The sequence below is a fragment of the Phaenicophaeus curvirostris genome, chromosome 6 (assembly GCF_032191515.1).
Source record: "Phaenicophaeus curvirostris isolate KB17595 chromosome 6, BPBGC_Pcur_1.0, whole genome shotgun sequence".
Classification (NCBI taxonomy): Eukaryota; Metazoa; Chordata; class Aves; order Cuculiformes; family Cuculidae; genus Phaenicophaeus; species Phaenicophaeus curvirostris.
Window position 1 is genome coordinate 51,363,973 of NC_091397.1, and position 144,179 is coordinate 51,508,151.

General features: G+C 39.2%; 4 protein-coding genes across 8 annotated transcripts; 2 read left to right on the forward strand and 2 right to left on the reverse strand.

Moving 5' to 3' along the window:
* The first annotated feature begins 9,290 nt into the window (after window positions 1–9,290).
* Window positions 9,291–13,600, forward strand: SGO1 (shugoshin 1). The gene is made up of 8 exons (XM_069860172.1): window positions 9,291–9,427; window positions 9,509–9,705; window positions 10,031–10,135; window positions 10,580–10,644; window positions 10,805–10,956; window positions 11,520–12,356; window positions 12,827–12,998; window positions 13,246–13,600. Exons 1-8 carry the CDS (start codon window positions 9,292–9,294, stop codon window positions 13,385–13,387), a joined length of 1,806 nt encoding a protein of 601 aa, XP_069716273.1. The 5' UTR covers window position 9,291; the 3' UTR covers window positions 13,388–13,600.
* Window positions 13,601–15,383: 1,783 nt separating this feature from the next.
* Window positions 15,384–56,520, reverse strand: KAT2B (lysine acetyltransferase 2B). 3 transcript variants are annotated; one of them, XM_069860168.1, is made up of 18 exons: window positions 56,305–56,520; window positions 48,120–48,246; window positions 44,063–44,208; window positions 43,445–43,534; window positions 41,109–41,290; window positions 38,893–39,084; window positions 36,248–36,354; window positions 34,404–34,529; window positions 32,721–32,857; window positions 31,121–31,329; window positions 28,324–28,450; window positions 24,964–25,074; window positions 23,201–23,344; window positions 21,700–21,814; window positions 20,934–20,970; window positions 20,549–20,612; window positions 20,367–20,451; window positions 15,384–17,363 (listed from the first exon to the last, which is right to left on the reverse strand). In XM_069860168.1, the coding sequence occupies exons 1-18, from the start codon at window positions 56,509–56,511 to the stop codon at window positions 17,170–17,172; spliced, it is 2,400 nt and encodes a 799-aa protein (XP_069716269.1). In that variant the 5' UTR covers window positions 56,512–56,520; the 3' UTR covers window positions 15,384–17,169. The 3 variants fall into 3 exon arrangements, with proteins under 3 accessions (XP_069716269.1, XP_069716270.1, XP_069716272.1); XM_069860169.1 differs by lacking the exon at window positions 20,367–20,451 and having other exon boundaries at window positions 17,201–17,363; XM_069860171.1 differs by lacking the exons at window positions 15,384–17,363; window positions 20,367–20,451; window positions 20,549–20,612 and having other exon boundaries at window positions 20,934–21,004.
* An 8,859-nt stretch (window positions 56,521–65,379) lies between these two features.
* PP2D1 (protein phosphatase 2C like domain containing 1) lies at window positions 65,380–70,762 on the forward strand. The gene is made up of 2 exons (XM_069860398.1): window positions 65,380–66,413; window positions 69,543–70,762. Exons 1-2 carry the CDS (start codon window positions 65,396–65,398, stop codon window positions 70,760–70,762), a joined length of 2,238 nt encoding a protein of 745 aa, XP_069716499.1. The 5' UTR covers window positions 65,380–65,395.
* A 403-nt stretch (window positions 70,763–71,165) lies between these two features.
* RAB5A (RAB5A, member RAS oncogene family) lies at window positions 71,166–89,131 on the reverse strand. 3 transcript variants are annotated; one of them, XM_069860163.1, is made up of 6 exons: window positions 89,061–89,131; window positions 82,343–82,593; window positions 78,825–78,976; window positions 77,719–77,841; window positions 75,213–75,306; window positions 71,166–72,433 (listed from the first exon to the last, which is right to left on the reverse strand). In XM_069860163.1, the coding sequence occupies exons 2-6, from the start codon at window positions 82,503–82,505 to the stop codon at window positions 72,318–72,320; spliced, it is 648 nt and encodes a 215-aa protein (XP_069716264.1). In that variant the 5' UTR covers window positions 82,506–82,593; window positions 89,061–89,131; the 3' UTR covers window positions 71,166–72,317. The 3 variants fall into 3 exon arrangements, with proteins under 3 accessions (XP_069716264.1, XP_069716263.1, XP_069716265.1); XM_069860162.1 differs by lacking the exon at window positions 89,061–89,131 and adding an exon at window positions 88,879–88,966; XM_069860164.1 differs by lacking the exons at window positions 71,166–72,433; window positions 89,061–89,131 and adding exons at window positions 74,982–75,059; window positions 88,879–88,966.
* Between the last annotated feature and the right edge of the window lie 55,048 nt (window positions 89,132–144,179).

Genomic DNA, 144,179 nt, shown 5'->3' on the forward strand with positions numbered 1-144,179 from the left:
ATGGACTGCTACTGAGTAATGATGTTTGCTTCTTTTTATATCCTTGGTTATAAATTATACCCAATCTTCTCTCCATTGTTCTCTGTTGTGGACTGAAGTCATTAAAAAGTGCTTGTGCAGGACCTATTGTGAGAGAACAAAGTGCCAATCTATATCTATGTCTTCTACCTATGAACAATGATTAGCTCTTTGAAAGTCATTCACCCATGACCCAAACCTCTGAGAGCTGACTGCAGCAATACAACCCCAGGAGAAAGGAAAATTGCTTTTTCACACTTCATAAAAATCCTCCTTAACTGAATATTCTGACCTAGAAGCAGAGCTGGTTGTCTAGGCATTTTTTCCCTGATCTATGCCAGTGTGCTCTAGCCAATGTGCATCTAGGATGCTGCTGTCCCGCCCCAGACCCATGACCCACATGCTTGCATCCAGGCTTGACTGCGGGTGGGGAGTCCATTTATCCTTGCAGCGATCCAGAGGCTGAAAAGGTCACTCTCAGGGTGAAAATCAAAAGCAATATTTATTCTGGCTCCAGCAAACATAAACAGATCAAAATACTCGGGTACACAGCCAAGACATGGGGGTGCAACTTCTCAAAGTTACAGGAACAAATCCCAACCTGTTTGGGTCACAATCTGATCCCTGAATGCAACCAAAGTCATGTGGATCTGATTCAACATACACAGTGTAAGGTAATGGGAGAGAGACAGAAAGAGAGAGAAGAGAAAAGGAAAGAAATCACCACATCGATGGGCAGCGGCAGTTCCTTGGGAACACATGGTCGCTGCAGCAGCTTCTTCCACACCGCGTGCTCCAGGCTGGTCTGATCGAAGATCATTTCACAAGAGTGAAGGTCACGAGAGAGAGAGCACAGGAGAGGGGAGCAGTGCCCGCCACTGCATCACCTTCCCCTGTAGCAGCCAGCTCTGGACTTCGGGGTGGTCTGCTACTGCACCACCTCCACTATTCGTTGCCGAGGCCACAAAACAAACACACAAATAGCCAGCCTTCAGACAAAATGTTTAAGGCAAAGAAAGAAGCAAAGTCGGGCTTTACAGCTGCCATAAATTCCGTCTTATGTCCTCCATTGTGTTTTACCAGTGTCTTCAGTAGTCCGTAAGGATTGTACAGCACCTGCTGCTATACAGCCTCAAATAAATCCTTATATTTAATGTGTACATATATAGAGTAGTCACTTTCAGGGAGAAAGGCAGAAAAAAAGAGATTAGTTCTAATCCTAGGGTTTCCCATATAAACCAACACCCGTTGACATCACAGTACCTATGGAGAGAAGGCATTTAACAGCTGAAAGCTGGTGGCACTCTGCTCCATCAGGATCCAGGTTTTCTGCACATATCATCATATGGTTAATATTCACTGCTCCATCTATGCCAGGTGTATTAGTACTAAAAAAAGAATCATAGAATCATAGAATCATAGAATCATAGAATTACCAGGTTGGAAGAGACCCACTGGATCATCAAGTCCAACCGTTCCTATCAAACACTAAACCATGCCCCTTAGCACCTCGTCCACCCGTCCCTTAAACACCTCCAGAGAAGGTGAATCAACCACCTCCCTGGGCAGCCTGTTCCAGTGCCCAATGACCCTTTCTGTGAAGAATTTTTTCCTAATGTAAGATACCCTAAGATATGCCGTTGTACCCATTTCTTTCCATTGGGTCAGATAGTGTCATCATCATCATCATCAAGATCTACTATGCAGATAAGAGGGTACATTTTTGCCTTTGTCTCTTTATGCTGCTTTTCTAGTATTGGGTCTCTGAGCTATTTATTAATCAGGAAAAAATGGGTAATAGTAAGTAGAAAGCCACATACTTATATAAACTGTCTCAAAAACAGGCAAGTAGTTTTCAGGGAAATTAAGTTACTTACAGCAACTGAGTTAGTCGCAAAACTGACTCTAATTTACCTCAAACTACAGCAGTTATGGATAAGTTAGAGTAGAGAATACACTGCTACTAATATATTCCAAAGTAGAAGCAGCCTGAACTTCAGTAGTTTATGGGTCTAATCTGATAAATCTTTCTGAAATGTGAAAAAAATAGCATATATGGACATACATAAAAAATAACGACACTGAGATGATGCAAACCCTGCTGAAGGACAAATATCAGTCCTGTGGTTGTCAAAATCTTTTCAGCTCATTATTTCTACAGGATTTCCAGCCAAACTTGGTCAAGTTAGTACAAGACCTTTTTGTTCAGGTGTGTGCCAGCTTCTCAAAAACTGTTTGCTGCTTTTCTGTTTTCAGGGAAGCAGTGGGTACATCAACACCTTACAATCTCCACACTTCTCACGTAACAAATACTCTTAAGACTCCTGACATGACACTTCCAAGCTGATGATAGCCATGCATCCTACTCAAAACTGAGTAGAACTCTTTAAAGACAGTTCACAAATGAGCCGTCTGATGGTCAAGGAGAAAAGCACTGAGAGGAAGCATGAGTCTGCAAATCACAAGAAATGGGAATAAAGCTTACTCAGAAAGCCATAGGAGCATAAATGATCTTCCCTGGCTCCAAAGGAAACAGAAAGCACAACAGTCCTGTGTGCCACTAACCAGTTTCACTCTCCCACTAAAGAAAGAAAACACTGGTCATGCATAACAACATTTTCTAAGAATGTCCTCTAGCAGAGAACACTTTTCAGTCTTAATTCATTTGATACTACACATAATAGTATATTGTATGTACTTTTCTTTTGTCCTCACAGTATCCACTCCATCGCATACATCGTAGTTTCCACCTCTGTATCTTGTTCTGATAAAGATGTCATATTTACTACCCTAATCTAACCAAGCTACTCTGATGGTTAAAACCAGATGGTATAAGCATTATCACTGCGGTTGTCTGATGCAGGGCTAGACACAGGGCAGCTGAAAAGATGGGTAGGCTATTTTAGTTGGTTGTTTGGAGGTTATTCAGTTGCCTGCAACAACAAAGGCTTGCCATTAGTAAACATATCATGGCTGCTCTTCTGTCCCCTTGGTGATCACCAAAAATGAGTGAAAAATTGATCAAGCAAGTCTAATCATCTATCTTACAATTTTATGCTGTCGTTGAAACCAACAGGAGTTTTAAAAATATTTCCCTTCAAGGACTGGATTATCAATACATTTCATAAGCCTCCACTAAAAACGTTTAAATTCCAATTTAAAGACTTCGATATTGGTAGTAATAAAAGTGACTAATAAACATTCTATAGAATATTCCATATCCGATTGCTTGCTTAGTTTGGAAAAACAACAACTTTCTAACTTTGAGCCCTTAGACCATTGACAGAATGCACTGGACATCAGCATGGACCACCACGCTCAGACTTGAGCTGTGATGAGAGCTGTCTAGAATGCTCCCAGAATCACAGCTCCAATTCTTGTAATTTGCTCTAATTATATGAAGCAGCTCTTTCCTTTTAATATAAGTCAGTAAATCTAAGATGAGAGCAAATCTTTTAATATTTCAACTCCAGTCACAGTAGCAGCTATTTTGCCACATGAGTACACTCGCTAGAAATAAACTAATAATCCAGAGCACCTCTGGCATCAATCACATCATCAATCTTCATAGATGAAAATGTGAAATTGCTTACAGTAGTCAGCCATGCTAGAAAAAAATCACTACATGGAATCCAATACCATAAATAAATAAAATAATACAGAGGGTGTAACCTGCAAATAACCTAATAAAAATACAAGTGTCTCAAGATGAGAATAATGCAGAAATGAGCGCACCTTGGTAACAGTGAAAATATGATTATCAGTATATAGAAACTCAACATTAAGAAACAAGATTACCTGCAGAAAGATGCCAAAGTGTTTCTGAAGGAAACAAAACAAAATTGATGTGTAACATTAAAAACAACAGGAAAAAAAAAAAGGTGAAGAGAATTTTTTAATCTTGATACAGGTATAGTCAGGGAAAAAAGGTAATTAAGTGTAGCACTTAGATAGCAATGAGGAAAGCATTCCTTTTCACTCAAAGCATGGTTCGTATAACCACAATCAGTGTATTCATGTCATGCAAACGAATGACTAATGACTAAAAGACCCTACCAGCATTGCTGGAGGCTACCAATTGCTTCTTGGCCAAATGCAAAACACCTACTAGGTTTACATGAGAGAACGTTTCTAGGGAAAGGTATAACTTTTGGTTAGATTAGCTGGTGCTTAGCTAAAAAAAAATAAACAAAAAAACAAGCCAAAGCAACAACCCCCCCAGGCCTGTAGAAGTTGAGTTCAATGAGGTAATTTAATTTAATGTTTAGAGAGAGCTGCTTGCAAGGGTCCAGATGAGGCTGTTAGCTGCTGTTGAGTGGAAAAGTGTACCCGATTAATGCTTGTAAAACAGTGAGAAGCCTGTAGGAAGCAGATGCCAGGTTAATTGTACGGTATCAAAAAAAAATGGCATTTCTACTCGGTATATGTTTTTTAATATCTAGTACTGATTTCTTTTTCTCCTTCTCTTCTCTTCTCTTCTCTTCTCTTCTCTTCTCTTCTCTTCTCTTCTCTTCTCTTCTCTTCTCTTCTCTTCTCTTCTCTTCTCTTCTCTTCTCTTCTCTTCTCTTCTCTTCTCTTCTCTTCTCTTCTCTTCTCTTCTCTTCTCTTCTCTTCTCTTCTCTTCTCTTCTCTTCTCTTCTCTTCTCCCTTCTCTTCCCTCCTCTTCCCTCCTCTTCCCTCCTCTTCCCTCCTCTTCCCTTCTCCTCTATAAGTTAATTAATATTCATTTACACTACTGTATAAAACTACAGAGATGAGGCCAGCTATTCTGACTTGGAGAAAAAAAAATACATGATCTTACAAGGAGCAGGAAAGCATAAATGTACACAGATCATAGACTATGGATTCTGTCATGATCTGTGAGAATTTTTCAAGTTTGAAATCAGCTTGCCATACCACACCCAAGCTTTGAGGAATAAAATTAAGTAGGCAGGAATAGCTGTTAGAAATGAAAAAAATGTAGTAGTTTCAAAATGCTAACTTTTCAGATACAAGAATACCATTTATTCTATTGTTAACAGTGCTTGGCTGATATCTTCCTTCTCCAGTCACAAAGCAGTGATTAATCAAAAGTCAGCGCTCCATGTTCAATGTGCATGGATATTAGCATACAGTAACCAGTCACAGTTTTTTAAAAAATGATATAATCATAGAAAATACTGGTAGGGTAGCATGAAGGTTAACAGCAGCCGCAAGCCTGGCAACCCCAGGGGGGCTTTCCTCACGACCAGGCATGAGCCAAACCTCTGCCCCGCTTGTCCAATGTTTTACGGCCTGGCTACCCATAAACCTCACAAAGCAGCAGTTGCCGTTATCTTGTTCATGAGACTTTTTTTTAGAAGGTAGGTTGAACTCTGAAACTTTTATACTATTTTCATTCCAAGCTGCAACAGCAAGAGTTAGGAGCACTCCACAAGCAGCATGGTCCAGGAAGTGTTGGAAAGGCTCATCTCGCCACTGCTGCAACAAGCAATTGCTATAAGTAAAATATCTAAGACTAATGATTTTTGTTTGCTTAATAACCATATCCTGCGTTGCATCAAAAGAAGTGTGACCAGCAGGTTAAGGAAGGTAATTCTTCCTCTATATTCTGCTCTTGTGTGACCTCACCTAGAGTACTGCATTCAGTTCTGGAGTCCTCAGCACCAAAAGGACATGAATCTATTGGGAGCAAGCCCATATAAGGGCTATAAAGATGATCAGAGGGCTGGAGCACCTCCCATGCAAGGACAGGCTGAGAGAGTTGGGATTGTTAAACCTAGAGAAGACTTTAGGAGGATCTTATGGGAGCCTTCTAGTAATTAAAAGGGGCCTGCCATAGAGCTGGACAGGGACTATTTATCAGGGAGTGCAGCAATAGGACAAGGACTAACTGTTCTCTGCTGAAAGAGAGTTGATTTAGATTATATATTAGGAAGATTGGAGGGACAGGTTGCCCAGGAAAATCAGGGATGCCCCATCCCTGGACGTGTTCACGGCCAGGTTGGGCGAGGCTTTGAGCAAAGTGATCTAGTGGAAGGTGTCCCTGCCCATCGCAGGAGGGGTTGGAACTGCATGACCTTTAAGGTCCCTTCATACCACAACCATTCTGTGATTTTATGAATAAACAGCTGTTGTTCTGCCTCTGGTCCTTTCACTATGGCAGCTGAAGGAGTGCAGGTGAACTCCAGTACCTGAAGGGGGTGTACAAGACAGCTGAGGAAGGACTTTGTACAAAGGCATGTAGTGATAGGATGAGGGGAGCGGCTTTAAATTGGAGAGGGGCAGATTTAGATGAGACATTAGGAAGAAATTCTTCACGCTTCTGTCTAGACCTCTGAAGTCTGAAGTCTGTCTAGAAAGCTGCCTGGAGGAGAGGGACCTGGGGGTGTTGGTTGACAGCGACTGAACATGAGCCAGCAGTGGCCCAGGTGGCCAAGAAGGCCAATGGCATCTTGGCTTGTATCAGAAACGGCGTGAACAGCAGGTCCAGGGAGGTTATTCTCCCTCTGTACTCGGCACTGGTGAGACCGCTCCTTGAATCCTGTGTTCAGTTCTGGGCCCCTCACCATAAGAAGGATGTTGAGGCTCTGGAGCGAGTCCAGAGAAGAGCAACAAAGCTGGTGAAGGGGCTGGAGAACAGGCCTTATGAGGAGCGGCTGAGAGAGCTGTGGGTGTTTAGCCTGGAGGAGGCTGAGGGGAGACCTCATTGCTCTCTATAACTACGTCCCGGAGCGGAGCGGGGCGCGAGTATCGGCGGTTGCTGCCGTTGGGGCCGGGGCGGCGCCTTCCCGTGTGTCGCGGGGGGGCCGGCAGCGCCGCTCGGAGGAGGTATGGCGGGTCGGGGGAAGGGGGAAGCGCCGGGAGGGCTCCCCTTGGGCCCCGGAGGACAAACGCGCCGCTCCCCGCCGCCCCGCCCCCGTGAGGGTGTCGAAAGGCCTCGGGCCTCGCCGCGGGCACCGCGCGTTTTGCGGTTTGGGTAGAATCGGAGAATGGTTCCGGTTGGAAGGACTTCAAAGATCATCGAGTTCCACCTCCCCTGTCATGCGCTGGGACACCTCCCAGTAGATCAGGCTGCTCAAAGCCCCATCCAACCTGGCCTTGAACACCTCCAGGGATGGGGCAGCCACAACTTCCCTGAGCAACCTGTGCCAGGGCCTCACCACCCTCATCATGAAGAGATCTTTCTTAATGCCTTGTCTAAATCTTTCCCCCTCCAATTTAAAGCCATGGCCCCTCATGGTGAAGGGGATGAGAGAGCTGGGGTTGTTTAGCTTGGAGGAGGCTGAGGGGAGACCTCATTGCTCTCTACAACTACCTGAAAGGGGGTTGTGGAGAGGAGGGCGCTGGCCTCTTCTCCCATGTGACGGGGGACAGGACAAGAGGGAATGGCCTCAAGCTCCACCAGGGGAGGTTTAGGCTGGACATTAGGAAAAAATTTTTCACAGAAAGGGTCATTGGGCACTGGCAGAGGCTGCCCAGGGAGGTGGTTGATTCACCTTCCCTGGAGGTGTTTAAGGGACGGGTGGACGAGGTGCTAAGTGGAATGGTTTACTGTTTGATAGGAATGGTTGGACTCGATGATCCGGTGGGTCTCTTCCAACCTGGTCATTCTATGATTCTAGGTGAGGCACTGGCACAGGTTCCCCAGGGAAGCTGCGGCTGCCCCATCCCTGGGGGCGTTCAAGGCCAAGTTGGATGGGGCTTTGGGCAGCCCGGCCTGGTGGGAGGTGTCTGTGCCCGCGGCTGGGGGGTTGGAGCTGGATGGGCGCTGCCGGGGGGGCGGGGCCTCGGGCGGGGGCGGGGCCGGGAGCCAACGGCGTCGCCCGCGCACTGACGTCACGCGGCGCTTCCCACCAATGCGAGCGCGCGGCGGCTGTTTTCGAACGTCCCGGAGCGGAGCGGGGCGCGAGTATCGGCGGTTGCTGCCGTTGGGGCCCGGGCGGCGCCTTCCCGTGTGTCGCGGGGGGGCCGGCAGCGCCGCTCGGAGGAGGTATGGCGGGTCGGGGGAAGGGGGAAGCGCCGGGAGGGCTCCCCTTGGGCCCCGGAGGACAAACGCGCCGCTCCCCGCCGCCCCGCCCCCGTGAGGGTGTCGAAAGGCCTCGGGCCTCGCCGCGGGCACCGCGCGTTTTGCGGTTTGGGTAGAATCGGAGAATGGTTCTGGTTGGAAGGACTTCAAAGATCATCGAGTTCCACCTCCCCTGTCATGCGCTGGGACACCTCCCAGTAGATCAGGCTGCTCAAAGCCCCATCCAACCTGGCCTTGAACACCTCCAGGGATGGGGCAGCCACAACTTCCCTGAGCAACCTGTGCCAGGGTCTCACCACCCTCATCATGAAGAGTTCTTTCTTAATGCCTTGTCTAAATCTTTCCCCCTCCAATTTAAAGCCATGGCCCCTCATGGTGAAGGGGATGAGAGAGCTGGGGTTGTTTAGCTTGGAGAAGAGGAGGCTGAGGGGAGACCTTATTGCTCTCTACAACTACCTGAAAGGAGGTTGTGGAGAGGAGGGCGCTGGCCTCTTCTCCCAAGTGACAGGGGACAGGACAAGAGGGAATGGCCTCAAGCTCCACCAGGGGAGGTTTAGGCTGGACATTAGGAAAAAATTCTTCACAGAAAGGGTCATTGAGCCCTGGAACAGGCTGCCCAGGGAGGTGGTTGATTCACCTTCCCTGGAGGTGTTTAAGGGACGGGTGGGTGAGGTGCTAAGGGGAATGGTTTAGTGTTTGATAGGAATGGCTGGACTCGATGATCTGATGGGTCTCTTCCAACCTGGTTATTCTATGATTCGCCCTATCACTATATGCTTTTGTAAACAGTCCCTCCCCAGCTTTCCTGTAGGCCCCCTTCAGGTACTGGAAAGCTGCTATAAGGTTTCCCTGGAGTCTTCTCAAGGCTGAACAACCCCAGCCTGATCTCATAGCAGAGATGCTCCTGCCCTCGGATTATCTTCATGGCCCTCCTCTGGACCTGTTCCCACAGTTCCATATCCGTCATATGTTGGGAATTCCAGAACTGGACACAGTTCTCCAGGAAGGGTCTCATGAGAGCAGAGTGGAGGGGAAGAATCACCTAATATAATAGTCAGCAGTAGCGGTAGTAGGTATGCTGCAAGGATTGTTTTGAAAACAGTCATCTCTCTGTTTATTTTTGTGGGTCCCTTCTGTGTATATGCAACTTGAAAATACCATGAGCTTTACTCTTCTCTCAGTGTTCCTTTTCATTTGGCGTTGGGGACTATTGTGCCGCAGCAGCTTAATGCATTGTTCACCCTTTATATTTTTAAAGGTAGAAAATGGCTGAAAACTTGAAAAAGCCCTTCAAAGAGAGTCTACAGGATATTAAAGAGCGAATGAAAGAGAAAAGAAGTCAGAAATTGATAAAGTTCAGTAAAACGAGCCAGTTCTCTGCTGTGAAGTGCAAAACAATAAGTAAGATGCTTAAATATCTTAATAGTTTTAATATTTTTTTTTCCTTTATACTAAGTTGAAATACTTGCTGTTCTGTTGCAGCCAACAGCTCCAAGCAAAGAACAAACATCCAAGCCAACAACAGAGCTCTAGCTCAGGCTTTGCAAGAATCAAAACTCAAGCTGAAGGATGCTGAGGATACCATCCTCCAGTTAAGGAAAGACTACCACGATCTGAAGGTTCAGATGTTTCTTTTGCAAAGAAATCTTAGGTTCATGCAAACACAAGGACTTGTTGAGGTATTGAATGACTTCATGAAGCTGAATATCACAGTCTACAAAAATTCACTAATATGTTCAACTGTTTCATAAAATAATAATATATAGATTTTTTTTCATGTTTTCTTCTAATCTGGTCGCTAACCAAATATATTTTCCCGTCTACTCTTTCTTCTTTCATTAAAATCTATCTTGCGATTTTCATTTCTTTTGCCACAGTTGGAGATACTTGACATGGGTACCTTCAGGGTTTAGTCATATCATAATAGTAGTGAGAGTTATTAGTCTGGCAGTTAATATGAGAGTTTAACATTAAGTGTGTAGTTTTCCTTCTTTTGTCAATTAGAATCGACTATCTGCCTTGAAGGAGATAATTTCAAAAGTTTCTCAGAATTTACTGAACTCGATTGATCTCCTTGGCCCAGCAAAGGACTTGTGTTCCACAGATGTAGTAAGTATCTTTTCCTCTTGGGAAGCAGGATTTTTATTAAACCCCCCCTTACTCCTTCCACTGTCAATGCACACAGTTTTTGAAATTTGAGGCTTAGTTTAGAGGTATGACATGAGGTCCCACTGTGGGGGAACATTTAGTGGAATTGAGGCTCTGTTACGTGGTGATAGGGGCAGCCTGATTTTATATGGTTCGGTGTCGTTCCCTGTACGTTCTCACAGTTCCTTCTCCTTTTCACTATCTGTATGACTGGGCTGGTGATAAAAGTACTGACTTGCAGAAGCCCATTATGTGAGATCCCACTGCTCCTTGTGTTAGCCAGACAGAAAGAAAGAGTCAAGGCCTTTGGCCCTTCTGGGGGTATCTTGACTGATGTCTAAAATTTATATGTGGTGCAAGCTTATTTCTGCTGTTTAGTCACAGTAAAATTTATTTTGTTGACAGAGTCAGAATGGGCTTTCTTCAGTTCTTGAAAACAGTTTCAGTGTCACAGGACTAATAGCTTCAGTGTAAGTATCTTTTATTAATACCTATTTATATTTGAAAATTCTGTTACAGTAAGCTTAATTTTCTGACTGGAAAAAGGGAAGAAATGCAATGTAGGGAAGTAGTTCATTGTCATAATATATATTGCTATTGAGTAATTACTACCTTTTGTATTTTCTCTAGGGGACCTCTACACCGTACCAATGGAGGTCATCAAGTAATTCCAAGTGGGATGGAGGTTGATAGCAAAAGAAATGGGCTGTCTTATTTTGTTTCAGAGAATGGGGAGGAATCTGACAGTGCCATTTCATTTATCAAAATAGTTCCAGATAAAGGTAACTAAATCAAAGTATCAGACATTGCTGTATTCTGATTCAGAAAAAAAATGTATGAGTTTAAAATGTAATTACTTCTTTTGAAGCAACTGTGAATTAATTTTCCACTTATCATCATAAAGGTTAGATGCTAATGTTGGCGACTGGTAAACTTTTTGAATGAAGATGCCTAGCAAAATGGGGGAGGAATTTGCAAATGCTTTTGCATACCTGCAATCTAGTTTCATTGTCTACCAAACTGTTCAACAGAGTGAAGTCCATCTTTAGTCATACATCATCATTTATGAAATCAACAGTTGTTAACAAAGCAAAATACTCAGAGAAGTAAATGACCTCTAGATAACTATTCCAAACAGAACTGTTTAGAGGAAAATCTTTATGTAATATACTTAACCGCTTTCTGTCTGGAAGCTGTTTTAAGAGAGGTTATCTTGACTGACAATTACTAGTTTATTCAAATCTTTGGAGAAGATTCTAAGAATAGTATTGATGTTTGACAGGTTGATACCTTAACAGGTTATACGTATTTAGCTTTAATATGACTTCTTCTCTTCTGTTACAAGGACAAACATCTGATTTTCCAGTTCTGACCCTGTCTTGTCCAGATGGAAATATTTCTTCACGTAGCAAGGATGCATTTGGTAATGTGTTACCAAAAGGTGTGTCCTCCAGGCCTCGCTATTCAGAGATGAGAAATTGCCATGAACTTTGCACTGGTATCTTGGACCATAAAGAAGTGTGTGATGTAATAGAAGAGCTTTCTCAAGACGATGATGAAATTAGACTTGAGGAAAGTCTAGAGAAGTGTACTATGCAAAACATAAATTCAGATATTTCTCCATTGAATAAAACCAAAGTAGGTTCAGAGCTGGTGTTGAGACAGATAGACTCTGAATGTGCACAGTCCAACTTAGACAATAATTCTGATCTTGGAAAACATGAGTGTAAAAGCAGAGGAGTCTCTCAAGTAAGGAAAGAGAAACAACAGAAAGGAAAACTGGAATGTCCTAAAAATACTTCCAGACAGAGACCAAAAAAAAGACGGAATAGAGAGTTGGATTTGTTCGGTGGTTCCAGTGATGCTTATGACTTCAATTTTGAAGAGCGTGTCCATGTTACACCTTTTCGACAAAAAAAGGAGAATGACACAGATATTGGTGTGGATGACAAAGACGACTTATCTGAAGCTAGTACAAGTGAGTCAAGCTATACTGAAGAAGATTCAGATGATAGTCTCTATAAGCCTTACCAGAGCAAATCAAAAAAGAAGAAAAGTTCAGTGGACAAAGAAGATATGTTGCCACTCCATCCAAGGCCAAGGTCCAAAAGATGTTTGGTGCAGCATGAGCAGAAACTCCACAAAGAGACTGAGAGCAGTGAATCAAGTGACAAGTCTATTAGTAAGTGTAGAAAGTGTTCTGTAATTGATTTTGTTTTATTCGGAGATAATGCTGTTTAAGGAACTTAGACTCTTTTATTTTAGCTTTCTTGTAAATACTGAGCAACATCATAAAAATCATTATATTCATTCTTCTGTCTGCCTTTTTATTTTTTCCTCAGCAGAAATTGGAATTAAAGATATATTTTGTTTAAGAAATTAGTAAACAATGAATTAATACTATATTTTAGATGAGGAAAAAGAGGAGAACAAGAGTGTAAACTGAGAAAGAAGTGGAGTAACAAGTCACACTTTGCCTGGCACTGTTTAGTGTCAGTTTTTCCAAATTAAAAAGCTGAATATTTGTTGATCCTCTTAAGTAGGAAGATGAGTAGTAATAGCTCAGAGGTTTTTTTACGTCTAGTATGTTCACTGATATTCTCTTTTAAAGTAGCTTGCCTGAATTGTGTTGCTTGCCAAATTTTTTCACAGGGCAGCCTTCTGAGCCATCTCGTGGTCATCTTTGTGATGTTACCAATACTGCTTCACTGCTCCCAAGCACTGGGAATGCAACTGTTGTCCCAGAAGATGAAGGGCTACGATCTCCAAAACGCAAGCGCAGCTGTACTATTACTGTGAACTATAAAGAACCAAGTATTGCAGGGTACGTGTCTGTCTTATTTTCTGGTTTGATATAAAGTTTGTGGTAGTCCATCAAATGGAAGATTTGAGGGGATTATTTAAATATCAGAAATAAGTTCTTGCCAAAACTTTCAAAGAAAGGTCTGATGTTAGTAATACAAAATAGTTCATGTGAAATTGAAAGTACTAGTTGAAAGTTAGTGTTTTAAGTGATGTGGGCAGCAAGACTCAGTTTTCCCTGTTTGTGGATTTTTTTTTTTTTTCCACAGGAAACTCAGGAGAGGAGATCCATTCACAGATATAAATTTTCTGAATTCTCCAATTTTCAAGCAGAAAAAAGATGCTAAACGTCGTTCTATCAAGAAAGAAGCTCTGCCAAAATACAATGAGAAATTTGTTGTTTCTCTTTGAGATTTCCAGTCATGGTGGAAAACTGTGCTTACTCCATGAAGAAAGGAAGTCTTTCATCCAGGAAATTATTGTTGTACAATATCTTACACAAATATGCAATTATTTCTGTGTTTAACATTAAGGACATTAGAACTAAGGGGAGTTGTTTATAATCCAGTGACTTGTTTTTAAAGAAGTAGTTTCTCCATCATTAACTAAGATGATTCCATTCAAACTCTTTTGGTAGGAATATATTGAAAATAACTCGTTTAAAAGAGGCTGAACATAATTTCATGACTTGCACCCTATGTGATCTCACAGCGGTTGGCAAAGGTGAATTGCAGGCACTTAAGATCAAATTTATTATAAGCATGTTTGTACAGGGTTTTTTTGTTCTTTATGTAATGGTTGTAGTTTCATATTGAAGCTTATAATAAATATCTTAGTTTTCAGAAATAGCTCAGAGTTTGTTAGTGGTTTTGCACGGTTTCTCTATTTTCTTCAAGGGTAGCAATGCAAGCTAGTGTACTCCTTCCCCACCTTATATGGCATAAGCATTGGTTGGAAGCAAGATTACCAGCTGTGATTTGATTATGTATCTGGAGCTCTTAAAAGCAGCAGTTCAGGGTGGGTTGGTACTGTTATGAACACAGGGTCTAGTAAACCTAATTTTTTTTTGCTTTGTTCCTATCTGGTTATCTGTGAAGGCGAGTGAAGAGGGCTCTGCATTGGTGGAATGTAAACTGCTCTTATGGAATTTTGGCCCTGCTTTGCCACATACATTTACCTGAAGATGATCTGCCACATCTAAGCTAGTACCATTTGGTACCACAATAGGCAGTAGGCTAGAAGACCACCACTATTACAAAATATCTGGCAAGACTTCAAGGCTACAGAGCACTCAAACTAGCTTTCCTTTGCTTGAGAAGCATTTATGGATAAAGAAAGCTACGTTCAAAATAAATCATGGGAAAATACAAAAATACAGGTTCTCGTCTTTCAAGATTACCTGTCTCATCTGTCCTACTTCAATAGGTGCAAGATCTCTCCCTTTCTGTAATAAAAATGTAGAGTGTTGATTACTGCTTTACTGGTAACTTGTTACATGACTTTGAATAGTAATAATACAGGCTACAGCTACCGAATGTTTGAAAATATTTGCTCATGACATAGCCTTTGGATGCTAAACTGAAACTCAACCTTAAAATTCCTGTAGTACTGAAGAGAATGATTTAACTTCAAGTGCTCTTTTCTTTCAGCAAACTCACCCTGTAACAGCTGTTTATCAGGGACAACAGAGCAGCCCAAGGCACAGGTGCTAGATTTGAGGATTTTTTGGACTGAGTAAGCTTGAGGAATTCTGCAGTTGCATCACAACTGCAGGAAGGTGTCCGAGTCAACTGATATTCCTAGAAGTGTCCAGGAAAATGACTAAGCCTCTTGACCACTGTTTGCTGCCTTCTGAACAGCACATTTGATGTGACACAGGAGGGGGGGAAATCTTTTCATACTCTCTAAGGGCCTGTCAGGTATTAAGACTGGTGCAGGGTTTGTTTATAGTATGCAAAATAAGTTTACCATCTGTATAACAACATGGTGAGAGCAGGTAAGGACAAGCTAAACGTGAAATGTAATCTGCTCCTATTTATAGTGCTTTGTGAACAGAGGACTATAGTAGCCAAAACTGAGAAAAGGTCAAGCTGTGAGGTAAAAATCAAATTTTTCAAACGAAATTGTTTGAGATAATGAGAGGGGAGTAACAGCACTGCAGCTCAATTAGTAGGAAGCTGGGCGTGCTACTTGGAATGGTCAGAGCTTTCCACATTGAATTCTCAACTCATTTTAGCACTCCATCCAGTTAAATGCTCCCAAGGAACTTTGGGGGATGTTGTGTATTTTCTGGTGCACCTGGAGGATGCACTGACTGCACTCATAGATTCACTATGTTCAGTTTTGAAATTGCTTCAGAGTGTAGAGTTGTAGTGCAAGAACTAATTAATGAAGAGACAAAAACAAGTCGGGTTTTGTACATATATAATTTAAAACTATTCTGTACCAGTACAATATATTAATTTTACAAATGTAAAGTTCATCAGCTGTTAAAGCATTTGCAAAACCACATATCCTACCATAACTTTATTGCACAGTATCTATGAAAATATTAATTCTTAAATTAGAAAACAAATGTTTCAATATAGAAGAGACAATCTGATTGAAAGACAATAAGAAAATCTACTCTGAAAATAAGAAAATTTCACAGGATACCAAGCTTAACAGATGCATCTGTAGGCCCAATCTACAAAACAGGATTATAGCATCCAGTACTGGCTATTTAAAAAAAAAATACTCACTGTACCTTTGTTATAGATCCAAATGTAGGTCAGACTAATCTCATACAAAACACTACAGCAAGTCTAGTGTTAACATTTTGAATACCTCGTGTACCACATTTACTACTTCCAGGTAATTCCTGACATCTACTTGCTGAATCAACTTGTGATTTAACATTGCACAGGCATTTTGCAGGAATATTTTCTTTGACACAGTGCAGGATTGAGTTTTTTTCAGTCTTATAACTACTGAATTTTACCAGTGTTAATATCCGTAAATATAAAACACCAAGAATGAAAGTTAAATCTGTTTTTCACAAAAGCATTTATAACAAACTAATTAGAAAATGTCAAGAGACAACTTTTTGGCCTGTACTGATCTCCACTAGGAAGTTAGTTGTACCTCTTAAATGTAGTGTAAGCAGCAATATATATATAATATATATAAATATATATATATATAAGCGCTCAATTTGAAGATATACTCACATGAGTTGTAAAATGCTAACGTGTTCCTGGGTCTAGATAATCACAGTTAATAAGCATTTACAATAAAGCTTGGTAGAAAATCCAGTTTACCACAGAGCTAAGTATATAAGCTAGAAGCTGTCACATGTTGACTTCCTTTGTGTACAATTGTCTTATCTCTGCTAGTAATCTAGAGAATTTATCAGTGAAGAGCAGTAAATAGGGTGGATCAAGAAGTGCATCAAAACCTTAACTCTTACTAAGCCAGTTGAAATTGTCTAGTATATGCGAATCACATTATCTGAAGTTATTTTGGGTACTTATGTCCTGCATAAGCCAAGTCACTATGACATTACACATCTAGCCAGATTTTTTTTTTTTTAAGTAGTGGTTATGAGATTACAATTTGCAGGTAAAATATTTATCAAACCCCAAAACAAATAGAAAAACTTGCATCTATCAAAGATTACAGGCAGTCTTTTTTCAGAACTGGCTGCTCTTCTCTCACAGCTTCTCAACCAGCTGAGTTTTTCTTTTAAAAAATAATATCTTATAAAAAGATTCTACACCTGTTTCAGAATCCCCCAACTGCTGTTTTCCCTTACTGTTTTCTTTTTTACTGGAAAAAAATAGTAAGACTTTCATCAAATAGGAACTGCATTAGGTAAGCTATAACATCTGTTGTCTAGGAATTTTCTTCATATTCCCAAACGTGCAGTTTCCCACACGTTTTGTGGGGTTTCGGAGGTTGTAGCTAATAAACTTGTTATGAACATACGGGCACACAAAAAAAATTTTTCTGTAATTAAATACATTATAAAGCATTTTAATAAAATAATTTTTGTAACTTCAGTATAATACATGTTTGCAAAACTAAAATAGTTTTTAAAAGTGCTAAGTATTAAACAGATGTTTCTTGAAATCTTAAAGTCCCACAATTCAGACATATAATGGCTTCCTCTGCCCATAAAGTAGGCACACTGTTTGGTTGTAAAAAACACAGTGTCACTTGTCAATTAATCCAGCTTCCTTAATTTTTGTGTAGAAGAATTTCTCCAGTATATTGGCACATTTGTAGTATTCACTCTCAGGGGGGTTGTACTCTCTGCAATTTGTAAAGACTCGCTGCAAGTCTGCCATGAATAATTTCTTAGACACGTAGTACCTATTCTTGAGTCGCTCGCTCATTGTTTTGAGATCTGTACAGGAGAAAAATAGATTAACAGCGTTTGATTCAAATACTTTTTGTGTGCAATATCCCTTTAGACTGATTTATCATTTAACATGAACTGGCAAAGCTGGGGTTTGGAATTCCTATTGTCTTCATCTAAGGCACAGTCCCTTTGTAGCTGCAACAGCATTGAACCCCTGGAACTAAGCAATATTTCACTGTAAGAATGATTTTTGGTAGAGTTTTTTTTTTTTTCTTCTTTGAAAAACTAAAGCATCGTTATTTTCTGTTCTGTGGGTATTAGGTATCCCTAACTCTCTACTAACTGCTCTGTGAGGCAAAGCTGTTGTCAGCTCCATTGGAGGAGGCCTTAGGAGTGTAGAAGCAAAGAATTCAAACATCACAAAACATGTATGTTGACCTAAAATCCTCCCCTCTGTGCAAACGCAGCAGAGAAGAGACATCTGCCTATACTACAAGCAGTACTTGCAGATTTGGAAAAACATTAGATTTGTTCCACTCTTTACATGCATTTTAATTACATCTTCAAAGTTTATAGTTTTGTCCCTTTTTTGAGTCGTGTGAGAACAGATCACCCCTGCTTTCAATGCATCAAACAAAACCTTTACTTACAGAACATTCTTTAAGAAGTGTTTTCCCTTATTCTAAAATCAGTCATCCATAAAATAAGCAAATCATCTCAGTGTTCTCCACACAGCTGCTTTGCCAGTAATTCCTATCACACATTGAGAAGTTCTGTCTATATTGCAAGTGTTCTAGGAATGAGTACAGGAGTAGAAGCAGTGGGAGGTGTGCAGGCTGCCTTGACTTTCCTCACGTCAGAGGCTCTAACAACTACTTTTTTAGCAATGTTTGAGACAGGCCTCAGCAGCACTTTTGTGAAACCATAACAGAAACATCTGGAATGGAGAAGACTTATTGCCAACAAGTACTGCAAAGAAAGCAGAGACCAAAGATCTCCAATGCAAAGGAATCAACATTTTAAAAACCTGTTGAGGATACTTTTGGTTTGGTTTTGGGGTTTGTACTGTTTTAAGGAAGATTTGACTCTGGTAAAACAAAGGAAAACACTGTCAAATTGACAAGATGGTATTCCTTAAGGAAATGGATGCTATCAAATTCCTCTTCCAACGATATATAATTTGCCATTCACTAGTGTTGTGCAATATTTTGCAAAAAGCAAAGGCTCATTCAGCTTCCATTAAGTCTGAAATTTAGGTGCCTACATCTAAACCAGATATCCATTGACTAATTATAGCATCCAACTGAGAAGACTGTTCAGCTCACCCTAAAGCAAACACCGTCTGGCTGCGAACATTTGGCTCCATCTATCACTCAGCCATACAGCTTTTGTATTGCAGATGAAAAAGAAAAAAAAAACCAAACAATATTTCTTGAAAATAACCATCTGAGAGAGCTTTTAAAATAGAGGGGAAAAAGTTTATATATGAAAACTGACCTTCAAAGGCAGTCAGAAAAATCTACATACCTCTCAAATATTGCACAATTTAGTCTGTATGCAAATGTAAAGGTAAATGTTGTAACTGGTATGTGGTAGCATAAGAAAAGATAATGCTGTTTCTTTTTAACTGAAATTATGTTTGAGCAATTTTGTACAGTATAAACATGTTGGCAGTGGGAGCAGAAAGCAAGCAGAAGTTGACCATGAATCAAAACATGGTTTAGCTGTGCTGGGTTCCTTAGCTGAAAAAACAAAGCAAAACTAATCCCAAAATGAGAGCAGCTGCCCCCACCTTCAGTGTAACGTATCTGAATAATGAAAGGGCAGACAACATTCCTACTTTGGGTTTGCCAGCCCAGGCAGCAAGTTCTTGTAGCCACTGTTCAAATTAAACAGCCAGCTATATCTAGGTTCTGCTCAGAAAAGCAGATGGAGAAGTATCTGCCACGGGAGTGTGTCAACATTTCTTTTCTCCATTACTAGAAAATACATTTGTGTCAGAGATACAGGAAACCAGCTGCTGTTTTATAAAGTATAGCTATATTTGCTATTTGGAAACAATAAGTTCAATATAAAAAAATCATTAAGCCAAACTGGCACACACAGACTAGAAGCCTACGCAAAGCAATATGAACAACCACTTTCATTCTCTGAGAAACTGATTAACAGCCTGCAATGAACTCTAATAACATTAAAAGGTACAGAAACTGCAGTCAGAAAGATGGAGGTGATCATTGCATAAACAATGATGAAGAAGCAGGATTCAGTTTTCCATCTGCTGCAATACAAATCAAAACAAGCATCTGTTTAGACAACACTGAATCATCATTGAAATTACATGACCCAGCAGTCAAAAGCAAAGAAAACATTATTAGCAGTTGTGTACTTGCCTTTGCAAGTAATCCTGTGTATAAATAATAACTGCATGATTTAAAAATAAAAATAAATAAATAAGCAAAACCATCTCAGATAACTTTGGTGGATCTAAAATACAAAGACAAAAGTTATCTTACAATCAATTGCATGAATCATTTTCCTAAACTTAAACTGGAGCAAACTGTTAAGACTTCATTAGAAAAAACTGATACTTTTGAAAAACGTTTTCTCTATGTGATTTAGAAAGCTTAAATCTGTTTTTCCAAGGCAATTAAAATGCATAGGTGTTCCTGAATGTTTGGCTTGAGATTTTTTTAACATACCAGTAGGATCTGCAATGACCAATTACCGCACAGAAGAACATATTTGTACAACTCACATAAACCAACTCAGTCCCAAAAGTTCCTAGACCTCTGCACCATCTAAGAGCTTGCTAGGGCTCTCTTGCATATACTAAGATTTCACATGTATACACTATAGATGCTTCACAAAGGTCACAAAGCAGTCATATATTTCAAATGACATCATCATACTCCTGGCAATTCAGAGCTGTAAGCTATTCAACTGCAATATTTTATATCTTTTAACATAAAACTGATTACAATTTATCTGCTGTGTCTCCAACTATAAAGATTTTTAAACTCTATACTTAAAAAATGTTAATGGCATTACCCATGGGAAACCTTATAACTTCATAATATCCAGGAGCTTCTGTTCTCTTCACAGGTTCCATGAAGGGCCAAGCGCTTTGATGGCTCTTTGGTAAAGAAAAAAGTACGGTATCTAATATGGAAACTCTATATTGGAAATAATTTAAAAATCTTTACAGAAGGTAAACTAGGACTAGCACACACCTTCACCTGCTGCAGGATGTTTTTTAATGTGCCGTAAAGTTGATCTGGATCCTTGGGCTCCTTACTTGAAAGAAAATATGAATACAAAGAGATTATTCCTTATCTTCATTCCCACAGCATGCATTTACATAAGTTTCAAGTATCCCCAAAATTCAAGCTTTTTATGGATGAAACCAAATTTAAAAACCAGCACAAAACTCACCCATCCCCCCTCCCCCCAAAAACCCACAAACCAAAACAAAACCTCACCACTTAAGAACTCATCCCTTGCAGATTGTTTATCCATTTTCCAATGGATGGAAGGAAATATCAAATTACATTATTTTAAGACTTTTCTCAAAGGAACCCCAATTTACTTCATTATTTTACTTTGTGCATCACTTACCCTCTTTCTTTTCCACTTGGTTTCCAGCCAGTCTCTCCTGTACACCAACAACATGAGAGATTACATGGGAACTACAGTAGGTCAAAACATTAACTGAGTTATTGCAACTCTAAAAAGATAAGCCATTTCAGCACTGCTGCAGTAAAATGGGTTTGTTCTAATAAAAGCTACTCCTAATAAATAACACAATCATCTAGCCTACATTCCCATTCAATTTCCTATATACCTCTTCCTCCAGACTGCTGAAAAGAATCTAAAATATTCCTACATGAAATACACACTTTTTTCAATAATTCAATATGTATTTTACTACAACATTTGTAAGGAATAATGATGTAAAAGTTATCCAATTTGATTCCCCAGGGACAGAGAATAAATTGCAGAAAAGCTCAGTTGAAAAAAAAACATCCCCCAAAAGATGATGCTTAAACATTCTAATTTTGTTTTGTCCTGTAAGTCCATGTTTAGCACAGGTCACATCCTTGTGCAGGAGTGCCAAGGTGAAATTGCTGACTACACTGTGATACAAATCAAAGAGACACCACATGTAAATAAAATTACACACAAGTACGTAAAAAAGCAGCAGCCTGGAATGCCTTGCGGAAGTCTCAAGGACAGCAATTGTAACTACAACAATCTTCACGAAAATCAAATGAACAGACCAAAACAATTACATTTTAATCAAAAAGAAATACGTGACTACATTAGTATTTCTAGTCTTGACCCATTCTGCTTCTGTTCGACATTAAAAGAGGTTGATACATACTAATTCCAGGAATGCTTTCTATAGGAATCTGCCGTACTCCATCTTTGAAGCAAGAAAGGCCAGGATAAACTTTTCTTATCTGTGCTTGTTTCCTTTCTATGAGCTTTTTAATAATCTGTAATAGAGCAGCAGAGAAAAAAAAAATATTTGCTCAAAAGTAACCCAGAGGATTAATGCAAAACTGTGATGAACAGAAACACTCTCGCTTCCTCATCTTACAGCCCTTACAGATCCCTGGAAGCTGGTAACAGGTGAGCTACCTGGCAGGACACCAGTTATGCAGATGAAGATACCGAGCCTCTCAGCTTCTTATTTAGGCACAAATCTGGAAGAAAAGGAGTCACTGTCTACTGTACCGATCACAAGCTGCACAGCTTCTGGGAGGGTGGCAGCAGAGGTAAGGAAGGAAATTTCCTGGAAACAGGTTTGGGAACTGGCTCTAATTCTAAGATCTGGTGCTTTGAACTGCTTCAGCATAGCCTTTTAGCACAGAAATTTCAAGGCACATATTGAATGCACATATCTCAATGCACACACATGTTCTTATTTCAAAATCTTAGAAATACCTGTTCACTTCAAAGTCCCTATTTAACTGTATGAGTTGCTTAGATATCAGTCAGAGATGCTCTTACTGAAGATTGTCTCTCCAGGAAGTCAAAATTACACCACTCTTTGAAGCAGATATTCTACTCTGGTTGTAAATTCCAGAACAGGCTTTCCCAATTCTAGGGTACTCTCTCTTCTGCTTTGCAATCTCATTAGCTAAATTCTAAGTGATTTGCTCTTGATACAAGCTGAGACAATTACCTAAGCTTTGTGTATCCTGAATATGTCACTTACAAAATGGCTTAATTCATAACTGGGGGTAAACAAGTGCACAGCCTCAGATCAGCAGTTTGAAAAACTATTTTCTTTGGAAATCATAAAGATGGACATATTTTTATTTTTAACACACATAGTATTTTTCTCTCAAGAAAGAGGAAAAGAAAAAATTAAGACTTCCAGCAGAGGCTACAAATGTTAAGAGAAATACAGAATAAAACACCACCATGGCCAGATTCCAGCATAACATCAAAATACTTAGAAACTAATTGCTAAATCCACCTTAAACTCTTCTTACAATTTAGGAACTAGTGGCTCTTCTTGATTGAAACAAGCCATTCAATCAGAAAGACTGATTACTCACAAGTCAGCAGGTCACAAACCTTTGCATAAAAGTATTTTTCATGCTTTTCAGAATGACAAAATTTATCTACGAAATACTCCTCAAAGTATCAGTACTTTTCAACATTTCTATTATCATAAAGTTAGTAAGGTAGAATTTAAGGCTTCAAAATTATGGTACCAGGGCTTGAATCAAAAAAATTATTCTAACTAATAAAAGTATACATTCCAATGATTTAAGCACCAAAGCAAAGAAGACAGCTAACTTGGCACTGACTGAATTGTTTCTAAACATCTGAATAGATTATGACGTTCAGTGTTTCATTTCAGACTTTACCTCTTTTTGCTTTTTAATGATGACAGAAAATTCCGTGTAGGGGATCCTTGGATTTAATTCACATCCCATTAATGTGGCACCCTCATAATCCTTGATGTAGCCAACATATTTTGCTTTTGGTACTTTAATATCTTTGGAGAAACCCTGAAGAAGAAAAAACCTCAGGTTGTCATGATGCCATTTTCCTTTTACATTTGTCTAACTAAAATGTTATGATAATTTAGAATTAAATTCATGACAACATTAGAATACAATCAACACAACGGATAGACGTACAGACCATGGTTCATAGTGTTGTCAACACCTTTTGATGAAAGTCCCTTGATACAAGAATAGTAAATTACTTAGATGTACAGGAAAAGAAGGGAGATATGGGAGATGAAGAGATGTGGGGAAGTATTTTTATTGTGGACGCATTTCCTCAATTTATTTTTAAAAATTGCTATTTTAATATTAAAGGATGCCAGTCCTGTAGCTGTTAGACAAAAAGTTGCAGTTGAAGTCAATAGGATGACAATAATCTTACAGCCAGAAAAAAAACAATTACTTTTTTTACTTTTGCACTCCAACTAAGAAGATAAAAAATCCTACTAAAACTTCCAAAATTGTAGTACAGTCTTCATATAGTTCAAAAGTTAATTGAAAAACAAACCCACAAAAGATTTAACCAAGACAATAAAGAGCAGCGTAGAACTCTCACTTTGGCTGTGATTTATTTTTCTGTTACAACAGCATCTATGAAACCTCAGTAAAAACCAGGAACCCAACCAGGACTTCTGCCTCTCAATTTACCACCAAAGGCTTCAGATTTACACAGAGACTGAGCCCCTTCAGATTGAGGAAGGGATATTTCAGATGTCAAAAGGGTCTGTTTGCACAGCTCTGATATACAGTATCACAAGCCCAGCTTTTATTCATTTTGAATGTGCGAAGAGCAAATTGTATCAGTTTTACATAAAGAATTGCAGAATAGCTGAAGCTGGAAGTGACTTAAGAAGGTCATTTAGTCCCACCCTTGCTCAGAGCCCATCTCCATCAGATCTGGTTGCTCAAGGCCATGTCCAATGCCGAAGGCTGCTAAGGACAGAGATTCTACAACTTCCCTGGGAAACACTTTCCAGTATTTCAGAACCCTTAGGACAGAAATTAAAAACAAAACAAAACAAACTCAAAAAAAAACCCCAACAACCCACAGTTTCCTTCTAAAAAGAAGTTTCTAGCTGCAATTTCAAATTATCAGACTTGTGTCCATGGCCTCTAGTCCTATTGCTGAAAACAGTCTGACTCCATCTTTGCTCTAGCACCTGATAACACAGCTGACACCTGTTTAATCTATCAAATCTAGTTGACAGATTAGACATCACAATCATTCCTGAAATTGAACCTCACAGTTCAAATCAGGAGGGGCTGTGAGCACAGGTCAGGTAAATTCTAGTCTACTGTAAGTATGTCTGGTCCTTCTTCACACTCAGTGGAGGAACTGAATGAATGAAGAAGCAGTCAACCCATATTTGACTGGTTTTTAGGCTTTACAAATTGTAGGCTATGTTGTACACTCTATTTAGATTATTCCATCAAAGTACAATGTATTATAAACCCATATCATTACACAAGATGAACACAGAGCACATTTTGTAGGTGAAACTTATAAACATAGAATTGTAGTATGCATTTTATCCAACTACTTTGTCATATCTAGTTGTTCAGTTCACCACTGCTAGATGTTAAGTTCTTGCACCAAGTTATTTCTTACATTGACTTACTTGTTTTTTGAAGTAGCCAATAGCATATTCATCTGCGTATGTGAGAAAGTTGAGAATGTTGTGTTTGATATGATACTCCTTCAGATGGTTCATTAGGTGAGTCCCATAACCCTGTGTGAAATGTATGAGGAAAAAGCCATTAAAAAGCCTATGGGGACTGCACATACTAGAAACTGTGGCCCAAGGGTTATTACAGACTGTTGTTCAAAACGCATCCCTTCCTCTAGATCCCACTTTAAAGATTTTCTCATAACTAACTTGGTGAGGCACACTCGAGATTAAACTGTTTTCAGCACTGAAAGTGCATCGCCAGCAGGGAACGCTAAATATCCCAGCCTCTAGTTTCAGATTCACTTTTCATCTAAAAGAGACCAAAACCTAGACTCTCTCAAGGGGTGAACTGTAGCTAAAGAGGTACATTGTCCTAGAAATTGAAATTCAAGGTGCACACATTATTTTTAAAGTTAGATATCAACTATTAATAGTCACATATTTCAACAATAACAAGCCTACATATATTGTAATAATAGGGCATCCTTTATTACCCAAATTACTTAAAAAATGCAAAGCAGTAGGAGTACTGAAATGACTCCTTCTGGAGAAACCTGTTCTGAGATATCAGATCTCTGTTTTATTGTTCTGTGTACCTGTAGCAGAAACAGCTTCTGCCTCAAAGGATTTATAATCTGAATTTATCACTGGGTTTAAAAGGGAATAGTGAAATAGTTATTACCATAATAAGCAGCAGAAAATGATTGAGTCCACAATCAAATAAATAGCTATGCCTTCTGACTGCACAAAGGAGTAATTTCCATTTTCATTCAACCCCAAAGTAAACAAAAGGTTTTATTTATTCACATTTCCAAGTAAGCTATACTCTTCCCCTTCTACTGTGAGACGAAGAAATGTGTAATAGACGGGAAAGCCCACAGTAATGTGTTGTTCCTGCTTATGTTCCAATTTTAACGTCACGGAGAATAACAGGACATTTACAGAAATACACACAGAATGCTTGGGTGCTCTGTTGTTGAAAACTGGGGAAATTTTTACCTATGTATATAAGGCATTAAAAATAAACTAGAATATATATAGAGATCTGACTTAATTCACAATGTAATAGCCTCAATCATGGAAATAGCCAGATAAAAGCACATTAGGTTATCGTCAAAGCTCAATAAAAAAAATTTCACAGTGACATTCTCTTTAAAAACGTACCAGTCTAGGTACAAACTTTTAGTGCATTAGTCCTTCCTTTCCAGCTAACGTTTGGATCATGTGTTATTCAGACCTCATATTCAAAATTAAGACCTCATATGTGTAAAAAGTAGTAGTTCTGAATTTGAGGAAGCTCTTAGAGCCATATGTTCACTTGTTACAGTGACACATGCACACATCATGCACGGCATCAAAGAACTGGTTTGACAACTGACAATGTTAAGTGGTGCAGCACTTCTTAGAAATCACAAGTGCACAAGAAAACGTAAAGACTTCAAATTGCAAATTTGAGTTCTCAAATTCTTTGAAGAGGACAAAAACTGTAAACCAAAATTTTTAATGGAAAATGTTCTCCTTAAATGTAAGCTCATGTCCACCAGCTAGCCAAGCTCCTCACTTCCCTTCTCATCGACAGGGTGAAAGAAACAGTATATGCAACTAACATTTTATTTACACTTGAAACATTGCAATTCATTCCAGTAATTCTATAGCATCTAATCTCTAACAGAAATTGTCCACTTCGCATCTCAAAGAGATTCCAACAATTATGAGTACAATTTCTTAAATGTCTTCTGCTGACCTATTATTTTTATAACCTTCACAGGATTTATTCATGCTCAGAAACACTTGCCAAAGTCTAACAATCCTAAAAGGAAATTAAGCCACATACTCTAAAATTTAAAATCATTTTGTAACATCAAACTATATCCAAAACAATCTGACTTTTAAATATCACATATAAGGGAAAGCAGTACCCACATTTCTTACTTCACCCTCAAACTGAATTAAAATAGGAACTGAACTTTCCCATGAGCAGGCATGTGTGAACAAATAGTTTTTGTCAGTTATCTGCTGGTATGGGTCCACTTACACAGGTAGGAATGCGGGAAGGCAAATTTTCAGAAATAATCAACTGATACAGAGAGGCACCCAGAGAGTTCACATAAGAAATTGTACATTATGTGTGCAAAAGCAGCCTAGAAGGCTCTTTGAGGGGTCAAATTCATTTGCTCTACTATATTCCATAAGGTTATTCCTAGAGAATCACAACACACCTTTGGCAGCCTAACTTGTGTAGTGCAGTTTGTTACTTTAGTAGAATGAAAACACCTTTTATTAATTAGTCAGGCTTAGAATAGATATAACTTAAGCACATTCCATTGTTGTTTGCATTTCCTAAAATACTTTGGATAATTTTATGACAGGTCACTGCTAAGTATAGGGGAATGATCCTCTCTAACACCACAGCTGGATAAAATAAAATATAACCCAAGTACTAACAGTTTTCACATGCTTTCAATCCCACTGTGTTACCCTTTCACACCCAGAGCTCTGCTCTTCACAAAAGGGAACGCAATTTCTGAACGTTCAACTGCTAGATACTCTGAACTAACCCACATCTCAGCCGCAACAGTTTTAACTGAAAAGCAAAGCTATAGCACCATCTAAAGGCAAAAATCCTGAATTAAATGGTCATAGATCTACCTGCAATCCCCTGGGAAGTGGGAGGAATGTCCCATGTTCATAATGCTCTATATTCTTTCAATATAGCTACTAATTTCCCACACTAAAGAGAATATTTTGTAAAATTAATGCAAGAAAGAGTGTGTAGAATAGATCAGGTGCTTATTTTGGGACACAAAACTATACCTATTTTTTTATATATAGCATGAAATCAAAATGAGATATCTCATTCGTGATTAAACAAAAACTACTGTCACACACAAGCAATACTTATTTCAGTGTGTTATGCTACACAGAGAGGCAATTACTGAGGACAGAGGAGTATCTAGTCCAAGAATGAAAGGCTACTGGTCATTATTGTTGTGCGGAGAAAATTTTATTTATTTCATTAATTACAAGTAATCCTAATTTTGATAGGAATGGTTGGACTCGATGATCTGGTGGGTCTCTTCCAACCTGGTTATTCTATGATTCTATGACTCTAATATAATGCTGATGATTCTGAATGTGCACTTTGTTGAAGTTTTGTATATTATATTCAGAATCACTGCATCTTTCAATTTTATTATATTTTCTGCTTGGCAACTCAGCAATATATTGAACTAACAAAACTAGAAGCATATGCAGCAGTGAATGGCATTCAAATACATTTAATAAACTCTAGTAGAGAATTACTTTTACCTTGACTTGCTCATTGGAAGTCACAGCACAGAAAACAATCTCCGTAAATCCTTGGGAGGGGAACATCCGGAAACAGATACCACCGATAACACGACCATCTTTTATTAATGCAAGTGTCTTGTGTTTCCTAAGCAGACAAAAACAACAGTCACTTTAATTCATGTGCATAGTACATAAAGTGCCATTACCTTCCTTTTTTTCAGAAACTTGATTCACTTCTTTCCATGGTGCTAATGCAATTGTATACGCTTCTGTTAAGTTATCTGCTTGTATCTACAGAAGAGTTGCTATTTTAACATCATGCTTTGGATTTTCCATAAAATTTGTCATGCATGCAGCAAAGTCCTGGCCTTGCCAAGTACTCCTAATACTAGGGCAATATCCAATAAATAAGAGTTGTATTTCGCTTTCATTTACTCTATTGCTGACAATTATGCCACTGCACAGTTCTCAGGATGATTTTACTCTGACTAAATCAGGTATTAATGGAATTACAGGACAGTAAGTCCTTTCTAAGGGATTCCTGTTTCCTTGCATGCACTCTTTATAGCTAAGCTATCAGTTTCAAATTCAGCTGATAAAGCAAGAAAAGAGATATGGTATTAAGTGGAATCAAAACCAGAATAAATATCCCTTTCTGTTGCATTCACATTGACTGCCAGGAAAGACGTAACGAGGTGCAATCTGAACTCTTCTGTCAAGGATTAAGAATTTTAGTGTCATCCTTAAGGTCTGCAAAGATTTACACTGCACTTGTTCTCTAGATTATTCAGTACATGGTGTCATACAAATTGTATATACAATAGGTCATATATACAGAAGATATCCTGGGGAGAGGAGGTTGGTGCCAAAAGGGAGCCCCTTCCAAAAAAGTGTATTCCGAAAAGTAGTTATATATTATGTGCCACTGTTAATGGAGATTTTATACATTTTATATATTCTTCTTTTTCTTGTACTTATTTTGACGTCTTATTTGTGGAATGAAAGCAGCAATGTAGTAGCTTGAACTTTTAATTTTGCTTACTCATGTTTGAGTTGTTTAAGCAATAAGATTTGGTAAGGACAGCCACTTCAGAAATAAGAATACTGAAAGCAATGACAGGTAAGGTAACAGAGAAAAATTAGGGAAGAGAATTGTTGGACTCCGGTACCTCCTGCTTGATGTAGGCTTGTGCATACCCACTGCACAGCAGAGGTCCCCAGTGTGTGTTGCCGGATCATCTAGATCTGCCATGATAATGGCAGATGCTGGGGTTTTGTGAGCTATCCAGGAAACGTGCTTCACTTCCTTTGGCTCAACTGTTTCCCCCAGGCACATAAAGGAGGGCATTTTCTTATTGTAGCAATATCCATACCTCTTCCTGAAGCATAGACCGCTTTCCAGACTGATGTCTATACTGAAGAGCACCTAAACTACCAGCAGTTCCTCTCAACCTACTAGAAGTGTCTTTCCCAATAAGGGACGACCTACAGAAATATGGGAGAAGGCCACGGCTCAACATCACTACCTCAAAATTTTGCTTTAATGTTCAGTTGTGAGGGAACCCATCTGCTTGTGATCACACCGCTGCTAAAGCTCCTAAACTCAGACAAGATCTGGGTGCTACCTCTCTCTCCTAAGAAAGAGGCACTTACTCCCACGTAGGAAAGATAAAATAGTCTGGACTGCTGCTGGCTCTCTTGAGACAAGCATTGTTTCCCTCTGAATAACCCCAGAGAAAGCCCCAGGATCAGTTTCCTGTGCCTGGAGACTGAACTGCCCAATAATTCCCAGCACTGGGCTATTTGTGCTTCAGACCCAGCAGCAGCAGTGTTTGCTGGCACTGAAAGTGCATTGCCGAGGGAACACTAGTGAGCCTAAAAGCAGAGGAAATGGGTCCAGACAGGTTTTCCCAACTGCTGCAGCTACAATACTAGGCACAAAGGCAGAGGCTGATATCACCAGTGGTAGAGCAAAGCTCTTCCACAAGCCAGGCTCGGCAGTTGGCTGCCTTCAGCTCAAAGCTTCTCAAGGTCTCTGCTGACGCGCAGCAATAACCCACAGGCACCCTCCACTGTAAAGTGCTGCAGTCAGTGTGGCAAACCCATAGGCTATCCTCGGGCATGGATTGCTTTCTAGTTGAAAGGAAGTAGGTTCTACAAGGAATACAATAGTGGAAGAGTGGATGCATCTGAGGAGAACCTTCTGTCATGTTTGAGTAGCTGAAGCACAATTCAGTCAGGACACTAGGGTGGGTGGAGGATTATGTGTAACCTGTGGACGCTTCTACAGCCATTATGTATCCTTCCAAGTGCCTGACTTGAACCCGAAGCAAGACAGAAAAGTTGCACTGACAAGAGAAAAGCAATGTGCTTGCATGAGGAGTGATTCAAAGCTTTCTCCCATGCTGACTTAAATGCTGTTTTTCATAAATCCCACAAGTTCTTCTCACTGAAAACCTTCAGTCTTTGCTGCCATTCAGTTCACAATCTCCACAGACAGAGGACAGAGCAACCTGCAAGTTAGTATGGGCCTGGAAACCACTAATAAGCACCATAATTACTTTCTGACTTTCAGTTCTAACATTCAAAAATATAAGACAGGTCAGAGCCTCCCCTGCAGGCCCACTTCCTACAAAGACAAGCCACTGGTCATTAATACAGCCATCAAGATGTTATTTGAGTACAATCCAGTTAAACTGACCAGGAGCTACAGGGGCTTTAAAAGATGGGGTAAGGGTAGCACAAGCAGAGCTGCCCCCCACACCATTACAGCTGGCCCCTTCCTACACCACTGCCTGCGAGGAGCAGTACTCACGGATCAAAGACCAAGCGTGTGATGTATTCCTTTGGCATTCGAGGCAGCTGATGGGAGAACACATTCTGCAAACCAACCAGCCACATCATGATCTTCTTGTTTGGCTTCTGGTTCAAGGAATTGCCAACCACGTGGAATTCAATCACTCCCCTGCGCTCCTCTAGCCTTGCTGCCTCATCCCGGGCAGAGTGTGCTGAGAGGAAGTTGGTCTGTGTCACATAAAAGAGGAACAAAATCACATTTTGGAGATTTCACATCCTCTGACAAAACAGCCTTAAGAAACAAACAACTGAATGCCCCTCTTTTTTCCAAGCTATCACTTTGCAAAACTAGAGTTGCCAATGATTACCATTTTTTAGCAGAAGTGACATCATCGAATAAGCTGCATGTAAGTCTACACTACGGCGTACAAAAGCTTATTCAAACTTCTTTCAGTAAAGATTAGGTAACAACAATGATGGCTACGACTCAAGAAGTTCCAAAACCTCTTGGGGAACAGCACTCAACCCGTAGAAGCCTATGCAACTAAGTCTTCACATCTTCTTTAGTCTAACCAGCCTGGACAAAAGCAGTGGATTTAACTACACATATTATAAATCACATAATTTAATGGCAGCGCAGCCAAAGTTTTTCATTAGTAGAGCTTTCCACTACATGGCACTATCATAAGAGCTGAAAAAGAATATCTTAATTCCTAATGATTTTCCTGTTACAAACCTAACAATTGCAACTATATATTTGAATGGAGATGAAATTAATACAGATAATTTATTTGACTTTTTTTTTCCCAAGGTAATTTTACAGTGCCAAAATATCTCTGCATGCACATACTGTTTACTTGTTAGAGCAAAGTTTGGCTGCTGGGTTTCTAGTCACTGCCAGCCCCAACAGCCAGCCTGGCAGATCATTTGTAATACGCAGAGCCATCAGTCACAATATATAGTTTGTGGAAGAAATGTAGGCAGTTCCAATTCTTCAGCGGGCTCTAGCTAAACCTTGGCAAACAAGAGCTGCTGGCAAAACATAGCCTTGTGAAGGGAACAGAAGGAAGAAAAGCCAGCCAAAATAAAAAAAGTGTGCAATTCTGTACATGGCACAATTCTGCAATTCTGTTTGTTTTTCTCTTCAAGCAGAAAAAAAGAGCAACTGTGGAAGACTGAGCAAATAACTGTTTTGATCAGCCTTTCAGCACTAGAAAGAGGTTTTAACTTTGTATCTATCACTCTACTGCAAGATTTAAACCTCATTTACATTGTCTTATGAGATACATTTGATAAAAAAAATAAAAAGAATACTCTGGAAAATTTCTGTAACAAAAGTATCTTGCAAAACAACTTAGGATCTGCTTTTATTTTTTTACTATCACTGGTTTCTAAGTCTCTTTGCAAGCAACACACAACACATTAAAAAGTTGTGGAACTACTCTTCAAATTAATAATGCATCCCATCAATATTTTTGGCTTACCTAATCATATTCTTTAAAGTATGGTAGGTTTTGTGGACTTTTAGCTTACCATACTCTATCCAAGTGGAACATTTATTTAGTACAGACGCTTTTTCAAACAGACCATCTGCAACATCAGGTCCATATATTTCTCACCTCTGGCCCAAGCATGGCTGCGGGATCCGTAATTGTTGACATTACTTCATTGATTAACTCAATAGGAATATCTCCTACAACTCTTGGTCTTTTTGAATCCTCCAGAGAATAGGGTTCATTATTTTTTCTCTTCTCCCCTGTAAAACAAAAGTAGGACAAATTAGAAATAATCAAACTCTCACAGTTTAGCACTTCAGTTATATTCTTTAGTTTGTATGCCAAGTTTTTGTTTGGTTGGTTGGTTTTTAATCTCTAAAGAAAGAAAGAGAAATGAATAAAACCTGAAGAACACATCACTGATGTAATTTTGTCTTTGCACTTACATTTAAGGATGAAGCAGGATGAATACACCTCTACTTCTCTTATACCTCTAAATTCACAGTGAAACTACTGGCTTTTCCTTTTTCTTTAACATCCTCTGTAATGAACCTTCTTATTTTTGAAACAGTTATTCATATGTGAACAGACCTTCCTCCTTATTTTCCAAGGGATTAATTTCTTGTTTTAAAACAGTTCTTTTTTAAGCAATTTGTCAAAAGGTTTCTGGAAATCCAGGTATACAAAACCCTTCCCAAATATTCACAATTCCCTTCACAGATACGTACAATTTATGAATTCTACAAAAGGCACACTGAATTTCCATGCATCACATTATTCACACATTTATTCATTCCATTCTTAATCAGCTTATTATTGTTTCTTCTAATTGTCTGAAATGGGATGCTTATAACTGACAGCTTCCTAAATTCATATTTTAAACTAATTTTGCATCCATGTGTTTCAATTCAGTAGTGCAGAGGGCAATTCAAAGACAGCTCAGCTGCACAATTTAATTATCAGTTTGTCAATTCCATATTTCTCTTCACAATCACCAAAAAAACCCACCAAACCTTCTTCTAGTTGCTACTTACTACTCATTTTACTGATCTGTAACAAAAACCAAATCTTTCATTCATTCCCACTTTAAGATCATTTTTCCATTTGTCACTTAAATAAAGTTGCAGCTTATGGGCCTCCTTAAGATTCTCTGTAGCAAACACCAAGGCTAAGAATCCACTTAGCTCTTCCTGCTTCCTTGAGGATGTACTTTACATGAGCTCATGATCATCCCTCTGACCTATAAACTGTCTTGACAGGCTCATTAATACTGAGGTGTTTGAAAAAGGGCTTAGTAGGAGAATTTATGCATTCAACAACTTTCTTCCCCAAAACATTATCTTTTTTAACCTGACCTCATTCAGGTTTTAAATTTAACCTGGTTGGTGCATTTGTTGTTTTCTTTATTGCTCAAATGTATGCAGTTTCAGTACCTTGAAAGATTAAAAAATAAATAAATAAATAAAAGTACAATAGCCACTTCTACAACCTCTTTAATTTAAACAGAAACTTTTTTTCATGAGTCATAATACTTGTACAAGTAAAATGTTTCCCAGTAACCTCTGACACCTGCAGACCTTTCCCCATTTTAACTGAATTTAAACAAAACTTTTTTTTTTTTCCCCAAATACATTTGCCTTTCTGCTAGTTAAACATTACCATATCTGAGAAAAAGTGTGTGTGTGTTGTGTGTCTTCTAACAAAAACCCCTCAAGGTCACTTGCAGAGTGAAGGCAATGGTCACCATATACTGTAACTATTGATAATGTCATCAGAAGCCAAAAAGCAAGTCTCTCTCTTCATTACCTAGGTTTGGGTCAAGGGCAGAAGAAACTTTGCAAGCAGGACTCATGTTCCCACTGTTGGGTTGCTCCAGAGATGAAGGACTTGCATTGTATGAAACAGATCTTGCAACAGGAGGAGGGTTGATAACTGCAATGGCATAATAGACAAACACAAAAATTCAGGACGCGGAACCCATTACACTGCTGGCTGAAGGACTTTCACAACAATGAACCCAACTTCACACCACCACCTGCCAAGTAACAGCTAACATTGTGCAACAGAGCAATGCCACTAATTTGCAAGCAGAGACATTAAAGCTTTATCTCAACATATTTTTCTAAACTTTTGCCAAAAAAAGGGAGCATATTACTGTTGGATGACAGAGATTCCAAGTACCAGGCTTTATTATTCTGCAGTGTTGAGTGCAAGCTAAGAAAACAAACTTCCTTCACATAACTGCCAAGCCTGCTGGTGTTTAGCTTCATGAAAAGGCATTTTTGTAGGGGTCTATTGAACAGCAAAATCTCTCATCATTCAGCTTCAGCTGCCCACCATAACAGTGTTCAAAGATTGGTTGGACAGATCAAATTCAAAGGGAGAAGTTGTTGCAGCAGTTAAGAGGACGAAACTATAATTTTAAAAGGCCACAGACTAACATATTTCTGATATTTAAAAAAAAAACCCAAAACACTCGTCTCAAATCATCCAGTTTTCATTTATTTCAGGACTTTTGGCAGGCGGGCAGAGGCATGAGGTGACAGCTCATAGTCTGGACACCTGCAGTCTTTTTCTTTGCATGCCTTTACCCTGGTGTCATCACCAGCAACAGCTCTTTTGTCCCATATTCATGCAAAGAATCCAGTGCTTAAGAGGTGCACATGAAAATGAAGTACTGCAGAAATACACATGATAGAATGAACTCTGAGAGCAATATGATTTTAGAGTTGCAATGAACTTGTGCCTAAGGCATAATTCACCACTTCATGGTGTAGACCAGAAATTTCTCACAAAAAAAGCCTGAATCTGTCACAGAGGAATTTCTCTGCTAGTCTAGAAAATTCACTGTTAGATAAAGTGCTGACATGATGGTTTTGTCAACTGATAAGAAAGATTCTTTTTCAAAATACTGAACTGTTACAAAATATTGAATTTAATAGCTCTAGTCTTTGCATCCTAAAATACTGAAAATCGAAGTCAACCCTTGAGCTGCATAAATGGATTTTAAATATTTCTGGGCAGAAATGGGGAGAAGGAGAAGAGGAAAGTGAAAGGAAATCATCATCAATGTCTCCCTACAATTTTAGGGATGACCTATACCTCAATATCCTAACTAAAGAAAATTGAATAAAGCTGCAGAATAGCCTATGAGGTACATGAATACAAAACAAAGCAAGGAAAAACTATGCAAAACCAAGAAAATAAAAGGCATGTGTGCAAAAGCAATATAGTATCTGATGTACACGTTCCCTACATACCTACTGATGCAGTCAGACGACTGGCATGAGTCATCATGAAAGGGAACCACTGTCCAGAAGGTGACCTGCTGCAGCCATTTACCCACTGATCACTCTCCCTTGCCCACATTTTGTGCACTTGTGCCACTTCAATACTCAGGATATTTGCCTCAGCACTCAGCATGATCCATTGGCACCTTCAATTAGCTGGATTTTATTGTCTAAATGGGATCTTTATATGAGGAAACACCAGAAAATCAGACACCTGTGCTTACTCGAGGCAGACTGATTTCAGTATAGCCTGCTATTTATAAAGCTATATATCTAAGTTGCATTCCTTAGAATTCATCACTTGTGCAGGTTTATATTCATATTCAAGTGCTCTCCAGCCCACCATTAAATGCAAATTACCTGTCTGGATTCCCAGCTGGCCAGTTTGGGAATTAGACACCATGAAATCCTGATCCCAAATGGGAGAATTCTGGCTGTACACTTCTTCTTCCAGCATTGAGAGAAACCTAGGCACAAAACCAGGTGAAATACTGACTTAACAGGATCATTCAGAACAGGTTCACTTTCAGAATAAGCATTTGCAACTTTTTTTTAATTTAAAAATACTTACTGATTCAGGAAGAAAATGCTGTTGGACAATTCTTTTATTTAAGGAAAACACACACACACAAAATCACAACCCAGAGTAGGCATTAAGTATCCTAGTTCAGTAGAGTGCTTTCACCTATGAAAATTTATCTTTGATTATAAGCAATATTTATTCAATTTTCAAATGCTGAAACAAACAGTTACAAACTACTTTTACAGAACAAAACTGTGCACTAACAAAGAAAGCTACAAGTTGACAGGTGCCAAGGTACTCATGTTATGCAATGATGAAAAAATAGGTCTATTTTGATAAACTAGTGTTTTGCAGATCCACTTGATTTCTTGCCTCGTACAGATTTATGAAATCCCAGTTTTAGTTATTAACAATGCTCTCAGGAAGATATTTTCACTCCTTTCAGTGTGCTACTGTAATATTGAATTGCATGCTTGTGCTTGTATAACAGTATTTTTAATCTTACTTTGGTACACTCGCAGAAACAGCATGATTTTAAACCTCTGTCAGTAGTATTATATGTGAGAGAAATTCCACAGATCAGACTACCCAGCACGCCTGCCTTCACAGGGCTAATACATCAATTCCCTTTCAGAAGCAACATAGCTGTTTATCCTATACTGCACAAAATGGGTTTTCAGATCAGAAGCCGACAGGGAGCATATTTACTCTCTAGTCATCTATGTGTATAGAAACTGCCCAGCAGAAACCAACAGGGCTGTTGAGCACAACTTTCTTGAACAGGATTAGAATTTTCAGGATCAAGTCATACTTGTGTATTTTATACATAGGACCTTCACATCTAGGCACTGCAATGTGCAGTGCCAGCTGTTATCTACATAGATGATAATGGCTACAAGATTTGTGAAAGCGATTTGACCATCTGTGATGGTGCAGAAGGACACCTTTAAACTTTAACATAGACTACATTTACAGGCAGCACAGAGGCTCTGTGTTCAGACCTCTTATGGACTATTTTCTGGGTACACACAGACATAACCTGTGGGTGCCCCCTTTGCCCAGGAAGGAGTGGCCAGAACAGCCAGGAGCCCCGCACTGGACCCAGACACTGGCTCCATGCTCTGAGTCACAGCTCCTTCACAGGATTCACTCTGTGTAATGCCAGCAGAGACAAATGCTTCAGACAAGTACAGCCCACAAAAGATTTAAAACACTATTCATGTTTCCCACAGATTATCAAACAGTGCTTGTCTTTCTTTTTTCCCCCAGCAGAATATTAAAAGGAACTGCAGTGAATGACAATGCTTTGCAAATTACTTTTCTAGGCTGCAAAAAGCAGTGGAAACATAGGGGTTTATATACACCTCCTTCCTCTGCAAATCTTCTCCTTGTATCAGTGTGGTGTTAAGTCTTTTTTTATACCTGTTTCAGAGCCACATTATGATCCTATTCCCAGACAAACACAAACACTTCTGTATCCATAACAGTCTACTACAGAGACACTTTAGATTCTTCAAAGTGGTAAAAGAAACTATTAACATTAGTAGGAGCAAAAAATCCTTGCTCTAAATTATTAATATTAGTAGGAACAAAACATCCTCCTGAGCACTAACCCAGCTCTAGCCTCAGACAATAGCTTGCATAGCATCAACGCCACCAGTTCTCCTGCAGGATCAGTTCCTTTGTTGTTAGGAGGGACAAACTTGAAATATGGGCTAGAGAGCCAAGCCACCTTCACAAAATAAGGATATATTTGAAGTGATACACTATTTTAAGAGGAAGCATACAACATCACCACCACCCTTAACCACCAATTAAACATTTGAAATTAAGGACTGTCAGAGTTGAGCATGTTTTGAGACAAGTTACTCTTCCACATACCACAGTATGTAATTATCGTCGTTTAATTGTGAGAAATCATCATCCACATTCCAGTACTAGCACAGATAGTCAATATGAAATTCATGATTCACTGATGAAACTTTATACTGACTACTCTCTTCTTTATCAAATGAACACATATCTTCTGGCAGTAGGGTGACTATTTGTTCCCTATGACAATATTGAATTAAACTGAAATTCTTAGGTGTATATGAAGTCCAGTAAAACATTCCCTTTTTTACTGCTCCATCACAAAAGCAGATGCAAACATATGTTTTTGGAGATCTGGACCTATGTTGCTTCCAAGAACTACAGAAAAAGAAAGCAAGTAACCAACAACACCTGCTAATAGGCAATACACACAACCCCCTAGCAAGACAAATAATCCTTTTTATAAAGGATAAAACTAGGACAAAACAAAACAAGCGGTTGTGTACGTATAATATACTAGTTCAAGCTATGGCACAAAAAGCTGCAGTTATCTTACTTGTTACTGAGTAAAAGAAGAAATTATTTTAAGCTGCAGGTAATTTTTCCATTTTCATGCCAAAGCTGCATACTACTGGCTAACCTTGAACGCAGGCACATTGCAGCCCCTTACTTTGGAAAATGGGTGAGGATTAGTGTTCGTTTCTCCTGAGGAAGCTTGTCTTTTTCTTGCCTGGCCTGCTCCAGCAGTTGCCGTCTCATTACAGTAAAAACAGAGCGAAGCAATGTCCTACCGAAAACCTGTGTGGTTTCATACCGAGGTAGACTGTCACAGAATTGAGGGACATTGCAGTAACAAAGCCACCTATAAAGGGGAAAAAAGGCAGATTATCATCATCTGAGATATGAATTAATGCAATAAAACCACTACCCACCACATTTATAATGCAGCTGAGTGCTAAATGACTATATAAATCAGTTCCACATCATGTCAAGACAGAGTTAAGCAGCATTTAGACTGCCCAGTTTTTAAAGAAATGACAGTAAAGTACTTTTAGGTCTCCATATACTCTTTTTTCTCTGCAGTCTAGTTTCCACAAAGCACTCCTGTTCCAGACAATAATCACAGATCACAGATTACTTAAAATTCATGTGGATGTCAGGGATTGTCTCCACAGCTCATTCATTCAGCCTCCCACATCTCCTGCCTGTAACTCTGAAGACCCCCAGCCTGGCCCATTTTCCCCTTTAAACGTCTACATTTCTCTGTACAGACACAAAAAGGGTGACACTTTTAACTAGCTCCATCCCAATTCGACTGCACCCCTACCCTAGTTTCCCACGAGCTGGCTTCCTCCCATCACACCCTGACTTGATGCTCTTCATTTATGAGCAATTCTTTCCACAGTGAGTTTTTCATTAAGAAGTACATTTGAAAACATAGCATGTCATGTTACTCTTCCTGGGAAAGAGATTGTGGTACTGAAGAGTTAAATCAGGAGCCCACTGACTACGTAGGTCACAATATCTGTTAATGTTATAAACAAGATTTTGGTATCTGCATGTACTTGAACAGTTAATGGTATCTGTAGCTTTAGCAGTATCAGACCACAACGATTATGAAAGCTCCAACAATGAAAAGAAAATGTCAAGAATTGGAAGCAGACAGACTATGCTGGATCCTGTGTGGGTTTTCTCATCCAGACCCAAATTACAGCCTGTCTCAAAATGTCCTCCCAAACTCTTTGTGTCTTAAAATGTGCCAAGACAAGAGTTGCAAAAGAGTTGTGAGATACAGCTGTTTGCAGATGTCTAATGCCTGTTCTTGGCTGATAAAGCATACTTCTGAAAACACAAGGGTGCATGTGAAACTCTGATATAGTTTCACTCAGATCATCAGGTTTTGGCAGCACTTTGGGTCAGAGAGAACCTTAGGGACTCCAGACAGGGAAGTTAGAGACCACAAGTGACAAAATTATTAACAACATATGTCACCAACCAGAGCCAGTGCCAGCTATTGATTCCTAATAAAAGACAACTCCAATCAACCCTGGATACCAGAAACCTGGAGGTCAAAGACCCACCAAACATGGTCCTAGGAACCTCACTGGTTATCAGTAACTGTCCTTTACGCCCGGTAGTTATCTGAGGTGACAAGTCACCTGAGAACATCCCGGTCAGACATAGACACAGCACAGTCTGCTATATCACCAGCCACAGCCTGAACTCACAGCAGTGCTTAGTTCCTTGATGGAGCTGAGGTTTGTCAGAGGAAAGGCCACCAGGAAAGCGGGCAGAAGGTGGTGCTCGTCCTCAGCCAGAAAAAGTGGCCCTGTCTGTTCCTAGGAACAGGTGTGCTGACAGAGACTTTGGCTAACTGCTGCTTGCACTCACAAACAGCACATTAACTGTTGTCTTGATAAAAGGAAGACTAAGAGAGACCCAGGTTTTTATCCTAGCTCTTCTTCCCCTAGTCATGAAGTTATTAATTTGAATTCTGACAACTTACTAAAAGGTCATAAAAAGAACTACCACTTTAAGGAACCTAACAGTTATCTATTCACCACTTAGCATTCAAGCACATACAAAATTATTCTAATTTTTCAAGTCTTTGATGATTTGTTTTCAAATTGTGATGCTCTGCAATGCCTAATGTCATCTTATTTAAAAAAAATACTTACTGAAATTTTAGTATGTGAAATAAGAACCTTCCAAGAGGCTCATGGCTTTATCAGATAAGAGTGACTTAGCAAACACAGGAGTTGAAAAAGAGTTGTCAGACACAGATGTTCACAGACCATTGCTCTGTGTTCTTGGCTGATAAAGAACACCTCTCAAAACACATGGATGCATATGAACATGACTTGTTACAAGCAAAAGCAGCGTTACCTGGTATAATTCACTTTATACCCTGCAATATCATCATTGGGTGATCGTAGTCTTCGCTGAGAGGGTGTCTCCAAATGCCAGTAATTAATGCGGTTCAGAAACATTTTAGCCAGTTCCACTATCGTTTGCCTTTCCTTTGAGGGTAAGTGGCTAAATTTGTACTGCACAAAATTATTCACACCCTTAAAACAGAAAAAAAAATATGTTTAATTATTCAGCCATAATTTTTACAGGAGTCTTCTCAAACATTCCTCACTTTATGTTTATTAACTTGGATTACATAGAAAAGAAAATAAACACCAGAGACCATGAACTCCTTGCTCAGCTACTCGTATAGCTGCCATAAGCTGGTTCCCCTGTACACAGCAGTACTTATATCCAGATGTTCTTAATCTATCCACCTCCAGAAGCTGACTCAAAGGGAAAGAAGGAAAATTCATTATTTTTCATTGCTTTGCAAAGTAAAAAACTTTGTCACAGAAAGAGATAGATCATGAGGGCTTTCTTTCTATATGCTCACATATCCCCTGTTTTGAGGATAACCATGCTGCATGATTTACTTCCTTTGTGATCAGGTATCACCAAAAAATCTCTCCAGTTACTTTTCAATAGTACACTAGGGCCTGTGGACTTCTAAGTCAAGTTTGTGTCTATATAACATATTGTTTCTTCAAGAAGTGCCAGTATTTCACAAGTATGTCACTTCATTACACTCTGTATACTTAAAAAAAAACCTATTATGGATAGTTAAAGTATGTGACTATAAGTGCTGCAATATGCAAAAAGTATAAACTAATTATAATAGTGCTGCTTCACAAATAATTTTGTGATTGAGTTGCTGAACTTCTAAAACCAGTTGAAAATATTTGTCTATTTTAAGGGAAAATTATTTCAAAATGAAGTGCAAAATAATTACTCTTATCTCTACGTTTTATTTTCTTAGGCAAATTTAGAAGTACAAAGAATGTGAAAAACAGCATAATGTAAAAAACCTTTTTAACAGCACAGTTTAAGAAATAGGAATGTATGGGGATAGCATGCATTTGTTCTTTGTTTATACTCAAACTAAAGGAGAACTTAAGGCGAAGATATCTAACAATCATAGAATCATAGAATGAGCAGGTTGGAAGAGACCCACCAGATCATCGAGTCCAACCATTCCTATCAAACACTAAACCATGCCCCTTAGCACCTCGTCCACCTGTGCCTTAAACACTTCCAGGGATGGTGAATCAACCACCTCCCTGGGCAGCCTCTGCCAGTGCCCAATGACCCTTTCTGTGAAGAATTTTTTCCTAATGTCCAGCCTAAATCTCCCCTGGTGGAGCTTGAGGCCATTCCCTCTTGTTCTGTCCCCTGTCACTTGGGAGAAGAGGCCAGCACCCTCCTCTCTACAACCTCCTTTCAGGGAGTTGTAGAGAGCAATGAGGTCTCCCCTCAGCCTCCTCTTCTCCAGGCTAAACAACCCCAGCTCTCTCAGCCGCTCATTGTAAGACTTGTTCTCCAGCCCTTTAGGAACTCATCAATAATGTGATTTGATTTTCTTAAACTGTAAGAAGTGAGAGTTGCAAGGAAATAATTACCACACATAACATCCTTCACATTTAAAATATCCTGGCTAACAATGCAACATCCTTTCATACACTGATGGGAAAACACTGAGCTCCTGTTTCAGTGAGATATGTGAGCCTCTGCACAGTCTCAGCAGAGGCAATGGGCCCAACTTGTATGCCAAAAGTGCATTCTTAGGATCTTGCTCAACCAAAATCTGATTCTGTCCTATGTTCTTTACCCATGGAGAGTTACAAAAGCCTCCAACCTTCTCTGGTTTCAGCTTTGTTTTTTGTTACGTACACTTTGAAAGAGAAGGCTATGATCTCACTGAATTGGACTATAACATTTTCATTCATTTACAGAAGACAAGTGTCATTTTATTACTGGATTTCAAAATTTCAACAGCATTTTTCATCACTTGAAACAAAGAAAGATTAGAACTGCCACACATAAAAGCAGTATTTTAAGTTCATTCTCTAAAACCACAAAAAAAAGTCAGCTTCATTAAGGCATAAGATGAATGATGACAGAAGTCAAATAATGTAACAATTGTACCAACACTAATAGAGAAGAAGCAGAAGTCTCTTACAGTTTCTTACTTCATCCTAAGTAACATACAGAAACATTCACGAACTGCCTATAACGCCGTGTTTTCAAATCAATGCCTATATTTGCACAAAAAAGGAAAAAACAAAATCTAAAACAAACAAACCCGCCCCCAAAAAACCCCGCCAAATAAAAAAAATCCAACACATCAACCAAACCCACATTTGATTGTTTACCTGTTCAATGCTAGGTTTCTCAAATGGAGGACTTTCCAAAGATCCTTCTACTACAGGTTTTCCCATCTGTAAAATGCACTTCCTCAAAAGCTGATAAAAACATAAAATAATTTAAAAATCAGCATATCTGTATACAAAGAGTGAATGGAAGTCACAGGTGCACGACACATTGCAAGCAGTGCTGAAAAATCTCCTGCCTATATATGTCTGTTTGCTTAGTCATCTAAACTTATAGCTACTTAACTTTACTGTGAATTGCTTCATGTCTTCTTTGAAATGCATACAAAAGGCTTCTCTGAGTACACGTAGACAGCTAAGTAGGTATCTGTGTCAACTGACTTTTCCCCATGTTTAAGCGAAGAGGGTAAGCCCTGAACGTGGTTGCAAGCACAGTTTACATATGGGACTCAGTGTCAGCTCCTGAACTATGGAGCTGACCATGGATGTCTTTTGGAATAAGGTATGCAAGTACCACAATGCCTAGCCCACACTAAAGCATCACATCAGAGAAAAGAAAACCTCTAATCAGATGAAGTCAATACATTCATGAGGGGCAGTGAAATTGGCTTGTGTGTGAGAGTGAAAAACCTGAGACAACAATATGTAAGTTCAGCTTACTTTGAAAAGGTAGAAATAAACTTGCTTCGTGTCTGCATCTTCTTCTTTGTGGACACAAGTGAACAGATACTCCACATCCAAGACAATCCCCAGAAGCCTATTCATTTCTTCTTCAGACACATTCTCCAGGTGAGAAACGTGAGCAGCTAAACAAAATAAAAATCCAAACCTGTAAAAAGCCTGCTGAGAGAACCAACAGCACAACTACTCCCAAGGATATCTCAAACTAAGCCATAATGGTAAAGGCACTGGTCCTATAATAAACTGTTTGAACAGAACATCTTAGCAGAAGTGACTGAAATACTCCTAGATATCACATCAGAGCAATTTGTAAAGGTAGTCCAGTGGTGGTAACTCCCAAGCAGGGGAAAGATGGCTGGTTGGAGTCATATCATCTGTTACAACTTAGAACAGACAACATAAGTCCTGTCCGTACTAATATACTGCAGTACACAAACAAACACATATATTTCTGACCAAGAGCTATGCTTTTCAGGCAAAGTTTCTTAACCAAAGAATATTAGTCCATAATTCTCATAAATCAGATAACCCAGGTGTTGGTGCAAGCAGTTCCTTATAGTGTCAGGACTGAAAACCAAAATCAGCTCCATAAATAGTTTTTTTTGTTTAAACTGGACACTATTGCCTAAGACTTTCATACCACGCAAAGTCAAACTACACTTCGTACATCCTACATTAACACAGCTTTTGGAGGTTGTACATGCTCATTTGTTCAGAAGCTTATAAAAAAGCATCTTTCAATATATCACAATTTACAACTGACAAACTCTATTTTATCATCTCCAGAGGTTATTATAGTTCCACATTTGTAATTTTCAAACGCTTGAGGCTTATACACATGAAGAGTGACATTCTTTTCAAGCTGGTTCGAACATGTGGCCCCAGGAAGAGAGGAAGCAATTTAAATTAAAAAGTCAATTCTCAGAAAGAAGATATTTGCATTACAAAAAGCAACAATCTTTGCTGACTCCAGGCCAATATACATGGTACGCATATCCTTTCCTCTGAAAGGACAAGAAAATACCCTTTAAAAAGAAAAGGAAAATTATTTAAAGTGTTGGGCTTAATAGGTTTTCTATATTTAAATAAAGTTTTATCAATATTTACTTCTTAGATAATTATTATGTTATCACATTCCAATGTGATTAGGACTGGTAAGAAATTTTCAGCATAAGAAGAGAGGAACTGCAGAGAAATAACATTTGACTTGAAAATAATCATATATGTACTGGCCACCCAACAAAGATGGTTTACTTTGGAAAGTTTGGCTTGACAACTGCCAAAACATTTCAATTCAATAAATTCGTGCAGCTTCAAATAAAAAGAACACCATGGCTTAGAACACTAAAAAGATGTCAGCAAACTTTTCCACTTAAATGAATATTTATAATACAGTCTCTGAAGTGCTGAGCGTATGCTCAGGTCATCATGGGCTTTCTTCGGTGACAAATATTCAGCATTCTAGACAGAATAAAACTATTTCATTTCTGTCCTTGAGCCAGATATCAACGAACTATAAGAGAGGTATCAGTTGGAAGGGACTTTTAAAGGTCATGTAGTACAATCCCCCCTGCAGTGAACAGGAATATCTTCAACCAGATCAGGTCACTCAGAGCCCCAGGCCACCTGACCTTGAATGTTTCCAAGGATGGCGCTTCTACCACCTCTGAGGTGCTGAGGGGCATGGTTTAGTGGTTGATAGGAATGGTTGGACTTGATGATCGTTTGGGTCTTTTCCAACCTAGTGATTCTGTGTCTGTACATTTCCTTCTTACCCTTTAGTTTGACTGGCAAGTCCTGACTTAGCCATGCCAATCTCAAGCCTTCCTTTCCTGATTTCTTACGCCTGGGGATCAAGCGCTCTTGTACTCTATGGAAAGCATCCCTCAAGATCTGCAAGCTCTGTTCTGCTCCCTTGTCCCTGAGGGCAGCTTTCCAGAGTTTTACTGACTAACTTCTTGAATAGCTGGAAGTTTGCTTTCCTAAAATTCAGGGTCCTGATTTTACTTTTTACATGACTCATATCCATAAATGCATATGAAGGTTTAATATTGCCAGCTGTCTGTTCTGATCTTGTAATAGACAGAAATAAGCTTGATAAATGAATTCAAACCACCAAACAGATTTATGTACCAAAATCTGCACTGGCTTGAAGATCGAACTATACCCCTCAAAAGAGATGTCTCAAGAAACACTAAAGTCTAGGTTTACCTTTGGAAGGAAATAATAAATAAATAAAAAGCCAGCAAAACTGAACAGCCTACATTGTACACCAGGTACGGTTTTAACCAGTACTGTAATTTCTACATCGCTACTTCAATGACTCTCTGAAGAAGAGAAAACGCAGCACAGATGATAATCTGAAGCTTGCACACATTGTGCTCAGTCTGGTTTTAAAGGCATTCAGCTGGAGCACGCTAATTTAGAGGAGATGAATAGGAAATTTATCTTGGAACACATCACTGCAAGAAATATTTTTGCTAGTAGTATGAGGAAGTGGACAGCAACTGATTTCAGTTACTTCAAATGAAACATCATTCTCATTAGCTGCAGCTGGCAGAATAATAAACTTGACCTTTTCTAAAAACAGCAATAAATAAAAATACAGTTTGTTCCATGAGGTACATTTCGCTGGTACTGGTTTTACAATACAAGTTTTTCCTAGTTCCTCAGCTAATGAGCAATATAAGACTCTTTAGTAGACCGAAAACAGTCTCAGCCTTTAGAAGAACTGACTTTTTCTACAAAATACATAGCCATATACAGATTCTGCTGAAGAACAGGGAAGTGACACACGATATCTTGTGAAATTTAGAAACAAATTAAAAAAAAACCAAAACAACTCATCTTCAAAGGCCAGGAATTAAATGGACAGGTAACACAAGCTACCCTAACTGCATAAACAAAAGCAGCATAGAGAAGGTGTATGATGAAAGGTTGAATCTAACTTGTCTAAGTGATTGAGCTTTCTGTGATTTTATGCATGTGTTAATCTTCTCATGCAAGCAAATCAAGAGATTTGGAATATCAGGAAATTATATAGCTGCTGAAAGCCCAGAAATAGATTAAATATAATAAAAGTGTAACAGGAAAAGAGAGCAGAAATAGAAATAAATCCCAATTAAAAAAAATTAAAAGAAAACGTATTCCACATTCCACATGAAGTACAATTTTTTTTTTTTTTAAAATAAAGAAATAAAGGATCCATTGTGAAGGTTTTAGACTTCCTTTTTCTTATTTCACTGTCCTAAGTTTTGGATATCAACAAAAATTAAATTCTTTTTTTACTAGTTCTTAACTTTACTTTAGCTCAACTTTTATTCAGTATTTCCTAATGCGTGCAGAAAAGGTCCTCAGCTTTTATTTTGGATGAGCCCAAATTCTCAAAAAACCCCACATTGTTTCACCATTCTTCTTCAGGCTATGTGGGTAACAAATCATTATTTATTATTGGTCTGGGATAAAAGACCAAACAAACCACAACAGTTTTTAACAGTAGGTTTTGAGCAATTGCTTCCAAGATACGCAAGTTGTCTGTGCAACAACTTAGACAATTCTAAGATGTACAACCCTAGTATTATTTTCTGTGACACGGAAAAGGCACAGTTCTTTTTGCAGGGAAGAACAACTGGCTTAGCACTGTTTAAGAATATTTTATAGCTCATTGAAAGTAGGAAAACACAATGCAGCCTGCAGAAGTGACTCATTCATGTTTTAACTAAGGTAGCTGACAGATAAAGCAATGTGAAGTTAATGCATGTGTTACACAAAGTAGAAAAAATGTAATGGGTACTTAAAAGTGGGCTTGCATCTTAACAATTTGAGATGCCTGGGTTGTTAGAAGTTGTACTTTAATTCAACCTCTTCAAAACTCATTTTAGGATATTCCCAACATTTTAATCTAAGTTAAGTGACATTTATGTCCAATCGTAACTTCCATTTCCAAGTCTTGGCATAGCACCTTGACCTCAGTGTCACAGGAGTGGAGACTTCTAAATAGAATCACATGGATTGCCGGAGAAAGGCAAAAGCTTACCCAGTGCATGGCTGCAGCTGCGACAGGGCTCGCTGAGGCTGACAACCGTCTGCTGCAGGTCTGCTCGGGGAGGTGTGGGAGGTGGGTTGGGGTTCTTCCAGCCATTGCATTTACAGGATTCCTCAGCCTGAAATCAAAGGAAAGGGATATTGATCAATAATGTAAAATCAGGAACTTGCTGGAACTGCATTATTTCAAAAGCAATAAAAAAATTACATTATCAATTGCAAGGAACTTTTTAGTTTGTTGTGATGTTTGGGGGGGATTTTCAGGGTGTTTTGTTGCTGTTGCTTTGTTTTTTAACACACGTTTAGACCTTATTTTCTAGAAATAATCAGAAATAGAATAGCACCCCAAATAAAGAGATTAACATGGTTCCAGTAAGCAAATTGTGCTGAGAAAAATACATACACAGACTCTGGCTAGTTCCTTTACAGAAAGCTCTCACTCTACCTCCTAAATGAAAGGATTCAACCATTTACTAGTATATCAACACATACAGATTCTGCCACCAAGATAGTTTTAATGATTTAAACACAAATAGTTTACCTAGCAGGCAACAGGTTTATCTCTGCCTTATCAGCTATACCAGCAACAAGGAATCATGCAACTGAAAACAAGCCCATGACAAACCGAGCAAGGTTAACTACATACTGAAATACGCGAACAATAACTGCATTATTGGAGAAAGCTGTCTAAAGCAAGGCTTGGCCAGAAAAGCAACAGATGCAAAAGACAGCGACCCTACCAATGAAACCTGCTGCTTATACTATAAAGTTTATTTACACTCAGTAACTGCAAAGCACCACAGACTACAGCTAAAAAGGGTGACCATGAAGGGAGAGGCTGCGACTTGAGTAATCATGTTTCAAATCATTCAGAAGTTCAAAGTATCAATTCTAGTTAACCAAAGAGCAGCCTTATAGGAGGGAATTTTCTTCTGCGTATTGAAAAGATCTTAAGTTATTTCAATGATGAAGTTCTTCTAACAGCATTCATATCCCTACATGAGGATCTAATCAGAAGAAAAAGTGTGGTTTTCTACTGTTCAGAGATATCTGTGCACAGGGCTGTAACAAGATACTCATGAATCTGCAGTGCCAAGACCTTTGTGAGGAAAGTATGCCAACCGCTGCATAATATTTACAACTGAAACAACCTCAGTAGGAAAAATTGTGATGTTAACATATCTTGCACTAATGCATTATTTCTCAAGCTGATTCTGAATATATTTTATGCAATCTATTTCAGGAACCTACTTAATTTGCCCTTTATGTTTCCAAATCCCATTTTACCTAAGGAAGAAGCAGCCAAGAGAGACAGAAAGGAACAAAGTTTGACAGCTCCTACGACTGACAGCTTTGTAGATTGATGGCAAATTGTTCTTCCAATCTAATTTCAATATTCAGTAACCTGAGCACCAAGAAAAGCCTGCAGTTTTCTGAGCACCACATGATGTTTGTGCCATCTCTAACACCTGAGTTTTTATCTGGGCTGAGCTTCTAGCCCCAGGTCCCATGGTATCTGACCATGCCCCGAGTGGTCTGGCAAGTCTGAAGGGGTATGAGTGGTACTTTCAACAGTCAGAGCCATCAGGATGACTCAGAAATCCACCTGCAAGTGTCCAGCAAAACCAATTCCACATACTTCCCTATGAAAGGGGACAAGCTCTGTCACCTGAATCCTCTGGTTCTCCAAATGTGCTGTGTGGGTGCAGCCTGCCTACCACCACACGTACTTATAACGTGGCATCACAGAGGTTTCAGTTTGATATGTGGGGAAGATAAAACAAATTTTTTTAAAGTCTCATAAAATGCAATCTGGATGGATTTATGGTGAACTTTACGTTATTTTTCTATCATGTTTTCTATGAGTAATATGATTGGCAGTGATACGAAGAAGGCCTGACAATTTTTTACAGCAGAAACTGTCTCTTACAGTTTCACAGGCATTGAGTCAGTTTTACTTTTGTTTGTTATCCAGACCTACATGAACCTCTTAAAATCCAATGACTAGAAAGAGAGATCGGTGATTGAGCGACATCTGCAAACCAAGGACTGCCCTGGTGTGGTGACTTTGAACATCCATGAGATGCTGTGAAACCCCACTTTCAAACAGCATCTTCAGCTAGACAAAATCAATGCCAAATAAACTATCCACATTTTCTTTGTGGGAAAGGCAATGTTAACATGATTTTGCTGTTAAGACAAAGATAGAGAAACCATCAGAGGAAAAACTGTGAGAAAATAAAATCATTGCCAAAGAAAATTCAAGAGAAAATCATAAAGAAGTTCTCAAACAAAAATCAATTTAATATTATTTTTGGGGAATCAAATTTGATCCTCCCCATGCAGCTGCCCGGACAAATGTTCAACACTGTAAATCACCGACCTAACATTATGCTTATTATTAATTGCCTTAAATCATGCCACAGTGAAACATGTGCAAAAGAAACCCCTCAAACTAGGCACAAGCATTTAGTGATTTTCTTTTCTCTGAGTGGAAGTATTTCACAGAAGCTTACCACACAATGTTTACTATCAAGCCTAAGAACTATAAACAGTGAGAAACGACACAAACTTTAGTGTCACGCTATAATTAACAGCAAAGATATAAAGAAACAGATGTAGGAATGGAGATAACAGCTTAGTTAAACTGCCAAAAATAAATATCAACCCACCCACAGGAGAATAAAAACAGCATGTTCAACGGCAGATTTTTTTCTGCCCTCTGTAGTATTTCCTTGCCAGATCTTTTTGAAGCAGATGTTAAGTATTGTTTGAATTATTCCAGACACCTTTCTCTAACAACTATTAGAGTGGGGAGTTTTCAGTAACCTCTCTATGAAATGCCAGAATCAGCATAGATGTTCTGTTAACCAAGAGGAAACGATATCTGAGAGGGTCCTCTTTAAAACTAAGCTTTCGTTGTAGATGTTGACGGTGCAAGTATTTTTTGCAGTGAATACGCAATGTGCATTTCTCAGTAGCTCAAATTGCTGAGTTGTTGTAAGTCTTGCACAGTGTTTTATTCGCTTTGACAATCTTCAGCTTTTTCCTTTCTTTCTTTTTTTTTTTTTATTTTCTAATGAAAAGCAGATGAGTGACATTAAAAGTATGACTTCACCTTCATGAAAACGTAATTTAAGACCAAAACAGTTTTATGGGGAGGAAGGAAAAGAAGCATTTGAACTTGTACATACAGTCCCTGAAGCTTTTCTGTAGAACTTTAATAAATGCACTGGACAAAGCTGGTGATTCTGCTGTACTGAAGTTTGCAAAGTAATGACTATGAACTTGGCAGGCCTAGGGGGTCACGCGCACTTCATCCTCGTTGGTGAGTTGTAATAGAACACAAAAATTACACACTTTTGCCTATCCCATGTCTTCCCATCCTCCCCACCCACCTCCACCTCCCCCACAAAAAAATCAACCCAGTGCAGAAATTATGTACATTTTTCAATGTACGATATAATTTCAATTTTTATTTTTTTTTGACCTCTTCCATGTTAGGTGGAGTGTTATGTGGAAAATTAAACTGGGGAACAGCTCAGGCCAATGAAAACAGCAACTCTGGACAAAGTAAAAATATTGTTTCCTTTAAAATATTGACAGTAGGTGAAAAAATACATAAATAATACATTGAAATAATAAACATTTTAACAAACCTTGTTAACATTCATATTTAGAAAGGAAACACCTGAAAGTTACAACATTTCACATCTTGGCCCCTTTTAAGTAAGTTTCAGGTGTCTAAATAATAATAATGAATAAATGAAGAGTGTTACAGTAACTTACAGACTAAAACATTCCTCCCCTTTTGGATAGTGAAATAGACATAGGAATGTGTCAAACTTAAGCTAACTTAACTAGTAAGTAAAAGAATCCAACAGTCTTAAAACTGCATTTTAAATCAGCTGTTGTGCTAGGCTTTCTTTCCAACTCAAAATCACACAGGTTGCCCTGTCTGGTAACCAAGATGCAAAGCAGACTCAACAGATTATATATAAACAGCATTACAGATCTTTCTATTTTCAGCAAGAATAATTACCCTAGGAAAAAACATTCCTTCTCTCAACACAAAAGCTGTGCAAAATAACCTATAAATTTTTTTCTGAAATAATCTCAAATAGTTGCTTTTAGCAAAGAACATCACACAAACCATAACAAACAGATTTATGAATTTAAAATACATATTTTTCTTACACAAATGTCCAGTACCCAGCAACAAGACACTTAGACACTGCTTGGAGAGGTACTCATACAGGAAATTAGCTGCCTCATTTGTCTTTAAGAAAACAAAATAATCAGTTCAATGTTCAGCTGTAAGGTCATGTTCTTCATTTATTGATCTAATCAAGTATTTTATTCCCTGTATTTTCCAGTTTCACTTACAGAATAGATATAGGCAGTCATACAAAGTCATACCAAATTCCCACCTTGTAAAGTTAATGGCAGATTTCCAATTTAATTTGAAGGAAGATGCTTTAATTGGGCCTATAAGACATCATAAAACAGATTCCCTCCACTATGAAAGCAATCGTAAGAAAGCTTTATATGCCTTGTATGTCTCCTATATACTTCAACAGAAATCAACTTTAATTCATTTCCAGTTGAGCTTCAAGGAGCTGTACTCACACTACACAGAGTCCAGCAGTAATATAGCCAAGTCTGCCTCATCTTAACCTACCTTAGAGAAGTCAAGGGAAAAATATTTCATTATGGAAATGGTGGTACATATACACCCAATGAACTCTTTTTTATGTGTTGGAGCAGGAAGACTCCACACAGGTCCCTCCAGGATCAGCAATGGGAAGAAGTGCCTCTACCCAAGGTCTGCAGCTGGTCTGGAGCCTGCAACCCAGATTTTACTTCAACCTCTGCCACTCGCTCACCTGCTACAGGGCCCTTGGCCAAGTCATCTCATCACAACCCTTCTCACTCTGTACATTTTGTTTATCCGAAGCACAAGATATTTCTTCTAGGAGGTATTATATTCTGCTAGTCGTGCAAATGCCTTAGGCTACTGGGCTCTAATTACATTTACAAGCATCCAGGCATTAATGTAAGATATATATAAAGAGACAACCAAATTTACAGAAAACTTAGTGTACTAAAATAGCACATATTTCAACTTGTTTATAAGAAAATGTCCCAGTAAGGCTGGAAAGAGTGTTGTATTTTCACATACTGTAAACCAAGAAGGGAAAAAAAAAAGCCAAGGAGACTTCCTCCTCCATCTTCATTAAATATATTTATGTGTGCAATTCATACAGAACTGCTTTTATATAAAAGTGCTTCAAGCCCGCATGCCTAATGCTGAGTTTCACACCGGACAAAACCAAAACGATGCATGCAGCCAGTTGTATGTGCACATATATAGCAAGTGCCAAATACAAAACCCTGCACAACACAGAGTACTACTGTGCACTTCCAAAAGTCGTGACATCTATGCCAACTCCCTACATATATCTTATTGTTCAGAACATGCTTTCTTCCTCAACACATGAACTTGGGCATTTATGAAGGTTCTGTTTTGGTTGGAGTATTTTTTTGTTAGTTCGCTTTGGTTGGTTGGTTGTTTTTTTCACACAGGAGAGCCTATTCTCTCCCTTCCACCCCAACCTTTTTCCACAGGGGAAGAAATCAAGCAGAATATCACCACAAGCTACAACTCTCCTGTCCCAATTCTTTATCAGGAAAAAAACCAACAAATCCCGTATTTCTCTAGCCTGGGCAGCAGCTCCCTTCAAATTCACTCTTGCTCTGCTCAAAACATGTCTTTGCCTGCAGCCTTTCCCCATGTTTCCCATGAAGAAAAGGGATTGCTGAAAAAGGATATGAAAAGGTCTCTCTTGGAGACTGAGAACTCTACCCCAGAGCAGCACCTTCCATCCTTTTCAGCCCAACATTTCTGCTGTCACCAGTGAGACTCCTACACGGCTACCAACCCCTCCCATCTTCTTGTGCTACTGCTCTTCATCCCTAGCAAACACACACTCCTTGACCCTGCCACTTCCCAGCATCTCTGAGGTTAAGCTCCTAATAAATCCTGTGTGATGAATTTTACATGGGAGAAAGTGATCGACGCTAAGGATGCCATTATGTATTTTCTGCACTCCAACTTGCACAGCTTTATCTAAATTTACACAAGATTCACATGTGGCCACTACTCGAATGTCCACTTCAGAGATGGTGCATTTGCCCTCTCTCTCTCTTTCACACTCACACACATAAATACAAAATAAATGAAAAAGCTTGCAACCCAAAGTAAGAAAAAGTTCAAAGTTACGCTCTGCACTGCTACAGTTTCTGGCAAACCACTAATGCTATAAACCAAGCAGTGTTGTTCTGGAGCACCTGCCAGGTGTTCAGGAAGAAAAATAACACATTCCTCCACCCTGCTCCATCCTTCCCCCTTTATCCCACAGGAGAAGCTGCTTGATTAGTTTACAAGGAGCTTCCCGTCTGCTTACTTGCTTCTGTTTTGAGACCTGAAAGAAAGCTGCCTTCCACTCAATTACTGAAGAAAGTGAAATAGCAAAGGCATGGTTTGCATTTTAATCTGAACATAGAGCAGCATTTAGTGCTGTGGCTGTGCCTAGATCCTGGCAGAAGGAAGAGGCCCTCGGACACGGGTCCCACTCCATCCATCACTGAAGAGCCAATGAGGCATGCACCCACGACTTCTCACAAACAGGGCCAGCAAGAACACCACAGCAGAGCCCGGCCAGTATGAGCTGTCACTGCCCCCCACCAACAAAGCCCTGTGAGAGGCTGGTGACAGGCTGCGGGGGTGCCCTCCTCCCCTCCTGTATGGCACTTGTCTCCCTTCCAACAAAGCACATGCAGCAGTACAATATGGGGGAAAAAGCAAACTGTTCGGGAAAAGACAAGACTGCCTGCACTTCTTCACAGCACAGCTACCTCTGTGGCTCAAAACACCTCCAGAGACGGCTTTTGTTGTCACAAAGATCATCCCCAGGTACACCAGGGGAGAAAAAAGCAATTCACACACATGCACTCCTAACTGTCTGTGAAAATCTTACTCGCCCTACGACCAGCTTCATTTAACAGCAAGTCTTGGTAACACTGAAATGAGAGAGAGCAAGAGGGACTTAGCACTCCGAACACTTCAAACTGTGCAACCCAGCCTGCAGCGAGGGCTGCAAGTTTCAAGTACACTAGCAGCTCTTTTAACTTACTGACAGTGGTGTAATCTTGCCATGTCCCACGTATGCACCAAAGCCGGAGTGGGGCTGCCTGCACATCTGTAAACAGCTAAGAAATTGAAATCTGTGTGGCTTCCTTAGTTTGACCTCACACGACAGCACTGTGCCGTGCCTTCACCCCACAGTTAAAGCTCCTCGGAACACCAGACCAAAAAGCCACACTCTGATGCTTCCCCAGGTGCATTAGCACTCAGTTTGGCATTTCACTTCACGTCTGCCCCTCTGAGGCTTCCAAAGCACGGCAACGGGGAAAACAAGGCTGGCATTTGTCACAAACAGCTATTTTCAAGGCCGAAAGCACGACCAGCGGACTTGACGTGACCGCTGCCAACCCGAACATGTCAGACCCGCTGCGCATCCAGAACGGCCCCGGCGGCAGCAGCGCGGCTCCCCTTGTCCCAGCCCTCCAGAGGTGGGAGCGACAGCCCTGACCAGGCTCACTCCCACAAACCCAGCGAGTCCCATTAAGAAGAAAATCGCAGGTGGAAGGAAAACGCTTGCGGAGGGAAAGCCGGAGCGGCTCTGCCGGGCGGGAGACGGAGAAGCGGTCCCCGCAGGGGGCGCGGGGACTGGGGGACGTGACCGGCGGGGACGCGACTCGGGGGCCCGAGCCGGGAGGCCGCGCCCCTTCGCTTCTCCGCCAAAGCACCCGGCGACGGTGCCGGCCGGGGGCAGCGGCTTTGCCGATGGCAACAGCTCCGCGCCCCGCCCCGCCCGCCGCGGGAGGACGGACAGACGGACGCCGGGGCGGCCACCTCCTCCTCCTCCGCCCGGAGAAAGGCGGCGCCGCCCCCGCGGTCCCGTCCTGGGCGCGTTCGGCGGTCGGTTCCGCGGCCCTCCCCGCAGCCCTCGCCGCAGCCGCCGGTTCCGCGGGCAGCGGCCGGGCCGCCTCTCGCCCTTCCCTCCCGTCAATCCCCACCCTCCGTGGGCGGGTGGGCGCCCGCGGCCGGGTACCTTGCAAGCGGAGTAGACGCCCAGCTTCTCCAGCTTCTTGGCCCGCGGCGCCGCGCGGAGCTGCGCCTTCTTCCCGGCGGTGCGCGCCGAGCCGGGTCCCCCGGGGCTCTCGGCGGCGGCGCGGGCCGCGCCCCCGGCGGCCGGGGAGCCCTGCTGCGCTCCCCCCGCCCCGCCGCCGCCGCCGCCGCCGCCGCCAGCCTCCGCCATGCCCGCGGCGCGGCGGCAGCCGCCCGTCCGGCCGGCGCGGTGCGCCCGGCCCTAGACCCTCCCCTTCGCCGCGGCGCCGCCGCCGGCTGCTCCCCGGGGGGCGGGGGGGGGCGCTGGAGGAGGGACCCGCGCTCCGCGGGCGGCGGCTCTGCCCCGCCGGGAAGGGGCGGGGGGGTTGGGGAGGGGTGGGGGGGGGGGAAGGCCGGCCAGGCGCCTGCTGCTGCCGCCGCCGCCACCGCGGGGGGCGCGGCCGCGTGTCCCTGCGCGGGGGCTGCGCGGAGCCGCCGCGGAGCCATCCCGGCCCTCCCTCCGCCGCGCTGCGCGGAGAGGCGCCCCGAGAGCCCCGGCTGCCCCGCTCCTGCGCCGCCGCTTCCTTCGGCTGCGCCGCGAAGCTTCCCCGCCACCTGCTTCGCAAACGCTTTTAAACGACTCGGGTTTTCACCCCAGATGATTTCTAGCTCCATATATAAACACCAACCCATTTTAAGTGCAGGAGAAATCAAAAATTCTTTCCTCGCGTCATGGTTTTGGGGCTTGCTTTTGTTTTGTCCCGGAACAGGTGTTGACAGCCGGTTAATTTATGTCTTAAAAGCGATTACCTTTTCATTACAAGCTAAAATTAAGTAAATGATCCCACACTCTGTGCTAAAAGTTATTATTCGAGCTAACCCTATGTTTTAGTTCTAAAACCACAAAAACTATACTGGATATTAAAATAGATAATAGGTTTGCTAAAAGTTATTATTCAAGCTAAGTTGTTTAGCCTGGAGAAGAGGAGGCTGAGGGGAGATCTCATTGCTCTCTACAACTACCTGAAAGGAGGTTGTGGAGAGGAGGGTGCTGGCCTCTTCTCCCAAGTGACAGGGGCAGGACGAGAGGGAATGGCCTCAGGCTCCACCAGGGGAGGTTTAGGCTGGACATTAGGAAAAAATTCTTCACAGAAAGAGTCATTGGGCACTGGCAGAGGCTGCCCAGGGAGGTGGTTGATTCACCTTCCCTGGAGGTGTTTAAGGCACGGGTGGACGAGGTGCTAAGGGGCATGGTTTAGTGTTTGATAGGAATGGTTGGACTCGATGATCTGGTGGGTCTCTTCCAACCTGGTTATTCTATGATTCTATGATTCTAATCCTGTATTTTACTCCTAAGCCCACAAAAACTATACTGAATATTCAAATATATAATAGGTTAGTAACTTATAACCTCTTCCTTCAGTCTCAAAGCGATTACCTTTTCATTGCAAGGTAGAATTAAGGTAGCGATCCCCACCACAGAGGACCACGCTCTGCACGCAGGAGCGAGCGCCTCGGTTTTGAGGCGGTTACACTCCGTTGCACGTATGTAAAAACGTGGTTGCGGGGTGAGAAACCACAAATGCCAATTTTACAGCGCAGTATCACACAGTTTAAAAGGTTGGGATTGAAGCTGGGAGGTTGTGTGGGATCTCCGGCTCTTTGGTGTCTAAGGCTGAAGCAGCACTGTTAGTTTGGAAAGCAATTACAGAATCATAGAATAGGTTGGGTTGGAAGGGACTTTAAAGAATCCCAGTGGATACAGAGCTTTGCAGATGCAGGGCCTTGCCAGCTCGCATGGGTCAAGCAAAGATGACTCCAGACTTCTGCAAAGTTAGGGGCACTATTTGGAGGGCTGGGAGAGGAGGAGTAAGAAAACACCCTCCTTGTCATCTCCTGCTTCCCTTGCTCCCGTTTTCTCAGCTGGGTATATTTTCAAGCATAAGGATAGGGAGGTGGTTGAGTCACCTTCCCTGGAAGGGTTTAAGGGGCGGGTGGACGAGGCGCTGAGGGGCATGGTTTAGTGTTTGGTAAGAATGGTTGGACTCGATGATCCGGTGGGTCTCTTCCAACCTGGTAATTCTATGATTCTATGATATACAGCGAGTTGCCTTATTCATTAAATAATAAGAAAGAAGAATGGAATAAAACACTGTAATGTTGTAATGAAAAATTGGGATTATTTCGGGGAGGTGGGGGTTTTTGTTTTTTTTTTTGCTGAGGTTTTACAATCCCTTGAAGGAGGAGGAGGGGGTGAGAACCTGCACCCTGGGGAGCCCGTGGCTGGCTTAGGGCTTCCCAGCAGCTGTGGCAGCAACCCCTAAGATGGCTGTTGTCACCCCCCCCTTGTTCTTTAAAGTGGAGGCGGCATCTGCCCCAGCTCCACAACAAATTGGGGGGGGGGGCGGGGGGGAATCCAATTTCTCTTAAATTGCAAGGAAAATTATTTTTTTTAAGTGTCTGAATCACGTCTTAAAATAACAAATAGCCACTGAATGCTAACAGCCACCCAAGAATCTCTTTGCTTTGCATATTTTGGATGCCGGTTAGGTTTCTCCTTTCCTTCCGCACTTGAAAATGAAACTGGTGCTGCTCAGTTTCGCTTTCAGCTTTCCCACTGCTCTTTCTGCGGCCGCAAACGTTACCAGCGAGAAGCGCATCTGGAACTGTGTTAGCTTCTATGCACCACTTGATGTCTGTGCCTGAACACACTCTCCTAGTTTTTCTGAGAGATGCTGTAGCCTTTACATCCCCAATATGTTTTTCTTAATTATTTTCTTTCTTTTCTTTTTATCTTTTATTTTCTTATTTTGTTGCTCCTTTTTTTCTTCTTTCTTATTTTCTTTTTCCTTTTCTTTCTTCTTCTCTTTTTCCTTTTCTTTCTTCTTTTCTTTTTTTCTTTCAAACCACTGCCTTCTCCTTTCAACTCTAAGGTAACGATACGTAGCCCAGCATCAAGTTTGCACATCTGCATGTAAATGAATTACAAGTTTCAATTCTGAAAATAAATTTACTACTTTCACACAAGTAAGTAACTCCACTGATGTTTAAGGCAACTGCATTTATATCTGAAACTGCACAGGTGAGTGTTCACAGGATCATAGTCTAGGTGAACTACCTTTTCCTTCCACACTAGTCTTCAAGATCCTTAAAAGACTGATAAGTTTTTACTTCTATTACAGTAAAATCAAAGAGGAAATTGTTAAGAAGCAGATACAGAATTTGGTTAAATGGCAGTATATTTGTTTACATTCCATATTGCATTTATGAGAATCAAACAGAAAAAACACTGCTGTATTGCATACAGTAAGGCACTGGTTATTATAAAGGTAAAACTTACTTTTACTGTGGTTCCTTCTTGAATCCCTAAGAGCACAGCTGTCTTAACAATACTATGTTTTGGGTTTTTTTTTCCTTTTTACCTTGCTGCTCACTAGATAACTAGAACAGTAAGTCTACCAGCCCGTGACTACGGATACAGTTACTATAGTAACATTTATAAACACTAATTTCACTACACATACAGAACTACAGACTGCTGCTGCAGAGAAGCAGCTTACAAATAAACTACTCTTTTACTGCAAATAGGTAAGTCTTCCTCTTTTTAACTTTACAACACATTTAGATCATTGCTCTCATTCTAACTTAATGCAAATACATTTTTAAAAAAAATTAGGAAAAAAAGCTTGACTTAGTCTTAAATTGTTCCTGTGAAGAGTTAAAATATTACATAAACAGTTTTGGCAAGAATAAGGAATAAAAAGATAATTTGCTTGCTGGGACTGTAACTTGTGGCAGCTTCAGCTGATTTAATTTGTCCATGACAAGTTACACTATTACATAAAAACAAAAGAAAATTGTGCTTTGACTTGTGTGTATATATGTCATTCTTGGTTTCATATATCCAAGATGGCTTTTCTTGCTGACTGAATTTACAGTCAAGTACATATTAATTTCCTAATTGCAATGCATGCATAACTGAGCACAACAGTATCACTCTGGTTCTTATTTTTCATCATTAAACATCTACGACAGAGACACTAAATTAGATTCAAACTCAAAGCATTGTCTGAAAATCCCTCACTACATTTTTCAGTTTCTTTCCTTTGGGGCATGTCAGTGGGTTTGCATAAGTCAAACTGACTCTGAAGCCAGCGTTTAACAAGCACTGGTGGGAGCCAAGCGAGCCTGGCTGCCTGCCTCCTGCCTGCACTGCTCATCCAAAAAACTCAGGTGAGTAGTCCCATGACTTCAAGAAGACTACTCATCTCTACGGAATTAGGCAACCCAGGAGCTGGATGCAACAGGAGGACGAGCTCTTGTGCTTCTAACACCTATCTAACCTTTGCTGCTTTTGCCTGAATTCACGTGAACACTCCGCAGGCTTAAATGCAAAAGGGTGCATTATTCCAGCAAAGGAGGCAGTTGTATTCTTGATGCCAAATCACAAAGGAGGAAATTAAAATGCAGTTTAGGGTGCGCCTGATGCCTGCTTATTACCTAGTTGTTATTTGGGGCCTATCTTGGTCATATAAATTAAAGAATGACTCAACTAATAGCAGACTACGGCTGAATGCTGCCTCTCCTCCCAGCCCACTGCCCAGCTCTACCCCTCATCCCTCCCTCCCTGTCTAGTCAGAGCAAGAGTGCCCAACCCAGGCCTCTCTCCCTCTCCTTTTGTTCAAGATGGGTCTGTATTCCTAGCTCCCACCTGTTTTTATTCTTACCATTCAATGCAAATGTGAAAAGCAGAGCTCTTGCCCTTCTGGGGAATTTCTCCAATCCTATTGTGTCCTTTCATTAGCACATTCCTTGTGGGTGAAGTGGCCTCCCTCTTGGCCACCACACATTTAGGGCTGCTATCAATATTTTATGAATCACTGGAAGTCTTAACAGTACAAAACTTTTGTTCATTATGCTGTCTCTAGCATTTTGTGGCTTCCCATGGTGTTTAAATGTGACTTTATTAATGCAGATGGCAGACCTTCCCACTAGGCCTTTGTCTGTTATCAGGAACATCACACTCCAATTACCCAGTTTCTAAAGGAAAAAATACAAACCCAAAGATGGTGAAAATGTCATTGCAACACTCTTGGCCGGTTTTATAACACAAACTTCTTGTTAGTGATGGAGCACTTAGCAGTTTTATATTCACTTCTTACCCAGAGGATGCTCTTGACTGCAGTCAGTTTTGATTTACAAAAAACAAGTGAGAAAACTGAAGGCTTGGCTCATGCAGCACAGGACATTTACTGCCTTTGCCAGTACAATGTGAACTGTGTGCCAAGTTCTGAAGCTGCTAGTTAAGGTTATTTAGCCATCTGGCGACACTACATAGACTTACACTGTGTTATTTCATGGTATTGAGAGCTCTAGATTGTTCCATGCAAACATGGAATGTACTGTCTATTTTTCCTCCACCTTTTCTTTCTTCTACCTCCCCCCATTTCTTTTGTTTATTCCATTCTCTAACATATTTTTCTCTTCTGGCTATTTAATATGTGGCAGAGATCCTTGCAATTCTCTGGGTTATGAACTGCCACTTCTGCTCCACCAAGACAGACCCAGCTACAGGGAACAAATGCAAAATATCTGGAGTGTAGGAAGAGCTGGTTTTGCATTATTTTGCTACTCCCAGTGTCAGATGCTTACTCCCACCTGAGGAGCTGCACCTCTGCCCAAGCAGTGTCACAAATAATAACACTCACCTAAGAAGATCTGCTGATGGGTACCATTTCCATTTTATAGGATGACACAAAACTGGTGGGCCTGGAATCCCAAGATTCCAGTTTAGGACAACAATTAAGATGATAAATAATGAGACTAATTATCTTAATTTGTTTCACAATTATTTTAATTATTAATCACTTCCTTCTTTCCAGCCTATTATCAAGTCTAGAGATGGGAGTGTTCCCAAGTCCCAAAGGCAGGCTCTGCCCCCAGCATGCTCCTGTAACTCACCGGGTTTATCTTTATCTGTTCTCACACCTTTCATAACAAGATTTCCTTGAACCTGGATCACCACTTCCAGGGATATAGTGAGTAGGCTACTACCCACACCTGAGCTGACTCACTTGGGAGAAGATGTCTTGTTCCTTGTGCATCATTCCCTCTGCAGATGGTTTTGGAGAATGGGAGGGCCAGGTCCGCTAGAACGGGTGGAAGGTGTAGGTCATGGCTGCTGGGTTAGCAAATGAGTTAGTCTTTTTGGGTGAAGAGTTTTTCAGAGGCATTACATGAGTTTAAGAAAGGCTGTATAAGGGTTTTCATGTAAGATATTGCCTCTTTGCTGCTTTGTGACCATGTAAAACTGGTACCGGTACAACAGCCCCTGCACAGCTGACAGGGCTTACCCCCACCCTGTCTCAGTTTGTGCCACAGGGCACGCACTGCATAGCACTGTCAGGCTGCACCACAGCTAATGCTAAAGCTCCACTGGCCACTCATGATGGGTCCTTGGCAGGACTGAGTCCCAGCAATGCCAAGAGTCCCCATTGCTGTTTCTGTGTGCCGAGAGGGAAGCACTGGCTGAGGCTTCAGCAGAGGAAAGGCTTGAGCAGAAGCAAAGCAGGGAAGAAGGAAAAGAGAGGCAAGGAAGCCAGTGCTCAATCAGCAAGAATTTGCAGCAGTGAGGCCTGTTTATACATATTAGCTGATAACAGTGTGATGAGCAGCTCAGGGAGACTGTGACCTCGATTTTACATCACACAGCCATTCCCTGCCTCTGCCTGTCACCCGCAGGCAGACAGCCATCTTCCCAGGGCTGGTTTCAGCATCAATAATAGTCACCATTTTCTAAGACCACAAGTATGTAGCAAATGATAATAACACAACCCCAGATCTCACGGAGGAAGGAGTTCAGGACTAGGGGTTGTGTAAGTTAAGTGCTGACTGTGACAAAAGTAAGCGAGGAAGCAGCATGATCTGGGTGGAGACAGGAATGACAGGTCAGAGGGAGATGACTGCATATGGGACTCTCCTGTTTGGATACAAGTCAGATCCTGGGTCCTCAGACACCAATTAGTGACACCGTCAGTAATTAAAAAATGAGACTGTAGAGCCAAAGTGCAAAAGCAGAAAATAATCTCACCTTGCTATATGAGCAGCAAGCAACTCTAAGTGTCATAGCTAAAGAGGGCTGGCAGAAATACAAGGTTTACTGGTTATCCTCTACCATACAAATCCTCGGCCTGCGATCTTGTGCTCTGCCTCAGTCCTGCCCCTGCCACAGACAAGGCAGCATCCAGCAGACAGAGGTGAAGCAACCTCCTTTTCCTAGTGGCAGGAGTAAGCACTGACCAAGAGGCTCTTTGTTGTGGCACAAACAGTAAACAGGATTTTTGCCCCGCCCCTGGAAACATACAAACTGTGCTTTGCTCCCTATCCTTCTACATGTTCCAATTTTTTTGTCGGCTTCTATTTTCAGCTCAGAACGTTAAACAGCGCCTGATTTGGGCTCCCTAAATAGGCACAGAGAAACTGCAGTGAGCTAGAAAGCTGAATTTTATCTTTTGCTTTCTGAAGCTGAGAGCAATTTAGCTTCATGTGTTTCGTTGTCAGTATCTCACTTTACCTGACAGCAAAAACTTGCGAATCTGTATCTGTTCCTGATGAGGGAAATACAAGAAAATTAAGAAATGCAGACTCATTTTTTTACCTCATAGGAGATCAAAGGAAATTTTTCCTTTTTTGTTTCATTTCTACTAGGTTTTCAGCTATTAACATAAGTAATGTACGTATACTATAAAAAATGAACATCAGAGCTGCCCTTTTAATATTATGAGTGAAACGATTGCAACTGAAGAGCTGTAGCATGTCTTATTGTTCTACATGAATCATATATATTATCATGATTATTTACACATTGTAGTAAAGTGGGACTGTTTTGGTGCTCTGAAATTGTGATTTATTAGCACTTACACCCACTTACAGAGATATAAACATCTATATGCTTGTTACAAATTATGTTTACTGAAGTCAAGCTAAGAGTCTGTTGAAAGTTTTAAATTTTGTATCTCTAATCCAAGGGGCTTTTGTAGGTGCTAAATTTAAAATGGGTTCATATTTAAAATGCTGACAAAAAGCAGCTTATGGGATTTTCTGTATGTATTAGTTCTAAATTTTTTTACACCTGAACACATCATCACAATGACAGCAATGAAGAGGCTTGTGCAATCTCCCAGTCTCAAAATCAAACCATGCAAAAGAAAGGAAAAGGAATCAGCACAAGTGTTATCTTTTGCTCCTATTTAGACCACATACCTCCTTAAGTTGCCCTGCTAAAAGTGGTGCAGCATTTTTAAAGGAGGCCAATGCTTATATCTTGTGGAAGAATGGACTTTCCCATAAAATGGTCCTACAGCAGATTGAGGGCTGTATCATAGAATCATTTAGGTTGCAAAAGACCTTTAAGATCATTGAGTCCAACCTTTAACCTAGTACTTCCAACTCTACCGCTAAACCACGTCCCTAAGCGCCACATCTACGCATCTTTGAAATACCTCCAGGGATGGTGACTCCAGCGCTTCCCTGGGCAGCCTGTTCCAAAGCTTGACAAGCCTTTCTGTGAAGAATTTTTTTTCCTAATATTCAACCTAAATTTTCCCTGGAACAACTTGAGGCCGTTACCCTATTGTCCTATCACTTGTTGCTCCCACCTCCCTACCTCTTGAAGTAGGAATTATACTCCAGTACCACGCCTGGAAAGTGAGGAACGATACAAAAAAGCTGATGAGGAACTGGCTTGTATTTACAGTTCTAACAGTGTGAAGGCATAGGGTATATGCATTTAATTACAAGGAGGAAACAACTGAAACTTCACTAGGTACAGGAATCATCTCAATTATGTCATGAACTCTGTAATTCAAAGCTTTTCACTGCTTGAATTTGCTGTATTACTGATTTTTAACATAGTTATTAGTTACTATTTTTATATAGTCTCACATACCCTTCCCTTTCTTGACCACATGTGCATTAGTACGCAATGATGCAATTCAGAGTTTGTAAGAGTGAGAACAAAGCTTCGGTAAATGTAGTGCTACCTAGTATTAAAACATGAAAATATGAAAACTTAACACATTCAATTCCTTTACAGAATGACATGGGAGGGAAAATCTAAGGACAAGTCAAATCCACCTGATTTTGTACTTTCCAGAGATGAGGAAGATCACCTGGAGAAGGTCACAATTGCACCTGAGAACAATGATTCCAAGCACATTTTTTGCTCTGCATGCCAACAAACAATATATCCCTACCACCTTCTTTATCATAAGAAGACACACAAAGCCCTAAATTTGCTGGGCTTCGGCAGCCCACAAAGAAAGATTGACAACAAAACACTCTTGGATCAGAGACAGAAACTAATTTCAAAATTGACCAAGATTCCCAAGTATTCTGAGGCACACAGGCAGAAGATTGATTTTTCATTTGAATTCCTTATGAATAATCAGACTCCTACATCAAATTGTGATCTTGCTAATATTAACAATCCCAGTACTCTTAAGAAAGCAAGTAATGCTTTAATAAAAGCATTATCAGTTTGCCAAGATAAAAATTCCACATGGCAGAGAGACATGGAAGACAGATATATAGTGCTTGACAACTACGGAAATAGGTCAGATACGTGTTTTCTAGGGTTAGTTGATGGCTCTCATGGTATGACAGCTGCAGAAACAGTTGCAGCAGAGCTTCCACTCTTATTTCTCGACCAGCTTGCTCAAACAGATTCCTCCTACAAAAAGAGTAAGGATGAACAGCAAATTCTAGATTCTTTTGCCACAGTACTCAAGGCAGATTACATGGAAAAAGAGAGGATTTTCTCTGATAAACCAGGCAATGACAAGACTGACAAGACCAATACTCATGAATGGATTCACAAAGCATATGCCAAGTCCTTCTGGAGAATGGATAGACTTCTACGACTGGGAAGGAATGAGGTTTCCAAAGTTCGGTGGAGTGGCTGTTCAGTGGTTACCTGTGTGGTAGAAAGAATCCCCAGAGAAGAGATACATGGCAATCAGGAAGAAGAAAATAAACATTGTGAAAACAACACGCGTAGTCCACCATCCAGGACAGCCAAAGGAGTTGCTGGGTTACTGCACATTGCTAATATAGGTATGTTCATTCCCCACTAGGGTTTGTGTTTTGTTTTTTTCTCTCCACTTAGTAAAAAGAAAAAATAAGCTAATGTAGAGATTTGTTGGCAGAAGATATCAGAAGATAAAAAGCAGTGATTGCTCTAACTGGACAATGTGAAGGGAACTTGATAAATTCCCTTGTAAGTGATAACTGGTATGGGACGATAAGTATTAAGCTTATTAGATAAGTAGCTTCAATACAATATTTGAGTTAAAGCAGTCAATTCAGTAACATGAAAGACACCATTAGTAACCATTCCATAATACACAGGTGACCTCTGTAAAAGTAGTAACGACTTTTTTTTTTTTTTTTTTAAATCAAGAGTTTTAAGGCATCATCATTTCAGGGCAGGCAATCACAAATCTGCTTTTAGATCTGAAAAAATCCCTTGTGGCAATGAAACATGCTTAAGATTATTATTTTTATTCATTTGTTTCATTGAGAGTGAGTGTCACCACATTTTCCTACCAGCAAAATTGAAAACACAATCTGTGGGCATTACCTGAATTATTAATCGGTTGTCATTTATTGTTGTTATGGAAGATCTATTCAGACCCATTTCCTTATGAAGTAGAACACTGCTTTGACTTTTTCTAGTGTAGAAAATCAGTTATTGATTACAATCAGAAACAGTGAAGCATAGCTAGTACTTCTCTACCCAGCCTTGATGCAGGAAACACTAAAACAAAACTCTTGCAGCTCTTCACCAATCACCACGTCTTTCCACTGGGTGCTTTTTATTACCAATTAATTCTCTTGTGTACATAAAACAGCTCTAAGATTACAAGATGCTTGCTCTCCCATAAAAGAGTACACAAGCAGAATTACATAAAAAGAAAAAAAAACCTGTTGGGTGAAAAGTTTCAAATGGTCTTGTGTCAACAGTTAAATTCTCTAGTGCCTTCCAGTCTTTGCTTGAACCACATGCCCATTACAATACTACTTTTCTGTCACTTTTCCTAGCTCTAGTAAGAAGTGTGCTAACATTACAATTTTTCCATCAACATGGGCACTCTTTCCTCCTCAGATAAGCATATTCACAAAACCCGTAAGGCTTAGTAAATTTCAAATGAAGAAACATGAAGGAGATAATCAGGAGAGTCAAAGATAGTAGGGAAAGGAAGAAACATTTCAGCAGCTTCATTTTTTTTCAGGAGAAAAAAAAAATTGTTCTATTGCACATTTAGAAAAACTGATGCCAAATAATAACATGCAATCCTCTGTCAGTCTGAGGAACACTACAAACCAACTTGAACATGAGCTGACTCTGAACTAACTGTGGTTTGTCCTGCCGCTTCCTCTTCCCCACTCCCCTGATGCTTGTTACCGTAGCCGTACCTTCTCTACCTCAAGCATTTTTACAGCCACCTTAACATTACAGGTATCAAAACTGGTAGTTTAAGCATTAATTCAAGTATTTTTTCATGAGGTGTGGTCACACATTTAATGGAATACAGTATTAACTCGCATAAAAGCTGTAATATTGTCAGAGCTAAAAGATGCATTTGTTTATACCTTAATGTAATAAAAATTAGTTTTTTCCCCCAATAAGCTTGAAAGGTAAGATGAAGGTTAGCAAATTTGGTAGAGAATTCACCCAATCTAAGTTTTCTGGTTCTAGCTACCTGCCTCTATCCTCCCCTCCCAGATAAGGTTTTATGCTGGCTCAAATGAAAGATACTGTAAACTCAAGCTCTTCTAATGAGGTAAAGCTTGAATTTGATCAGAGATACTTTAAGCCTTTTTATGATTAAAGTTCACATTTGTGAACCACTGCTAAATACACATTTATTTAATCTAATGCACTTAATTTTCCACCCAAAGTATCACATCAAAGAACAAGATATGCACAACATCAAGTTTTGTTCTCCCCTCAATAATGTGTTCTTATAGAAGTACAGACATGCTCCTTCTGCACTAGGTAAGCAGCTGAAGAGGATGGTCAGATATGCTGAGCAGGAGATGGTGACATGAGCCAGCTTTGTCTTCTTGATTTGTCCCACATTGATAGGTCAGCCATTTTTTGTGGATTTTTTTACCCTGTCTCTGGTTCACAGACAAGAGACTTGTATCGAAAAGTGACAAGATTTTACTCTTTCATGCAGTCAAATTGTTCCACATGGGTTATACTATGGCCTTTGTTAGGCTTCCAGCTGGTGGTCTTACTACAAGGGTTCAAACAAAATTTTAAAACAATCTTCTAGCTCTCCACAGAAGCCAGAGGAAGGAAGGAGCACAAGGCAACATTCACACAGCATAGCATAAAGCATCTACAATCAATAAAAAAAAAAGATGCACCCTTCAGTTTGATATCCTGCATTACCTTCTAGAGAAATCTGCCTTCACAAAGTACACCTGGCTGTCTCCTACAACTAGACAATGCCAATACTGGCCAATAGAGCTATTGTATAAGCAGTGCCTACTTCAAAACACTTTGCAGAGATCTAGTCTAGCCAGATATTAAGAATACAGTATAAATGCACATGCTTGCAGCCAGCTTAGTGCTTGAAAAGCTACCGCTCCACTCATGTTCCTTCTGTAAGACACCACTTTTGTCCTTATTCCAATATGCGGGAGCAGAACAACAACCTCCTCTAAGCCAAAATACAGCCGCCTTCTCCCATCATACCCATCGCAGATCTCAAAGCATACATCAGTTTCTTTAAGCCACATTCTGTAACATGCTGCATAAGTCTGATCATTCTGCCATAATATTTCAAAAGCACATAACCTCCTAGGAAAGAAAAAAAAAAAGTATTTTGAAAAAAAAAGTGTATTCTTGCTTTAAAAACAGTCAAGGTGCACAATTTTTAATCAGACTGCACTTGAGGCTGAGTGAAATGTCACTTAAGACTCCTCATAAGAGTCTAGTTGCAGTCAGAAGAATAAGGTTCTGGAATAGTCTTCTGAATAATGGGAGGGGAAAAAGTCTAAAGCAAGCTCTGCCGTGAAATAGAATCGGCTTCATTGATGGATACATTGTTGCCTGTGGCAGTATATAATTGAACTATGACCTCAATCTTCTTCCCAGTCCTTAGCAGAAGGCTAATTGTGAATTAACAGCAACATGCTGCAATTCAAAGTCTAATCTTCTTTTAATTTTAGGTAATGCACATGCAGTCTTATGTAAAAATGGAAAAAGTTACTGCCTCTCAAAAGAACACAGCACTTCTAATGTAAGCGAGAGAAATCGTATACTTCAGAACAGTGGACACATCAGCACTAATGAACCAGATGGATTAGTAGAGGGGTTCCTGAGAACTACAAGAGGTCTTGGACATCATGGAGATCCAGTACTGAAAAGCTCTGTTATACCTGTACCTCATACTGTATCTGTCCCTATTGATGACACTTGTCAGTTTCTTATTTTAGCTTCTAATGGGCTTTGGGAGGTGTTGGATTACAATCAAGTACATACATTGACTCTAACAACATTCACTGATTATATGAGAATGTATGAAAGCGTTCAACAAAATGGAACTTCTTCATGTAAGTGTCAGTATTTAATGCCCCTCACTGAAGACAACTTAAATGACTCAAAGGCTATTAATAATATGCAAGACAGAATACTATATTCCAATAAAGACATTTTTCTCATTGACTCAAAAAGCAACCTGAAACAAAATGAGCCAAGATGTTCTGGGGAGAACTATTTGCAAAGTGAAGATGAATCTCCTATGGAAACTGAAGACGACAAATATCAAGCTGATCCAGAACTGTTTTTTTTCAGTAACAATAAAGTAAATACACAGAACAGAGAGGTAAAACAGTCCAATTCTAGCAGACAAGGTGACTCTGAAGATCTGAAACAATTTGAGGACAGGAAAGTTTATCTGTGTAACAGTTTTCAGCCACAGTCACAGACCAAAGAAGAAGAAACAGGCACTGACTCTTTCTGTGCAACAGCTCCAAGTCCCATCCATAAATGCCTGCAAGAGAATGTAGTGGCGAAAGGGTCTAAAGACATGAAACAGCTCCCAGAAGATACAAAAGCATGTCTGGCTAATAATGACTCAGGTCCGCAGGTATTTTGTGACAAACCTGCAAGTTACGCTGACCAAGAACTGCTAAGGACCGTATCCCCAGTGGGCTCTAAACCACCACCACTGTTTGAAGACAACACAGAAACTTACCCATCTGATTATGGATCACAAACTGCAGGAAGAGGCAGAGTCACCTCTGAGAGACTCTACGACAATGCAGCAAGCTACATTAGCGAACAACTGGTAAAGACTGCATTAGCTGCAGGTTCAAGAGATAATATTACTGTTTTGATTGTACTTCTAAATGGGTGTGATATGATACCCAATTACATCAACACTTAAAAATTTATCATAGAATAACTGGAGCGCTACAGGGCAAAAAGTACAAGCTCATATTTAGCTGTGTCATGAATTTACTTGTAATCATCTTGAGTGCTGAACCATATAGTAAATCAGATATCTTGTATGGAACTGTGCAAATGCAATAAAACCTTCTGAAACTCTCAAGAAGAAATAGTAATCAAAATTTTTTTTTAAACCACTTTATTCAAACCTGAGCACCTCGATATAAAACTAAACACAGGTGAACTGTCGTTTTCCTTGCTAAACCCAGATTACTGCAAACTTCGAATCTGCACAAGTAAGTTTCTGCTATCAGTTCAACATTTAAATAGACTAATTCATCTCTTCTGACACACTTGGTAGATTTCATATAATGAAAATAACTAAAAGAATTAGTGCAATATACTGGACAGATCAAAATAAAATGTACTTTGGAAAACAAAGTTGCAAAGTTCATTACTGAGAGACAGCAGTACTTATGTTACAGATACAGGAGCATCATTTATTACTGTTCTAGCCATAAAGGAAGAACTTGGAACCCCTGTTGATTAGAGGGGAAAAAAAGTTAGCTTTAAGTAACTGTACATTCTGTATACCTTTAAGCAACTCTTAAATATTACAGAAAGTATTAAACAAATGTAGACTACAATGCAGAGTACCTATTTACAGTACATTAATATCCAAATTTAAAATTAAGTTGGATGTACATAATTGTTAGTGCACTACTTCTTTCCTTAGGGGGAAAAAAACAAACTGTAATGGCCAGCAATGATCAAAAAATCAAGAAAGAAGTTACAGACATCGAGTTTGTGGCGGTTTTACTTGAACAGCTATTACAGTTTGTAGAGGAAAAAAAATTCTAAGTTGTAAAGTTGAATTTACTGGTCTGTACCCTCTGAACAGATCAGAAACGAAGTTAAACTTGATTTATCAAAAAATCCTTTCGATAACTAACTGGGTTGATATAATTTACGTACAGTGTATCAACTAAAACTCCGTTTTCCCATAAGCATAGGGTTCTTAAAATTGTTAATGCAAGTATTATTTGTAATTAAATTATTAAACTATGGAATGTGTAACTAAACAGTAGATACCTGCAGAAACAACTGGTTGCATCAATACTGTGAATAAGTTTAAGTAATTTTTAGGCCCTGTTCCTAAAAAGGTTTTAAAGCACAATTGAGAATTATGAAGAGTCCCAATTCTATTTATTATAACAGTAATCAGTATCGAGGCTACAGGAACTGGCCAATTAGGTCCACAGAAAGTAGTTCTTCTACACCCCCAATGGTAAGCGATTTTTAAAACCTTTCAAGTGAAGGAAGTTTATTCCGCTTCCATCTCTCCTCTACTTCTGAAACATTACAGCCAGCGGTGGATACATGCATGTTAAAATTTTAGGTCAAAAAACCCTCTGTATCATGAACTTGACTATTATCGTAAGTCTCTTCGCTGTTGGGAAGCTGTACTGGGCCAGGTTAAGCACTCCAATTCCATGGTTATTAACAGTTAGGAAGCAGAAGAATATTCAGAACAGTTTAAAGCAATTGATGTTTTAGTTACTACAACATTGACTCTTGGGTGGTTGTGTGGGTTCAGTAAGGTCTACTCCTCTTCCTCTGGCAGAGCTGGCTCCTGCATTCTGTGGTTCATTCTTAGGCAATTTTTTTGCTATAAAATCAACAAGAAATAAAGAATTAAAACTGAGATTGTACTAAGATTAAATCACCCAAGTACACGAACAGTTGACACTTTATAAGCATATCTATATAATCACTATAAAACCTGATTTGATTCAGTGTGTTGGTAATAAAAGAAGTTAAGACACTAAACCGTTTAATGATTAACTACCTTATAAATGAAATGCATTAGTAACTTGAGCAGTAAAACATATCTACACAGGTATGCTATGCCAGTAAATGATGGCTCTGGTGGGAATCCACCTGAACAGAACACACTAAGATCAGAATGTTGGTGCTAAAAGATATATAAAAAACTGAAAAGGCACAAAATAGACAGCAAAGGGTCTAACTACAGCCCAGCTACCTAGTCAGAGCAAGTATTTGCATACACCATATAAAATGGCCCTCAGGACTAGATCAACCCCACCCCCTAACTGCCTGTTCTCACAGGCTCTTAGAAGTCAATTGAATGTGTTAATTTTTGTTGTCCCTGTAGTTCCAGGGTACCTCCCTGGTCCTGACATGAAAAATAGACATGATAAACGTCACCCTTCTGAGCAGTAGCTCCTCCTACTAATCTTCTGACAGGGAGAAAGCTAAGTTCAATATAGAAGGACTTCTGTGGGGCTGTCTCACCCATGTTGTCAGGACCCAACAACCATCTCTGTTCTACAGTTTGGCTGTATGTTTTGACTCCAAAGTCATTTCTGTGGCCAGCTTTTGAAAAAAACAACTTCTGCTAAAAGGAATGAAACGCAGGTACAACAGCCACAAAAACAGCAGAGCACACATCAACAAGATGTGTTGTGGTTCTATACAGTCTCAGAGGGCTAGGCAATCTCAATCCATCATCTACAAGCCCTTTCCTGCTAAAGGGTGGACCAGACGATCTCTTGAAGTTCCTTCCAATTTGGGCTGCTCTGTCACAGAATCCAAAGGTTCATGTGGTACTAAGCTATGTTCTCTATTTTCATTTCCTCCCATTTTTTGAAGATCATATTTACACATAGTCCCAAAGCATCTGTGCAAAAGGCCATTCCAAGTTCCATGGAATACTTATATCCTCATCAAGATTTCCTTTCAGGGTCCATTGCAGCAGAGATCTTTCTCTGATGCACTGACAAAGCTGAATTTCACTCAATGTGAAAGATACACACATGGACAAGCAACCTATCAGACAACATACCCAATTACTAGCTGGACAGTGTTTTATAAATTTTACTTTGTATACTTCATTAAAATATGGAGCAATAAGAATTATTGTTGATATAACAATTACCAACAGAACTACCAGATTTGGGAGACGCATTTTTCTTTTCTTAACAAAAAAAAACCCAAAAATGCAAACTGCAGCTTTAAGCAAATTATTTTTAAAATTTCACCAAGACAGTGAAACTGAGCATTTTGGTGTCATTAAATGCAAGCTTATCTTGAGTATTTATGAGAAAAATACAACTTCACCTCATACAGTTGTTTTGTCCCCTTCTTCCCTGAGTATTTATAGTTCATATGAAGTGAGTACTTGTTAAAAAATTTTGCTATAGTGATAATTTAATTTGCAGCTGCTGGAAGTTTGAACCACACCACAAATTATCTTCTGCTTTACTGACTTGGAAAGTAGAAGATAAGAGCTCTTCAGAAACATTTAATTTTAATAGCAATTCTGTTTTTCCACAAGAAGAGTAGGACAGAGTGGCCACTGTTGTAAAAAACATGCAATAGGTTAAATAAGGTTATTTGACACTATACATTATTATTATCCAGTAGCAGAGTCACTACTGTGATTAAGGTTATTACTAAATAGGTTGGAGACCAACCTAAAAATGCATGCTTTCTTTTCCCTCACTTTCAAAATTTTATTAACCATGAAATATAATTGTGTCAATTATTATTTATTGTCTAATTCACAAAATTTCATAGTAATTTATACTGTGACATGTTAGCACCTTTATAGAGATACTAAGATTATGTTAGGCCTAAAAATATATTAGTAAATTTACTTTCACGTGAACTGTCCTTTACTTATACTTAGACATTGAATTTAAGTGCGCATTTGTCATCTTTGGCCAAACTTTTGGATTTTTGATAGCTGTATTCAGAACTCAAACAAAACTTTAACACCACAAAGTATTTAGTAAATATTTTGTTAAGACTGAAATGAATGCTTGACTTTTTCCCTAAGCAAGTCTATCATCATTCTTCCATTTTGAACTGCTTCCAGCTTCAATTACCACTGTCTCATAAAAGGTACATTTTTCCAGGTTCTGAACCTTTCCAAGGCAGGGTGGAACCTGCTGCAAACAACACACTATCAAAAAGCACACCGTTATATACTTTTGCTTACATTCTTACACTAGTTTGATTGAGAAATGCCAAGTACACCTGACTAAGAAAAACTGTGTAAAGCTTTGTGGTTACCTATGGGAAAGGTGGGGGGTCTTGTATATAACTGAAACATAATTTTGCTTGAACTTGAAGCCATGCAACTTTTCATTAGGGAATCAAAACAGGTATGCAGAACTTGCTGACAGAATTCAGCAAGTTTAGCTATTCCAATGTTTTGATGCTTGACAGACCACCTGTATAACTGTGCTTCAAGTAAATTTATCTGACATCTGAACAACAAAAAGGATACAAAAAGACCCAAGGAAACTTCAGTGCCAAAACTAATCCAGGTGAAAACCAAAGATCTTAGCTTAAGGAGATTGTGATGGTATGAATCTCATTAAAAAAACTCCCCTAACTTCTCAGTTTGTTCATAAACTCACCAATTGCCATGAATATTTCATTTACGTTCATAGATGTTTTGGCAGACGTCTCCATGAACAATAAGCTGTTGTCATCTGCATAAGCCTGTGCTTCCTGGAAGTTAAAATAAGAATGCATTACTTAATATATAAAATAAATCATCATACTATCATTACACATTGCACTTTTATTGGTATTAAGGAACAATTTCTATACTATTTTGTTGAAACACTCATGTGACGATAAGTTATTCATCAGCTCTGAAGAAATTACGATTCCAAACAGTTAAACATTTAGAAAAGCAATCTTAAAAATCCTTACTTGTCTTAAAAATATCCAGATGGAGAACTCTCAGGTAAATAATAACAAATAAATAATAAGTAAATAGTAATAAATAAAAATATCTATTTAAATACAACCCTGATCTAGCTGTGACAGCAAGAACAAATAAGCTCCAGAAAAAGTGCCATCAAGCGTCAGAAAGTTTACTATTACCCTGAAAATAAGGTAGCTTGTGAACTAGCTTGAAACTTTCAACTACTGGGGCAGATTGATCAGAACAGTTTCATTATCCTGACAGAAATTCACAACTACAAAATAAATAAGCAGTATTGAATATCTTGTCATGTTATCCTCCTTTTCAGTCTGAAATACACTGTTTAGAAAAAACTTCCTATTCCTGCCACTTCCTGTTAGCTAATTCAGCTGAAAATACCCAGCATCTTACAATTATGTAACTGGCTTTGCATTCAACAGGAAACCTGCAAAGAGCCAAACTACAGAATACCTAGGATGAAAAAAAAATCTAGAGCATTCTACATTCAAGTGACATCTCCTAAGAACTATATAACTATACCTGAAATAACACATTAACAATACCTAGAAGTCTCAAGTGCGCTCTGCAGTTAGAAGGAATGGTCAAGCCTGGAAGGATCCCACAAATCCACATTAACAAAAACCCCCAGAAAAATATTAAGATTTAATTACCAAAGTAAAACTACCATTTCTGGTTTTTTTACAATTACAATTTGATTTATTTTTTTTTACTGCATACATGTATGAATTTTTTGTGGTATTTATACCACAGTTTCCCACAAAACACAAAAGTCTCCTGTCACACGGCTTTACATTACAATTGACATGGAAGTATAAAAGTAGAAAGTAGTTGTTGAATTCTGGCAGAAAAATACCTAGAACACTGCTAATCTTCATAGTTCAACTCCTATAGTTACAAAAGAATTCATTACCACATACAGTAGTATTTCACACAGCAACACCAAATGCAAGTTAAAACTCTAAGTGAATTAATGTCTAATAAATATGATCATAATTCAAATTTTATCAATCATGAACGGACTAGAACCATCTGCAGTAAATTTTATTTGCTTTGTGAGCTAGTCTCTGATGACTTGGTTAAACTTTTTAGAAGATAAAATACAGCAGTGAGAGCACAGATATATCCTCTAAACAAAAAAAATGCCACTGAAAGCACAATTAAAACCTGAATGCTCCTTCAACAGTATAGCCTAAGCAAGTTAAGCACATCCATCAGCTTTGTATGATAACCAAATTTCTCCTGCTGGCAAGTCACAGAGAATGGTTTACACTGAGAATTACTGCTATCTCATCCATTCAAACTCAAGTTATTGGTAATTTTGGGTAGAAGACATGAAAAGGTCACATCGAAGAACAGAAATTCAATTAGCCTTAAAAAATATGTGAATACATTAGTCCAAAAGGCTAACTTAATTATTCAAAAAAGTTTATTGCTACATACCATCTATACAGAAACACATTTTTCAGTAGCATGCATAATTTTATTAGTCTCAGCTGATGTTTATGTTTATACTTAAAAGCATGACTTGTAGGTCCGACACAAAAAAAACCCCTGAGACTAACCCCATAGCTCGGGAACCAAGAGTGAGAGAGGAAGAAACAAAGAGATGGTTATAGAACATGTTCTAACCTGTCACAGTAAGACAAGGCTCAACTTGATCGTTCCACTCAGCACGAGTGGACACGTTTTCAAAAATAGACATTTTCTTACCCTCAGTTGGAAAACGTCCATGTGCAAGAGTGAACAGCAAGTCAACACCAAGTTTCCTGTGAAACTGAAGAAATCCACAATGGAAACTTTTCAGTTATTGACTGAGGCTTACAGTGAAGAGAACCCAAAAGATCAAGGCCATGCTCAAAGGACATTCTACCAACTTTTTGTTGGTAGAATATGTGAAGGCAAAAACAATGTAGATCTTCGACAGCCATTCAAAAATGATCTGTGGAATTGCTTTGAAAGTTTGCAGCATCAAATAAAGCTGTGTGTCATCTCAGAAGGGAACTATTTTGAAGGTGACTGTACCTGTATTTCTTAATTTGTTAAATAAAGAGTTACAGGCACAGTGTCATTTTTTTGTGTTGGACCTTGTGTAACAACTAGCTAGGCTGTGCATATAAGCTCCTCCTAGGTTTATTTACTTTCTATTCCAGAAGAATGCTACTTCTAATAAACAGAAGTAATGTACATACCTGGAAATCCACAGCTCTTTTGTTCGCTAGATCAGCTTTGTTTCCTGCTAAAGCTATTACAATGTTAGGACTTGCTTGTCGTTGAAGTTCTTTGACCCAATTTTTTGCTCTGGCAAAGGACTCCTGTTAATGATTGCAAAATGATGCAACTGAATTTTATCATTCTTTTGTACTCAGGTATTATCCCAATCTCTGCTATCTATACTTCAAGCAAAAGGGCAATGCAAGGTTGCTACCTTTGTCAAAAGGCACATTCTGATTTGTCAATTGAGCTTATAAAATTAAACATTAGTATCTTAGATCTCAAATATGCTCAGTTGGGTTAACACTGAAAACATAAGTAAAGATAGGAAGATGTTCATGTAGACAGAGCAAGGAAAGAAATGGTTAAGAAAGAAAACGGGAATTTTGATTTCTCTTGCAGAAGATCCAAGTTTATGAACAGCTATACAACAAGGGTCTCAAAACTTACTGAGCACTGTTGATTAGGTACCACGGTACAAGGTACGATTATGTTCACTAAAGTAGAGGGTTTATGGCTTCTTTCAGGCTTTTGGATTTTAAACCTCATTTTACCAAAAAACAAGTGCAGCTTATCTGATTTAAGTTCAAATAAAAAGAAATAACATACTCTTAAGTTTTGGCCTCAAGAGCATGCCAATCCTTAGCCGGAACTTGCAATAAAACACTATCAGAAATAAACTGGCACCATCAATCTGGTGAGAGCGACAGCTCAGTTGTGGTAAGCTGATTCAAAGGTGGGTTTAAAACAGTTCTACAATGTAATTTACTTTCTCTCTCTTTTTTTTTTTTAATACAATAAAACCCCATTGAAATGGTCTTTAGACAAAAGGGGTTTACAGACACATTTTAATATTACATAGTCCAAATCAGGAAAAGAGCAGCCTTATCTAGTGAAAGATGTTCTAGCCCATGGTGGTGGTGGGGTCTATACTAGAAGACCTCTGAAGATCCCGTCCAATCCCAACTATTCTATGATTCTATGAAATGATTGATTCAAACAAGACAAAGAAAAAAATAAAAAAGCATAGTGCAAAACTGCTAGCTTCCAAATCGCCCTTGCACCTCGTTAGTACAGTACTTACCTCATTAGTAATGTCGTATACCACTATAGCTGCTTGTGCTCCTCTGTAGTACATGGGTGCTAAACTGTGGTACCGTTCTTGCCCAGCTGTATCCCAAATTTCAAATTTTACTGTTGTATCGTCGAGACATACAGTCTGGGTTAGAAAAGCAGCTACGAAAAAGATAGAAGTGCTGAAACCAGGGATCTGCTTAGACTTATTTTAATATTAAGATATATGTTTACAGAGATGCAAATATGATTTCCTTAAAACAATTCAAGCTTATTATTAAAACATAGCAGATTTGAAGCAAGCATTATCCGATAGGCACTGATCAACACAGAACAGTTATTTAAATAACCAGTCTTTCCTCAAGTTAAAGAAAAAGTAATAACAGGAAAGAATTCCCATTATGTTTTTTATAACAGTGAAACTGACTAAGCACAAGCCTTCTCTTAAGTCTTCTACACACATTTCATGCTGCTTCAACAGACTACACAGTATTAGTAACAGCATCCCATCAGGATAAAATCCAACAGTTCAGATATTTACAGTTCTACACATTTACACTACTTGAATACTATATTAAAACCTTGATTTTCAGCTCCTGACAACTTAGCTAATGGATGTGGAATAAAGAATCACTTCTCAAACATTCTTGTTCTCAAATCAGTCATATTTTTTACTTTCCAAGTGATCAAGAATTAATTTCAGCAGAATTTTGACAGCCTGCAGCTCCAGGCAAGCTTGCATGTATTGCCACTACAGCTGAATATATTACTATAAATAATGCTCTTCTAATTACAGAAGACAGTAAGTAACTTTTCTAAGTCTTCAAACAGTTGCTCCTAATAAATATTTTCCTTTCAGTTTAAGGTATATGGAGCAGAGTACCCACATAATATGTTTGTCCTTGTTCCTTCCACAAGGAAAAACAAACAAACAAAAAACCACAAAAAAAATCCCCCAAAAACAACCCCTCCCCCCAAAATTTAAGACCTTCTGCTTGAGGAAATACTAAGGGACAGCTCCTACTTGGCTGAACTGGGGACTCTCATGATTAAGCATACTGAGAGATTGTGGTCAATTTAAACTAAATGTCTGAAGAGGCACTGACTCATAACCCTTGCACATCTGGGATGTTACCCTGTCTCATATACTCCAAGATGCAATAGTCTATGAATCATTATGAAAACTGCTGCAATTTTCAACTCAACTTATCAAAGTAAACCAAAAGCAAGTCAATCTTGCTTTTTAAAGGACACATGAGTACCAGAGAGAAGCTGACTAGCTATGTGGTCAGGCATTACAGCTTAAAGAGTATTAGCATCCAACAGAGAGAGCACTCAGGCTGGAGAAGGTAAAGGCTTTGATGTTTCAGTGTCAAATCACTGTAAATCTCTCTAAATACTAAAGGTCTAAGCACTGGTAAAATGTGCTCCGCTCAGTAGCTTCCTATGCAGCCCAGAACCAAAACAATAAGAAAAAGGATATTTTGCATCAGACTAAAGGTTTCTTCCTCAGAACCAGCTCAATTATATTTCTCCAAGGTGAGACAAGATCTTAAACAAATGGAATACGAAGTTGCTACAGAATTTTTCCTCAACAAAATAACGTACATACACTTCATATGCAAAGCAATTTATTCAAAAACAGAATTAGACTAAGGGTTTCATTCTAAGACATCCTCTTTTTCGTTGAAAGGAATATTTAAACCACCATAAAATGCCAGTTAATTTCTCCAAACAAGGTATCATTCTTCTATCTTGCAAGGCCATAGTAAATTGAAAATTAACCAGATGTATTAATTACCTGAAGGCCTATCATCCTTAGCAGCCATACTTTTGACTTTAGCAACTAACAGGCATCGCTACACTAGTTTGAAGTGGCAAAGTCTACTTCTCAAACACACCACCATCATCCCATATGTCTGCCTTTAACTGCACTCTTTCAGATGGTTTTATTCAGATTCACAACGCACATAGGCCTCTCTTTGTTAAAAGACCCTTCTGTACACAAAGAAAATTATGCCTCAGGCAACTACAAGCTAGAGAGTTAAGATAGCTTTCTCTATAGAAAACTCTTCCCACATCCCAATATTGCTACATTTACTATTTCTTATCTGTATTATATGGCATTTCCTTGTTTCTATTTCATATACAGGAGGTGCAAGTTAATACAGAAATTACATTAAAGTGTATATGTATATGTGTGTGTATATATATATACACACACACACACGAACTTGAACTTAAGCTCTTGTTTAACCTCTGTACCTATTTTAAACAGTGTAACAGGGTTTGAGTTATCCCTAGTTCTATCCAGAAACTAAAACAAGAATAAAACCAAAAAGGAGGTTAAAGAAATTGGAGGTCACTGAAATTGAATAATGCATTTCACATCATTTTAAGACTGTTCTTTTAAAATAAAACCCATGCTGATATTGGTAAGTTAATTCACTACAGGCCCTTGAGAATGCTCTCCGTACTACCACACGGCTGTATGAGAATACAGAAACTTTTCACGCTAACTTATCCTGAAGTCATTACAAAACACACAAAACCAAAATCAAGCATTAGAAAGACTGTTGGTGGACAAAAGAGTGGTTCTCCATTTATACTGACAGATATACAAACCAAGCGCATTTAACAGCTATAAATAGGGTAAGAAATGATGCAATGAAATTCAGCTTGTATTTATTTTTAGCTTTGTGGATTTTTTTTTTTTACATTTCAACTATTCAAGTGTGAAGGCACACACAGCCTGAAATGGTTTCACATAAATATTACAATAAAACAGGCTGATTCATACAAACAGCAATAGGACTCCTAGAGAATATTTATCAAATCATAAACCCCCTATTTTGTTTAAGTCTGCATATCTTTAGTCAGTTTTATGGTAAATTAAATTTATCAAAGTACAAACAATTTGAACATAAAACGTAACAGAAGAAATGGGGGGCAGGGGGAAAGGGAGGTAGATAAAATCTGTTAATAATTGAACACTTGTTATTCTAGTAGCCACCATCCATTTTGTCTGAAGTCACAAAATGTAAAAACAGGATATTAAATTCTGTGACTAGCAGGAAAGGTATATCCAGAAATGTAGCAAATTCTTTCAAATCAAAAGCAAAACCAGGACGCATAAATGACAACACAACTTTTTGGAAGATGCTGTACTTTGTTTTCATAGAAACAAAGTTCTAAGTAAGTTCTTAATTCTTATTAAGCAAATATTTCATGCATTAAGCATACAGTGCAATTAAAACAGCAACACATCCACTCACAAACAAAATGTAACATCAAGCCAAATTTTCAAAATTATGCAGTTCAAGCACACATTTGCTTTCCTCACTGACGTGAACGTGCATGTTTGCTACAGCCTTGTGCCAACTACAACTTTTAGCCTAAAGAGTTATAATTCTCAGCTAGAGACATAGAGCTGTGAATGACCCATTCTAGAAGTGCTGTTACAGTCAAGATTGTCATGGGCAAGGACAATATAAACTCAGAGTGAAACTAACAGGACAATTTTCTCACCTCCAATTGTACTTTCTTGAAACTCATGAAACTGTCCTTTTACAAAACGAAGCACCAAACTTGATTTGCCAACTGCAGACTCTCCTAAAAGTACTAGCTTGAACTGGCAAATTTTATTTGCGGCATTTGGCCCATTGGGTCTTGTTGCTCCTCGATTAGCCATGCTCAAATTAGTAAGAAGTCCTTTGTTTCAAGCTCTTGAAAGCAAGTTCCAGGATTCAGTTCTCAGTGGTGCTTCTGCCAGTAACAACCTGTTTATTAAAAAGACAGTGGGTGATATTAGATTTATGAACCAAGTAAGAAAAATCTAATTTACTAATGCAACATGAATTACATATAAGTTCTCCTAATATTTTCCAAAGTCAATAGTGCAGGGTACAGCTACCATTACTGTCAAGATGTCAGCTACAGTCAAAAATCTATGACAAACGAACCAGTCATCTTGTTCAGTATCTACTCTTCCCATTAAAGCTTCATATTACGACATTAAAATCCATTTATGTTTCTTCTTGCAAGACTTAAGATTCACATTTCTTAGCATATCAAGACTGAAGTATAACACAACAGATTCAGAATCTCCCATCATTCGTAAAATATTGAATGACAAAAAATAATTATTTTTCCATAATTTTGCTACTGCAAAGCAATATTCCAAAGTTAGCACCACTAAAAGATGCTGAAAAATTGAACAAATTGGGGGAACTCAATCTCCAAGTTATTTGCAGTACATTTCATCAACTCACTTTTATCAAGTATATCAAGTGCAATTTTCTTAATTACAGAAGATCTTGACATACAAATGATTAATATCTTCTCTAGTTAACAACTACTTTTAGAAAGAAAAATAAAGCCTTCTGTATGTAGAAAAATAATTGTCTTGACGAGTAAGAATGCCAGATCACTTTGCGCAAGTTACCAGAGAACTATCTTATTACAAGTATTTCCAATACTAACACACATGCTAGCTGATCAATATTCACAACAAAGATCTTTGTTAAGAACAAGCACGAGCAGCATACTCCTTAGTCTACTCTCTCTTTTCTCCAAGTCCTTAAAATACCTCTCCCCAAGATTTATTCATACAGACAGGGAAGCCTTTAGATTCTGCTGGTATCACTACTGAGCACAAGGTTTGTGAACAGCAGAGAATAAATCTCTTTGCAGGCTGGCATTGCTGTATGAAACATTGGCATAATAATCTTCTATATTCTCTTCCCTCGCAATTCCCAAAACAAAATTCCAAGTGAACCCACATGAAATACGCTTAAGTGATGGTCACTCAGCTCTCACTAAAACATCTGCTTCTGTATTTTGGCTAGCCCCCCCTCCTCTAACAGCCTGTAACTTTGCCCTGCTCCAGGCTGATTGTTTATTTGAATTGTGCACACTTGTTGGGGATAGAGCTTTTCTAGCATCTAGTATGCAAGTTAGTTTAGAGCACTTTCTCCTAATCAAAAAATAGCTTTAATACATATGTTGCAAAAAGGGTGAACAAACATACTACTTTCAAATGGCTTCTTGCTCTTTCTTCCATGTGGTAAAGCAACTACATTTTAAACCAAGGAATAGTCTTTACTTATCTCCCCATTTCAAACCTTATCAGGCACCTGAACATTCCAGTTTACTACACACCTAGCTCAGGCACTAAGCCTTCATTCTCATTTCTCTCATCTGTAAACTCAACACAATTCCAGAAGAATCTTCTTTTCTGGAAAATGGTTCTAACATTCTAGCAGAAACACATTCCCAACTACAATAATCCCTTACAAACCAATTTCCATGCAATAAATCAGAAAATAATGCTAAGGTTTCTTCTTCAACAACTTAACAGTTGAAAAACTGGTATTTCATTTCTTGTTGTAAACAGAACTTGAATACAGGTCTTAGAAAAAAAAATTTTAAACATTTAAAGACACTCCTATTTCTTCACTTTGTTCCTTTCCCCATACCTCTCAAAATAATTCAGTTTCTTCCAGTTAGGATATTCCAATCTTGTATTCATCCCTGTCTGTCCTGCGTCCTGTTTGACCATTATGACACCCTTAAAATGAAGGGCTTCTTTAGTTGCACAACATGATCTAATAAAAATCAAATTCCAGGTATATGCTGTTATAAACATGTGAAAGCATACCACAGTGAATGTTTCTAAGAAGCCCCTACATTTCTATGAAATAAATGTTTCTACAAAGAAAAAACAAACCCAAAACAAAATACCTGCATATCCTCCCACTACTATTATTTAAGTACTATGACAATTTCATATTAAAGTTCTTACTCATTAATTTGTTTGAATATTTCAGAATACAGGAATGGATCCAGTTATTGTACAAATGCCAGACCTTTCATCCTCACAACATAAAATAATCTATGTCTAGTTGGCGCGTTGGTTCTCAAGCAAGGCTGCTCAACATGTGCTACTGAAATAGGCTTCAGAAGTCGTGGAATGACTTGGGTAAAAATGGATAAGTGACAATAGTTTATCTCTCCTTAACTATAGTACAAGAGAGAAAGCACTGAGGCATAGTCAAATGTATGTAGCTCAGAATACTGTTAGCCATTTGTTTATCTTTTCTTTTGGAAAAGTAATGAAACTTATAAGTTATTTCTGCTCTAAAATGAAATACATCTGTCTGCTGTAGCTTTCTAGTATGTTTGGTTAACCATGAAATAATTTATAACCCTTTAATCTTAATTCATCCCATGCTTTTCTAGACTCTGCAGCATTATTAGAGACATAAGGACTACATCCAATGACCATGCGAGTTAGTACTCTTTGGAGCAAGTGACTTCTAGAAGACACACAGCAGGGAAGTCAACACACTACACTAGTTACTCGCTATGACTACTTTTGCTGGCCACATGGGAAACAGCAAGCAAAAAGGAGGCATGATAGAAAACCAGGCAAGACTGACTTAACTTGCATAATATCTGTTTGTTTCAACCAGCCATTTACAGCTTTCAGTTACTCAGATTTTTATCACTTACAAAACAGTAATTACTTGCCCTTGTAAAACTCCTTCAGGATGCAAAGCTGAAACAGGTTGTCAAAAAAACCCCAAACCCAAACAACCCAAAACCTAGTCCAATTTTTACAGATGCCCAAGCTACAGAAACTGTAGTTACCAGAGCACATCAAAGTTTACACCTTTGTAATACCCCTCCCCCCTCAGCATAAATGATGCTAGACACTCAGATACCACTTACAAAAATAACCAGCTGTCAAACTGATATGGATCACACTACCTGCGAGGAAGGTCATCTAGTCCCAGAAACATACTGCAACCATCACTTATTGAATAGCCACAACAACATAACTAATAACTTAATAATAAAACCTACTACAGTCACATCACTCACATTTTAACAGTTCAGGATAAAAAAAAATAAGCAAGATTGAAAACTTGATAGAGGACATCCAGATGATTTTTATGTATTAAAAAAGTCACTAACACCTATAAGTGTATATAGAAATCATCATCTTTTGAAGTTTCAGATGCTATTGAAATTTTTTAGTAATCTTATCACGCTGCAGTGTGCAAACACAAAAAACAAAGGAAAGATTTTCTTAATCTGAAGAGGAGCAGTACTACAGTTTGACACAGCCATTACAGAATGTTTTTGGCCTGTTCTTTTCACATGTGTGTGCTGAACATAGTGCCTCAGCAGGATTAAAAGTAGACTTCAATGTTACAGACCTCACACATACTCCAAGCCTTGGGTCTCATTCACTCTCCAGTTCCTTAAGTCACCTGTCAAACACTAGCCTTGAGAACCACAGAAAAAACAAAACACAGAAGACAGTAATACTACATTCATTAACCACCACCCCCCTGAAAAACTCAGGTTTTTGAAAGATGAGTCACGAGACAATTCTGAACACTTGACTTCAATGGCTTAGCAGCCATGATCATTTCTTACACTTAGCTTTAGTGAAAATTTCCAGAAAAAGATCCACTAATGTGAAACCCCCAAGCCCCCATTTTTGTATTCTAAGTAAAATTTAGAAACTATTCACACGTTTGGAACACACGAAGAAAGAAAACCTTGAAAACACATTTTCATCCACCTACACAAAAGCAAGGACATAGCTTTGACTTGATTCAAGCTTTTAACCTGATATATATGGATGTCACGTAAGGTAATCATTTATAGAAAAATCTACTGAGGAAAATATTATGGAAGTTTCTTAGATGGATGGCTTGATATGGGTAGGAATTAGGGAGATTCTTACTTTTATGGAGTTTCATGCGAAAGCTCCATCCTGTATTAAAAGGCAAGGCCCATTTTGCAGTCTTGGGCGCTACAAATACATAGGTTCTTCTGCCAAGTAGGAACTTTCACTCCTCTCATGAATAACCCCAAAGGGACAGCAGCTCCATGCTGAAACGCCAGAACAACAAAGTGTGGAGCATATTATTAGGTAAGTAATCCAGTTAATCCTACTAAGTAATTTACTAGGCGCTGGATATTCTCAGCACTTTTTACAAGAGAAACTTAAATGATGCTAGACAGTCTTTGTTAATGAGTTCTATATACAAAAGAGAAGTTGTAATTAATTTACTAGATCACTACACAAATTTTATTATGCTTGAGCCTGTGTACTAAATACCAACAGTGTTCAAAATATCAATACCTACAAATTCAGAATTTAATGGCAAATTCAGTCATGAACCATTCAGATCAATGCCTATTTCAAACTACAAGAAAGCTAATACAGAAGTATCAGAATAACACTAGTGACAAAAACCAGCCTGCTAAAGGGATTAAGACAGCTAACACTGTTCCTACAATGAATGCAATTAAGTGCGTTATCAAATACAAAGACCACAACAAAAATTCACAATAAATTTAAAAATGGAACATTCCATGATTTTTATACTTGAGAACAAATGCCGGTTTCTTACCATTAATAGACTTATTACTACAGTAATTTCTAATAAACTTTTTCACAATGGAGGCTGAGGGGAGACCTCATTGCTCTCTACAACTACCTGAAAGGAGGTTGTGGAGAGGAGGGTGCTGGCCTCTTCTTCCAAGTGACAGGGGACAGGACAAGAGGGAATGGCCTCAAGCTCCACCAAGGGAGGTTTAGACTGGACATTAGGAAAAAAATTTTTCACAGAAAGGGTCATTGAGCCCTGGAACAGGCTGCCCAGGGAGGTGGTTGAGTCACCTTCCCTGGAGGTGTTTAAGGCACGGGTGGACGAGGTGCTAAGGGGCATGGTTTACTGTTTGATAGGAATGGTTGGACTCGATGATCCGGTGGGTCGCATCCAACCTGGTTATTCTATGATTCTATGATTCACGAACAAAGACAGATCATACAATGCTGAGACTGCAATCATCAGTCCAGTATAAACAAGTTTAAAGTAGATATCTTGAATATTCGCTTTGAAAAGCAGTATCTAAGGAGCCTGATTTATTATGCACTCCGGGTTTTTGTTATTCTCTTCCAGATTTGACAGAATTAGTGCAGCATCTTACTGCAGTGCTCAAGACAGTGATACATACAATTATCAAAATGCATGTCACATGTAAGCCAGTCTATATTGAAATGTAATGAGATGGTAACTTAAACAAGTGAATCAACACAGTCAGTAAAAAAAAATCATAGCCTTCCAATTAAAGATAATCTTGTAAGTTCATGTGACTGATGTATAATACCAATTGCTTTTAGATAAACTGGTTTATGATACAGGGAACATAAGAAACAATGACTGTACTACCATTGTTTCTAGCCACCTCAATTCAGCCAGCATTACCTTTTTCCTAACACTTCTTATTACAAAACAACAATACACACGTGCTCTACAGTCACAACCAAACTAGAAAAAACAAAAGATGTCATTCTTCTAACTTGGTCTGAACATTACATGGAAGGAGCTGAATAATTTCAGCTACTTAGTTAACTCTTCAGCCTCTTTTTTCCATCCCTAAGGTCTGAAAGAGGCATAAGGCGGTGGGAAAGAAAACTCATTGAAAATACTGAGAAAATATCCTTTCATAGCCGTATTGCTTGGAACGTTTTGTCCTAAACAATTCAGCTCTCCTCTGAAGGTCACAGGTTTGTCCCTCCACCACACCACACCTTTAGGTCTCGCTCCAATTAAGCCTTAGGTAGCGCACACCCAGTGAACTAGGCCTGCCGCGGTGCCCCCGATGGCGACGCGATGCCTGTCGTATTTCCCTTCCCACCTTACCCACCGTCCCTCCTCCGGCCGCAAGCGAAAGGGAAAGCGAGGGACCCTTCTCCCAGCCTCCCCCTCCGTACCTCACGGCCAGCTGGAAGGGAGCACCCTAGCCCCGGCGGCTAGTCCCGGCGACAACTCGCCGCGGGGGCGGCTCCCGGCTCCCCCGAGCCCCGCCGCCGCCTCCCCTCCCCCGCGGCGCCCTTCCAGGCACGGGAATAAGGGGAAGTGGGAAAGGAGGGGGCGCCATTTTGAGACGGGAAGGGAAGGGACCCGCCTCTCCCCCGCACCTCGGCCGCACGGCAGGCGCTCCCCCCTCCCGCCGCCTCCTCCGCCTCCTCCTCTCACCTGGCCGGGCCGCGGGGGGTGGGGAAGGGGGGGCAGCCGGGCGGCGGCGCAGCGACGTCTGCCTGTCTGTCTGTCTGTCCGTCCGTTCGTCCCGGCCGGCAGAGGAGGAGGAGGAGAGGGAAGAGGGGAGGCGGCTCCTTGCCGGGGTGGAGGCGAGGGGCGGGGGCGCAGCCGTGCCTCACCCAGCCCCGCCGCCGGCTTCCGCCGCCTCTGCCCCGACCAAAACACGCACACACAGAGAGAGAGAGAAAGAAAGAGGGCGGGAGGGAGAGCGAGGCAGACAGACAGACAGACGGACGTACTTCCGCCGCCGCCCGCCACGTCACGGCCCGCCCGCGGCATGCGCTTCCGGTTCGCCCGCCTGTCACGTGGTCTCTTTCTTTCTCACCTTTTCCCCCTTTCTCCTTTTGTTTCCTCCTTCCCCCCCCCCCCCCCCCCCCAACCTCCGGGAGGTTCCATAGCAACGGGGAGGGAGGGACACGACTGGGATTCCTTCCGTACTCCTTCTTCCTCCCGTATAGACTCACAGAATGGCATCCTTTGATATCATCAAGCCCAAGCATACTTGGCTGCACTAAACCGTAAACGTCCCTTCCCATGGCAGTGGGGGTGGGACTAGATGATCTTTAAGGTCCTTTCCAACCCAAATTCTATCACAGAATCATAGAATCATAGAATAACCAGGTTGGAAGAGACCCACCGGATCATCGAGTCCAACCATTCCTCCCAAACACTAAACCATGCCCCTCAGCACCTTGTCCACCCGTGCCTTAAACACCTCCAGGGAAGGTGAATCAACCACCTCCCTGGGCAGCCTCTGCCAGTGCCCAATGACCCTTTCTGTGAAGAATTTTTTCCTAATGTCCAGCCTAAACCTCCCCTGGTGGAGGTTGAGGCCATTCCCTCTTGTCCTGTCCCCTGTCACTTGGGAGAAGAGGCCAGCACCCTCCTCTCTACAACCTCCTTTCAGGTAGTTGTAGAGAGCAATGAGGTCTCCCCTCAGCCTCCTCTTCTCCAGGCTAAACAACCCCAGCTCTCTCAGCTGCTCCTCGTAAGACTTGTTCTCCAGCCCCTTCACCAGCTTTGTTGCTCTTCTCTGGACTCGCTCCAGAGCCTCAGCATCCTTCTTGTGGTGAGGGGCCCAGAACTGAACACAGGATTCGAGGAGCGGCCTCACCAGTGCCGAGTACAGAGGGAGGATAACCTCCCTGGACCTGCTGGTCACGCCGTTTCTGATACAAGCCAAGATGCCATTGGCCACCTGGGCCACTGCTGGCTCATGTTCAGTCGGCTGTCAACCAACACCCCCAGGTCCCTCTCCTCCAGGCAGCTTTCTAGAGCTATGATTCTGTATCCCCATTTTCTGTTAGTCTGCACCACTGAGCGGTAGAGGTAGATAACGTGACAGTTAAATTAAGCTTGGGAAAAAGGGAGGGGTACATGGAAATTTTACATTTTATTTTCTCGGTGTCTTACTCTGATTTTGATCAGTAATAAATTAAACTAATTTCCAGACATTGACTCTGTTTTGCCCATGACAGTAAATGGTGATTGATCTTGCCCTGCCCTTATCTCAACCCATGAACCTTTCATTATATTTTCTCTTCCCTTTCCAGCTGAGGAGGAGAGTGTTAGAGTGGCTTTGGCGGGCACCTGGCATCCAGTATAGGTCAACCCACCACAATATTCATTCACTGGAAATACTGAGTCAAGATTTGATGTTGCTGTCTTGTCAAAATATGTTTTAATTCAGCTGCATGTATTTAATTGAAGGAAAATTATGTTGGAGAAAGCCTATGACCAGTATTATACTAGAACTGAGACCCCATTAAGCCATTCATTCATAAAATATATGACATTGGTGTTAGTTGTCCTGTCAGCCCTCTTGCCAACACAAGTTTTTCTTGTCTTGTTGTTGCTGCTACTTTAGAAATGTGCTGAGAATGGAAAGAAAGGTATAATCAATCTTGTCACTCTTGAGTGCTGCTTTGGAAATATCTCATTGCTTGTAAAATATCGTAGTTGATGGCCTTGTAGAATGAGAGAGAAATCAACAAATCTCATTTCTGTCTTTGTGTTTTCCTTTGTCTTTTTTCCCCTTTGCTAGTGTGGAAACGTCAATACTTTAAAAATTACTGAAGTGAATGGAATAAATCCTGACTGCTCTTTTTCTTTTAATCTTCAGCTCTTCTTTTCCATGTACTTTTCCATGATTTGCGGATTGGTCTCAGAGTAATCACTTATATATTGACCATACAAAAAGTATTTTTGTTACCTACAAAAGTGAAAAAGACTTTGAGTCCACTGCAGTTAAAAATGTGGGTGGATGAGGTGCTAAGGGGCATGGTTTAGTGTTTGATAGGAATGGCTGGACTCGATGATCCGGTGGGTCTCTTCCAACCTGGTTATTCTATGATTTCTATGATTTCTATGTTTTCCTGCTTTCTCTGGCACCTGGATGCATCTCTTTTGGAAAGCAGCCAGTGAGGCATTTCCCTCTTCCACAAAGAGGCTAGCAAATGAGAGTATTTCTATGAGCAAATTTTTGGTCTGAGCGGGTTTAGTGTCTTCTTCCAAGAGGCATGTGAAAGCTACCTAAGAGAAGCACGGGTATTTTTAGTAGGTTTCAGACTGATTCATGGAGACCTGCATCTCTGCTGGAAACAAAAAGTGCAGAGAGGCAAAACAGAGAAGGCGGAGGACTTCCGCTCTGCTCGTTTCTGCAATAGGCAATATTTTATATTGGCAGGTCTTATTTTTCTGCCTTTGACACAACCTTTTCCATCGAGGCTGTGTGAATTATTTCAGTTAGCAAGTGTGGCCACCTGCTGGGGAGAAAAACAATGTAAAAATAAAATAAATCAGACAAGAGATTGATAAAAAACGGTAATACCTTGAGCACAGCTAGGCAGCCAGCCTTACACAAGAGTAAAATTCAGGTCCCAGTTTCCTGTGCTTTCCTAGTACCATATCATTTTGGTAATACTATACTTCGCTTTTCCTCTGTGTAATAGTTCCCTCTCCTGCCAGCTTTGTCCTTATCCAGTTCTTCCTCTCAATCAGAACAAGTCCATCTTTCCTTTTTAACACCTGCAGTTTTGTTCAGACCACAATTTAGCCTTTACTAGACAGAAATTGCACCAGACAGGTGAATGTATCACAAGGCAAGAGGTAAGCAATAATTTTATTTTATTTATTAAACTACCAACAATTACTGCTTTATTTAGCAGGAAGACTCTAAACTCTATGTAACAACAAATGCAACTGAATTATGAATGAACTGAGCACGTAAAGAGTTTATAAGAGCTTTAGTTCCCAAGTGGTTTTGGGTGTTTTGTATTTGTGGTGTTGTACAGGTGTGTCTACAGCAGAAAAACATGTGACTTTTGAAAAAGGGCACCAGTAACTGCCACAGCTAGATAACAGCTAGACATAACATATGGAGAAGGTCAAGCTGTATTCACACATGCAAGAAGCTAGCTGATCATAGTACTAACATGTACCATTTGTGTTTCTGACAGTTGGAGCAAGTAGTCGGGTGTCCCTGCTGTGCGATGGCCCAGTCATCAGAGAGCAATCACTGCCCAAGCCTCTCATCTTCTATTTGTAGGAAAAGGTCCTGAGAATTCAGTTTTAATTTAACTTCCTTCATTTTAAATCCTTATCAAACAAATGCCAGAGCTGAGAATAAAATGGCAACAGCTGGTAATGTTTGTTAATTAATTATGGTTAAGGTCTGTATGCTTATCTAAAATTTGTTTTGCTGTCAGAGGACTATAGATTATGGAGCAGGATGTGATTGAATTTAGATGTTTTGTTGTGAAGAAAGGGAGAATTTACTAAATGTCACCTGAAAGTCTTTGTAAGAACTGAGGGGCTTTTAAATAGTGGTGAAACTTGTTCAGTCTTACCAATGCTGCTTTTCTGAAATAATCTCCATCTGTTTCTTAAAAGCAAATACAGTGGTTTAGATATATGATATGTTGACTCATTTAAGACAAACAGTAAGAGCATTCTCATGTCCTGATACATGGGTAGTGCTGACTGGCTTCTCTCACCCACCTCTGTGCAGCTGCATAGATGGGAGTTGCAGTCTTCTCTAGAGGAACAGTTTCAATATAAAATATTTTTATTAATATATTTATACATTCGGCAACATTTATGAAAGGCATTTAGAACAGCTAATAAAGATTCGAAGTTTGATCAGACTTTTGACCATGTGTGACCTTCTTTCAACCCAAAGACGACTCACTTGTCTGAAAGCTGGTGGATTTTCAAAAAATAGCCTGAGTGCAATTTGTTTCCTTTCTCCAGGGAGTGAGAGTGGGGGATGATGGTAGGTGCTGGGTATGAGGGAGAGGTAGGAGCATGGTGTGTGCTGGATGTGAGGGAGATGGTGGGAGAGGTATGAGGGGAGAAGACAGTGGGTGCTGTTGGTGACGCCCCCCCCCCCAAAAAAAAAGATGTTAGCTTTAGTTTTTGTCATGTTCGATCTTAGAGAATAGCTGATAGGATTTTAGAACACTTCTGAATACCCATCCTTCCTTAGATGGGATTAAATGAATTGGTTTAGACAGCTTTTCTCTGGTAATACAGTTATAATTATTATTACTAAGAATTACTATGAGTTCTGATGGAGGTCCTTCTTCTTTATCAAGGATGCTCCTCAGAACTGTGCTTCCCACTCGCCCTTCCCCATCCCTCTGAAGAGTCAGAGAGTACTGAAACACAAATGGATTCCTTAAATAGCAGCTCTCCCTTGAAATGTGTAATTAAAAAAAAACCCCAAACTGTGATTAAAATAATTTCTGATATTGCTTCATTGGTGGTGAATCAAGTTAAAGGTTTCCAAAGCTGATAAATATAACATCTACTTTTCCTGAAGTGTACCTGAAGAAGCTGTTAACCATCTTAAAAATGGAACCATATAGTTGAAATTTAGTAACTTTCTTGTTACTTCTGTCACTGATTTCAAAATAGTTTTATTTTGCAACTTGGTAGATAAAATTATATTATAAGATCTCACTAGATCACTTATGATTGAACTTTCATTCATGGTGAGAGGGGTAGCCCTATTGATGTCTGAATGATTAAAATTTGCTGGTTTTCCTGCCTCTTGTGTTGTTTGTGATATCTTTAAGCAACTTGAATAATAAATACTTTTCATAAAACTAATTTCCCACAAAAAAATATGAGACAAAAAGGAAATTATTCACTTTAGTAATCATAAGCATCCTTGGGTAGATGACATGATCAGTCTTCTATGTAACCTGAGGGCTTGGATGTGATTAATTGTAGATTTGTCAAATGTTGTGCTGATTGACAAAAAAGTCATCCAAAGTAGGAAAATTCAGCATTAAAACATATTTCTTCTAAATACAAGTTAATCTGCGATTTTGTATCTAGAACTTGTTCTATGTTTCCAACAATTCTGGCTTAATAGAAAAGTTATTATTATAGCAGTTATTGAAAGGCATATAAATGTATCAGTATTTTTCAGTTATTTGGTAACTACTAGGGCTTTTGACGCTCTTCCAGATCTTTGTAGGTTTCCCAGGAGAACTGTTTAGGTAGCTGACAACTTACTAGGTAACTAGGTAATTACAAACTACACATAGTAGTTTTTAGATTCCAGTACTTCCACCCTGTACAGACTTTTTGTTTGTTTGTTTGTTTTGTATTTTAGAACAAACCATTGATTCTCTTTTCGATTTTTATGGAGATTTCCAATTCATGTAATTCTTTTAATTACTAGATATAGAGATATGTCGACTTATATTGACATCTAAGTGACAAAGTTAAAATGGCTTTTTCAGCTGGAAGTACTGGTTGAGTACTGGAATATTGCTACAAGATTTTGTCATTTCTTCTGAATACTCTTCCAAGATAAATGTACCTCTGACTGTGTGGAAAGTGCAAACAGACAAATAAATTATCAAATAAACAGGTTGTGAAATCCAGTGTTGCAACGTTACCATCTTTCTTTACATCCATTCATCTATGTGAGAAACATGGACTCTTCACATTGAAAATCATTCATAGAGGTGGTGGATATTAATTTTATTTAGATACTATTTCAATAAGTAATAAAAGTAATGGTGTCAGGTTATTGTTACGTGCTCAAATGCTCTGTTGAACAAGTCTGGGTAATTAATCTAGGGTTTAAGAGTCTATGACTCATCACTTCTGCAATGTGAGAAGAGCAGAGCAGTTATGAAATTACCATCCCTGAATGTATTCATATTTCTAAGCAAGGTCCCGAGCAACACTGTTTAATGGTAAAGTTAGACCTGCTTTGATTATGTGTTTGGATGGTTGATCTCCAGAGATCTCTCAAGTAAATTATTCTATAAGCAGGTGTCTTTAAAAGCCTTACAAGAAGATTTTTACAGGTGTCTAAACCAGATTTCAATCACAGTGGAACATTTTACCCAAGATCTGTCTCCTCAAACAAACTTGCAAGTTTTACTAATGGCAAATTCAGCAACCTACTGAATGTACCTTTTATGTGATCTGCTGAGTCAGTCATAGGCTCAAATCTGCGAAGGATACATACAGGGATAGAGGATATAGGGAGTCACGTACCAATGCTATGCCATCTCATATTTCTAAAGAGAAAGGTGGGATGGGAGACTGTAGAAACGTACTTGAGGACTATGATTTTTCTATCTGATATCTCTGGCAGCTGCTAGGACTGTTACTTCACAGCCCTGAGTTCCTCCCACATAAATACTAAACCAACTTTGCTCCTTCAATACTGTTTACTTTTTTGATTCTAAATTTATATGCAATTTACTGTGAAAAATGTTAAGAGATAACTTTATTACCTGAAACACAATTTATGACACAATTGTAACAAAATGTAAAATTCCAATCTAAAATGAAAAAAGAAGCCTTGACAACCTCTCCCTTTCTACTAGTCATTACATTAAATATTCAGTCACATTCGAAAGTGGATCTGGAACTCGAGTACATATTTTACAAAAAAGAATGTTGCTAATTAGTGGCTGGGGATGTAAAAGGTGTGGTGTCATGTTCTGTACATGTCCATAAAATGGCTTGTCAGAATGTTGTGCACACGAGCATTTACCATTTTATAATCTAGCGCTGAAGCAGGAAATCTGTGCCTGCAGAATATATCTAGCAGTAAATAGAATTCATGCTTCATTGAGAAGCCCATTATACCTGTCAAGCACTAGACAGAACTCTTCTCTGAAGCTATAAAGTTGCCTGAGATGTCATACTCCATTGTAGACTACAAAAGCCATACAGAGTTCAGTTAAGAACCACCTCTGAGTTACATCACCTTATACTTATGAAATGGACTGTTTCAATGCTTCAGTGATGGTCTTTGATTCATTTTGATATAGAGCGTTAATATTTTCGAACACGTAATAGCTAATTAAATTCTTATATGTGAAAACCTGTATGTAGACCTGTAGAAATGAATGCAAATTCTGACTATGATGCAGTTTCATGAGGTGACTCTTCACGTTACAAAAGAACAAAATAGTTCTAGGGCTTGCTGTTTTCCTCACTGGCATTCACCTTAGTCTATTGAAGGGAATAGAAGTTATGTAACTGAGTAATAGTGTGAAATTTCTCTTCGACATGATCATGTTGATTGAAGGTAAGGGTCAGGCTAACCCCATCTGCCCACCTGATAGGCTGTGGTTTAGTCTGTGATTATTTTATGGCTGTTAATGAGCCAGGACAGAGTAGTATTTTAATATGGTGAAACTGAGTTATGAGAGCATGTAGTTCTTTATGGTCCCTGCAGTGATATCCTGTAATGGAATATTGCTTTCAGTTTAACTTCTAAATTTCACTAGCTTGTTGAAGACATAGATCAAATCTGGTTTGCTTTCCTCATGAGTAATATTATTGATTTAACTTAAACAACAACTATGCTAAAAAAGACAATTGGTCGATGTTTTCCTCCTGTAATTTCAGCTGGCATTAACTGTCACAGATTTATTGACTACGATGAAGCTGCAGATGTGCTGTACTGTGGATCAGGCTTATATTTTAAAAAAAGACAGTTTTAGAGAAACAAGGTTGATTTGACTTTGTTAAAGGCTGCCTTATACTTTATCAAAGCATACTAAAAATCTCCAGAGCATAAATATAACATGTGTACACACACGATACAAGCGAAGAAGCAAAATGTTTACTAATACTAACAAAAGCACAAGTCATGTCAATATTGCTCGGAAGCCACCTTCCTCTAATGAGTCAGCAAGTCAGTGTAATGAAGCATGCAGCTGAAAGCATGAGTGAGAAAATAGGGAAAAAAACCTCTGCTGAATTACTTTGATGTAAAACTATAGCAAGACCCAAAGTTGACATGAACTATTTCATTTTAGTCACTTGTTCTGTAACAATTGAAGGTCTGGCATATATTATTCTTACTATGAAATGCGGACAATAGTATAACATGATTTATGCCAATAGCTGCAAACAGTGAAAATACAGTGGCTAAAGAGGACTTCATTTAAGGCTTTTAAAAAATGTTTACTTTTCCCTGAATCTTCTGTGTTTGATTTTTACTATGTTGAAATTGCATCAACATTACTTTATTAATGAAAGACGATTTTGTACACCGCATCTTTCATCCCAACAAGAATCAGGTTTACTTAAGTGGGAACTTCTTTGGTTAAGGATGCAGGATGTAGTATGTCATTTTTATTGAAGAGTATGAAGATATTTGTGGCAAATGGAGACTGCTAATATACGTAAAGCCAGACTTTATATAGCTTAAAGAAATTGCACGAATTGTAGTTACATGAATTCTATGATGTTGTAGATTGCATGAGTTTGTGTGAACATTTCACATGAAAGTTTTGAAGAGGTGTGGAAGCAAGCCTGTATGAAACACTAGAAAGAAGAGACTTAGAAAACATCAAGAATGCACTGGATGAAATAAATACATTGTACACAAAAAAACCAGTTGTGATTTCTAGTCTATTGGCATTGCATTTATTTAAATTGACATCAGTCATAATTCTGACGCTGAATGTAATAATAATTTTAAGTAAGGTGTGTTTACACAGCTGGAATTCATGATATAGTGTCTTTCTGAATTGTGGGCTTAACATATATGTGAATCTTCCTGCTATCATTGTAGTTAGTAGGAACTGATTCATAAGAATGAAAGATGATAGAGCATATTCGTGAATAGTGTTCAAATATTTATTTTATATTCTCCTTTTTTTTAAAAAAAGTGTTTCTAAGTCTAAATAATAATCACTTAGAGCATGGACAAATTTTGCATTTTCTTCTTATGAATGGAAGGATGCTTTTGAAAGTACTTAAGATAAATGTCCCAGATGTGCAAGAACTCTTAAAGATTATTGGCATAGACTGGTATCTTGCCTTGTTTCTAATGTTCCGTAATTTCTTCTCAACAGAATAGTAGCTAATGGAGGTCTGGGTGTGGTAAGTTATTTCATATGTTTAAAAATTTGTGTGAGAAAGTGCTTTATAATATGATACTAAAGAAGCCACATAGTCATGAGTGTGGGATCTAAAGTGGCATGGTGAAATAGACTCCATAAGAACCAATCGATTAAGTAGTGCAAAAATAAATGCCTAGTTTTATGGCAGAGCATATTCTTTATGCAAGCTTATGGCTATTAAGTAGAAGGGTTTGGCTTTCACAAGCAAGATAAAAGAATGGATATTTAGAGGTGTATGTGCGCTTTGCATAAAAATACAGGCTAGGTAGTTACAAAAGTTTGGCAGGGCTTCCAGAGAGCTAACTGTTCACCTGTGACTAATTGTAATTCCTTGGGAAGTGGTATCTTCATAAGTGAAAAGCACTTGAGGATCATTATGGAAATCTCAAGGAATACAAGTGAAGTCTAACAACAGAAAACAAGTAGTACTAAAATCTGCAACTGTAAATTGGAATGTTCACTCTTCACCTTCAACACTGAGCTTGGTATAAACCAAATGGCAATTGTTCATTATTGACAGTGGGAATGATTACTTTTAGATGTTTTTAAATTAATTGAAAAGACAAATCCTTGCCCAATATAACCTTAACAGAATTTCAGGAAGGATATCACTTTGTTGCTTGTCAGTACTTCAGAACATTAGTGAAATTTGGAGAATTAGATAATCTTGCCAGCCAAATGTTTTACTGAATTCTACAATGTAAGTAAAGGCTTTTTATATCTTAAATACTAGGAATGTGTGTGTAATAACAGCTTAAAATTTCATCATGACTCTTTTCTCACTTTGCATTCAGGTGATTGCTGAGATTCCTCTTCTGCTAGTGTTCTAGAAGGTTGTAATTTACTAGCCTGTTATGACAGATCCACCTTCCAAACCTTTTTGTACATTACAAAATGTACATTTGTTACTGTAATATTAATAGTAGCCTTCTCACATCAAGTAGAAAGAACTTGCTCTCTGGTATCTCCAGGGAGCAGCTGGTGGAAAAGATGCTTCATGAAGGCAGCTTCTTTCCTGCTGTGAAAGAAAGTTGCTCTGTGCTGTTGTTACCTTGCCTTCCCATCCTTCTGGAACTCTGTGCATGCAATGTGAAGCATGCAGGAAGCAGATTGCGACTGGCCCAAGTGAAATCATGACAGAAAGATGAATGTACTGCTAATTTCAATAAAACGTGTTATGTCAGGATTTCACTACCTCCGTGGAAGTTACAGAATCATAGAATAACCAGGTTGGAAGAGACCCACCGGATCATCGAGTCCAACCATTCCTATCAAACACTAAACCATGCCCCTTAGCACCTCGTCCACCCGTGCCTTAAACACCTCCAGGGAAGGTGAATCAACCACCTCCCTGGGCAGCCTGTTCCAGTGCCCAATGAGCCTTTCTGTGAAGAATTTTTTCCTGATGTCCAGCCTAAATCTCCCCTGGCGGAGCTTGAGGCCATTCCCTTTTGTCCTGTCCCCCGTCACTTGGGAGAAGAGGCCAGCACCCTCCTCTTTACAACATCCTTTCAGGTAGTTATAGAGAGCAATGAGGTCTCCCCTCAGCCTCCTCTTCTCCAGGCTGAACAACCCCAGCTCTCTCAGCCACTCCTCGTAAGACTTGTTCTCCAGCCCTTTCTTGTAAGACTTGTTCTCCAGCCCCTTCACCAGCTTTGTTGCTCTTCTCTGGACTCGCTCCAGAGCCTCAACATCCTTCTTGTGGTGAGGGGCCCAGAACTGAACACAGTATTCGAGGAGCAGTCTCACCAGTGCTCTAAAGCTCCCTTTCTGCTAACATAGAGTGGGAGAGAAGAAACCTTTATCTTTGTTGTGGTATGGCTCCAAAAGGATTGGACAGAATTACCTTAAAACCAAATTTGTTGTTTTTCTTCTTCAACAGAAAATTTTAGATGAAAGATTTAAGCTCAGTTTAGGGAAAAATGAAAAAATATTATCTGTGTGTATACATATAAATAATTACATAAAAGAGATATGTTGTGTTTGTACAGGAGTTGAAAATCCTGTGTACCCTATTTTTTGAACTGACTATAAAGATACCCCCTTTCATTCCTCTGCTTTCGTTAGAATCTTTCCGTTTGTCACTGAAATGGAATTAACATCGTTCTTGGCAGTCTGCTAAATAAGTGCAGAATAAAGAAGACTGCTAAACCATGTTTTAGTTTTTGGCCAGTATGTTTCTAATGACAGACTTAAGGTTTCCTTTTGGGCTTGGTTCTGCAATGAACTGGAAGTGTTGTTCACCTCAACTTACGTCTTCTGAAACTTTAATGTATTAATCAGTGAAAAAAAAATGTAAATTCTTGTATGATCTTGTTTTTTATCACAATACGTTAATACATTCAAGGCCTCTGAAAGATTTAAATGCTGTGGCATTGACAGTTACTTCTGTTGAGTTTCTCAGTCCCTTTGTTTCCTTTTATTAAATGCTTTATGCACACAGAATCTTGGTACCGGGTTTTGTACTTCATTTCTGTTTGATTTCCCAGTACGTGTGAATTCAATGAGTTATCTATAGGCTTCAGAGCATCAAGTTGTGTTCTGTAATTTTTATGGTGACAGAAAACATAAAGTTTAGTTCCTTCTATATTGCAGCATGATTGTCTTTATTTAGGTGTCCTGGTTTCAGCTGTCAGGCAGAAGGGCTAAACTGGGACACTAGGTATGGTGCTGATTTATCTAGGACAACATACTACCTTTCACTAACCTGTGGGCCATGTCCGAGGCAGTGTTTTCCAAAAAGGGTTATCAAAACAACCTTTGCCATGACTCAAAAGCCATGTGTCCTAAGAGCAAATCTACAAGTTTAGATCTTGGGTGAAATTATTCTGTTAACAGTTATGTTATAAAATCACAGAGACTGTAAATATATTGATTGACATTTGTAGACAAAGCTAGTAGCCAGCAAATCCCAAAAATATTTTGGTAAAAATGAGTGAGTTCTATACATTTTATGCCAAATTTTCTTCATAGAAGTTTCATAAAAAGAAACACTGGATAAAAGCCACAGCACATTCAGATATTTGTGCACTATTTCTCCATTAATCTGTTTCACTACATCAATTATTCCAAAGAATAACATGTTCAGTGATTCTGCATTTTAATTGGTTCTATCAAAGGAACTGTAGTCCTCCTAAGTTCATCTTAGAGCAGATGTATTGATTTCCAGGGACAGAGCAAGGAGGTCTTCCTTTCTGCAGAGGTAGAGGCCAGTGATTTCTTCTCCCCAAAAGCTGTGCAAGTGATATTGACTTTCAATACCTGAAAACTTACTGTAAAAGTTTAGGTTGAAGACTTAAATGTGGAGAGCTCCTTGTTATTTTTTCTGTATTTCTGTCTCTTAATCTTTAGAATGTGAATATTAGCACAGATAAGCGTACAGCTAATATGATTTATTTGGCAGTGACTTACACTCTGTAAAGCAGATGTTGGACTCAGTTATTCTTTTTATTGTTGTCTAATGGAAAAATTCATATTTGTCAATGACTTCTATTCGAGATGCTGGAAGGTCCAGCCCACTGTCTTTCATAGCACAGTATGTACAAAGAAATGTAAATCTTTTCTTGATATTATTAATACATAACTTTAACATATGCCTTAAAAAAAATATTTTCCCCCAGTAAATTAAAATTTGTTAAAGTTGCTGTTTTTCAGTGATTTATCTGAATTAAGTAAGTTTCCTGGTCCTCATTTTTAGAAGTGAATAGCTGGTTTCATTTATTTGGTTGTTTGGCTTTTTAAAAGAACTGTATGCCATTATTTGCATGCTAAATAGAATGCCGATAACCCTTTATACTAAGAAGAATACTTCAAATAGATGTCTAAGCAGAAAAGGAGGTACTGGGGCACTATGCCCAAAAATATGTTTTAAGTCTTCATCTTGCCAACAGATATGAATAGGTAGGATGTTTTTAGTATAGCTTATACAGCCTAATTAGTTGGTGTTTGCCATTAGGAGGTATTACTTTTGAAACTGGTTATTTGCATTTGACAGTCTGTCACTGGGCACCATCTGCCCATGTAGTTTCACTTTGCTGAATGGCCAGAATATTTTCTAGCAGATGGATATAATTTTAGGCATTCCAAAGAGCCACTAGATGCTCCATGGTTGAGTAGCTGGGGATAGGATCTATATTTCTTTATTACTCTTTAAAACTATATTAATTTTGAAAATACCAACATAGATTATGCAAACATGTAGGTAAGATGTTGGCATCTTTGATCAGATTAATCTGCAAAGGAAAAGGTAGGTAAGACAGTCCTCACTGGGTTCCAGTTTGCTAAGATAAGATGCTTGTTGATTTCTGACACGTGTGCAGTCTCTCTGAGCAGACTGGAGTAAACAGAGAACTTGTACATCCTGGGTCCACATTCTTGACTTTCAAATGTCATAAACGTGGAAAATTTGTATTCCTCATGACACAAGTATGTACAGCTGTGTTCTGATATTATACTCTAGGAGATTATGTGGTAAATTCTGTGATATCTAAACAGTAAATCCTTGGTGTATTCCACACGTTTTAAAAACTCAGTCCTCACTCCAGTGCCTAGCTGTAAAACAGATAAGAGCAAAGGGTGTTTGAAATGTTACCAGTTAATCATGGGGTAATTTTGTTTTCCCAGCAGTTTTCAATAGTTTGTAGAGATATGTACAATCCCATAGTAATGCTTTATTAAAAATGTGTTTCTCCAGTGAGCAGCAAGGCTGAAGACATAACAAAATTTAGGGCTATTTTTTGCTAGTGAAGCATGAATATGAGAACATGAACAGTATCTGTACAGGGCAGACAAGGCTGTGTCTGACCCAGTGCCCCACCTGACATGATTACAGAGAAGTAGTAGGTCAAGGCAAACATTATGATGCATCTCCCTGGCGGTATCCCAGTGCTTCAACTGCTTGAACTTCCTGGAGCTTCCTTTTCTTTATATTCAATGATCTTCAACTCATTTTGCTTCTTCTACTTACCCAGTCTGCCACTGAAACTTTTTAGTACTCTATCCTCTGCAACATCTTTTGGTAAGGAGTTCCACAGTTTCAGCAATATATTGAACAGAAAAACCAGTTCCTTTCCTTGTTTTAAACCTTCTTTCTGATGGCTTAATGCCATGCTTAGAATGGAAAGCAGTGTGAAGAATTTATGAGGAGAAATCAAGCTAGTGATTAATTGTCTCATTCAAAGTGGTCTTAAATTACAGTTAAAATAGTAACATGATGCATAGAGTTGTTTGTGTTTTGTTGTTTGTTTGTTTTTTTATAAGTGTGCTTTTGTCCTAATTCTATAGGCAGGGAAACAAAGACTCACACTGTAGTTTTTTAGGGCAAGCATTGAATGTCTGTGCAGCCATCTACTGAATTACTGTATTTGAAGAAACAACAAACAAATACATTTCTAGACACTGTCAGAGATGCAGATATAATGGTTATAGACTGTTGTCACATCCTGCTTAAGTCCTGGTCGGGGGACGGCTTGCCTAATTGTTCACTGTATAGAAATTATGCCAAAGTGTTCTTCAGGCACATTACTTCTCTCTGAAGCTTTTCTTATTCTGCAGCACCTTTTCTGAGATACAGTGACCATGGATTTAAAAGTGGCAAACAGGAGCTTTCTCAGTGTTGTCAGTTTATTTCCTCTAATAACAGTATTAGGAATGGTTACTACTTTTCAAACATGAAGGCAGGAGTGGTTTCAAAGATATTTTGTACAGCTATAGGGCAGCTAGCACAGACTGAGTCAGTAAAGCACTGCGCAGTGCAGTGACCTTGTGGTATGTGGTTGTATGCTTAATACTAACGCAGTCCCCCATGACATGCTTTGCTGCTCAAAATGCATTGACTTAAATGGATTTGACTCCAGTTTGCATGTTGATATTAAGTAAAACTTAGTTCATTCTGTACACTTGGACAATCTATATGTTTATGCTCTGGACATGTTTGATGGAAGAGGGAGCCTGAGATTAAACTGCTTTTTGTTTTAATAAATACTCTATTTCAATGCCACCATGGTACATATAGCAGAATGAGTTGTTAAGCTGCTAGTGGGAGAAATTCATTATACTGAGACGTAGTTCTTCCTCTGCATAAGTTCAGCAAGTGGATCTAGCTACCTCTTACATCTATAATAGGCCTAGATTAGTGCACAAACTCCTGCTAACACTGTGAACATAAAGATCAGATTCACTCCGTTAGCTTTTTTAAATGCCAAGTCCCTTGATCTAGGGCCAAAGCTAACACTATCTGCCAGCGTTCCTTTTGTTGTTCAGTTGCAGTGGGAGTGTAGAATAATGCTATCTCTGTATTTAGTGGTCTTCTTATTCCAGCAGATCTATATGGGTTAACAAAACGGCACTTGTATAATGATTCACTCAAAGTGCAGTACTGCTGAAAGCTAAATGTGAATGAACTCCAGACTTCTGATCTCTCAATAAGCATCTCTTGTGAAGTCCTCATTTGCATCCTGTTTAGAATGGAAAGCAGCATGAAGAATTTCTGAGGAAAAACCAAGCTGATGATTAATTGTCTCATTTGAAGTGGCCTTAAATTGCAGTTAAAATAGTAACATGATCATGATCGTAGGGCTGTTTGTATTTTTTTTTAAAGTGTGCTTTTGTCTTTATTCTATAGGTGGGGAAATAAAGACTCACATTGTTATTTTTTAAGACAAGCGTTGAATGTCTTTGTAACTGTGCAGCCATCTGCTGAAGATAGACAACTGTCCTTGTGTACTTGCAGGGATATAATTGTCTGTCACAGGCCTAGTTTCCTTTCTTGTTTAATCATACAGGGGATTCAGTAAACAACTTAAACCTTGTTAAAGCATCAGCTAACCCTTGTTAAACCATCATCAATGTTTAGTATATCCTTGCTTAAGACAGTACACAGTTCACCTTTAAAGTTGCTTTGACATGAAACCTAATACCAGTAAGAGAGGGACAAGATGGGGACCAAAGGCTTAGAAAATTCTTCACTGAAAGGGTCATTAGAAAATGGAACTCTCTGCCCAGGGAGGTGGTTGACTCGCCTTCCCTGGAGGTGTTTAAGGTGCGGGTGGATGAGGTACTGAGGGGCATGGTTTAGAGATTGGTGGGAATGGTTGGACTCGATGATCCGGTGGGTCTCTTCCAACCTGGTGATTCTATGGTTCTATGATAAGTATTTCTCACTTGAATAGCAGCTATGTTTTCTTAAAAGTAACTTGAGGGGAGGGGATGGGCTGTGGCTTGTTTTTTTGTTTAATTTTTTTTTTTAATTGCCGTAGCTTGAATATGTTGTCACAGAAAGTCCTAGCACTTTGTTGCTGACTCAGTTTTTGGTTCAAGCCACTTCCTACAATTTATTGTGTTAGTTAGCTTTTCAGGTCAGACAATTTACTTCTGGATAATATTGAGGATAGTAGAACAATCCCAAGTACAAATACAGGTGGGGAGGAGGAGAACGGATTGAGAGCAACCCTGAGGAGGACACAGGGATATTGGTTAATGAGAAGCTCAACATGACCCAGCAATGCGTGCTTGCAGCCCAGAAAGCCAAATGTATCCTGGGCTGCATCAAAAGAATTGTGACCAGCAGTTTGAGGGAAGCAATTCTCCCCCTCTACTCTGCTCTTGTGAGACCCCACCTGGAGTATTGTGTTCAGTTCTGGGACCCCAGCATAAGAAGGACACGGACTTGTTGGAGTGAGTCCAGAGGAGGGCCATGAAAATGATCAGAGGGCTGGAACACTTCTTCTATGAAGATAGACTGCGAGATTCGGGGTTATTCACCCTGGAGAAGAGAAGTCTCAGGGAAGACCTAATAATGGCTTTCTAGTACCTAAAGGGGGACTATAAGAAAGCTGGAGAGGAACTTTGTGCAAGGTTATGTAGTGAAAGGACAAGGGGTGTTGGCTTTAAACTGAAAGAGGGCGGTTTTATATTAGATATTGGGAAGAAATTTCTTACTGTGAGGATGGTGAGGCACTTGAACAGGTTGCCCAGAGAAGCTGAGGATGCCCCATCCTTGGTGGTGTCCAAAGTCAGGTTGGATGAGACTTTGAGCAACGTGGTGTAGTGGAAGGTGTCCCTGCCCATGGCAGGGGGATTGAAACTAGATGATCTTTGATGTCTCTTCCAAACAAAAACAGTCTATGATTCTGTAGACGCACAGCCTAATGGTGTTTGCAGGTGGTTAGGATGTACTAACAATGCTCCAGTGATATGATTATTGGTCTTATTTTTTGTGAAGAAGAACTGAGAGATTATTGAATCAAATGCTGCACAACAAACATTGTTAGTAGAAATACACATGATTCAGATAAGTGGTGATTGTTTACCTTTCTACTGCTTCTTCGCTGGAGAATTAGGCGTGCAGAGTGCTATCCTGAGAAGAGCTTTGCATGACTTGAAGAGCTTTGGGCCATGGGGCTTGAAAGATGTTAAATTCTGTGTCAAATTCTCCCTGTGGTTCACTAGTTAACAAAATCGGTGGGGAAAAGACTCTGTCTGGAATGAAAGGAAAATAAACTTGTTTTGTATGCTGTTACAGTTTCTGTGGATTATCTCTTTTGAAGTGCAAAAAATGGAGATAGGGAAACACAGACTCTCCTCTTTTTCTTCCACTGATGAAAGTAGAGCAAACACAAAAAGAAGAAAACAGGAGAAAGTGAGGAAACTAGAAATGAGTAACACATGGAAAGTGACATTTTTTCTTTTCAAATAGAAGAAAAACTTGCATCAAAGTGACGTTGTTTGTTTTTCTTTGATAAGAAGAACAAAAGTCTGAAAGGACTTTTCAGTCAGCTCCATCTATTTCTGCCAAAGAGCCTATGTGAAAGAAAGCTGTAATTCTCTAAAGGGAATTGCCTGGAAGTACGTTCCCCCTTTCCTGAAATAGTGCAGAGGGTTTTGAGAATGAGAAAAGATGTATTGTACCTGTCTATAGAGTAGTAGACATTCTTCAGTGTTAAAAGATGACTTGGAATGTTGAAATGTTGTGTATTGTATTGTGCAATAGCGGTGTGCCAGTACAATGTGTGCCTGGCTCGCCAGCATGTGCAATATGCAGCACCTTTTATGGACTTTTATACAGGATGTTTATACTATACTTCATATTTGTTTCATGTCTAGATGCACTTATTAGGATTGTAAGTCCAATTATAAAGTCCTGAAATGAAACAGAAAATAAACATCAAAGTTTAGAAGTATCTAGAGGTTACACACAAGTTATTGCATATAAAATAAGGAAATAATTATAACAGATAACTTCAGTTACTCAGAAACTCTTAAAGTGACAAGCAAGTCCTGGTTTTTTGCATAGCCCTTTTCAAATAGGAAGTGCTCATTTCTAACACAGAGGGTGCATGAGATATTCAAACTGTGTGTTTTTTTAATCCCAGGAGGTATGAAAGGAAACACACCCTGCCAGGCAACTGATTATTTTGTGGAGAAAGATGGAGGAAATGAAGGAAGTAGCAAAAAGAGGAGGGACACAGAAATTTCTACAGAATGTGTTCTTCTTTCCTCCTCATTAAATCATGTAAGATTTTTCCATACGGGGGATTTCTTTCTGTCAGTCACCTAATTAATTAGTAAAAGGCAAGTAAAGGCAATAAAATAATGACTGTCTCCTTATTCCATTCTTACTCTTTTTCTTGTTGTGTTCAAGAAACACTGACAAGTTCCACAGTGCTTTTTATACTCATAAACTTGAATAATTTATTCTGATGATTCTTTGTTTTGAATTACTGCAGAAATAAGGTCATAAATCATTTTTCTTTAGGATGTTGTTAGTTTGGCAATAGAAATACAGTATTATTCCCTTTAATTTCACTCGAAACTGTAGAAATATCAATAATTATCTTAGAATTTTGTGACTTCTAGTGGGGTAAAAACTTGCCTTAAATACTTTGTAGTGTTTCATGCAAAGGGGAGGACGTGTTCCATTGCTTCAACTCAGTTTTCCTGGCAGAAGTAAAAGCTGCAACATTTCTCTTGACATTTCTGAGAAGCAACCCATTTGTTTGAGTTTCTAAGTGTCATTCACATCCTTAATTCTAGGATTCAAAGTCAGTAATGATATTCTGGAATTGTGAGTTGTCCAGAATGCATTCATCCAGCATTCAAGAGTGTATTTCACTTTAACTTCCAGCCCTTCCAGTACCTGAAAGGGGCTTACAAGAAAGCTGGAGAGGGACTGTTCACAAAGGATTGTAGTGATAGGATGAGGGGGAATAGGTATAAATTGGAGAGGGTCAGATTTAGACTAGACATAAGGAAGAATTTCTTCACCATGAGAGTGGTGAGGCACTGGCACAGGTTGCCTAGGGAAACTGTGGCTGCCTCATCCCTGGAGGTGCTCAAGGCCAGGTTAGATGGGGCCTTGGGCAGCCTGATGTAGTGGGAGGTGTCCCTGACCATGGCAAGGGTATAGGAACTAGATGATCTTTAAGGTCCCTTCCAACCCAAACTATTCTATGATTCTAAGATTAACTATAAATACAATGACTGAGGTGTATATTTAACAGATGAAATAGTTGTTGACACTAAGCACAAAATCTCTATTCCTGTCATTTAAGTATATACAGTTTATTGAAGCACCATGTTGCTTAAAGGCTCCTTTGTGTTAAACAGAAGAAATGATATGCACTTATATGGTAATTCAGTTTCTCAAACATTTTTCTCACTTTTGAGAGACTGAGGGAAAGTTTAGAATGACTTTTGTACATCAGTTAGGTACATGAGATTGGTGGGATGTTTCCAGATTCAGCACTTAAGAGGAGGCTGAGGGGAGACCTCATTGCTCTCTACAACTACCTGAAAGGAGGTTGTGGAGAGGAGGGAGCTGGCCTCTTCTCCCAAGTGACGGGGGACAGAATGAGAGGGAACGGCCTCAAGCTCCACCAGGGGAGGTTCAGGCTGGACATTAGGAAAAAATTTTTCACGGAAAGGGTCATTGGGCACTGGAACAGGCTGCCCAGGGAGGGGGTTGAGTCACCGTCACTGGAGGTGTTTAAGGGACAGGTGGACGAGGTCCTGAGTGGCATAGTTTAATATTTGATAGGAATGGTTGGACTCGATGATCCGATGGGTCTTTTCCAACCTGATGATTCTATGATTCTATGATGAGTCTCTTGCCTTCATTTGTGCCGTCTATGTCTATGTACATTTGATTACCATGTGGAAGAGAGCGGCTTTCCTTGCGATTAATTTACTTGTGAGCTTGATTTACTACATTTTTGCTCGTCTGTGAGATAAAATTTAGAAGTTTAAACAGCCATTACGCACCGCTGTAGCTTTTTAAATTGAGTATGGCTGGGGATAAAAGAAAAAGAGCAAGATGCTTTTCTCCTGCGGGAAGTTGACTTTGCAGCGGTTTCCCCGCCGCATCCCGTTCCAGCGCCAGGGGGCGCTCTGGTACCTCCGCACCGGGGCTTGGGGGGGAGGCTGCCCAGGATAAGCTGTGCTGGGGGATGAGCTTCACTTCTGTACTGAATTTTAGGGGAGAACATTATTTTGGAGATGTCTGACATGGTGAGCTTGTTCTGTTCCTCATAACCTTTTTCTCCGAGAGAAGTGAAATTCAATAATTTCAGAGTATTGTGGTGTCTAAATAATCACATTATCATAAGGTAATCACTTTCTCCCCAATATACATCCCGGTTATTAATTCAGCTTTTTTTTTTTTTCTATTTTAGCATTGGTACGACTTGATTTCAAGAAATTTAAGCATGTAACAGATTTTCCGACAAGTTCAATAGGTATTAAGCCAACGTATAAATGCTTACGTAGATGAACCTGGGAATGTTTTTTTCTGTGAAGGTTAGCATGTTTGTATCTATAGTAGCCTTAGTTTATATCTCACAGATATCCAGGAAACATTACATTTTATCACTGATGCAAAAAATAATGGAAAGTCATATAAAAAATTCATATCCCTTTTGATTTTTGATTTGACGTACATAGAAGCTTGTGATTTTTTTTAGGAAAAAATTCTTCACAGAAAGGGTCATTGGGCACTGGCACAGGCTGCCCAGGGAGGTGGTTGAGTCACCTTCCCTGGAGGTGTTTAAGGCACGGGTGGACGAGGTGCTAAGGGGCACGGTTTAGTGTTTAGTGGGGGTGGTTGGACTCGATGATCCGGTGGGTCTCTTCCAACCTGGTTATTCTATGATTCTATGATTCTATGTATATGTGCATATATGTGTATATGTTGCATATGACATATGTAGAAGCTTGTGATGTATATGTGCTTATATGCATATATGATGCATATGACATATGTAGAAGTTTGTAATTTGACATATGTAGAAGCCGTGGCTAATGGCAATTAAAATGGGGAAAAGGGAAAACCCTTAAAGGATCTCTGAAAGTCACAGAATGTTTAATGGTAGTATCGCAATAGCCGTTTACAATAACCTAACAATTATGGAAAAAGAATAATTAGTAAGTGCATGTATTAGAGAAGTATTCATGCCCTGAGTGTTAATACACAGACTTTCATCAGTGAAAAGGCTGAAAAGTTTTCTGGGGTTTTTTGTTTGATTTTTTTATATCTTCAGTAATATAAAGCACTCTTGGACTAAAAGAATGGGAAAAATACTTAAAAAAATTAAGCATCTATTCATATCTTACTAGTGATACCCCTGGTAACAAAGGTGGTTTGAATTAAGCGTTTGGCTGTGTAATGCTGGAGTACAGGATTTTCAGTAGTGAAGAAGATACTCTGTTGCTCAAACACGTAATGGTAAAGTGTTTTCCATTTGATTCTTATATCCTTTCAAAGGTAAACTTACTTCATGATAAAATATGCTCCAGTTCACTCAGTAACAGATTCACTCTAAATATCTGGCCCCAGGAACTGTTACAGAACAGGGGATCCGAGTTGGGAATGTCATGTTTCCAGCTCTGTAGAAGGCAAAATGAAACCAAAACAAATTGAGCTGAAAATCAATGAAATTGTTCCTGTATTAAACAAAACCTGAGAGTATACTCTTTTTTTCCTGATAAATCCTCATCTAACAAATTTATTTTTCAAATACAAACCTAGACTCTAAGCCAAAAGACATCTTTCTCTAAGCTCATAGAGATGGGGGAAGGAAGTGTCTCCTGTGTTCAAAAGGACTATTTTTTTAACTTTTTTAAGTACTGGAGATTTAACCTGCTTTCATTTTTTTTCTGGGACCATTTGAATTACATTTAAGAGGTCTAATATTTCAAAGGATAAGCTATCAGCATCTTCTAAAGTAAAGGCCATAAAAGTTCCTTGTAGAATAACTAGAAATGGAGGCATTTACAGGCAGGAGACATTACAAGCAAAATAATACGTCTTCATATTACTTTACCCATAATCTTACAGTGATTCAACCTTTAACTTTGTTATAGGGTTCCCCAATTCAACTTCTGCTTTACAAGCAGTGAATAGGAAGCAAGTTCGAAATTGGTTATGACTCTCTTGTCTAATGACAAAGAAATTGAACCGACATCTCAATTCTCCACTTGTGTATTACAAGTTCTGATCAATATAGGGGAAAACTAATTCATAGTCCTTGTATTGTCAGGATGACTGATGGTTTATTTTTTTCTTAACGTTTTCTTAAAGGTTGGTGACAATTCTAAAATTTCATCTGTAAGCGCAACTACAACTGTAAAAGTATTTTGACTCAGTTTGAATCCACCCTCAGGGCTAAAAGGGAATCATGCTTTGCTTGCAAAAGCGCATCCTCTCCAGCACCATCCAACAGCAAGACAATGAAAAGAAAGTGATGATTGTGACACAGAAGTTGCTGACAGGCTGACACTGCCTATTAATCTGTGAACAAATCGTTCATGGCCAGACCATTGTGCAAGTCACTTGGGCCATGCTCCTTACTTTGTTCAATGTGTGAGCTTGTATGTGGAAAAGAAATTATTTAATTAAGGGTTATTCACCTGCCCATTGTTATCTTATTGTAGCTGAAAATGATTTCAGGTCTTTCTGAACTATAACTGACTAGGTTAAATGGAAATTATTTTCTTGGAACTAGCAAAATTATATCTTTCAAAAATCAGTGCTGTTGGATTCATTCACTGCCAAAGCTTTCATGTGACTATAATCTTAGAACTTCAAATTGATGCTTTATTTCAGTTCTTCCCTTTCTCTGCAAACTCTCATTCCTGAGATTTATTCCAAAGCTCCTACTATGGTCTCATGCTGAAGGTTTCTCTTTACAAGTCTTGCCTCTCAAACAACTCTTGTAATTTCTCTTTGCATTCTCTCCTGGAATCACAGTTTTACCATTTTGCTAAAGATTTTCTTCTTCTTTCCTTGAGTCCATCTTGCAACAGATTCCTTTATATTGTCCTCTAAAAGTATTCTGAAGTCTTTCTCCCTCAACTGCTTTAACGTTATCTTCTTTATATTCCATTGTATCATCTTCTTACTTCTTTGCTGCATTTAAAATGATGCAAATAAAAACACTGTACGATGATTGTACAGTGAACAATGCCTTACTGCTCTTTTTCATGTCTATCTCTAAATCCTTTGAAACCAAAATATATATTACTGTCAATGAGTCTAACCCACTCTGGTACTTTGCCCTTTTTACCTCTCTCTTATCCTTGCTTCCCTTTACTCCTTCTGTTATTTGTGTTAGCTTGTTATCTAATGTTGAAACTACTCCCACTACTATTTTTATGTCTTTCCCCATCATATTCTTGGTACAAAACCTATCATACTCTGTACAAAATGGATTCTTTCCCTATACTTAGATCCTTCTTTATAATTAGATCCTTCCTTCCTTAAAATGCAAATATTCCTGTTGTTTTTCAGCAGTGAAATGTTTTAAAGATAGTGGAAGTACTTTACTTGTATAGATCTCCACCTCATGGGCTGTATCTGGCCCTATATGTGAGTACATAGAGACTTTCAGTCAGTGAGCTACTTGGGGCAGCAAATCCTAGCTCCCAGTAGTCAGAGATGTCCAAATTCGGAGGAAAATAGGGGTGATAGATGCTGCCAATCACTTGTGCAAGAAGCACTGTTTTCTGTTTCTTGTTATCTACCTCTGATTAATGTTGAATTTGGAAATGTAATGTTAAATGAGACTTGCAATCCTGAAAAGTTTGTCAAATTCTGGCTCTGTTTACCTTAGACAAATTTCAAAGCACAGGATATTCATGGAAAATATTTCTTCAAAAATTAGTAGAAATATGTGTGCGTCCTTCTGGAAAGGAAAAAACATAGATATTATCTCATTGTCATTGTTGACATTACTACTGGTACATACTTTAAGCACAAAGGAAAAAAATAGAGTGATATTTTATATGATTTAGTGAAGACAAATACCAGTTCTAAGTTACAATAACATTCAGGTATATTTTCTCTTCTTTTCTTGAGACAGTGGGTTTCTGTGTATGTGAAGGTGTACGCAGGTTGGCAAAGAAGATATAAACTCTTTGTAATGAGTTCTCATTAATTCTGTTACCTGCTGCTTCCAGCTACTTTGGCCCTTGAAACTGAAGCAGGAGAGTGCAGAAATTATTCTTTCATTGCCTGAGCTTCCTGATTGTGATAATGCTGAATCAAGGTCTGCAGGTTTGTTAAGGATCATTTTTAGTAGTTGGTTTTATGGGCTATGACAGTTCTCCTGTAGAGCACCAACCTCTAACTCTAACATCACTTCTGTAGGTATAAAGCAAAAAATCTTCCACATAGGTACAAAAGTGCTTATTAATGCAAGGAGAAATAGACTGTATGTATAGACTGAAATAAAGACTTATATAACTAAGTGCAACTGGTATTGGGCTGAAATCTGAGAAAATTTTAAGTGTATATGTTATTAGCTGTGAGTCAAGTGGAGCTAAATTGCAGATGGTGCTGAAACCAGCATTTCTCCCTGCTTCTGTGGCTTTTGGACTAAACAAAATGATGAAGCTGAATAAAATATATTGGATTTGAGTGCTTAAGCTGGATACTGAAATATTGAAGTAATTAATTAATTGAGCTCATGCTTCTGTAGTGACTACTGGAATGACCAATGTCTTGAGGGTAATTAAACTATGGGACTGTGGGGCCTTCATTGATCTTGCTTTGTGAAGAAAGCACCTGCTTTGTCTAATATTCTAATGTATATTTTGTATGTGATTTGACAAACAATAAAAATTGAATAAGCTAGACATCTCTGCCCAAGAAAAAAGGTGAAAATTATTATTTTTCAAAATGATTTGCAGGTAATTCCCCAAAGAAAAACATAAAGAAACCCCACAAACCCAGTGAAAGCAGATTTTTTTGCTTGTTTCATCTCCAGGTGAGGCTGACTGACCTGTAGTTTCCTGGGTCCTCCTTTTTGCTCTTTCTGAGGATTGGAGTGATGTTGGCTTTTGTCCAGTCCTTAGGCACCTCTCCTGTTCTTCGTGATCTTTCAAAGTCAATGGAGAGTGGAGTAGCGATAGTGTTTGACAGCTCTCTCAGCACTTGTGGGTGCATCCTACCAGTGCCCATGGATTTGTTGGTGTCCAGTTTGCCTAATTATTCTCTAAGCAGATCTTCCTCGACCAAGGACAATCTTCCTTTCTCCAGAGTTTGGGATTTCCGAGAGCCAGCCTTACCAGTAAAGACAGAAGCAAGGAAGGTATTCAGTAACTCCGCCTTCTCTGTATCCTCGGTTTCCCTGGTCTTCCTTTTGCTACCAACGTACTTGAAGAAGCTCTTCTTCTTGTTCTTGATGTCCCCTGCCAGCTCTAATTCCCAGTCATCTTTAGCCTTCCTCGTTGCATCCCTGCATATTCTGACATCATTCTTATATTTCTCCCAAGTGGCCAGTCATTTTGTCCACATTCCATAACATTCCTTCTTCCATCTGAGATTTTTCAGGAGTTCCTTGTTCATTCATGCAGGTATCCTGCCTCCTTGTCTTGATTTCTTATTCCTAGGGATGCATTGATCTTGGGCTTGGAGGAAGAGGTGCTTGAATATTGATTTACCAGTTCTCTTAGACCCCCCTACCTTCTAGACCTTTAACCCACGAGATTCCTCTGAGTAGGTCTTTGAAGAGGCTAAAGGTAGCTTTTCTGACTTCCAAGGCTGTAATCCTGTTTATTGCCCTGCTTCTTCCATGCAGGATGCTGAACTCCACCATCTCATGGTCACCACAACAGGGGTTGTCCCCAGCTTTCACATTCCCGGCCAGAACTTCTTTGTTTGCTAGTACAATGTACAGCACACCTCTTCTTGTTGGCTCCTGTACCATCTGTGTCAGAAAGTTATCATCCATGCTCTGCAAGAATCTCTTGAACTGTATGTACTTATGTTGTGTTTCTGGCAAATATCCAAGTGATTGAAGTCTCCTGTGAAAACCAGGGCCTGTGATCGTTAGACTACTTCCAGCTATCTGTATAAGGATTCATTGACTTCCAATTCTTGATCAGGTGGCCTGTACTAAGCACCCATAAGTGTCCCTCACATTAGCCTACCCATTGATTCTTATCCATAAGCTCATGACTCATTCTTCATCCACCTCTAGGCAAAGCTTGATTCACTCCAGTTGCTCCTTCACATTAAGAGCAACACCATCACCTTGCCTTGATGTCCTCTCTTTTCTAAGCAGTGTGTAATCATCCATGACAGTATTCCTGTCATGTGAGCTATCCCACCGTGTCTCTGTAACTGCAACAAGACCGTAGCCCTGTGAACGCACACAGATCTCTAGTTCTTTCTGTTTATTCCCCATGCTGTGTGTGTATGTGTGCAGGCATTTCAGAAAGCTAGTTGTGCATGCAGGTTTCCCTGGAGGGGTGCAAGGGGATCCATCATAGCTGTTCATACCCTCGAGATGGTCTGCCATCTGTTTCTTACCATGGGAGGCAGCTAAGGAACATGTGCTGCTGCTGTTGTTGGCCTGGCTTATTCCCCAGTTGGATGTGATGGTGAAAGCATCACTATTTTGGGCACCACCCCCTGAATCCATCAGTTTAAAGCCTCTCTCACCAAGCTGGCCAGCCTGCTGCTAAAGATTCTCTTCCTTCTTATAGACAGGTGGATACCATCCCTCCCTAACAGGTTATTGGTGAAAATTTCCTTTATTCTTTATTTTCTTTAAATAATTTTCTAACTCTTATGACTTTAAAGAAACATTTGAAAGGGTTATTAGAATGTATTATGTAGACAGAAGCCTAGAACTTTAGCTTAGAATATGCGTATTTCTTTACCTCTCCTTTTCCACTGGGACTCAAGAAGCTGCCTTAGCAAACATCAAAACTGACTTTATCAAGATAAACTTGTTTGTTTGGTTCTCTCTCCTCAGAAGTTTTGTTTGTTTGCTGTCAATGTTTCTGAAACTCTCCCCTTGAAGCAACCCATTCTCTGCAACCTTGTACCCCCAGTGGTAGTACAAAAGACTGCCATCTGGATTTCATATGGTTTTCTATCTGCTTTATGTTTTCACCGATGCGTGAATTGTTATATGATGTTCAGAATTGTGCAGAGAAGGAGCCTTTTTATCTAAACTGGTCACTATATGTAGATCACTAAGGTTATGTGAACTTTCAATATGCTATAGTGTTTTGCTTTAATTACCCGCACAGATATTCCTAGTGTGTGTACCTGAAAGGTAGCTGCTTTCTGTTAAAATGAAGGTGAAGGAATCGTTTTTTCCAAGTGACAAAGGGCAGTAGGAGTAACTTGTCAGTAAAGTGCAGTATGGGTATTGTGATGTAGCTTTGACACCTCCTCTCCACTGGATTTCCTCTCTAGGGAAGACTTGTATAGCTTAGTGGAAGACAGAGCCAAATAACAAACCAGAAGTTTTTGGCCCTCCCTTTCTGGTATGAAAAACCAATACCAATTGTCATCTATTAGATATCTACCACAGGTAAGTGATAACTGCTGGGTTACAAATCCTCTGCATTTCAATGCTGTCCAGGTCAAGAGTTTGGTTCTGCTTGCAGTGATGCTGGTTATAACTGGTCTGTAGATTATCTTAAGCTAGATGATTTAAGAAGTTGTCAAAAATATGAAAGCAGAGCTAAGCTTTAAATCTAGCTAAAATCAAAAGTGTGAAAAGAATGGTACGAATGTTTATGATGGCTTGATTGATGCAAAATCAGATAATGCTGCTGTCTTCAGTGGTATTCTAGATGAGAAATGCAGCTATACAGAACAATGACTGTTTATGACTTTCAGTGCTGTCCTTAGAGATTGAGGATGTATAACAACTCATTATTTAGTGCTTGTGTTTAGGAAACTTGAGTGCTCATTCTGCAGCTTAAGAAAATGGACTATAATTCTTGAACCAAATGACTACATTGCCTTTTTGTAAACTTTTGAAAACATTCATATCAGGAAAGCAGAGAATGTGTTATGAATAATTGTATATGGAACAGAAGGTGCTCAGACTTTTTTTTAGCTAGTAATGATAAGGACACAGTAAGCACAGGAATAAAAGATGATTGCAGAACATTTTGTAGATGAGGTTGCAGAAATTCAGCTGGTAATGTTCCTTTATTTTAATTTTATCCTTATAACACTAGATATTTCTCACCAAGAATAAACATTTTGGCTAATGTCACTAACTGCTTTATATTTTAAATCTGCATGTACTGAATATTTTTCCCCTCTTTCTGCCTAAAGGCAAAAATAGCATTACTATTGGCTTCTCTAGATAAGAAAAGTATAGAAGAGTTATTTTTGTTCTTTTCTGCCTCATCCCCCAAAAGCAAAGAGGGTGCATGGAGAGGAAAGACTGAAACAGGTTGCCAAATAATCAGTCTGAGGTGTTATGCCTGTTCTTATAAGCTTCCTAAAATGAGCAACTGTACCTATGTATTCTGTGTTCTAGTTGTTTTGCTTTCTTTTTTATCTCTCAGAATAAATAGATTAGAAAACCTTTCTTGTAATTTTATTTTGTTCAATTCTGTTCTCAATTTTTGGCTGTTGCTAGTTTGTTTTTTTTTGATGCTTTAGAGGAAAATGATATCATACTGCTGCAATAAAACTTGTGATTCGACAGTTCTTCCTTAGTGTTCCATGAGGCAGAAGAGAACAGGATGAAATGGCTTATTCCCCTTTATTGCACGCAGGTGCACAGGAAAGACAGGCAGCTGTTGCTTCATGCAAAAGAAATCTGCTCTCAGTGCAGGGCTGCTGCACCTTGTACATCAAGGAATAATCCCTGTATCCTCTCTACAGGCTCTACAGATGTTAGTTATGCACAATGGCTCCTAAACCTCTGGACCATGTCTTTGTACCCCATTCAATCCCCAGGGGCCAACACCTACATTTCAAAAACATTTTCTGCATGAATTACACCGTGAAGAGAACACTGTGACTACTTTATTTTCCCCTAGCACTTACATGTACTTTCACCTCTTCTGAAATCTGCTCTGACAAAACTAACCAAAGTTTACTAAATAAAAAGCTGGCAAAAGGCATTACTCCTCTAAAACAGAGGAGATTCTACAGATGGGAAGTACTGCTTGAATAGGATTATGAAGTGTGCTTTTTTTTGATTAGATATCTTTTTGATCTTTTAATGGTCACTATTAATATACTAATTGAACTTCTAATGTTCCTGGAGGTATTCATCCTGTCCTTGTAGCCTGGCATCGAAGGTGCTCATATCTATCTCCTAAATCTTCCTTCACCTTCACTCTCCTGGTGACTTGTGCAAGGTCACATGGAGTGGTGGACGATAATCTCGGGAGATCATGCTGGAATGTTCTGACGTACAGCTCAAAGTCCAAGTTACTCAGCCATTGTCTTTTATTGCAGAAAGGAGAAACACTGACAAAGTAAGCATTGAAACAGTCCTAAAAATAAATGTCAGTCTTCTCACATTCATAGTCAGGAAATAAAATCTGAGTGTTTCAAAGATGTTTCAGTAATTAAAATTCTTTTGAAAAAACACTGTGAAATGTTCATGTTCTATACTGCATCATGTTGCTCTCTGACAATTATATACCTAAAAAAAAAATTATCAGCTCTGTGTGTGGTTCTCACAGTAGCCAGGTGGTTGATCAACGATATTTCACAGAACTGAAATTGTTTCTCTTCTCCATTTTCTTCCCTTCATCTAAAGATTGATGCAGTAAAACAACCAGTCTGGTGCAAATTATCAATCGAATTTGTGTTTTGAAGCTGACAACAAAGAAAAGAGCAGCTGCAATACAATAATCTACTGCTATTAAGGTAATAAGAAAAAACTGAATAACCTTAGTTTATCTCCCATGACAGGTTTAGAAATCAGTAAATATTACTTAGATCAACACTAAAACCACTAAATTATCATTATAATTCATGCACTATGGTATTTGATTAAAAATCCCTTAATGTATTAGCCAAGACCTGGTTTGATCTTTGTTCTTGGAGAAGGAGGAAAAGGAGAAGAAAAACACCTAATTTGCTGCAGTGTTGAAAAGATTTAGAGTAGTATTTTGCATTTTTTCTAATGTCTGCTTTGCCTTAGACATGTAGAATATTCCTCAAAACAAATTTAACTGCTGTAAATGAACATTAGAAAGACTGTCTGCTCCAAAAGTGGGTTTTGTTTACTTTTGTGGCCCTCGAAGTGTTTTAGCAGCTTTACAGAGAGCTATTGGAGGAGGGAGTTTCCTTGATGACCTTGCAGTGTATTGAAGGAAGTTAGTGGTGTCCAGGCTCTGGTGGTTATGCCTTCTTTCCAGTGATGTGGACTGGTACCCAGGTTCTCATTGAGGCTTGTGGGTGTGTTTTAAGGATGGAGATCAGTAGGTATATCACACACAAACTATTTTTGAGAAGTCTTACGGTTTCCTCAGCAGCATCAGGAGAGAAGTAGGCTTAGAATAATTTAGATTGGAAAAGACCTCTAAGATCACCGAGTACAACCATGAACCTAACACTCCCAAGTCCACTGCTCATCCAGAAGAATACACATGGTAGTAATCACAAAATACTAGAGTGAAATTGTGATGATCTGCCTCTATTTTGTATTAATTTTCTCTTTCTTTCTTGTGGTGTTATCTGTCACTGAAGAATAACTTCTACAAGCAGAAAAAAAATGTAATCTTTGTCAGGGCTTTCGGCAATCTGCCACAAATTTTGTACATAAAAGTGCAGTTGAAAATAAAATGTATGCAAGCAGTAACATTTGCTTAGTGTTGCTATTTTCCGAGATAGAAGAATGATATTTGTTTTTTTAATACACTATTCACCTGTGTAGGGCAAGGTTGAATACAGAGTTCTTTGTGAAAAATGAGATTTCTGGTAGAACTACACAATCTTATATTGTATGAAATGTTTTCAGTAAGAATAGGAAATAAAACTGCCATCCTTCTAAGTACTTCTTCTCTTTGAATATATTGATAGTAAGCCTTTCAGTAAGGTATTCAAGAATCCAATTTGCCTTTGTTTGCTTTGCTATGCTGCCAGTAATTATTTTTTTTTTTCATCTTATAGGCTTTGGTTACTTGAAGAGCCATGTCCTAAATTAAATGGATATACTTTTGTATGTACTTGCTATTTAAAAAGGAGGCAAATATGAAAAGAGTTCAGTATACTCTTCTCCACTCTAACTTGGATTCATAGAAATAGGTTGTTAAATGTTACAAAATTATCTAGATTCTTATCACAGTTCAGCATGTTAATTCCTTAAGCCAATGTAGGACAGGAATTTTTCATAATATTTTGAAGTATAGATCATAGAAAAAAGTGTTCCACTGATAACATTTCTCGTAAGAGAAACCTAAAAGAACAAAACATCCATATCTGAACAGATGACCAATAAGACAATGTCCAGAGAGTGAAGGGAGGTGAAAAACTGTCTGACCATATTTAGCAGCTAGTAGTTTCAACTCACCATTTCTCTACTTAGACAAATGTCTGATAATGTAAGAGCTGTAGTAGTTAAGTATGTTTCTTCAGCAATGCTCATGCCCTCCACAGTGAAAGAGGATCAACTTGTGTACTTGTGGCTCAGCTGCTGCACTTTGGTGTAAATTGATGTTCACTATGGGTCTCTGGCTAAGACAATATGCTATAAACTGAGACAGCTGGGGCCTGAGTGATTATTTTGGTTTTTCATTCTTGTTATGAGGAGAATAACTATGAGTAGCAAAGTGCGGGATGAGCAGCTGCAGATAGTAACACAATAAACTACCATAACTGTGTTTACCAGTTTGTTGCATTGGTAATATTCATATATCTACTACACAGTGGGAAGGATAGATGCACATTAATGTGTATCAAACAGATCTTCACAGGGCTGTGGAAGGTTTTCATCCAGTGTTATTAATTTTTTTCTGAATCTTCACAGAGAAATTCAACTAAGAACTGCTACAAAAATTAATATTGGTTGTGATTTTCTCTTAAATAAGATTCTTATAAGTCTGGAGAGGTTCCAGGAAATGGAAAGAAAAACTAAGGTCTCTTCAGCACTTAAACAGAATAGACAAAATAACCTAGGTAACTGGGCTGGTTGCCTGGACACTGACACCAGGCAAGATGATTGAGACTGATAGAGGATGCAATCAGACAGTAATGTTAGCAAAGGTAACGCCAATCAGCATGGTTCTATGGAAAGCAGGTTGCTTGTTGTATTTTCATTTGAATTACTTTGGAAGTACTAAATGAGGGATCCTTCACTTAGGTTTATGTATGACACAGAGCTTAGATGCAGTGTAAATTTCTTTAAAGCAGCCTCCCATCAGATAGCAGGTATGAAACAAATTAGAATGATGTCAATGCATATAAAGTAACTGTAAATGTGGAAGTATCTAGTTATGTAGATATTTTCTAATGGAGTTTCCTGAATTTAAACTTGGTCCATTTTTTTTCTTGAATGGGTATTGTGTTGTGGAAGCATAAAATCACTGCTGACTTAAAGAGGGGAAAAAGAAAATTACAAAACCTGGTACTGTGTGAAATTGAGAGTGCACAGTACTTGGAAACAGTGAGATTTTAGGATGCAGCCTATTAGCAATTATCATTGCTTAACAGAATATTTTTTGAGACTAAATACACGTGCTACATTGACACAGAGGTCTCTAGGCAAATAGATCTGTGAATATGTTCATAAAAAAAGTTAGTGGCAAATGTCTGATCAGTTTTTCCTTGGACATTGGGAGGCATGTTTATGCCCCAGAGGCTGCCAGGCAGCTGCTTGGTTACCTGTGGTTTCGTCTCTGTGTAATCTGCTTTGCTTAGCCCCTTGCTGATGATAGTGTGTGCTGGTGAGCATTGAGCTGAACCTTATGGCCTTAGTTTGTCAGTCCTTGCAGATTCAACAGGACCATCACTCTCTCAGGCTTATCAGTCCTTGGGAGACTGTCACACACGACCTTGCTGCAGAAACAGTGGGAAAGGAAGCACACATTATTTGCTTTCCAAAATCTTCAGCTGCACCATATGTTTCATCTGCCTCTGAAAATTCAACACCATCTTTCTAAACAACTTATATTTTGTTTAGAAAGACATGAAAACAAACACCACCACCATTTCCCCCTCCCCCACAAAAGCTTCAGAACCCTTAAGTGATGGTTTTGACAAAATGCAGTATTTCCTTGTGACTTTTATCAAACAACAAAAATTCATATATGCTTCTTGCAAAGCTGAGATCTAATTAATATAGTTAATAATTATGCTAAGAGGTACAAAAGCTTTCAAGAGTATTAAAGCTATAGTAAATATAGCATTTTTCCATTTCAGAGAATGAACAAAAAATAACTTTGCAGAGAAAGAAAAGTTGTATGCTTACTGAAACTGTTGAGTCATTGAGGGAAAATATCTGTCAGTCCTTCCAAACTGTGTGTTGAGTTGCTATTTTTAAATTTTGTTCCAGATTCTCAGTCTCATCTCAAAATTGTTTTTTGAGTTGTTATTACTTGTAGACTGCCAAATAATGATAATCCATCAAAAGGCATGCAAATAAAGTTGATAGTATCCTAACTGGGACTGCCTGAAAGAAATCTTTTCAAAATCTATGTCAGCTGATGAATTTAGGATCAGCTTTGTCATTTCCTTGTGTATTGGGTAGACGACACCAAAGGTGGTAGGTGTCATTTACTTTTCAGAAGCTGTTAAACCATTTTTTAGTGGTTTCAGCTACTTTGTTCTAAACATATCGTCAAACATAGGGTACTGAAATCCTAGACAGAAACACACATGTGAAGCTTTTGTTATGATCATAGAATCATAGAATCATAGAATCATAGAATAACCAGGTTGGAAGAGACCCACCGGATCATCGAGTCCAACCATTCCTATCAAAAGTCCAATGAGTGCCACAGAGAAGCTGCAGAAAATGAAGTGTACAATCAAACAAGAGCTGTAGAAATTGTACTCAAAAATGTTGAGAATGCCCTTGGAGTAAGTATTGTCTAGAAAGGGCCTTGAAACTAAGGAAAAATAAAATGTAGTATGCCTCTTTTTTCCTGGACATGGAGGAATTTGGTGATCTGGTACTTATTTTTTTTAATTAATTGTGTGAGGGAAATGATTTTACATAAACACCTTACTCTGGAGTGAGGTGTGAGGCAGGTAGGAATTTTCTGAAACAAATACAAACGTTTGTGCAGCTCTTAAATAGATGACATATAGCTCCACAAATTGTAGGAAAAAGCATGAACAAGAATGTTCTATCTTGTATTTCAGAGAAGTAAGACTTACTTTTGGATAATAAATACGTTGCATATCCAGATTTATTCAGTATATAATGTCCATAAAAGTCTTTTATTTAGCATTGATGTTTTAAGCTTTCACAGAGATCAGAGAAGTTTGATTATATATTTTGGAGATACTGAGCCAGGTTATACAGCTGGGTCACAAGAACCAGCTTAAAATATAGACAGCTTGCAGAAATTGTGGACGTAACAAGGCATGCTTTAGCCTACCTTGAAAATACTTGCTTTATTATAATTTAAAGTGGAGATATCAAACTGCAGAGATTAAAGAGCTGGTTTTACAGAACACAAATACAAGCTTCTTCTGTAATCTTTTCCTAGTACAGCTGATGTGGAAAATGCTGTTGTTGCTTGCATTTGATTTAATACATCTCTGCTTAACTATTTATGATTACTGTTACGATCTGTATCTCCAGAAGTATTGTTATAAACTGTATTATGTGGAAATAAATTGCTGATACCAGTGGTCAGCGAAACAGAAAACCAGCTGAACACTTGCAAAAGGCTCTATTGTGTGTAGAAGACCTGGTTGAAGAAGAGGACCCAAGGCCTTTCGATGTCGTGCAGAAGGCTGTATGTCATTAGGTGTGTCTGTCACCTACACAGTTAGTGTGGTAGGAAGAGCAGATGCAGTATCAATAGCTTTAACTCCTTTCGCACTCCCTCTGGTCTCTGCCTGCAGTAAAAGAGAGCACAGCATGTACTGGTGCCAGGCACTAGTGCCAGATACTGCTATGACAAAATGACAGGTGACAGTTTGTGGTGGGTGACAGTCACAACCAATGACCAAACAGGAGCTGCTACTTGCGAGCAGCTGTTCTGTGAGGCAGGAGAGAGAATTAGCAGGCAGGATGTGGCAGGTGACAGGGCTACCCTAATATGCAGCTTCCTAGAAAATGGACCTATGTCACTTCCCAAAAAAACCCCAACAAACCAACCCCTCCACGCCTTAAAGGCAAATCCCTGCCTTTTTCAATTGCTGTTATAAGGTTGATACCATTTTCTCTTTCTCTTTCTTGTAAAAAGTCACCAATTTCATCAGGCCTCTGTTCTCCTTTTTCCTGAACTAATGTTAGCTCAAAACCTAAATGATCTTTTACTACATGTGAGTATCAGAAATGTAGTACAAATCTGAATTAGAAATTTTCATAGAAACTTTTGTACTGTAACTGTAAACTGTAAACCCTCCTACATGCAACGAAGTATTAGGTGTTTATATGAGAAAAATCCTCACAATATCAGCTGCATTTCCAAAACCAATCTCTAAAAAATCCCAGCATTCAGTAGGAAGTTTTTGCTTTACTTAGGTGTTTTGTTTTTTAAAAAGGGAATAAAGCCTGGGAGGTACTGAGGAGGTGATTCATACCTAAATGACATTGAGGTAGATTAAATACATAAAGGAGTTCTTGTGGCTCAGGTGTTAAACAAATATCAGAGGCAAAATCTGTTATAAGGGTAAATGTGAGAGCTCCATGCCAATCGGTTAAGTTATCACTTTTGATGTTCAGGGTGGATTTAACTGTTAAGTTTATGGAGATAATGCTCTGCTTCTTTCCAGTGGGGTGTGTTAGTCATTCTGTGAAATCTGGACAGCTGTTTTTATCTTTAGATGAAATGAGGCAGGTGAGGATGGCTCTGATTTAATCAGGGATGCTCTCTGGCTTTGCTAATGCATGCTGGATGAGGCACAGAAACATCCGTGCACAGCACAGGCTGGGACCACCAAACAAGGGTGAGGGAAGGGGCAGATGTATTTTCTTCCCCAGTAAATCCATGCCTGCCTAAAAGAAACCCTCTGAAATCCTGTATATTGGAACTGCTGCCAACAGTAAAGAACTGGTGATTAAAGAAAATAATCCTTGCCTTTTGATGGCTTATTCAGAATTTGTGCAGAAGATGAAGCAAAGCATCAAATGCTCCTAAAAGGCAAAATAGATATTTTCTGTTGGCTGACATTTATGTTTATTTTCTTTCATTAGAATGGTTTTAAACATCCATTTGCTCAGGATTTTGGGTGAGATTATGTGTGAGTTTCACGTGTCTGCAAAAAACAGAGGAAAAAAGAGAGATTTGCTGCTTGCTTTTCTTTTTCTTTTGTTACAAGTAACCTTTAAATCTATCACTTTTTGCCCCAGATTAACTCAGTAATTTTCTCATGAGGGGTAAAGGCTCTGGAACTTCTAAAGGAAAGGATTGATGAAATTCCATGAGCTGCAACTAAATACAGGGCTATAAAAATTTCTTCAGCATCACAATTACATGTTTTCTTAACTTAAACCACACTTTTCTAGGGGCTGAGAATGCTTTGGCTAATTTTAATCACTCTTTGAAGTGTGATATGGATGAGTAGCTACAAAATTAACAGTACAATAGGCTTGTTTTCTGAATATTTTTCTTCCAATTGGGAATCTGGGTGTTCTCAGCCATTTTAGGTATGGCTTCCTATCTCACCTGAGGTGATATTCCCCATACATCTGAGTGAATGGTCTTCATGGCCTCCTGTGCTGGCCTTTTAGGGTATATGTGAACTGTCCAAGGATGTTCAGCTGTGGAGACCTGCATCAATGCAACTAAAGACTGAGGGAATATTACCAAGATGTTATTTTTCCACGTTCCTCCTGCAAAAGACTTCCTGAAAGATGTCTTGGCAAAATGAGTCATAGAAGAAATGACCAAAATAAAAGAGTAATTCCAAGCTTTCAGGCTTATTCCTGAAAAATAGTCTTTGCCATCAGTGGTTCAATCTTGTAGCTTAAAAAAGAACATATCAGCTCTTGTTTCCTGATTTTCTTTTTTTTTGGGTGGACTACAGGAGGGAAGCGAGACTGTGTAGAGAAAAAATCAGAAGGGCTAAGGCTCAGCTAGAAATCAGACTGGCCAAGTCTGTGAAAGATAACAAAAAATCCTTCTATAAATATATAAATAATAAAAGGAGGACTAGGGAGACCATACAGTCCCTATTGGACGCAGAAGGAACAACAGTGACAGGGGATGAGGAAAAGGCTGAGGTACTTAATGCCTTCTTTGCCTCAGTCTTTAATTGTAAAGAAAGTTGTTCCGTCTGTGTACAAACCCAGGAGCTAGGGGAGCAAAATGAGGCTCGCAAGATCCAAGAGGAGGTGGTCAGAGCCTTGCTAGCCCAACTAGACACCCACAAGTCTATGGGGCCGGATGGGATTCATCCAAGGGTATTGAAGGAGCTGGTGGATGTGCTGGCCAAACCCCTTTCCATCATCTTCCAACAGCCCTGGAAGACTGGGGAAGTCCCACTGGACTGGAGGCTGGCTGATGTTGTGCCCATCTACAAGAAGGGTCGCAGGGAAGATCCAGGGAACTACAGGCCTGTCAGTCTGACCTCAGTGCCAGGGAAAGTCATGGAGCAGGTGATCTTGAGTGCTATCACGAAGCACATGCAAGAGAACTGGGTGATCAGGCCCAGTCAACATGGGTTCACAAAAGGCAGGTCTTGCCAAACTAACCTGATCGCCTTCTATGACAAAGTGACTCGGCTGCTGCATGAGGGAAAGGCTGTGGATGTATCTTCCTGGACTTCAGTAAAGCCTTTGACAGTTTCTCACAGCGTTCTGCTTGAGAAACTGTCAGCCTCTGGCCTGGACAGGCGCACACTCTCCTGGGTGGAAAACTGGTTGGCTGGCCGGGCCCAGAGAGTGGTGGGAAATGGTGCGAAATCCAGCTGGAGGCCAGTGAGAAGTGGGGTTCCCCAGGGCTCAGTGCTGGGTCCAGCCCTGTTCAGTGTCTTTATCAATGACCTGGATGAAGGCATCGAGTGCACCCTTAGCAAGTTTGCGGACGACACTAAGCTGGGTGGAAGTGTTGATCTGCTGGAGGGTAGGGAGGCTCTACAAAGGGATCTGGACAGGCTGGACCACTGGGCAGAGTCCAATGGCATGAGGTTTAACAAGGCCAAATGCCGGGTCCTGCACTTGGGGCACAACAACCCTGTGCAGAGCTACAGACTAGGAGAAGTCTGTCTAGAAAGCTGCCTGGAGGAGAGGGACCTGGGGGTGTTGGTTGACAGCAACTGAACATGAGCCAGCAGTGGCCCAGGTGGCCAAGAAGGCCAATGGCATCTTGGCTTGTATCAGAAATGGCGTGACCAGCAGGTCCAGGGAGATTATTCTCCCTCTGTACTCGGCACTGGTGAGACTGCTCCTCAAGTACTGTGTTCAGTTCTGGGCCCCTCACCACAAGAAGGATGTTGAGGCTCTGGAACGAGTCCAGAGAAGAGCAACCAAGCTGGTGAGGAGGCTGGAGAACAGGCCTTATGAGGAATGGCTGAGAGAGCTGGGGTTGTTTAGCCTGGAGAAGAGGAGGCTGAGGGGAGACCTCATTGCACTCTACAACTGCCTGAAAGGAGGTTGTAGAGAGGAGGGTGCTGGCCTCTTCTCCCAAGTGACAGGGGACAGGACGAGAGGGAATGGCCTCAAGCTCTGCCAGGGGAGGTTTAGGCTGGACATTAGGAAAAAATTCTTCACAGAAAGAGTCATTGGGCACTGGCAGAGGCTGCCCAGGGAGGTGGTTGAGTCACCTTCCCTGGAGGTGTTTAGGGCACGGGTGGACGAGGTGCTAAGGGGCATGGTTTAGTGTTTGATAGGAATGGTTGGACTCGATGATCTGGTGGGTCTCTTCCAACCTGGTTATTCTATGATTCTATGATTCTATGATTCTAGCTGAGGTAGTTATACTCCCAAAGTCTGGGGTCAGTGGGCAACTTTTGTTGGTTGGGTTTTTTGGTTGTTTTTTCTTCTGTGCAAGTGTCATGGTTTAGCCCTGACGTGGCCCAATCTGGGAGCTAAAACTAAGCAGTCAAACTCCCGATTCCCAATTCCCTGGGGGTGGGGGGAGGGAAAAGGGAATGAGAAGAAGAGGCTTGTGGGCTGGAAACTAAAACAGCTTTGATGAAATAATAATAGATATGAAAAAAATACTATTAATTTAGAAAATAATTGAATATATACAAATATATGAAATCACATCCTCTCCCCTTGATAACTATAAATGCTGTAGAGCAGGTACAGGGAAGGCTCCAGGCTAGGAGGTAGCTGGACTCAGGAACTGGATTCAGGTGTGCATGGATCTGGGATCAGAGCAAACAAGCAGGTGAGGTCCTCACTGGATGTCAGCCATTGAAAAGAGCGATACCCTCATAATTCCTCAGTTTTATGCCGAGTATGATGTATGCGGTATGGAATTCTCTTTTGGCCCGTTTGGGTCACCTACCCTGTCCGCCCTTCCCTGCAAGTGTGACCTTTTTTGCCTTTTTGACTTACAGCGCTCTACTAGCTGGAAGACAGCCTTGGTTACCTCAGGAATAAATATAAGCAATGGCCTTTCTACATACCAGTGCCCTATGTTATCACTTCAAGAGACAAATACTGTTTGGAAAAAATGCAGTTAACTTTCAGAATATGAAGTTACTTAGACAAGACTTAGCTGAAGTTAGAAACCTGAGTCTACTTTAGCTCAAATCAGAGCAGCAAGTTTGTGGTGTTTCCTGGGTGTGGGGAGTTTGGGTTTATTATTTCTGTGGGTGTGAGGTTTTTTGTGTTTGTGCTTTCATTTTTATGTTTTTTTTTTAACTTGGGAGGTTTTTTTTTTGTAATTGTCCTTTTTTTTCCCTTGAGGAGCAGAAGAGTGATTTTCCTTTAAGGGATTTTGATCCTGGACATCTGTTCAGTCCAGGAGTATTGTTTTCCTTCCAAGCTAAGCTAAGAGTGTGATTTTCACTAGAAGTGTTAGAATCTAAATTATAAACCAAGGGAAGGTGCCCTTGATGCAGTACCTCTGGTCTTCAGAAGAGTCAACGCTGATAGCTGATCTGTATGGTTCTCTTAAGTGAGTGATTGGAGACATCTCAATGCTCTTTTAAGGTCAGTCTCCTGTGGGAATAGATGAAGGCTTATGAGATCTTCCAATAAATCAGGCCACTGAAGAGACAAGACCTGAGCAATGAATAGTGATCCAGAAGCCTTTGTGTGCAACATAATTTCCATTTAAAATTTCTTCTTTTCTACTTTTTCACTGTACTCTGCTGTCAGTCAGTAAATCCTGCAATTCTGCTTTTGTAGAATTTGACAGAATCATTGTACCTTCCTGAAAGGAGAAAAAGGATTTTAAAAGCATGCTTCTAGGACTTTATTTAAGCATAATGAGGCTTCTTCATGACTAGAATTTATGGTAAAAATATGGAGACTAGTTCCAAGTGTGATGTAACTAGCCATAGTTTAGTCGCTTTGAGCTGAGTAAAGACCAGTACAACTCCCTGTGCTTTGGAGGCACTATGGTTAGAATCTCTCAGCTTTCTGTAAACCTTGGGTTTGAGATGTTAGGTACAAAAGATATGAAAATATCAGTATTAAGCCCCACTTACATAAAGCACTGTTTCCTAACAGGGGAAAAAAAACTGTAAAAAACCCCCAACAGGCAGCTTATCCTTGTTGTCAGAGTCCTGTTCAACCACTGGCAGATGTAGAGTAGCACGGTTGGCTTCTGGTATGTTGGGGAAGAAGGTTGCTGAGGTCCAAGCTAAAAATGCTGAGACTTTTTTTCTGGGGAGGACAGAACAGTGGATAACAGAAAAGAAAAGGAATGAATGTAATACTCAGCACACATCTCTAAGTGTAGTATGTAAAGTCTTGGGCATCTGTCCTTGTAGGCTGACCTTGTAAAGTCTGGGAATTATTAGAGGAAAATGTGTCATGCTGGTTCCAACAATCTGAGCCTCCTTGTCCTCAGATCCAGCCAGAAGCAAGGCTGAAGATGTGTGCCCAACAGGCACAAACACACGTATATGAAATGGTTACACATATTGTGGACAGGCATCCTGAGTGATCAGTGTGAGCACGGACAGCAACAGTGGCCTCATCCTGCTCTCCTCTCTTGCTGAATGTGGAAAAGGTCTGCTAGTGAGGATCATCAGGATGAAGTTATCTTTCCCTGCGTATCCTTCTGGTAACATTTCCAAGTGCGTGATATCTGAGATTTTGGGCTGGGAAGGAGCATGACTGGGATCTCAGAGGTAGCATGACTGGGATCTCGGAGGTAGCATGACTGGGATCTCGGAGGTAGCTTCCAGGAATGGGTATATGTCTTAGATTTGACCATAAAATAAAAACAACAAGATGAAAAATCTTATCAGTAGGGCATAATTTCTTCTCATGTCTTGTACTGATCAATCTGAGGGGTAGTAGCCGTGAAGCTGTGGCTGGCATCTCTTGCAAACTCATAGTAGAAGTGAGGAGGATGCCTGTGGGAAACAGGGCTCCATCCTATCAGGCTCACTGGCACTTCAGGACAGGGGTTGGAGCTTTCCTAGGTGAGTGCTCTGCCCTCTAGGCTCTTATGCAAAAAGTGAGCAGCAAGTGTGGGAATAATGGCTAGTAGCTTAGCACTTGGATGGAGACAGACATCATTTCCTTGTTTCCTTGTGATCTAGATGGTTTGCATTCCTGAGAGGGCTGGGTTGCTTCCTATGTGTTCCCATATTTGTTCAGTGAACAAAAGGAAGTACCTGAATTAGGCAGATAGAAGTTATTCAGAGGAAGGTGGAAAGAAACTTGCCTCTCTGTGCTGATACTACTCAGGTAGTAAATGTCAGGAAGGCTGGGTTATCCCTGCTGCCATCTGTTAGACAGACTGAAATAACTTGCGTGGGGTTTTTGTGTGTGTGTGTGTATTTTTTTTTGTTTGTTTGGGTTTTTTTACTGTTATTTTTCAGCATAGCCAAAGAAGTGCTTTAAATATTGTTTGGCTGTCCCAGCCCATGTGAGGACAGTGAGAAGTGTGCCCTAGCAGCCATTCAAAATGTTTTTTGTTTTTTTTTCTGTTCAGAAAGTTGCCCAAAAGAGCCAGTGAAACTGGTGTTCCTTTGCAGCCACAATGAAGATGGTGGAAGGCACAAACTGTATGAGATTGTTCCTGGCCCCGTTTAGTGACTATCTGAATCCTGCTCGATATCTCAGCATGCACTGCATTTCAATCTCTTTTCTGGCACTTCCACATAGGCTTCAGCTGCCTCAATAAAGAGTTAAGCCCTGAAAAGACTGTATGTCCAAAGCTTGGGTTCCTGGGGAGACTATTTGTAGTCAAAGGCTTTTCTGCAACAAAGGCAGCTGATCTTTGCAAATGTGTGGTAGCATTTTTTTCTAAGCTTTTTGAATGACAGTTCCCTGGGATTAAAGGTGTTGCTCTCCTCTGTCCTTCACAGAGAGCCAATTAACGTTGATTTGTTTGATTTCTGTTCATTTTTTCCCCCTAGCTCTTTTCTCAGATTGGAAAATAAAAAGGTGGATGAGTCAGCCTTTCAGCCTTCCAATCCTTATTTTACTTGCCACTTTTACAGCTTCTAATAAACTGTAGGGATTTATTGATGTTTCTGATAGGGAGACTGGACACTGCTATGACAAAACAAATAAGTGTTGCTGTCTCTCATGGGGTAAGTTTCACCAAGTCTGTAAGTCCCAGAATAATCATCAATAATTTAATTGATACTAAACATAAATAGCTTAATTGGATTTAACAGCTTACCAGGTCCACCTCTATATACTTGTTTTTTTCCATAGCATATGTTGTTTGAAAGAGCATCAACAATTGTACAAACTTGTTAGCATTGGTTTAGGCTAAAGGACAATGCAGCAATGTGGATAGTTGCCTGTAGAAAATATCCAAGCAATGTATTTCTTATTTCTGTGAGAAGAGAGCAGTGCTGTGGGTGGTAATGAATATTTAGAGTGCTTTTATTAAATAAGAACAAAAGAATCCCCCCAACCAAACACACCCTTTCTAATAGCTTTCATTATAATTTAATTGGAAGTTTTTCAAGTTGAATATAGTTAAGCACTATGTTGCACTCAAGGCAGGGGTTATATTCATCCCTGGTGCACTTCCAATGGACTGTGGAGTTATGCCAAGAGAGTATTTGGCATGTTTCCATTTATTTTTTTGAGGCTGTTTGGAAAGGGAGGGTGGATGGATGCGTGAGAGTTAAAAACACGAATTTAAGCGACAGTTTGGAAAGAAAAGTACGTCTTTGATACTTGTGACACCTTGAGAATTCTGTAGATTCCATTTTGGGTCTTTTTTTCTAAATACCCATGTAAATAAAAGTCTTTTCTGGAAGCCTCTGATAGGCAGGGGGAAGCCTTATATCACCGGTGAAGGGACTGCACATAACAGCGGTTCTGTATTGAGAAGTGCACTGTGGAGAAAGTGGTCTCTTAAGGCTGTGAATCCACAGCAAAACCCCTTCATGCTTAAACTTTGAAACAAATTATCATTCATTTATAGCAATAATATGCTTGGCAAACTTTCGATTTACATTCACAACTTCTAATCTGGAAAGCCACGGGAGCCTTATGATGAGTATAAGTGACTTAATGAAAGACTGGGACTATCTAAACAGCAAAGGAGACCTTAGTCTTGTCAAGCAGTATGGTTTCAAAGCAGGGCACTTGGCTGCAGTACAGAAAACGTTGGTTTCTTGCCATGTAGCAGCTCTATGATGTTAGAAAAATCTCTTCCTTCCTGCGTGCTTCGTTTATCTTTCTGGAAATTTATAATGACCTCTCTTACATCATTGTGATCTTTGCAGGTTAAAATCTAGATAAAACCAGACATAATATGCAGAATATCCACTTGCAGAACTTCACAGAACAAGGAACTTCATGAATTACAGCTTCTTGATTTGGACAAGGACTGGTATGTTCTGTATTCTGCTCAATTCCTTGGCTTAGAAGAATCAAATGTTCTTATGATTAAGAATCAATATTGCATGTGTTTGAGCAAAATTCTTCAACCTGTCTAGAGTTTACAGGCTATGTGATTTGTCTGGCAGTTTATTTTTTGAATGTTTTCAGACCACCTTCTCTCTTTCCTTTTTTTCTCTGTAAGAGATCTGGAATCTGCTTCCAACAGACATGCTTTCTGGCATCTCCCAAGACCTAGTTCCCAGTAAGAAGTTAGCCATGATCTCCAGAGCATTATGCATTCTAACTTTCTGCAAAGACCCCCTTCCTTCTGTCTAGGAAACCTTGAAATCCTTTGTTATGCAAGTCCTTTGAACATTTCCTCTTGATCCCTTTATTTGAGGAGGCCCTGGGGGCACCTTTTGTCCCCTTGCCCAGCCCAGCTCACTGCTCCTCTATCTGGTGGCTGGCTTGCCCTACCTCATTATCTAGAGTCTTCCTGAGCAGAAGTTTAGCAAACAAGACTCTCACACTGCACAATAAAAATGGACTAGTTATGTTTCTACAAACAAATGTGCAAACTTCGAGCTATTCCACATAACACCTGATTTCTGTAGAGGCAAACTCATACCTTTTTGAGGAAGAAGGAACTGAAATTCAACAATCAGTCAAGCAACGTCCTTTATGATGTTGCTAATGAACAATGAACTGTGGCACGAGAATCCCAGGAATATCCATTGTATGATTATTGTTAACCTATTATTGTTCTAGGTGCTGCATGGGCCAGTGAAGAACTTGTAGTCTAGTCAGTCACAGAAAACTTAAATTCACTTTTTCCATACTACTTTTTCTAATAGAGTTGTCTCAAATGATTTTTCCAACTTGCTGGAGAACACTTTAAAAGTCTTTGAAATGAAGCACGTACTTAAGGATTTTTTTTCTTATTTGTGACTTTCTAGTTTTGTCTTCAGTCTTTGTATTGTTTAAAAGCCCTCAGTATTACTGAGGTAGTTCTCCATAAGAACAAAATATCCCATTGTCCTCAAAGTACAGTCTTTTAGTTGGAATGAAGGAACCTCTTGCTCCTTTTATTTTCTTTTCCTTATTCCTCATCAAGCAGGTTGCAAGTAATTTAGAAACAAGATTTTGGAGACAAGGCCTTTTTCTATTTATTTCTCATCTGCTACACTGCCGCAGAAAAATGCTGCATGGGCTCTATTCTCTTCTAGGAATTCTTTGAAGGAGACTATTCCTGGCAATTCTGGTGTATTCTAAATATTTTATGGGCAACATTTAACTTAAGGTTAACACTTGTCTCTTTGACAAGGGTTTCCAGCATACATTCTCCAACTGAAGGAGTTGCATTTGCTCATGATATCCTACTTCACATGTGGAAAAGGACCAGGGAAAAACACACTGATCCTTCTTTTCATACATCCTAATTTTCTCCATTTATTTACCCTCTGCACTTCCTTCCTCTCTAAAAGTAGTAAATGCCTCCCATAGTTTCTCCTTTTACAATTTCTAATTTCTGGATTCTACCCTCTCTTATGCTTAGGCCAAGCCAGTCTTCACATTGTTTCTTTTTCTGTTGCTGCTTGTGTTTTTCCCTCATCCGTGGTCACAGTTTAAGTTCAGAACTTGTCCTCTCTGGCTTCTCTGCGTATCACTTGAACTTCCTCCCTTTTCCCGTTTTCTTTTCTCCTTTGGTATTGCTCATCCTTCCTTACCTGTTATATCACACTACTCTGCTACCTCCGGTTCATTAGCATCTGTCCAACAGCCTGCTCATTTGGGAGCATCTAAGCCACAGGACTCAATGCCATCTTAAAAGAAGTAATGATCTCTCTGAGCCCCTGTCCCGCTTCTTGTCTTTTTATCTGACTCTACACCTAAATCGGTATGCCTGACAGAAATTCACACTCTCTCTGTCAAAAATGGTCAAAGCCATCATAATCCTTCTCTAATGATGAGATATTTACATGTTCACCTCTGATCTTTGTATAAGTGGCCAGATTTTTGACAGTTTTCTCTCATTAAATAGCTTTTTCAAGCTAGAGGTTGTCAGAATAAGTAGGACAGCAGTTTCTGGCACCATTTGTTAGAGTGTTCTGACTTGAATGCCATCCTTAAAAGCACTGGCACAGATATTCATGTTATATTTGGCTGCTGCTCACTCTGACCTATGCACGGCAAATTTTCAGGACAAAGGGATTGTAGTAAGGAAAGAAAACCTGATACTGCATTTTATTAACAGTTTATGCATTTTTTTTGGCAGTGTTTGCACTTATGTTCTTGTTCTAGGGCATCTATGATGACTGGATGAAATAAGCCTCAGCGTGAGCTGCTCAAGGAGGGGAGTGCTTGATGGAGGTCATGGAGTGACATGTGCCTGGATTGAATCTGAAGGCAGTGTACAAGGAGTTTGATACACAGAACTTGCCTTATTTCCTTAAAAAGTGTCTACTCATAAGAAGAAACTCTTGCAAAATTCAGTTTGTTTTCAGCCAAATTACTCAGATACCCTTTAACAGAATAAAGCCTCTGAGTCATGGTTTTCCTCAGGGTTGCACTACACTCAGCAGCTGTGTTTATATGTAATAGGTTCAGGAAATCCTTCTGCTTACCTAAACTTGAAAGTCAAATGGTTCAGTTTTCTCATGAAACAAAATTAGTTCTGTGAACAGAGACCAAAATGCCAGTTTACTCATTTATATGGGGATTAAATCCCTGTTTTCTTCCTGAGTTTGCTAAAAAAATTTGACACAAAATAAACTAGAGAGAGTTCAGGACAGAAATATCATGTATTTCATGGCCTGGAAAGAGAGTTCTGAATCAACTTCCCAGTTAAATTCAATGAATTTTGTAAATGCTGAATGACAGAAAATGAGAAAGCATCTCCAGGGCATAGTATTTCCATTCAACAAAAAATATTCCTGAACTGGTGCTGGTTATTCTCTGAATCAGCAATCTGAGTTTTTTTGATGGGTAAACTGTTTTCTAAAATGGTTGCCTATCTTTAACCATCTTAATTTACAATCTCAACAGTTCTGTGTTAAGCACTAGGGATTTCTCAATGGTGACCAAAAAGATTATGCATGATTTCTCAAACTGATATCAGTATGACATTGAGATTGATCGAGTTGGTGATATTATGAATTTTTAAGGTTTTGTGAATTTCATTCCGTCATCTTTTTTAAACTAGCTGACTTCTCTCATTTTTTTTAAACTGTCATAAAATATTTTGCAACAAGAATCTGATCCCTTTTATGATACTAATATTATAGTGAAGACAACTATTACATTTTTATAAGGTCTAGGATTAACTGAAACATAATCCTACTATAGAATCACACAGGTTCAAATATTAACACTTCCTTGTTACCTATTACTTCAGAAATATGCCTTTGGATAAAACAGAATGCTCTGCTACCTGTAAATGAACAGTGGCTAGTAATACTGTTTCAGAACCATACAGCAATACAAAATCCCTTGAGCATAACAGCTCTTTAAGTGATTAGAGGCTTTCACCTTTGAAAACACTTAAGCAAGTTTAATGTTACCTACTATTCACAAATTCTGTTGTCTCTCCTCATTTAATGATGATTCCTCCCTCTTCACTTTCCCCTGAGTGGGGGAAAGGTGAGAGAGTGACTGCCTACTGTTTAGCTGCCAGTTAACAACTAATCCACGACAGGAGTGCAGTCTATTTATAGAAAGTATACATCTGGAGCATAACACAATGAATGGAAGAATAAATTATTGTGCCAATAATGTGCACAGCAGCAGATATATATAGAGCTTTTCTTCTGTATTCTATAGACTTTGTGCCTTTTTTTTTTTTAAAGTGAATTTATTTCTTGTGATTGCTAATATAACAAAGGGATTCAAAATAAGAATCCTTTGGCTACCTGTGAACAGGGGAAAGTAGGAACTGATATCATGGTCAAGCTTCCTCTGTTAATACTCCTGAATCCTTTTTTTTAAATGGTGACATATGAAACCTTGTGAGTTTTAGTTGCTCATTTTACAATTCCAGCATTTCAGGGTGTCCACAGAGAATGGCTTTGTTCCAGAGCCCTCCCATTTCCTCTGCTAGTCCCCATGGCTTTTCAGGAGGAACATTTTACAGCATTCATGGTCTTGGAAGGTTTAAAGGAAGCCAAATCTAACACTAAGCTTCTCTCATTTTCTTTCAAAGACTCTAATAAAGGATAGAGGCAGAGGGGTGAAGTCACTACATGCTATCTCTAAAATAACTTGAAAGTATCCCACCTTGAAATGCTGCTGACAAAAGACCATATCTCAAAATATTTCAATCCCTTATAAAAATAAATAGAAGAAATCAAATTGAGGTCTTGGGGGAGTGTATATTCTGACCATTTCTGCTTGTCTGCCATACTGGTTTAATCTCTAGTGTGATGGCTTGGTCAGCTGCTAGGAACAGGCTTATATCTGAAAGACTGTGCTATGAAAATGGTTCAGTTTGGCTTCAATGAGAAAAAAAATACTTTTGGATTTAAAAGAAAACATTCAGCATTTTTCTCCTACAAGTCTTTCCTCTCACATGGCCTACATCTTTGCATATTGGTTTGGTTACAAAATAAGATCCATATTTTTCCCTCTTTCTCTTCAGCCAGGTTAATTCTTATGTTTGTCTTTTTGCTGTGTTTGCTTTAATCACCGTGGTGATGTGAATTATTCTTAGCAACGTGATATCATTCATTGTGCCTATTGTGATTAATTAGTACAAAACAGTGGGTCAGCATTCTACACTGCAATCAATTTTGCAGTGATTGTGTTGCTCTATTAGTAATACAGCTGTAATCTAAAAGATGATGGAGGAGCTATTTTACAAATGTAATTGTTAATGAAGTATGAAAATTAGCTGTGTTGTCTGATAACACCTGGATCTGGATGTTCTTTTTCCACTATACACTTCCTTACCTTCGATGAGATTGCTGGCTGGTTTGCCAGATGCATTAATTGCTGATAGCTTAGAGTTCTATTTTACTTGATGGGCTATCATTACATAGAGTGTTTGATGGAAAACACAAAGCTAAAGTGAAAAGAAGAAATTATTGGAGGCTGGAAATTTGGCAATTATGTTTCCTGATGGAGGTTTACACTTGACAGTGAAGAAAATTTTCATGGCACAGCCATTAGAATTACAGGGTTTCTGGATCCCATAAGTATTTTTTCTATTAATATAAGCTCCCTCAGGTTGATATTCCTGTAGGTAATATTCCTGTTCCATGTTGTCATGCAGTATCTGTAAGGTATCTTCACTGGGGTCACGGAAGTGCTGTGATTCAGGTGCGTCTTACAATGAGCAAGAGGATTGTATCATAAAGCTAGCATACTGAGAGAAGGACAAGACAAAAAAAAAGATTTTTTTTGTTGTTTTAAAGAGCAATACACTGGGTGGTGAAGTAGTGTAGTAGTACAATGTAAGGAAACTGATCTTGACCCTCTGAATGAAGCAGAGTAGAGGACCTTTTTTTCTATCTCTTAATTAGTCTAAATATAATATTAATTCAATATATTCTTAGATTTTATGTTACTGGTATTCATCATAGAGGAAATCAAAAGACTACTTTTTACTGGCAAGAAATGTTTACATTCCAATGAAGGAAAATTATACCTGCACAATCATTCTCAGACAGCCACGAAAGATTAGTAAAGATAGCATCAAGATAGCAGTTGAACAAAGAACAGCTTCTAAAGCCAGATAAAAAGTTAAGAGTAGCCTGAGCAAAACACAATTTCAAGCTTATTGGAAATCAAGACTTTTGAGATACAGTTTGAAAGGAAGACAAAAGAGCTGTGTCTGCTGTGCTTTTTCAGGGGTCTTATTCATTTACTCTGGGTCAATATGAATGGTTAATTGACCAATAGCCTTCTGCCTGTGAGAGGTGAGGATGCTCGAAGTACCCAGTATATCAGATCAGTGCATGGTGTTATATCGCCATGCTTGTTCTAAGTCAAAGACGCTGGAGTGTAAGAAGGTATATATTTCAGGGTGCTGGCAGTGGAACCTAGATTAAGCCACTTAAAATGATATTCTATTAGTGGGAGGAACAGTTAATTTCCTTGGTTTCTTCTCTATAAACTTTAAAAGTATATAATTTGAGAGGACTGCAGGTATGGGTACTTGAGTGTTGGATAATATATTGAGGTATAGTCTAGAAATGTACAACACTGTAAATCCACAATGTATGACATAAACTAGAAATATGGTAGAAATGGTACATTATGTCTGTCCTGGGACTGAAACTGAACACTATCAATTAAAGAAAATCTAGGGCTACACATATCATCTGGAGTATTTTGTCCAGTTCTGGAATTGTAAACATTTGAGCGATGAACTTGGTGAAGGGGCTGGAGAACAAGTCTTATGAGGAGCAGTTGAGAGAACTGGGGTTGTTTTAATGACTGGAAAAAACTTTTTGATTTATGTCATGGGTTTTACTTCTATAAAATACCTTGGCTTCTGTAGTTTCCATGGGTGCTGGATTGTTTCTCTCCATTGTTTTTGTAACAAATGTGACTTTGAAACTGCCATAGAGATGAAGATAAAATTTAGTTCAGGCTTCCAGGCCTGATACTATCCACTCCTTCTGTTAGAAGGACTGGAACTCATACATAAAAACTAAGTAGCACAGATCACAGATGGTAAAAAATCAATAGTTACAGAGTGTTTTATAACAAAACTTAAAACTCATTTAATTACCATCCTTTTATTTTGTTTTCCTTAATATTTTCTAAAATTTGTAAGTTGTAGTAGCCTTTTTTTTCCTTGAAGAGAAATTTGTTGACTTTTGACGTTAACATTAGAAAAGCACAGACAATTGCACATCAGCCTCAGACTGCCATCATTGCATGGATAAGCCACGTGATTTAGACTGAAATATTCATCTGCCTCATGTAATGAATGATAAAATCCCTGGGATTTCTGAAGTGTAAGATATATTATGAGACATGAACTGTCTGTTTATTTGCTCTTAAAAAGCTTTGATTTCTCTTTCAGTATCTTGTTAGTTTCTTTATGAGGTATCTGCTTTACGTGTTGAATTATGAAATCTCAGGTGCTTAGCATTGAATCTTGTCAATAAGAGTTCATTATAATTGATCAGTTGACAAGAAAATCTGGATATAGAAATGTGGATGAGTCAAATTAAGCACCTAAACATCTGTCCAAGTAAGGTATGTACCATAAAACCAGTATAATTTTTTTCTGCTCACCAGCGAATATTAGGGAGTCATTAGCACTATTGCACTGATTTGAAAGTAAGATTTTTAGGCTTAATGATTTTATGATGGAGGGAACAGATGTGACTTCTTTTATCTGGTAGACAAGATGTTGTGTCAAAGTTTCCAAGACTGAGTAAAACCCTGTTATAGTAAATATATCACACTGTAGCTGTTCGTTTAATGAAAAGAGAGTTGTCACTAAAGAGAAAGAAGAACTCGTGGGCAAATACTTTTAAAACTTCTAGCTGATTTTGTTTGTAGATTTGTCTTTCAAAATTGCAGAAGGCCTTCTTGCAACAGCCAGGTTAATATTTCACGTATTTATTTAATTTTACTATGACTTCCTATCATACCAGAAGCCAGACCGAAAACATGGTCACTTCAGCAAAATCACAAGAGTTGAAAAGATCCCATTTGAATTTTAGTAACTTTTCATTTTTGTTTGTATTAAATAACAAGTAGTGATATGAAGGTAAAAGAATGTCTGACAATGGTTTATCAGTTTGAAGGTTAATTTTGGTTCTGTGAGAGAAACAAAGTCTAATTCAGTTACTCTTTTCTCTTTCCTTCTACCTCAGAAACTCTACCTTGCATCATCACTATGGGCTTTCAACTCAGTTTGAAGTGGACAGAGGCAAAAGATATGAAGTGGTTATTTTCTTTTCTTTTTTTGGGCTGTTTTTTTTAAAGTGACCAGATAAAAATAGTGGTGAGATCACAACTTTCCCTGTGGTGGTTCACACATGTATTTCATTTAAAGGCCAGTAACAAAGGTGGAATATTCCTACAGTAGGAATAGGATTCCCTCAAAGAATTGTAAAGCTTACTCTGGAGAGAAATGTGGAGTGCCTTGTGGCTGTGACACCAGGCCACTGGTCAGTACTAGCTCTTCCTTTCCAAGTCTACTTATGACTTTACAGTGAGTGGGAAAAGCAAGACGGGTGGGATTGGCATAGGTAGGAAGTCTATCTCCCGTCATATACAGCATGCCTGGGTCTGTTGCTAACAAACCAGACCTTTGGTCCCCAAAAATAAGGCTGCTTTGCTATTCATTCATATTTGTTCCCAGGATGAGTAGATTTGAATATGGCTGAAATGCTTCTGATCTTATTTTGATAGCAATAGATTAAATAGCATTAAAGCAATGGTTTAACCGTAACTGTTTTTAGACCCAACTGTTTGTAGAGTCTACATACTTCAGTATTTGTGTCACTTATTCTCCAGAGTCCTGAGATGGCAATGTACAATTTCACAAGTGTATGTAGTTTCAGGATGTCTAAAGAACATGAAACTTTAGCCTTTTAGTTTGTGAATTATGCTGAAAGGATCATACTGGGGCAAATAATGTATTTCATTATGTGTCAAATTTCAAGGCACTGCAAAGAATCTGTTCCGATCTCCAGTATATGGGGATTTGGCTGTTAAAATAACAATTGTATACATTTTGGGAAAGGACCTAATGTATCTGTCAATAGTGAAAGAATACAATGTCCTTTAATTCTTTACAATTTTATTGGTAAAGGTTTTACATAAAACTAATGACAGGGCTCAATAGAGTTTGTATTTTGAATCTCCTTCTAGGGTAGAAGTAGTATCCTTATTATTACTATCATTATTTCAGTCTCAATTTAAAAGGTTTTCTTTGCATTTTTTCCCCTAATAAACAGCACATATTGTTCTCATGCTCTCAGAGTAAAATACAATCAAAAATACCCTAAATCTCTTCAGTCTTCAGGTTATATTTCTTTCTTTCTTTCATTAAATCCTCTAGAAGATAGGGGAATGAAGAATAGAAGTTTTCATTGCAAGGATTGTGAAGTTACTAGCATTTTAACAAAGCTATTACTTGTGCTTTCGAAAGGCTTTTCTTTAATCAGATATTTAATGCTGCAGCAGTCTGAAAGAGATAATGGTGATTTTTTAGCAGCTTGGAAAACAGAAACAATGGCTATTGTAGTGTGTAGCAGTGGTCCTTAACTGTCAGTCTAACATAGCTAAACGCCTATTAAGAGCAAAAGAAGATGTATTTTTCTCTGTTTTGAACAGTTTTAATGATCCTCTATTTCTTTTTTGTGTGATGCACCACAAGAACTTACCTGTTATTGTACTGATGAATATCTCATCTTGCTCTGGTGGCTGTAATCTTTGCTAATTCTTGGGGTAAGACCTTGAAGTGTCTTGAAGCCTATAAAATCCTTTTATCACTGGAATCACATTCCCTTTCTCTTTTAATAACTGCATATCAAATGTCCTCTCAAAGTAGTTAGTTATTTAAATTACATTTTGCAATCTGGTCCTGGCATTTTGTCAAGGCAAATTTGGTTAAAGTGATTTTAGTGTTTTCTGATTCAAGTTAACATTTTTGCCATTTGTAATCTAGACATAACAAAGTGTATCACAGATCTTTTTTTGCCTTCAGCAAGCATACTAAAGAACATTCCTACTCAAATCATAGACTTCTGTTGGAAGTTCCAGCTTTCTATGGCTCTACAATTGGCCACAGAAATAGGATGTCTGGGAACATGCCAAATACAGGTCTGTAAGTATTTAACTATTACACAGAAAAGAACAGATTCAAATCATTATGTTGAAAGAGAAGCATCCTGGAATATCTTAAAGACAAATCAGTAGAGGAATTTCTTCTGAGATCAGAAAATTGACTTTCAAATGCTTTTTCTAAATAAAGCATAGTCTTTGGGGAGAGTTTTAACTATTAGGAAGTAACGGAGAATTAGACTGTGTTTAATGGATTTTTGTTTCCAAATTTCCTTCAGCTTTTTAATTGACTCATTTAAAAATGCTGTAAGTAAAAATGATGTTAGATTCCCAATACTCTTACCTGGTCAGAATTTTTCAATAAACTTTTCATTTACATAGTAAAAACAACCAATGAAAACCCTCAAATCCCTAACTAAAACCCTCCAAGTCTTTTTTGAAGTGGAAGTGAATGGAGAAATATGTTGCTCACAGAGAGGGAGTCCCAGTTCATGCTACTGGGTTCAAGAAATCTTCCAGCAGTGAAACTCGTAGCTTCTGCAAAAATTGCATATTATGTGGTGCTAGCACATAAAAGAAAAGTGTCTAACTAATGCTTGGTGGTAGAAGAGAATTAAATTTAATCTTTGCTGTACCTTTTAAAGATCTCATTATGACCTACACGTATTGTATTCTGTCTATGTTTCTACTGTGGGGACAAGGAAATATGTTTGAGAACTTCAGACAGGTAACTGAGGTGTGATTTTTTGCAAGTTCTTGGACTTTCTTTTATCTTTATTAACAC

Bases quoted from the DNA above. Each gene is read 5' to 3' on its own strand.
- SGO1 (XM_069860172.1), top strand. From the start codon at position 9,292: ATGGCTGAAAACTTGAAAAAGCCCTTCAAAGAGAGTCTACAGGATATT. The intron at 10,645-10,804 runs GTAAGTATCTTT...TATTTTCTCTAG, and splicing joins ACAGGACTAATAGCTTCAGT to GGGACCTCTACACCGTACCA. The intron at 12,357-12,826 runs GTAAGTGTAGAA...ATTTTTTCACAG, and splicing joins ATCAAGTGACAAGTCTATTA to GGCAGCCTTCTGAGCCATCT.
- KAT2B (XM_069860168.1), bottom strand. From the start codon at position 56,511: ATGGCGGAGGCTGGCGGCGGCGGCGGCGGCGGCGGCGGGGCGGGGGGA. The intron at 48,247-56,304 runs GTACCCGGCCGC...CTTTGATTTCAG, and splicing joins GCGTCTACTCCGCTTGCAAG to GCTGAGGAATCCTGTAAATG. The intron at 41,291-43,444 runs GTAAACAATCAA...TTCTGTTTTAAG, and splicing joins AGAAACCTAGCATTGAACAG to GGTGTGAATAATTTTGTGCA.
- PP2D1 (XM_069860398.1), top strand. From the start codon at position 65,396: ATGACATGGGAGGGAAAATCTAAGGACAAGTCAAATCCACCTGATTTT. The intron at 66,414-69,542 runs GTATGTTCATTC...TTTTAATTTTAG, and splicing joins ACTGCACATTGCTAATATAG to GTAATGCACATGCAGTCTTA.
- RAB5A (XM_069860163.1), bottom strand. From the start codon at position 82,505: ATGGCTAATCGAGGAGCAACAAGACCCAATGGGCCAAATGCCGCAAAT. The intron at 77,842-78,824 runs GTAAGTACTGTA...AATCATTAACAG, and splicing joins TATACGACATTACTAATGAG to GAGTCCTTTGCCAGAGCAAA. The intron at 72,434-75,212 runs GTGAGTTTATGA...TTGATTTTATAG, and splicing joins TGAAATATTCATGGCAATTG to CAAAAAAATTGCCTAAGAAT.